General features: G+C 39.1%; 3 protein-coding genes across 5 annotated transcripts; 2 read left to right on the top strand and 1 right to left on the bottom strand.

The window, feature by feature from the left end:
* Positions 1–40,079: 40,079 nt before the first annotated feature.
* On the top strand, positions 40,080–79,365 carry NSMAF (neutral sphingomyelinase activation associated factor). Of its 3 annotated transcripts, none has more exons than XM_051771831.1 (31): positions 40,080–40,300; positions 50,501–50,590; positions 50,684–50,762; positions 50,854–50,921; positions 51,011–51,047; positions 53,858–53,908; positions 56,334–56,405; positions 56,786–56,833; positions 56,955–57,007; positions 57,494–57,623; positions 59,443–59,514; positions 60,371–60,479; positions 62,461–62,637; positions 63,576–63,655; positions 65,030–65,120; positions 65,211–65,274; positions 65,380–65,431; positions 66,492–66,612; positions 66,890–67,021; positions 68,797–68,839; positions 69,282–69,445; positions 70,876–70,984; positions 71,956–72,014; positions 72,433–72,500; positions 74,138–74,205; positions 74,431–74,554; positions 75,286–75,369; positions 76,394–76,544; positions 76,921–77,023; positions 77,905–78,026; positions 79,007–79,365. In XM_051771831.1, exons 1-31 carry the CDS (start codon positions 40,248–40,250, stop codon positions 79,099–79,101), a joined length of 2,769 nt encoding a protein of 922 aa, XP_051627791.1. In that variant the 5' UTR covers positions 40,080–40,247; the 3' UTR covers positions 79,102–79,365. The 3 variants fall into 3 exon arrangements, with proteins under 3 accessions (XP_051627791.1, XP_051627790.1, XP_051627786.1); XM_051771826.1 differs by having other exon boundaries at positions 40,153–40,300; positions 77,917–78,026; XM_051771830.1 differs by lacking the exon at positions 79,007–79,365 and having other exon boundaries at positions 40,149–40,300; positions 77,851–77,981.
* Positions 79,366–83,352: 3,987 nt separating this feature from the next.
* On the bottom strand, positions 83,353–99,096 carry SDCBP (syndecan binding protein). Its single transcript, XM_051772226.1, has 9 exons — positions 98,960–99,096; positions 94,477–94,558; positions 91,499–91,577; positions 88,904–89,013; positions 88,430–88,588; positions 86,970–87,145; positions 85,591–85,762; positions 84,946–85,037; positions 83,353–84,074 (listed from the first exon to the last, which is right to left on the bottom strand). Exons 2-9 carry the CDS (start codon positions 94,525–94,527, stop codon positions 84,020–84,022), a joined length of 894 nt encoding a protein of 297 aa, XP_051628186.1. The 5' UTR covers positions 94,528–94,558; positions 98,960–99,096; the 3' UTR covers positions 83,353–84,019.
* On the top strand, positions 95,297–99,237 carry LOC127465460 (translation initiation factor IF-2-like). Its single transcript, XM_051775977.1, has 4 exons — positions 95,297–95,374; positions 98,100–98,363; positions 98,481–99,158; positions 99,202–99,237. The coding sequence occupies exons 1-4, from the start codon at positions 95,297–95,299 to the stop codon at positions 99,235–99,237; spliced, it is 1,056 nt and encodes a 351-aa protein (XP_051631937.1).
* The last annotated feature ends 14,716 nt before the right edge of the window (positions 99,238–113,953 follow it).

The following is a 113,953-nucleotide window of genomic DNA, read 5'->3' as shown; positions in this document are numbered from 1 at the left end:
GGGAAATAGATTCTAAAAGAACAATGTGCATCCAGTTAGGGAAAATGGACCCAAACCATGACCTGTGTGCTCTCAAAAGCACTATGACTTGAATTACAATGAACTATTAATGAATAAGCTGTATATCAAGAAACAGCCAGTTCATCTCTCTAAACATCAGGCTCATGGTGCATATTTGCAAACAGAAAAAAATGGAATTTGTCTTATGAATAGTCTGTTATAATTGCTTTACCTGCATTGGTTACTTTTCAAATGGTTTCTTTTGTCTTGTTTGGGAAAAGAAATTGATCTTGGGATTTTCATGCCCTTCCCAAGAAAGTCTTGAGAGACACAGACAAGTCTAGAAGCCTAAGAAGGTGTTCCTCCAGTAAGACCAGATTTTCTACCACCAAGATTAAAGGGACTTTTGCCATTGATTTGAATACAACTGAATAAAAAAGCAGAAAACCAATATAGATTGTAGAAATACATGAGTGAAGCCAAGCACAGAATGATGTTGAATGAATGCCTTGATTCCATGCTATGCTGTTTTTCCAAAGAGAAACTGATAAAATAGGTAAAGGCACAGAAGCAAACAGTTAAAATGAATTGAACTGTGTTTCAAGAGAGAGTTGAACTTCCCCTTTGTCCTCAAAACAGTCTTCTTTCCTTGTCCTCATACGAGCCAGAGATTTAATTTGCCTCACACAAAAGAAGCACTCCCAAAGGAATAAGCATCTAATTTGCAATATGATGTAAATGTTCCACCTTCTTTGGGCCATGCAGAGAACCTGCTTCTCTGCCAAGGACCCTGCTGCAGCAAAATGTCCATAGGGATTCAAAAATTACAGCCTGTGATGACTTCTGGGTATGAGGAAGTCTGGCCTGATCAGTGGTAAAAAATGCCGCAGGCAATTCTACTCCAGCCCATCTTTGGGATTTAAAGGCTATAGCAGCACTGCCAAATAACTTATTTCACCAGTTCAGTCTTGAGCCCTGACATCTAAGTTGCTTAAGTGGTATCTCACTCATGGACTCTTTCTTGGAATCATAGAATCATTGAATATTTGGTGTTTTATAAGTCATCTAGTCCAACTCCCCTGCAACGGGCAGGACATCTTTTGCTAGATCAGGTTGCTCAAGGCCCCATCCAACCTGACCTTGAATGTTTCCAGAGATGGGGCATCTACCACCTCTCCGGGCAACATGTTCCAGTCTTTTACCACTCTCATGCTAAAAAACTTCTTCCTTATATCTAATCTAAATTGGTCCTCCTCCAGTTTAAAACCATTACACACTGTCTTATCACAACAGGCCCTGCTGAAAAGTCTGCATCCACTTTTCTTATAAGCCCCTGTTAAGTTCTGAAAAGTCACAATAAGGTCTCCTCAGAGCTGTCGGTGTCATTGATAAAGACATTAAATGGCATTGGTCCCAATAAGGACCCCTGAGGGACACCACTCCCTCTGGACATTTCCTATTACCCTCCAGATGCAACTGTCCAACAAATTCTTCATCCTTCAAACAGTCCATCCATCAAATTCATGTGTCTGCAATTTAGAGAGGAGGATGTTGTGGGGGACAATGTCTAAGTCCTTACAGAAGTCTGGGTAGATGACATCTGTAGCCCTTTCCTTGTCCACTGCAGTAGTCACTCCATCATAGAAGGACACCGGGTTGGTCAGGCAGGACTTGCCCTTGGTGAAGTCAAAAGTTCCTCTTCACTCCAGGCCTATGTGTGGTTTCAAGCCCATTTCCCTATGGAAACCCCTTAGTTTTGTCCATGAGGATGGACAAGACAGCACCAACCCTACACAGTATTCCACCACCACAATGACCATCACCCCTAAGGATCCTGCTCCCATACCCACACATAGCCTATCTTTCCAGCCATATGCTCCAATACATTATAAGATCTTCAAGGGCTGTGAGAAAAAAAAGCTCTTCATGCAAACTGATCTGTGTGTTTTGGTTCCAGGGTAGGATGGGAGCATGAGGGTCCCTGGCCTGAGGGCTGCAGGGTGCAGATAGAGCCAGACTGCTCGAGGAGTCTGGGCCTGGGGGGGACAGGGGGCTGGACCACACTAAACAGCTTAGGTCTAGGGACCCAGAGTGGCTCCCTGTGGTGTGTGCCTTCAGCCACAGCATAGCTAAATAGACACATCCATCCCTTGCACCTTTCCTGTACCTCACACAGAGTCTCACTGGGACCAAACATCCCTGTAGACACACTGGCCAGCACCAGAAGCAAGGCATCAGCCATACAGCAGTGCTGGGATTTGCATACTGCGCAGAAAAGAGACTACTGAAATTATTCTTTCTTATCCAGTTATTCCTAGATCACTGCCTCTTCTGAAGTTGTATGTACACATGAGAGGAAAGGAGTTTTAATTTCAATTTTGAGTTTGCAAGCTATCTTTCCGAGACAGTATAAATAATTTTGTAAGCGCAATACCACCTTTTTAATGTAGGTTGTGCCAAACATATTGTGCCACCTAAAGTAAACTCTAGATGGAATAAAATGAAACAGCTAATGGGAGAACATAATAGAGAAACAGGAAGGCTAAGCATTTGACAATTTCCCAGTGCTAAGTATTATTATCAGTAGCACTATAATCAGCCATGTGAATTATCATTCCAAGTAATGCTTCATCTTTATAATATGAAAAAGGCCACATTTGAAAACTCTGATCAACATAAATTATGCAGTTTATAAGTAACTTCAGGTGTATGTTTTGTTTCATTTTGTGACTCATGGCTACGGTGGTATCACAATTGCAAAGCACTGGAGAGTCTGCTGTATGCCAACCAGGAATGAACCAATTCTGCAAGTGACAAATGGAATGAGGTAGGCAAGGAGGACAGCCACAGCTGGAGCTGATTGAGAGGTGAAGAGCTTTGCTACTAAGTCAGAATCCTGTTATTATCTATAGTTGTTTGAATAAAAGTAGGAAAATTCATACTCTTTGGGGATGGAGCAAGCTATCTGAACACCAGACAGGCATGGATAGAGTGATCTGAGAAGATGCTTGGGAGCAGTGACTATCACTCACTTAGGAGTGAAATCAGTGTCTTAGTTGTTGCCCACAGCTGAGTACCACAGCATACAACCCAGAGCGATACTCTCCTGATGGTGGGTTTCTTTTCAGCCTTCATATCTAGGACAGGTGACACTACCACAGGCCTTTTCTATCTTCAAGTCATGGAGACATAGTCCAAAGTCAAACAGTCTTTTCCAATACAGAATGAGATAGAGAAGCAGCTCCACAGAGTGTCCTACTGTCACGGAGCAACACATTACCACAATATCGGAGAGATGGTCAGAATTTGCCTTTATTATTGGAATTAATATTTATATCACCGGAGTGCTGAGATTTCCCAGCCAAGATTGGAACTTGACAGACACATGATAAAATGCATCCTTCACCTACAGAGGTCCCCAACTAAAACATCAGGACAGATAAAAAGGAGGAAAGAGACAGGTACACAAGGAGGTTAATGGTTGGCCAGTGGTTTTACAGCAGAGCACTGGCAGGGCTGGAGAGCTGGCAGGTGCTGCGCTGCCCTCCTGGCCCCACCGACCACCCCACAGCTGCAAGGGCTCACAGATATCCAGTCTGCTTGAGACCTGCACAGGCCCCAGCACCTCCTTGTTATGTTGCTGATACAAACTGAGAGATTTTATTTTTTCCCACTCGCACTAGAGGAAAAATATCTCAGTAATTATTAAGAGTGTAAAGAAAGATCCACCATCAGATAACACGTGTGCACTGGCTTTGTTTATTGTAAACCCACAAGGAGTCACATGCCATTTTGGTTTTAATTTTGTCCAGATTGGAAAAATCATTCTTTCCAAAGCTTACCACAAAAGTAAAAGATAACCATATGGGGTATTATCGAGGCAGGTCACATTTTTATCCAAAGTTGAGTAAACTCCTAGAATTGATAAAATCTTGCAGCCAGACTTCATTTGATGTGAGAAAGCATTTGTGGGAGGGAAGCATCTGTTCATTACAACTCATGGGCTTAATTGTATAGTTCTTATCACCCAATGATGTTTTCATACTTACCACAGACACTACCGGATGTCTAACTTCGAAGAAAGAGAATATTGCAGTCTTGAGTTACTTGTTTCAAAATGGAAGATGGTTTCAAATAACCTAGTTTTCTTCTGAGAAAAGGGAAAGGAGAAAAATCTGATGAGTGGTGACTCTTATATGAGTTAAACTGATACCTTGGAGAGTAACAGACTGTTTTGAAAGACCATAGAGCTCCAGTGAGTTAGTTATTACTCTGCCTAGGGCTTATAGGAACTAGCATGATTCCTTTTTCCCTGGAGAGGAAGACTCACCTTTTTGCCTAACTTAAAAGTAGAATAAGCAAACCAAAACAATTTCCTATTTCTCTTGAAAAAGCAACTTGGAGCTTAGAAACAAAAGTAAATTCAGAGCGAGAGGTAAAAAGTAGTAGGAATACAGAAAATAAATAAGAAAGGAGGTGATGAGGGGTGATGATATCAGAGGGATTTTGTCCATTCTTTCTTGCAGTGATGTCCTCAATGCCTGTCACCTCTCCCCTTATGCTCTGCTCCCAAACACAGGCCTGTGGTTTGAGTTCTCTTTTCCACTTAAAGCCTTCAACATTAGAAAATGAAAAAAAGGATCACCAAATTCTCTTCAAATTGCTTTTCCTACTTTCCCATGAAAAAACAAATAATCACTGCAGGGTTGAAGTAGTCCTCTCAGTGTGAGTTTAATTAATTTAAGCAAGAGAGTCTCCAGGAACTGAGTCATAATTCCCATCAAAAACACTGTAGTAAGTAGCCCCATAGCTATAAAGGGGGGATTTTTTTCATTACTGTTTCAATTTCAACACTTTAGAAATCCTTTTTGTACTTCAACCATGACTCAGCTGATTTAGGTACTTTAATTCCTTCTTTCTTCCTTCTTGCTTTCCGTATTGTTCTATATTGTCCAACAATACGGACATGAAATTCATGCTGTCAAAGATGAGAGGTAATCTCTGATAGCTACTTGAAAGCTCAAGTTCAAAACAATCTTGTGGCACAAAGGGCTGCTTGTTCTTGTTCTGTGGATTTATACTCAATACTGGTCATATGCCAAGGAGTTTACCAAGATGTTTATTTCCCCACATATGGCCATCTCACTGTGCCAATCTATTGAACTACACTCAAGAGTAGCCTTCCGCTGCACTTCAGTGACATATTGTATTGAAAAAAATAAGCAGACACATTGCGATGACATCTGAGGATTTCTTCTCCGTAATGCTCTAAGAAGCTTAAGTTCCAAAAACTGTTTGTTTATCCAAACCTTCATTATCACAGACACTGAGAATTAGGTGGTTCAATATCTCTTCCTTTTTTTTTTTTTTTTAATTGGAAACCCCTATATTTGACTTGCTGTGGTCAAGGCAGTAAGAGCTCTGAATGTTCAGCTCCTTTTGGTGACTCTCCTGTGCTCACAGTTCTGCTGCTCCTGTCTGGTCCCAGAGATGCCTTTTTTTGCTCCCCTGCAGGAAGACGGTGCCCCTGGCTCCCCATCTCCCTTTCAGCCCCTGCTGCAGGTAGTGAGCTGGACAGAGTACACACAGGCTGATCTGGGGAACTTTTTCTCCTCTTTCCTTTCCAGGATTAGTTTACCCTCAACCTTACTTCGTTGGTCAATTTTTAAGCTGCCCTGCCTAACGTTACTGTAAATCCTTTAGATTTTGGACCCAAGGAAGAAATTCTCTGAAATCTACTGAGTATCCACTGTATTCAACATGTTCTGTTGAGATACTGCTGTTATTTTTCTCTTTTCTCTGTCCTCTGAGTAAAACAGGGCTGAGTGTCCCACATATGCTGACACTGTCCCTACCATAGAGCCCCATGACTGCAGCTGTGCCCCTTCCCCTCCCAGACCCAGCTCCTGCTAAACAAAATTTCTTGCTGCTGGAACGGTCAAAGATGGGTGTACTTAAGATAAAGCAAACCCTTCATTCACCTAGTGGCCCTGACTGCAGTGGTACTTTTGAGCTCACAATTAAAGTAAGCTCCCCAAATTAGAATTTAAGATCTCGTGCTCCTTCACTTCTTCACATTTCCTTTCCTTCCCTGACTGGCATCACTAACAGGGCTTTGCCACAACTCATCTGATTCTGTGTCATTTCAGATCTTTATTAAATCCAAGCAGCTGTAGTAATATTAGGTTATGTTTAAACTGTTCAAATTTAAAAAGAAAAATAATCAGGTAATATAAAAATGAAGCTTCAAATACTGGCTTTTAGCTGGCTGCAACTTAATTAAAGTATGTTTTCCTATAGCTGTTAACCATGCAAAAAATGTACAGCATATCAAGATACTCATTTAAGCAGAAAAAGAGAAGACAGAAGAGTTTGTAAATGTCCCCTACAGCCAAAGCCATGTGGAAAATTTCTGTAGGAAATTTCATTTTCAGTTCTTTGGAATTTTTAGTTTTTTCTTATGCAGATTTTGTTGGTTTTAATTTCATTTCATTTCTTGGTATGGTTGGATTTTTTAAAATATTTTTTTTTTTAAAGTTGTGTTATTTGATTTGCAAAAGTTATTGACTCTTTGGACATAAACTTCCTAAGTTAAGGGGGATTTTTGTGGTGCCCACCCTTTCCTTACCTCATCTGAACGCTGCCCTTGCAAAATACTTTATTACAAGTTTTTTATGTGTAGTCTGACATTTTCGGTCATAACCTCAGAATTTAAACTTAGAGAACATTTTTCAGAGTGCTTTTTCTACCTTCTACTTTTCCTTGAAGAGTGAGTAATGCGGTTCCTTACTTACCATTCTCGGTTCCCAAAGAAAGAGGGCAAAAGTTGTGCTTGGGAAACTTTTCCTGTACTTCCCATCAAAGGGCAAAGTCCAATGGTCACGAACTGATGGTCACCTAAATGATGTACATCATTTATTTCAGGAACTGTGCTGTCTGACAGGCAGTGCCTTCACTCCATCTGAAAACCTATCTCCTGGCAGCATAAAGAAGCCCTTCACTCCTCACTGCTAATACTTCAGGGAATAAATCCACAGATCTACTACACAAATCTGTTTCTTCATGCTTTTCCAAGATGTAATGCAAATGAAAAACCAGTCCCCCCAGCAGCTACTTATAAACACTAACTGGAAGCACAGGGAAGCAGTTTTCCTCCTGACATTTAAAGCCACTTTCAGCATTGGGAAAGAACAGCAGGGGAGTAGCCATTGGCACCACTGTTATACAGTCAAGGTACCAATACTCCCCCCCAGAGATTAATAATTATATTCTTCTGTATTAAAATAACAGTAAAAACTATCATATCAAATAATAAAGGTAAACATGGAGCTAATCAGAAAGGAGATTTAGGAGTTACAGTATAATTCCCCCAAAGCCCCAGCCTAATTAGTGAAGAAGATAAACTGGTTGACAGATTGCACAGCTAGAAAAACATAAAGCAAAGAAGGTTATAATATTTATTATTACTGTATAAGACAGTGATTAGACCCCCAACCTATGTACAGATCTAATCACCATCCCCTGGAAAGGATAATAGCCAGCCCTGTGAGTCTAGTTTGACAAATTAATCCAAGCCTCATCCAAATAAAGAGATTTGTAGTTTTCAATGAAAAATTAACTCCCTGGCTGTGCGGTGGGAACATCGCCACATGCACTAATGGCTTTGTTACCAAGAGACAGTGCTGCACTATGTCTGTGCTCAAGGGCCTGTCAAACAGCACATGGTTTGGTGTTGCAGCAAGGAAAAAGAACTAATGTAAAAATTTGCGTATTTGTCAAGTATTAGTCATCATAGGACATAAAACCTAATCCCAGCATGTAGATGGTAGTCTACAAAGTGCAAGTTGACAAAACTCCTCATTCGCTATTCCTTGGCCTTCTTGAAGGACATCCATGTATCTCCAGAAGATTAGAGTGAGGAAATTACTCACACCAAGTATCCCACAGTGTAGAAAACAAAAATCACACAGAACAGATTTTGTTAGTTATTTGTACTGTGGTGTAGCAATCTGACAACAACATGAGAAAGAAGCAACACGATTAGTAAGTGAGACCTCTCATGGACACCTATGTTTTGTCCATAAAAAGGAAGAGTGTGTGGAGGTTGAGGAAATTAGGAAGCTTCAGAAAACTGCTGGAACAAAGAGTAAAACTGGAGCAAAGGATCCACCCAGCAAAACACAGTGGGGAAAGGGCAGGCCTGAATTTTTTTTCTGCGTAATGAAGTAGGTTTGCTGGTTTGTGTTCTACAAGGATCTAAGGATTTCAAGCCCTTCTGTATATTTGAGGAAATGTCATGGCTATTTATTTCCACACCGTGGTCAGCATGGTCTTCCCTTGCAGAATATTAACAAATGTTGTCCATATTATAGTCTTTACTTTTTTCACCTGAACAGTACAAATACTACATGCTGATACATCAAGCAAGCACAATTTCTGCTACTGTGCTTTTAATGAGATGTAGAGGATGACTGAGGCTACAAAGCTCAGCAGTTTGCCAAGTATGTCTAGACTTCTGAAATGAAAGCCTTCATGTGGAGTTAGGCGTGTAAGCACTCAGTGCAATCAAAGGGCAAGATAGGTGTCTCAGAACAGCTTCCAAAGCAGTTAGCAATTTGAGAAAATTCAGGTAGTTACTAGGAGAAGCTGAGGACAGAGGTGGGCCTGAAGTCCTGCCCATCTCCATCCCTGTGACATGTGGTTCTGTCCTGCCAGGAGACATTCCCTGACTCCCCTGGGTTTTCTCCAAACCACTGTCTCAAAGGACTCAGGAGGGACCAATTCCTCTTCTCAGGTGACAGCAGCAGCAGCAACCTGCTTTCCAGAAAGTGGAAAACCTGACTTCATTTTCTGCTGCTTCCGAAGAGGACACCAAGCCATTGTTACACCCCGAGGCACAATGTCCCTACCACAGGACTAAGTGGAGACAGTGCCCTTGAAGGGAAGCTCTGACTCTGAAGAAATATTTGTGTAAAGCATGCAGGTACCTTTAGGATTAGATGGTATTATCATAGTATCTGACTGCTGTGTTGAACTTGGAAATTAGGCTGGACTGCAATCTAACCCAATTTTCTACCTACATCTAATCTTCCCTTCCCAAACTGTCCAAAAATCAGTGTAATCTTCCTTTCAATTTTCAGGAGGAATGCTTTTTACAGTTTTGGCCAAAGAGCAGAACTTTTCAAGAGATTCCTTCCCACCCTTCTGAGATTAAAGCATTTACTAAAGCAATGTGGTGTGTTTGCCATCCTTTGTGCCTGTATCTAAGTGATATAGAGAAGCAACACTATGTTGTTGTCTAGTGTCTTTTCAACAGCTGGGCTTTACAACAGTGCAGACAAATAGCTGAGGAGAATTCAGGCTATGAACACAATATTCAGAGAACAGAAATCACAAAAGAATCTTCTTTTATTCCAACAGCTGTTTCCCTGAAATTCATATTTGATGGGGCTAGATAACTAGCACCAAGTCCTTAATCTAATTGCTAAAAACACTATTATGCTTGTCCTGTACAAAGATTATATGTGGTGATAAACAGATCCAGACACTGAGAGCAGAAAATAAATCAAAGTGAAGAAGATTTAAAGGTAGGGTTTCATCCCAGAAAGGGTTTGTTCACTGACTTTAAATCATCTCCCAAGCTTTGGTTAGGTTTGAGAAAAGTTACCAGGAAAAGTGTTGTCAAGTCACTAAGTCTAATAAGGACATCTAAGACCCATTGGTGCACTCAGAGTGCACTCTGATAAATATGAAGTAAGTGTTCCGTTGTGTGTAAGGTTATTTTGCTTTTAGGCTGTCTAAATAAGGCTGCCTCTGGTGCTACTAACCAAATAGACCTTAGTGTGCTATCCACAGTCCTGCTAAAGAACTATACTAAAGAAACTCACATAGTCTTGTTCAACTAGGCTGAAAGATCATGTAGAGAGAAGATACCATTATGATCACTTAGCCTGCTTTCCTGCCTGTGTGGTACAAGACTATTTGATTTACAGTCCAGTGCAGCTGCAGGTGCAGTCCTGAGTGCCGAGTCATGAGCAGATGGCATAGGAGATGACTCCGGTACTAATTACTTATCCCATGAAAACACAACAGCTCCTGGCTCTGAGAGGCTGTCTGTGTGCAGGAGAAGGTGGGTTTTCCACTCCTGCCAAAAAGTAAAATAAATACACCATATTGGAAGAATGCTGGGGCTAGGATTTGACTCAGAGATCAGCATTTAGATGTTGACCTTCGGACTTCATTCTGCTAGTTCCTACCTGTAATGAAAAACACTTTAAAGACATCTGATCTTAACTTAGATACTTCTAAATGACTTCACCATAGACTTTGGCAAACAAAGTCTTTAACTAACACAGAGCTTGTGCGTCCTCAATTTCTCAACGCTGGGTATTTTCACGCATCTATATCCAGATTAAAGAATCCCCTATTCTAACCTATATTCCCCTTGCAGTTATTTGTAGTCTGTGATCAAATGCATCCTCCTAACTGCTCCATGTTGAGCTGAACAGACAGAGCTCTTGCATTCCATCTCTTTCTCTCCAAGGTATGTTTACTTGTCCTTTTGCATCTGTCATGACTGTTCCCTGAAACCTCTCCAAATTACAGTCATTTCCCTCAAGCTGCAGAGAAAACATTAGCACGAGATTGCAGTAACAGTCAAATTCATACTAAATGAAGAGGGAATATATTTTTTTAGCTCTGTTTACAGTCCAAGGATCACAACAGCACTGCAGCCCACTGCCACACAATATGCGCTTGTACTGAGCTGAAATATTTCTTCACTACTTGGTGACTCCCTTTGCACAAAGGTGGCTAACAAGAGCGACATTATGTGTGATTGTCTGAAAACAAAACTTTGCTTACACTGAGTAGCTCTCTCCTTCCTCTTCATCACTCACCTTTTCCCACAGTCTCCGTGACATCTGCAAAACCAATCAGCAATAAGAGCCATGAAATGTTTCCAGATCTGCCCCCATCAGGAAGAAATAACTCTGCCCAACATGTTCACCACAGTTGCAAGGACTGCCTAGTAAGTTTTCTGTCAGTTATATGTGCCATGCTACTTTTTATCATTTCAACTTTCACTCTAGATGCTGTGCTGGACTTTGTCAAAAACTTCTAAAAGTCAAGCACCATTATGCTTATCACCCAACTTCTCTGAAAAAAACCTATCAGGTTGGTCAGACAGGATCTGTTTTCCATTTGTGCATGTGAAATGATGTTAACTAGATTAGTACCATATTAGCATTTTAAAGAAACCATAGCACAGAACTCTATTAGCACTTAGGTTTGCTTATTCTCTATCAGCTGTTTATTATTTGCAGGGGAAGGGGCTGATAGGCCTGTAATTGCCTAGACTGTTACCTCTTACCTATTAAAATACAGTGGTAAGCTTTAAAAATGTCTAATGGAGTTTTTTTAGTGCTTCAAGACTGGCTAAATTTCAGCATTAATGTTCATTGAGTTCCTTTGCCAGCTCTGGGTACAGGATGACCAGATTGCTGGTTTAAAACTACCTTCTTTCACAGCTGTTCTTTAACATATTCTTCAGTTACAACTGGAGAGTACATATCTAACATTAACATCTTCTACACTATGTCCTGTACATACATACAAAGAGAAATTTTTTCCTTTTTTTAACAGTATTATTGTACTGTCATAATTTAACATTTTTGCATTTCAGAAAGAATAATGTTATTCTTTAATTTATGATTGTTTCAAAAATCCACACTTATGATTAATATTTATTGCTAGCAATTTTTCCTTTATCTCAATACATAGAGGGACAATTTTAATCCTTTCTTTAAACAAGTTTGACTGAGTTAGGCTTTTCTTTTTCAGCTGGAAAATGGGGGTTCTAGGCTATTGCATACAATGTTCATAATCATTTACTATTAATAATTCATACCAATTATTTACTACAATTTTTTGTACAAATTTCTGGAAATTACTTAGTTCTTTATGTCCAGCTTCCTCAAACTGTACATTTACACGGTTGTGCAGTACAACAAATAGGCAATGCGCAATATAACAAATTATTTGGATCTTCCTTGATGGCCTTAAAATCAAAAGAACTTGGAGGGAGTCAAGAAGGTACATAGAAGTATCTTACGTTCAATATAATGAACAGAAGTGGACCAGTGCAGCTATGCAAAAGGTCAGTATATTCAAAAGAATATAAATTTGAAAGCAGTTTTTGCACTCTGACTGGATATTTCTTGATCATAATTAGTTTCAGCGATGGAAGTTCTGAATGAAGGTGAATGCCTTTTCAGAACTGAAAATTATCTTCAGTAAAACTTTCCAAAATTATTCTCAACTCAGTACCAGTATTGCCTCTGGGAAGAGGTCATCCAGTCATTACACGATCAGACCATTAGTGTTGAAGATTTGCTCACTATAGAGAAGGAATTATGGTTATCACCATTTGTGGTGATCAATCCTTGGAACACAGAAATGTAAATTGAAGTATTCATGAGCATGACAATAATGACATTGTTCATCAATGGCATGTTTTATAACTCTTCTGGTGTTGTTTATTTGACTTTGTTTAGTCCAATTTTAATCACTTAATTTGCAGTTTTCATAGAGGAATGATGTCTATAACCAAATAATTTCTTTTTAGCTTACATAACTCATCTGCAATCTGCTTTACATCAAAAGAAGCTATTTTTTTCCTTTGTGCTACTCAGAGAACAGAAATTAACTTTCAATGTTTATTTGGTTCAACATGTGTAGCTGGGCAGATGTTTGTAGTTTTTCCTGTACTTTTGTGTACATGGAAACAAATTTTTTTTGGTGATGAAAAGGAGAAAACAGTAAAATTGGTTTTACCAATACTTTTCACATGTACAGAAATGAGACACATTTTATATGTATATATATATATATGTATGTGCATACACATAAGCACGCCTACATATTTTTGTATAAGGATGTGTATACATATATTTACACATACACACACACACACGTACATTTCTATACATACAGACTTAATCGTTATTCTTCTGTTACAACTTTACATTACAACAAACAAAAAAACCAAGCAGGCTCTTCTTCAAATAGGTGCTTTGGGATCTACATCTGGTGCCATGGACTCTACAACCATGTGCAAACACTGTATCATATTAAAACAGCAGTAAATAATCAGAAATGAAATATATTATAAAATATTTCATCTGTTGAATTAAAGTCACTATTTTTCATCCAGACCCCTCATGGACTATGGACTTATAAATGGAATCTCTTTCTAGAAGATAGAAGAATAGAACAGTGAGAAGATATTTAAAACCCATCTGGGCCTGGTCTTGGGCAACCTGCTCTAGTCAGCCCTGCTTGAGCATGGGGGTTTGGACTGGGCAGTCTCCAGAGGTGTTTGCCTAACTCATCCAATCTTGTTATTCTATGGAGCATCATCCATTCTTTCCTGAACAAAAAAAAACCTGTCTCTTAGTCAAGTGTTAGGGGTTTTCTATCAGTCTTGGGCTCCAGCAAGCCACCAGAAGGGATGAGACAGAACAGTAGCCCAAATGGGTGAAGGTCCAGAAAATAGTCAGAGAAGGAGAAAGATTGTGGTGTATTACATTTTTTGTTAAATATAACTGTGACTCCAATTATTAAACATGAGAAGGGCAGACAATGAGGGAGAAAATGCAGGATTAAAAACTTGGCATCCTCTTGAAATCTAACACAAAATCCCAGCTAGTAATATGAGCATTGAGCCTTTATATATCTTGATTTATCCTCTGAGATAAGCTTTTCTACAGAGATAAAGATCCTTGACCTCTTTTTATCAAGAACTAGTCTGGAAAATAAAAACATTGTTAGTATTTTCTCTGTTCAGGCAAAATGGCAAGCAGCAAAATTGCACAACACTGCCATGTTAGCCTAAAATCAAAACAGGCAACACAGGAGAGCCCATTTTCTCTGTGCCTAAACTCTGCAGAGTACAAGCCACACATCCCTTTATACTCACAGTATGGCTGATAATTTGCATCACACCACAGATCGTGTCTGAGCCACACACCCACAGCAGTCTTTCTCCCAATTCTGTGCCAGACCAGTGCATCCTTGGTCTCAAATGAGACAGCTGCACTACTATTATTTAGTTTTGTCACTATTGTCATTAATGCAGTTGTAGGACCTATAGGCTATTGTTTTATTAATTGTCACATCATTTTTACTGACACTTAGGGCCAGGCTTACAGTGTACACCTTGAATTTGTATTAATGGATGCTCTCATTAACTTCAGTGGTGCAGGGTTAGATGACAGTGTGAGACAAGCAAATGAAAAGCACTGTAGGACCTGTGAAACTTTCAATATGGGCTTAGATCTCTACCTAACCAGCAAAGCCCTGCAGCACATGTGAGCACGGCTGGCTTCATTCAGTGAGTGGTGGAATAAGAGTACAAACAGTCCAGAAGATGCTGAAGGTCACGTTTCAGCAAAGATATCCAGCTCACACTTTGCAAGAGATAAGAATGGAGTATGCTGAAAGATGAGGAGACAAAGAGTCTTTGCTGACACCTAGAAATGCAGGAAAGAGGAGGTGACAGCTAAGGTAGTTATTAAGAATGGAGAGCAGGGATGGCATTCGCAGGCTGGAAAAACAAAGATCACAGGACAGCAAGTAGAATCCTATACTCTGCTCCCTGCAGGTCCCTGAATTGCTAATTGAAGAAAAGAGGCTTCATAGTGGGTTTTATAGTAGGAGTCAGAATTCTGAAGTGAAAAATGTTATGATTTTAATGACCTGTGGGGATAACGGGAATTAAGTTGTGACAGCAGTGGTGAGCCATGCAGAGGAAGGAAGGGCTGGCAATGGCAACACACCATTATCTGCAATAGTGCAAGAGTAGGGCTGGCCAGAACTGAGACATTAAAATTAGGGGGTAAAAAATTCCTATCTATCCACCTGTGACTATGATGGTCTGGGGTCTTGAGGCCTGTGAGACCTACCTGACAGTTTCAGACTATGAAGGACTTCTCTGTAGTGCCTTTTACAGAATGGCCTCATCATACTGTCCTAAAGTCTGAACTCATCTCTTCAGTATTCACCTACACACTTTGACTTTGGATTGATTGCAGACCTAACATATTTTTGAGTAGGAATGGTTGTATGATGATTTAAGGTAGTGGTTGTAACAGCGGTTATAAAGCTTGTTATTCTGTGATTGTCGTTAACTTATTCATTAGGATTTTATGTATTCTTCAAGAGATTTATCTTATAAAAGAGCACTGAAATGTAGTGATATTGATATAAAACTATTACAAGCACCCAGTTTTTCTCTATTCCAAAATATTAGATGTTATATGATGTAATTAATGGCAGTCAAATGAAGAACAAACTCAAGGAAGTATTATTTCATGCAAAGTGTGGGATTTACAGCCCCAAGAGACTTTTTGAGTGAAATAGCGAGTTGAGTGATTGGATTTTAAAAAGATCTAGATAATTATGTGACCATTAGCATTTATAATTATGCTAAGATAATTAAGTATAATGAAGCCTCATGCTTCTTGATATAAACAGATTACTCATATAAGTCAGGAAGGAATATGTTTTAGGAAATCAACATTTCACAACTGGCCAGGTGTATTTTGGTTTTGTTTTCAGACTTTTTTAAACTTTTGCAATCAGACAGAGAACACATCTGTAAGTAGAATGATAGATTGAATAGGGTAGTCATCTACTTTACTCTAGAATACCCTATCTCGTCACCAGTTGAAGATAATAAAGTTTCACTGTCTATTTGTGAAACTCTTTATAAGTGTTCAAAATTGACTATTCAGAATTGCTGCAGAGGAAATCCTGTTTGGAGATATGTCAGTAACCTTATCTGCTACATCAGCTTCTTGTTGCTTTTTCACATCCAGGAATTTCATTGATGGACACTGTAGTCTCAGAAGTCAGATGCTTTTCAAAGGAAAAGTCATTGATCTAACAGAGGGCAGGTTTTTGGTAGGAGACAAAATGTCGCTGCATGAATATTTTTAACATCGACAAGATTTAAAAAGGTTTTTTTCCTTAATAAAAGAAGTGTGAATCAGAGGTATGCCACTGCTGTTTATGAAGTTGAAAATCTGTGTTACTCTATGGTCCAGTCTGTTTCTTATTTATTCATTCATTTTAACTAAGACAGTTACAAAATTTTGCTGCTAAAAATCTTTGCTTACAAGTTACATACCTGATTTATATAACCCTGCACATTGTATAGATATGCAGAGTACCACAGAGGGCATGTGGTTTGACTGAAATACCATTCTATTTTGGCTGCGTTTGGCATTTGCTTTCACATCACATCATCACAAAAACCAAACCTGATACACCCTAGGTATTTCTTGCCCATTTTGTCCATTATGTGATAAGCGGCACTGTTTTGCACAGGTTGAAGTACGAATATATAGTGGTTTGTTGTTCTGAAAGAACACGTACTTAACCACTGAAGAGAAGTTTAAAAATTAGCTCAATAGAAGTCAATAGACGTGGCATATATACCCAGTTCAAACAAAGACTTTCTGTGTTGGCAAGTTATGCAATACTTCAGTATGTTACTTTCCCTGGCTGTAAAGCAATAACAGCATTTATTTCAACCACTCTGAAACTGCAAAGATTTATAAACCTCCTTAAGACCTCCCTGTCAAATGTTTAAAGGATAATGGTTAGACATTGAGAACCATGGATACTTTTATTGAAAAATAACCAATAAAACAACTCCAGCAGCACACTTAGTGCACTCCAACCCCTGACAGGCATTCAGACCATATGACCAGAATAGAAAAAGCCCCAAGTAACACCTTCTGAAATGTACATAATAAAAAAGTCTGCAGATCCACTCCTATTCATCTGAATATTTGCTAATGTAAGCATAGCCAAAGAGCTTTTCAGGTCAAAGAAACTGCTATTTCAAAGAATAAATAAATGCAAGAACTCTTTCTGCACAAGCAAAGTATATAAAATAAACATCATTATAAAACTCGATAGTTGAAGTTTCTGCTTAGACTTTTTTGCAAGCAGAGGCTGACACAGAAGATGTTGCTATATACTGCATATGCATACATATATATACAGACATGTATACATATATGTACATGGATATATATTTGTATATATATATGGGTATGTGTATATATACATGTATGGGCATAATGAACTGTTCTAAAAGCTGAATGAAAAAGTTACATTCCCATGATGATGGACCACCATACTACTTTATTCCTGTAACTAGACCTATGGTACTAGTAACTGGACAGATTTCCCACTTCATTTGCAATGGCTATAGAAAACCATAGCTCAGATTTCACCTCCCTTGTGTCCTTCAGGAATTGCTCTTATCTAGTGAATATCCTGCAACTCTGTTAATCGAGCCTCATCCAAGCAATCCCTTACCCAGGCTGCAACCTGAGGAGAGGTTCACCTACATCTAATTGATGTCATACATATGCTGATGGCATCAACTTTTGAGAACATTGCTATGTTTATCTACCTGCATATCAATCTATCACTATTATACACTTCATAGCACTGTAGCGTCTGTAACTCTGTAATACATGAGCAAAAATTCAACTCTAATTTCTATGTACTCTTGAAGAAAAGGGAATCTGCAGACATTTTGTTAGGTCCAATGATTATTAATGTCAAAGCACCTGATGGGCCAGAATTGATTGAGATGGACTTCCCTTGCTCCTAAAGAAAAAATCAATTATTCTGCAGCCATGAAATAGCTCTTTCTAGTCCTCACAAAGTCCCTAGGAAGTTTCAGAAAAGTAACATACTACCAAAGTATCAACAGACAGGATCTTTAAAGACTCATTTCTTGTTAAGCTGTCTCAGCTTCAGCCTGCCAACTGAGTCAGCCCAGCTTGGGTTATATTTCACTCACTTTTCCAAAATCCACTACTGCTGAGTCCTGGATTATGCCTGTCTAAAAATTCAGTCCCCCTGTGTCTGAAGGTGAAATTTGGTTTAGCAGCAGGAAGGTGTTAACACAACCGCACTGTGGAGATTAACATTACAGCAAATCCTCAAAAGAACCAGAAATATCCAACACACTCAAGATATCTATTTTTGATGAAAGCTTCAAAAAAGTAATAAAAGAATAGAGTTTTATAGTAGGTCAGTTATTAATTTTCTTGGAACACCAACAAGATTTTGGCAAGAAGCAACATGTCTGCAATATAATTTTTTACTTTTTATGTAATAAGAAGTGCTGTATGCCATTTAACTTTCTCTGCTCCAACTATGTATTTATTGTTTCACCTGCTTTGAACTAGGAACGGTGATCTCATTAATAAAAGGTTAGAAACAGTTTTTCGTTTCATTGTAATTGATTTAATATATACTACTACCCCTGGTCAGTTTGTGTGTGAAGTCCCACTTCACTAATGGTGATTCTGGAAGTGTTTTGAGAGGGAGTCTGAGAATTTTTTAAAGAACCAGTGACTCTATCATCACAGGCATTTGAAGTAATCTCATTTAAAATCCAGTCATTTAGAACAAAATCATCGGAAGTATATACTAGATGTAAATGGATATAATGTTGAGTAAGTAAAGCAATTCAATGAAAAGACATGATTTAATAGAGAATGGTCAGCTATGATGTCTGTTATACTACCCTTTGATCCATAAGGATAAAACAGAGCAAAACATTTGTATCTGTCAACTACAGACTGCTCAGCTCACATTAGTCACACTTAGAGAAGAAATTCATGCTGTAGAATTACTACCTTCCGTATTTAATCAGTCAGATCTACATGAGATAGACTGGTGAGGAAAAGATTGTGCATCAGCTGCTAGACAGCAGTCCAAGCAAATGGCTGTGTAAAGTGAACTGGACTTGCTCACCCAAGGTTCCAGACACATACTTCACTGGTATCTAAACTTCATCAATCTATGAATACATAGTCGTTGAGTTTTAAAATTTTCCCATCTGAGCTCAAATGTTTCACACTAATACTTCTGTTATTGTAAGAAATTGAAGCAGAAAAAAACCAAAAAACTTTTCCGTAAAGCCTCTCACAGAGCTATCATTACTGCTTCAGACACAGCAACAAAACAAACTGAGATATGTTTGGAACCACTGACTTAATATCTGCAGTATGTGCATTCCAGTATGGGTGCTAGTCATGCACGTGCATAATCATGTTAAAACTGCAAACCCATGAGCCTAAGCTCAGGCTCAAATCACAGTTTTCTGAAATGATTTGGACAACACAGGCAAGAGCTTTTCCTGGGTAGTTTCTAGCTATTCTACATCATATCCTCATATACTGTGTTGGGGAATGAAGAAGAGAAATACGATTAAGGTATTTCAAGCCTGACATGAATATTTTTCCAGTGGAGAGGGTTTTGATAGCCTTGTAGACTGAATTTGGAATTTGCTTTTCTTCTGTAATTGGGCTTCTAATGCTGGCAGAATCAAGGCCTGAGTAGCAAACTAAAAATATATTTAAAGGGAATGACATATCTGTGGTACAGTAAAACTATTAGGCTACTGAATGCTTATTTTGAATTACATCTAATCACCTGAAGACCATATGGCAAATGGAAATTTTTGAAGTTAACATTTACTGATATAAAGAAAGATTTTATTTTTTTTTAGCTAAACCTATATATGTAAACTCACTTGCTTTCAACTTTTTGTAATCAATAACCAAAGGCCAAATGCAATCTGCTACAACTACATTATCTGCAGAACAGTGAGCCATCTTCCAGTGGAGAGGCCTGTCTGCATTTTTAAATGACTAAGGACCTGTCACCTAGACAGTATCACCAGTTCTTGTCAAATTCACTGGAGGAACCAGGACTAAGAATCTTAAATTTAGATGCTGAACTGGGGACTCAGGTGCCAATATTTTAAAAAATTAACCTATATGTCTCTCTCTAAGAGGAGAAAGTCTATTAGGAAGCTTAATTTCCCTATGCACTTTCCCATGTACGTTCCATGCTATTTGTGGGTTGCAGATGGAGACAGCAGACACTAGTCCTAAGAAAAGTTTTCTTGCAATGTGGCGGAAGATCTTTGATAAAATTTCAAACATAATTTTGTCATTTTCTAAGCACATTTGCACATATACATTCTGTAATTAGCCAAATTATTGTCCAAAACAGTTGTCTAACGCACCTAGTGAGCCTTTGCCTTTGTCCTAACACTGACAGAATGTGACTTTCACTCAATATTAATGTCAACATATCCCAGAAAGTAGGATTTTTTTCTATCAACCTGCACCTCAGGAAGTCTTCCATCATCCCCATATCACCATTGGCGCATCAGAGCTCAAATCAGCCCAGCAGTTTAATTACCTAGTTAGCATCATCTCCTCGGATGGTAAGATTGATGGAGAGATAGACAACAGCTTAGCAAAGGCATATAGAGCTTTCGGAAGACTCCATAAAAGAGTCTGGCGAAATAAACACCTGAAGAAAAGTACAAAGATCAGTGTTTACAGAACCATTGTGCTGTCTACTCTCTTATATGGGCCCGAATCATGGGTCATTTACCGCCACCACCTGCGACTCCTAGAACACTTCCATCAACGCTGTCTCCATACAACCCTAAACATCCACTGGTCAGATTATGTGACCAATACGTCTGTTCTTGAATAGGCAGCAGTTATGAGTATTGAGGCCATGTTACTGAGAACACAGCTGCGCTCGGCAGGGCACGTCTCAAGGATGAAGGACCACCGCCTCCCTAAGATCCTGCTCTATGGTGAACTTGCCACCGGTTGCCGCAAGAGAGGAGCCCCGAAGAGGAGATACAAGGACTCTCTGAAACAACATCTCAGTCTTGGCCACATTGATCTTCATCACTGGTCTACTCTGGCCTCCAATTGGGAGATCTGGAGACACACTATCCATAATGCTGCTGCTTCTTTTGAGAATGTACACAGGATCACTCTCGAGGAGAAAAGACAATGCAGAAAGAATCGTGTCTTGCCGATACTATCCAAGGAGTCTTTCTGCTGTGCCTTTTGCAACTGGACTTGTCTATCTCACATTGACCTCTTTAACCACCAGCGTGCTTGTAGCAAATGTGGGTAGAGCCCTTCCCAAATCCTCATTCGCGAAGCCTACCCATGATGATGAATGTCAACAGCATTTCATCCAACTCGCATCATAGAGAGCAGTCCCATAGTCTCAGACTGAATCCCAATTTCTAAGAAAATCTGACCCTTTTAGACTAGAATATCCATAACAATAGAAATTCATTGAAATTTTACATTTTATCTTAAGGCCATTCTAAACATATATTTCTCATTCCTGGGATGTTTTTTGTCTCTCCAGGCCTAGGATTTGTAATTTTTTTTCAGCCATGCTTGGATTTTATATAGTGAGTCTTGAGTGGTTGTCAGAGACTGAAATGGTTAATGATTTATGCATTCTAGGAGACTTGCAGGATTTTGACTTTTCCTCTGATGGGCAGTTGGGCCCGTCCCTCCCTCTGCTAATCTTGAAAGTCAGGAACCAGGCCAGACACAGAAAAACTCTGCGCAGGCCCAAGGAGAGGTTGGAGGCTCGAGGCATGGCCTATGACACTGATCATGGATATAATCACTCATAACTTCTTGGAGTGTGGGGGCTTCCCTCCTTCACCCCCAGCAGATCAAGGCCACCACTTCAACTGACAGACATGGAAGCTGCAACTACTAAGTTTCATCGCTGGACACCGTGGGCGGTGACTGTATACATCTGTCCCCTCTTAGCTTTTCTTTCCCTTACTTTCCCTTACTCTTATCCTGTCTTTCTCTCCCCTATGCATTTTCTGTCCCCCCCAAAGTTATCTCTATGTCACATTGTTATATGACAGCACCCAAAATGCTAGCATACCTGTTGATACAAAATTGTTAAAATAAACCTTATCAATATATGTTTTCAGACACTGATTATTCAGTGTCGTTTCACTCTAATCCACCCCAAGGGAATTACTGATAAAAACCTGGGTTACCCCCACTCTCCTTTCCCTGGGGCAGGTTGTAACAGTGGTCTGTCTCAAGAATATTTACTCTCAATAACTGAACATGAATATGTAGGTGCTGTAGTGCACAGATCAACACTAAATGCACATTTAAGACAATAAGAATTGTGTGAGGATAGCTGAGCAATGATTACCTGGACTTAAATGTGCTGGTACCTAATGTTTTCAAAAATGGCCGTCTGTCCATTGGAAGATGCTTTTCCTGTTTTTTTTTTCCCCTTTCTTTCTTACATAAGAAAGAACACTGGTCTCCTAGAACTACCATTTTATTTCTTATTCATATTCTTACTTCAATCCAGTGAGAAAAGAGGAATGGAAAAATTTGCATTATGCATTCTGTCCAATGAAACATGGAGCTTTATTATTGTTGAGTTCTGGTTTGCTAGGCATAATACAGCATATCAATGACTTGCACTTGTTAAAAATTTTGGAATTTTTTTAAGGGATATTTTTTAAAATAATTACTGTAATGGAAAGCACACGCCAAATTTATACTTTAATATTCTAGTTTATTTTTATATCCTTACATTAACATGCTTACCTAAACCATGTGTAGGATAAAGGCCTTTCCCATGCTTGTACCTGATATGTTCCGTGAGGTGGAATTTCAGTTCAAAGAAATGTTACTTGACAACACTAGCATTCGTTATTTGTCCCTGATACTTCAGTGACCGTGACTATGGCTGAACTGCCAAATAACACCTGTTCAGGGACCATTCTCTGGCCCTAAAGTGAAGGGCCTGGCCTGATCCTGTCTACACTAGGTATCTCCTGTCCTTCAGGTCTCCTTCGAGCCAGTGTCCTACCCGTGAGGCTCTAACATATGATTATCGTTGTATGTGTGTGTGCTCATGATGTTTGCAGTAATAGAGAAGTGCACTGCAACTTACCAAAGCAGTGCTTTTGCTGCATGAAAATAAAATTAGGGTTGTACACCTTGGGTTTTATATGCTGATATGTTTGAGGTAAAAAAGCTGTTATTACAGTTTTGGAGAAACAAGAACGACAGAGGTAGCCATGTTGTGTCATTCTTGTTCACAATGCCCTTTTGGGAATGGTCCTTAATGCCTCCAAATCCCAAATCTGACTCTGGTCATTATAGCAGAGTATGCCACAATGTGCCAGTTGGCACAGGATAAAATCATGCCAGCAGGCTGCTGAGTAATCACGCAGTGTGGTTGATCAGAAAATGAGTTTCCACCATGAATCTTGTTACATAACTGGGTAGGTGTGTTTTAAACACTTCCATGGCCTCCAGTGGTTGAAGAATGCAGCATTTCGAGGTGTGTGCTTATCTGGGTAAGTATAAGTTCTGCTCAGTTTTCCAAATGAGGCCATTAACTTTGATTTAATTACTTTTGATTTCCACTGGTGACTGAAAGTCAAAACTCCTGTTTTGTCACGTTTAACATATGATAATGGGAAAACCACACTTTTTTTCATCTCTGAATTCTGGGGCTGTATATGGTCTCACAGACATGCCCAATCTGTGATCCATGACCCGGCAAGTCAGTTCATCTTACCTGTATAACAGTTACAGGGATGTACTTGAGTCATCGTCCCTAGAGCTATTTAAAAGACTTGTAGATGGGACACTCAAGGACATGGTTTAGTGCTGGATTTGGCAGTGTTAGGCTAAGTGGTTGCACTCGATGATCTTAGAATCTTTTCCAACCTAAATGATTCTATGATTCTATAATCTTTAGAGAGGCCTTGTGCCTGTCTGTCCTCGACCATGGTCTCCCCTGGGACCCCTCAGCCACCCAAGCAGCTGGAGTATGAGGCTGCAGGGCATGGGGGCCCTCAGCAGGCAGAGAAGCTACAAAGGCAGAGAGGATAGTTATCAATGTGCCATCAATGCACATAACTGTAATTGCGCTTCTTAAAGACTTAGTCTTTCCAAAATGTCACACATTATGCAGGACTGGAATTGAGAGATTAAAAAGAACATGAACAGTTAACAATGAAGGTAAAGTCTTTGCTCCTTTCACCACACTAATCTGCTGAGGGAAGACAGTTAAATTAAATCTGACTTCTTGAGTAGATCTTCATGCACACAGCTGTTAATTTGGGGTGAAGGAATGCACTTTGTGTGAACTCCATAGCTTTATTTTAATTATTTTTTTTAAAAAATCTATTAATTTTTCTTTTGAATTCACAGTGTGTTTCTGTTTCTTTCAGGGAACAATATGAGCACTTTCCAGTGGCCAAAAATAATATGTCTTATTTCCAGCGGATTTTAACCAAAGACTGCACAGGCCCATGGATAAAAAATCCGCCTTATATTTCAAAGTACAAAGTTCAAATTTAGTAGATACTTGTAGTTTTATTTTCAAATTTTAACAAGTCAGATTCTCAGTTTTTGTAAATCAGCAGAAGTCCACTGATATTAAGGGAACTATGTCAAGCTGAATCAGCTTAGTATCTGGCTTCGTACCTTTTTTCCTCTTTGTGTTGAATTCAGCTTTCAGTACTCATGTACTAATAATTTGTCTGTAGTCTGTAACTAAATTTTTTTTCATTTACTGTAAGTAAAAATACAGTATGTGAAATTGTGAAAATGAGTAGGCTTTGTGAAGGGAAGGTTGTAGGCATGAAAATAGGTTAAAGCTGGACAGTGGAAATGTTGACAGAGAATGAGCAAAATCATATGGACAGAGTCTTTTTGATCTCTGCAAGGCAGAAGAAGATACAGAGGTTTCCTTCCCTCTTTTACACTGAGACACAAGACTGTTCAGAAATACAACGTGACAGCAGCATGATTTTTGTGATCAATTCCAATGTCTGAGTCTTTCAAGAACAGCCTGAGGCCACACCAGACTCCCTGATCTGTCCATTCCCTAACTGTTGACACTCATGGATTTCTTTCCCTGCTGATCCAGTCCCTTGAATTTAATGATTAATTAAATCCTTGTATTGAATTGTATTGAATGTTTGCATCTAACAAGTATTATGCAAGAGTCCATGTATTCTGTGGGAGTCATTGCTGAGGCCAGCTTTGCTGGATGGGTGAGCTGCAAACTTGAGGCTTGCTAGGGCTGTTCCTCAAGAATCAGTATTAACCTATCCACTGAGACAAAGATCTTATCTTTTTATTTGTACACTGTCCAAACAGGACAGCCTATAACTAAAACTGTTTGCAGTGAAGAGTTACTTAGGCTAAAGATGAGTCAGATGCGTACCTCTTAGCATATCTGAGTGCACATAATTACAAGAAAGAAAACAGAACTGAATGCAGCAGAGCTATGGGTCTGCCCTCTTGGGTAGCTAATGGTTGATCAGAGCTAACGTGGATAAGTAGAGTGAGTGGACATGGGAGGTCTTCCTACAAGTCTCCAGGAGTGTTTCTGGTTGAGTTACAATCATCTCTGCATTTTATGCCATTTTATTTAGGTAGAAATGAAATGCAAATCTGTTTGAATAAGGATCATGAGGTTCCATGAGGACACAGAGGGGCAAGGAAGCAGTGCCCATGCCATTCAGGCAGCAAACTAACCCCTCAACTAGGGAGACCCAACAAGTCTCCCTGTGTCTGTCTTCCTGAAAGTCTCTCTAACAGCCCTTTGATCGAGTGTTAGATTTTTGATTCAAATCTTTACAGACTGATTATTTTTGCAATGTTTTTAAAACCCTGTAGAAATTTATAAAAGAAAAAACTATTCAATCTATGCTGCATGAACGAAAGATGATTTGGAAAACGATCAGCAACATAAGGAGAGCGCAATTTCTGAGTTACATACATACAACCATAATCAAACCTTCACATGCAATTAAAATGATGATAATTTTTTACCAGGCCTATACAAAATTAGGACTTGTGCTATATGATTCCAGCACATGTATAAGAAGTACAAGAGACTATGAAATGTAATAGTGGAAAACTTATATGACAGTGTCTGATATTGAAAGGACAATTTCCTGAGCTTTTTCTCATTTCTCTTCCTTGTTTCTCAGGCAGCAAATTTGTAAATTTGAAATCCTATTATTTTATTTGTCATGTAAAAATAGACATGTGTCTAAAAACTACACATGCATCTACTATTTTTGAGAAGAGTTTCATATGTATTTCTATACTTCCATGTAAATTTCAAATACAGTTTGACTGGTACTTCACAGAACAGGGTGATTTTTCACATGGTTTATATTAGCTTAGCTCACATTTATCCAACTTTGTGAACAGATTCATTTGTTGTAGTTGGATTAAATTTAGTGCCATGAAAATAAGGTATTTTTTAAGCCAAGAAAGCCGAATTTGTCCTCATTTACCTCCTGTGGAAAGCCATTAACTTTCATGAGTAGAAAGTAGAGCTGAAATTGGCTTTATATACTGTGGAAATTGCTGCAGTGCTTTGCAACCCCTTTCTTTACTCTTTTTGTGGTTAAGAACACGCGAGATGACAAATGCAACCAAAATTTTGACAATGGATTTACTGGCTAGAAAGTTGAAAGGCTTCCATTTAAATGAGCTCATTGTAAAGTCCACAAAATTTCCAGAAAGCACCATATTTCTCAACAGTTGTATTATCATTGAAGATAGTATATGAGTACATGAGAAAGTGAAGTCCATCATGACCCTATCTCTGCAGTGGTTAGACAATGACAGGATGAAAAACCTGCAGATAAAAAGTTCCACTGTTCCAGAAGTAGTGAAGTCATAGTTTTTTTTGCCCTCATGATGAGTACCATCCAAGTCTCCCATACTGCACACAGATGAAAATGTAATAGGTAATGAGAATGGAAACACAAGGTACATGTTTTGATTGTCTAGAGTTTAATGATGGTGCTGATAGGATTGAGTAAGAATCAGGGGGAAGGCCGACAAGGCAGATATCCTGTTGGGATTCTGTTTCAGACCAGCCAACCAGCATGAAAAGGCAGAAGAAATATTCTGTAAGCAGCTGGGACAAGTCTCACAATCGCTAGCCCTTGTTCTTACGGAGAAATTCAATTTACAAGATGTCTGCTAGAAATACAACACAGTAGAGAAGATACAGCCCGGAAGCTTCCTGGAGCATGTGGAAGAAAAGTTCCTGATACAGCTGGTGAGGGAGCCAGCTAGGGTACTCACTCACTGGACTTACGGTTTGTGAACAGAGAAAGACTGTTGGGTGATGTGATGGCTGGAGGTCATCTGGGACACAGTGATCACAAAATGCTAGGAGTTTTCAATTCTCAAAGTAAGGAAAGAGGCCAACAGAACTGCCACCTTGGACTTCCAAAAGGCAGACTTTGGCCGGTATAGGAGACTGGTTGATAGGCAGTCCTGAAGGGCAAAGAAGTCCAGGAAGGCTGGACATTCCTCAAGAAGGAAATGTTAAAGGCACAAGATCAGGCCGTCCCCATGTGCCAAAAGACAAGAGGGCAGGGAAGAAGAACAGCCTAACTGGACAGAGAACTTTGGTCAGAACTGAGGAAAACCAGAAGAGTTTATGACCTTTAGAAGAAGGGGCAGGCTACTCAACATGACTACAAGGATGTTATGAGATTCTGCAGAGAGAAAATTTGCAGAGCCAAAGTCCAGCTAGAACTTAGTTTGGGAGGAAATTCTTCATTAAGAGGAATTTCTTCACAGAAAGGGTGATTAGACATTGGAATGGGCTGCCCAGGGAGGTGGTGGAGTCACTGTCCCTGGAGGTGTTTAAGGAAAGATGGGATGTGGCACTTAGTGCCATGGTCTGGTTGACTTGGTGGTGTTCAGTCGTATTTTGGTCTCGATGATCTCAGAGATCTTTTCCAACCTAATTGATTCTGTGATTCTGTCATCTGGCTACTGTCATAAAAGACAACTAAAAAAAGACAGTTACTTGAAAGGAGGTCGTAGCAAGTTGGAAGTCAGTCTCTTCTCCCAAGCAACAAGTGACAGGACAAGAAGAAATGGCCTCAAGTTTTGTCAAGGGAGGTAGAGATTGGATATTAGTCAAAATTTCTTCCCTGAAAGGGTTGTCAAGGAAGAGATTGCCCAGGGAAGTGCTGGAGTCACCATTCCTGGAGGTATTTAAAAGGCGTGTAGATGTGGCACCTGGGGACATGGCTTAGTGCTGGACTTGACAGTGTTAATGGTTGGATTAATAATCTTATAGGTCTTTTCCAATCTCAACAATTCTGTGATTCTATGATTAAAAAGGCTCTAACTGTAAAAATTAACAAAACCCCAAAAATTGCCTTAGGAGACAATGACCACATTTCCTTCCATCTAAGCCAGATCAGGTGCATGTGGCATCATGGGATTTCCCATACTCAGCTCTATGAAAGTCCCTCTGTGCAAGTGCTGCTCCATCAGTCACAAAGGTTCTTTCAGGAGTGCTGTGAGGAAAGGGGGAGAGGAGTTGCAATCTGCAGCATTATTCTAGAGCTGCCTGAGAATTTCGTGTCACAAATTGTTTTGTTCATTGATTCATTAAAAGATATTTATGGGAAAGACTTGAATGTAATATGTTCAAAAAAGAAAAAAAATCCCCTCCCTGCCTTTTCAAATTGCTGAAATATCCTGCTTTAGGTTTCCAGAATAATAGGTTGCCCTTGGAGCATGTTAGAAAATCTTTCAAAACTTCTGGAAATGTACTTTTGGAATGTAAGTAACTTCTTGTTAAAAAGAAGTTTAAAACATCCAGAGAAAAGATATTATCAGATGAAAATACTTTATTTGTTCCAACAACAGCATTTTTGGTTGTTGATCTGTGAAAATTTTAAAAAACTGCTTTTCTTCCCTTTACAGAAGAAAATGTTTGAAAAATTAAAACTTCTGACAATTACATAAAAATATTCCCTTGCTACTTAATCAGATCTTGAAAAGTCCTCAAAAAAGCACTATTTAACTTAAGTTTCTCAGTTCTCAGATTTCTCAGTACAAATAAATATAATACAAACTGCTAGACAGTTTGTGAGGAGGTGCCTTTACTGGGAGACATTGTGGGCTGCAATTCCTTCTTGAGCTATTTATCACAGCAGGAGCTTCCTATTACATGACTGAGACCATCCAAGCAAGTTCTCTCTGCTTCAGCTCTACACACAATAAACCCAACGTTTAGCCTTGCAATACTGGCAATTTCCCCACAGATACTGAGGTATGGAAAAGGTGTCCATGTGTTCCACTTCAGGTAGGTGGCCACCTGATGGCCACAGATTTTGGTGGAAATGCCAATGTCCAAAGTTTACATACACTTCTCTCAGATTTTACACTGGAATCCTTGATTTGGTCTTTGGTGTGTTACATTGGAAAACTGACTTTTTTTTTTGCTCAGAAACACTATGTATTCCATTGAATCATAGTATTTGTAGTATGTAAGGAAATTTAAAAAGACAAGCAGAACACAGTCAACTAGATTTCAGTTTTACTTCTTGGTTTTATGTTTATTTTTTAATCTTTTTTGTGTCTTTAATCTGCCCTCAATAAAGTAAAACACTTTGATCAGGCCAAGCATTAAAAAAAAAAATACACTGGCACAGAAATATCCTTATGCTATTGGTGATTAATATGTATAGAGTGTTAGTGTAGTGCCATCAAGTGACCAAAAATATGAAACAGCACTCCTATTTTTTTCAGTTTCAGAGGTGTTTTTTTGTGGTTGTGGGTCTTTTTGTTGTTGTTTTGGCTTGAGTTTTTTGTTTTGTTTAGTTTTTTTAATCTAAAAAAACCTAAGTTATTATCCTTTTGATATTAGTAGAGGGAAAAAACTTCACAGGCATTTTATTGTCTACATCTACAGCATTTTTAATAAGAATCCCAAAGTCAGATTCAAAATTTCTTCCACACATTGATAAATCAAAGCCTCCTCTGTTTCCTCAGATTATGAGGTTTGAAGTACTTCGCTCCTGGCTGAAATCCCTGCTGTGTAGAATTCAATAAGGGGTCTCACCCAAGTGAAAACTCGTAACAATTTTTATCACATGGTAGTATCCAAAGGCTCTGATAAAGGGTTTTTTAATGAAGGACGTCATAAACTGGGTTTATAAATCCTTATTTTGTTTTCTGAAATGAAGAAGTTATCTCTGTCATAAACAAGCATCTTAAATGGATTAAACCAGATACATCAAGAAAAATATCTAGGTTTTAGTATGTCCACTTATTATATGATCAAACATTACATAAACAAGCAAAGGTAATGTAAATATCTAAGAAAACATTTCTGCAAATTATTTTTCCAGATTTTGTCTATCTAAAATATCTCTAAATTAATTTAATTAATGTAGTAGATGAATACACATTAAGTTTCTGATTTGTTAGAATGGAACCAGTCTCAGAAGCATCAATCTGAGGTGGAGTGAATATGTTTTTTCCTGGGTCTGTTGTACTGATTTCTCACCAGCAGGCAGAGATATGTATCAGCCATTAGGTAAAGTTAAGCTCTAGAATTGGCAGAAAAGCAATGCAAAGAGTTTATTAAACACACCGGGGAGCAAAGGGAGAAGTTGGGAGAGTTGAGCACCCACAGAGAAGACAGTAAACAGAAGTGTTTTTAAAATCCCAGGTCATGCCTTGGTATGTAATAAACAAGCTTCAAGATTACTGGTCTGCCAGGGCTTGCTATGGTGGAGAGTAGAATGCAATATTGCTACAAATCATGCTTGTTACCCGGTTGTCCCAAAAGCAAAAATAGTACCACAGGTGAATTAGTAAAAGTATTTTCCTAATACTTTGCCACATGTGTCCCTTTACAAATTATTTGCTGTATCGTGTGTAGACAGTTGGCACTTGTGGTCACAGCTTCTGGTGAAAAATAAGGAAGAACAACATTTGTGGTGTTGTTATTTCAGAAGAGTGGTTTACAGCTAGATCTATTTTGTGAAAATCCTGCAAGAATCAAAAGCTCTGCACATACCCCCTAGCTTTGGGAGTGGTTTCATGTGTTGGCTGGGAGTGTCCTAAGTGCACTGGGAGCTGTGTAATCAGTATTCCTATATTTAGACACTGTAGCATATTTAAATGTGTGATAGCTTCTTGTCTTTCATTACACTTCCTCCTGGTTTGTTTCTCACTTTCCTATGAAGTTATAAAAATTTATAATTTAAAAAATATTTGCTTCTTAATAAAGTTTCTAAATCTCTCTAAAAAAAAGGTCCTGGTGGGCACAAAGTTGTTCAATATCTAGAGACATGTGGCAATGACTAGAGTACAGAGAGCAGGAGAGACCAGAGGAACATCTGCACCTATTCTAAAGATATATGTGTTTGCTGGCAAAAACTGAAAGACAATTTTGAAGAGATAAATTCATTTAAACATCAACCCTAAATTATAAGGTTTCAGATTGAGAAAGGGTTTTGAATACTGCTTTTGTGATTGACTGAGAAGCACTGGTCAGAGAAGAGGAAAACTGAATGTCAACCAAATGCTGTCAGTAATTTACAGGTAGAATCTTACTGTGTCCATCATAACATTTCCTTTTGATAATGACATCTGCTTATGGTCTTACCACTTAATTTAGACTTTTGAGGTCTTGCTGGTTTCCTTGACTTTCTTAAGGTCCAGTTGCCATTATCAGCAACTAATATATCTCTACTGCTGTAATTGATTTGATGTCATGGACCACAATATCCTGCCTCTTATTATACAAATGCAATCAAAAGATGCTCCCTCTCCCAAATAATTTACTGTCTACTTATGTAAAAAGGGAACAAATCCTTACAGTCAGAGGAAGGAAAAATAACCAGAGTCAAAACCATTCACATAGGTACGACTGGTTAGAAGAATGCAATCCATTTGTGGGACATAGGTGTGGTGATCCATACAGTGATGAAAAACCATAGTCTTGGCTTTTGTCTTTTGTTTCCTTCTTTCCAAACCACCACAGCTCATTGCTTAAGTTGTCAACCAAAGTGCTTCATCCTTTAATACCCGACCATTTAGAGATGCTGAGCGTAAAGGTTTCTTTGAAGCATGGATTTCAGGTTCAAATCCCAGAAGAAGAGTAGGTGCCTTTTGCTTTAGACTTTTAAAAATTCTTAGTTACTTGAAGTATGTAATTGCAGCATATGAACTCTTTAATCTTTACCCTCAAGAGTAACAAGCTAAATACTTCTCCAGTATCTAAACCATCTTTCCAACATCCTTTTGAAAAAAGGGAGAAGGTGACTTGAACTGCTTCTTCCATTAATTGTCTTCCCCTTTAGGAATGTTTAAAAAAATATTTAAGTATGGGAAGGCATGTAGCATGAGGAGCTGTTCAATTTATTTTCTGCATATTGCTGAGTGATACAGTCCAAAGTAGTTTCTCACACCCTATTCTGTTCCAATTCTTTGAACAGAAGGCTATTGAAGTCAGGCTATTATAATGAGGCAGCAATATCAAATACTGAATTTTTCTCTTTCACATCATACCAAGTGGGAACTCTAAATGTGATCCTGTAAAAATTACCATATGCTTACGAGTACTGAACAGAAGCTCTAGCTTGGTTTTGGAAATTTTTCAGAACACAAAAGCACCCAGAATTTCACCTCTGCTCCTCTTAAAATGCAAAAGACTGCTTTTCCTCTCTCCTCCTAACCAGCCGGCTGATAGCAGATATGTTTCCACCACAACTAAAAGCACAGCTTACAAAGCAGCTAAAAGAGCAGTGTGCTTTATGTCCAGGGAACTTTCCCTCCACCATGCTGTCTGGTGTCCAGCCTGTCCAGGCATGTCTAATCACTATAACTCATGAGATCAACATGGCCACAGAGATTTTGAAATGCTTAGAATGCACTGAAAGTTACTCCTGCTTGTATGTGAATATGGCAATTGGTGAGTTTAATCCTTAGGGTAAATTTGGGGTTGTTGCTGTTAACAAATAATGTAACATAATCCATGTTTCTTTGTAAGCACCTCCTGTGGCACATGGCTTACATTTTACTCAGCTGTAGTTACCTTAAAATTAAATATCTAATTTAAGACAGTCATCTGGATTCTCTCCATAGTGAATGGAGCACTATGAGAAGTTCCTATCTTACAGGAAGCAATTTATTCTCCTTAGGTGTGATGTCCAAGATAAGAACGGTGAATCACCCACCTCTCTCCATGACACACAGCAGAAACAAGGAAAACTATCTCAGACTAAAGGCCTAACTTGCATATTTGGCTAAATTTAGGTGAGAAGAATCCATCCTTAGTGCCTCAAGTGCAATTAGTTCCTGAAGAAATTCTGTTCTAAACAACCGCTCTGAATAGAAGAGTTGCTTGTATTCATTTGTCACTTCACCAGCTGCTCTGAAACAAAATACAACGCTATGTACCGGTGACAGAGGAGAAAGCATTTCCAGTTAAGAAAAAAATCTAGTCTTATATTCAGAAATATATTCTTAGGACATCCATATTACATATCATACAAAACGTGCCAAGTTTTCTAGATGGGAATGAAGAAGGAAAGGCATTTATACATTTGTTGTATGTTCTTTAATATATGGAAAACAATCTAATTTGCTTATGCAGGCTTTAGTTGAGCTGACCTTGTATCTCACCAGTTCATCACACAGTATTTGCTTTTAGACAGAACTTGTGTTATCATAGGTTTGCTCTTTTTCTTTGTTGAACTGTATTTTGGTTTAGGGGAAGTAGAAGTCAACCAATGATTTAGAATATGTATCAAAGACATAATACATATTTGTGCATACATCTGAAAATTAATCTAAATTATGCATTGATTAACCTAAATTATACACTGATCTAAAATGGAAACATGATTATTATTCTGCCACAGGCCCTTCTTTGCAGCAAGAATGATGTTGGATACACAATGGAAGTAATTAATACATAAATCACAGAATCACAAAACATGTTAAGTTGGAAGGGACCCACTAGGATCAACAGAGAAGAGATCAGTGCCTGTCCCTCTTCTTCCCCTCACAAGGCAGTTGTAGACTGCAATGAGGTCTCCCCTCAGTCTCCTCTTCTCCAGGCTGAACAGACTAAGTGACCTCAGTCACTCCTCATACAGCTTCTCCTCAAGGCCCTTCACCATCTTGGTTGCCCTCCTTTGGACACTCTCTTACACCTTAATATCTTTCCTATATTGCGGTGACCAAAACTGCACAAAATATCCAAACTAAAACTCCCCTGACATAACTTCAGGCCATTCTCTTGGGTCCTATCAATGGACAACTAAAATGGCCTAACATACCTGGGATTATTAACTATGCAAAAAATGTAAGTATTTAAAATATTCTTAGCTGAAACCTTTTAAAGGCCACCTACCTAAGCAAATTAAATAGTTTAGTCCTGGATCTCAATTCTTTTGCTTTATTTTCCCTCCCCTACATCCAAGCAAACAACCCCCTGCCAGGGAAGGTACTTCTTAGCAGAACATTGTTAACAAAAAAAGGGAGACTTGTGATTTTAATATTTACAGACTGGGATTTAAACTTCCCTTTGACATAAAGTTTTATACATATATATATTCTTAAACATATAGTCAAATGCAGTTGCTCATAAGGAAAGGAGTAAAACAATGTATTCAGTTGTTCTGCCAGTAAATCAACTTTCCACATACAAAAATAGGGAAACCCAATGACATTACAAGTTACTTTTTAAATTCTATTTAAATGATATAATATGGCTGTGGATAAAATGGAAACCAGTATTTAGTCTGTAAGGATTATTATATACTACTTTTGCTTAATGTATCTGTCTTCAATAGATGTTTCCTCCCTCCCTGCAACTTTTCATGTTTTCTCTCAACACCACTACCCATGTTTATTTTCATTACTATGATATAAAATACAGCTCCATTGTCCTGTGAACTATATGTCACAAGCTTTCCTTAAAATACTGGCTATACTGAGAAATGACTCAAGGGCCCACTGACTTTTCAAATCAACATTTGTGGTACCACATTTAGTAGCTCTACAACAGAGTAGAGTGACTCATGCATCTAATGACTTGTGGGTGTTGGAGGGGAGCCGAGTTGTCAGGTCCATTAAGCAGCTGGAACACGGGGTAGGGGGTATCTTACTTGATACATTCATCTTTTTTTTCCAGTACAGTTTGCATGTATTCTAAGTCTGGTTTAGTAAAATAAATATACTTATAAATTTGTCTCTGATCTTTAAAACTTGCACACCTTTAAAGGGACTAAGTTAGTATCTTTGTATTCCCCAGCAGTGCAACTATATAAAAGTGTACCAGATTATTTTTGGATTACCATACACTCTGTCCTATTTTACAAGTCCTCTTCAGGACACTTCCATAATGAAGTGCAGGGATCTGTCTGAGAAGTCTGTGCCAAACTAGAGGCTGCAAATCAGCCCTCAAATTCTACGTGGCTTAACCTAAGAAAAAGAGCTGTTAGTAATGTTAGTGAAGGAATAGAGAGACTTAAAGGAGATGTATTAACTACCTAATATTTCAAGGAGTACTAAAATCAAAAGTACTTATACTCAAGTACTCCATTTAAGCATGGGTGTGATTCAGAGATATTTCACTAGAAACATTAATTTTACATAAAATCATCAATTTAAATTGCCATGTAAAATAATTGTACAAGTTTGTCTCGCCCTTGTCTTTACACTTTGACTTACACATGAGATTTAAATGTCGACACTACAAATTTGCCTCTAGGATTATTTTGCTCCAGGTAAAATGGTAAATTATGTATTTGTTTAACTAAAATTGATTTTAAATCAGTCAAACACTTACAAACTCTGTGTATACATATAAATCGATTTACAACTAGCTAAAAAAAAACATAGTAGAACTTAGTACAAGAAAGATGATTACAAATTAGTTTAAATCAGAATGGAGGTTGCAATTCCGTGATCAGGGTAAACAGAGAACTTGGACCTAGTGTCTGCTTTGCAGAATTTATCCAGTGCCAAACTTTTCCTGCAAGCAAAATGAATAAATATTTGTATCTCTCAAAAAAATATTTTCTTTACAAAACAGCAAGCTTATTTTAAACAGTTTAAATGTTATTAAACTTGAGAAGTGACAATGCTGGGTTTTTCCCCCATGAAAAAAATGTACTTCTGCTTTCCGACTAGTTCTACTAGTTCTGACTAGTTCTACTAACAATTTTCTACTAAATACTAGTGAAGCCAAAGTATTCTTTACTTGTTTTACCTTTGGTTAATGTGTCATGGTTTGGTCATTGACATATCTTGCAGAATAAATATGTTGTCGGATGAATCCTTGAACTACACTCAGTAGTCTTTTATGCTCCCAACAATTCAGTGGGAACTTCACTGCTGACTTCAACAATTGAGGTTAAGCCTACTCTGAACGTGTCTAAAAATGCTCAGGATAATAGAATGGATTGACATGAAACACTTGAGCATTGTATTTCATGAAGCTTTTTAGATACTTGAAAGACAAAGCTTTAATGGTTAAATACGGGTTTGGTAGTATCCCAGCGATACGATGGCATATATGAGTGATAGTCATATATTAGAATGCTGGGGAAAATGAGTAAATCAGGGGATGATGATTCAATGTGTCTTGAATCCAAGAAAAGGCAAAAGATGCTGGGTTTGGTGAAAATTAAAAGGAGGAAGTAAAATTATGTTATGATTTGGGTCTATTTTTCATGATAGACTACAGCTGTATTCAAAAGGAGGAAGTTGGTGTTTTTTCTGATGTATTCTGAGCTAATGAGGAAGGTATACAAGAAGCTTGTCCATGAGATAACAATGGATTTCAATTACTTGAATACCAATAAGAAAAACAATACAGAAGGACTTAAAATGTCCATCAAATTCCTGCAATATTTTAGGGATGAACTTTTGCTTCACGGGACAGAGACAGTTTTAAGAGGCATTACAAACTTGAATTGCATGATGAGTAGGGAGGAGCTCATTTTGATTTTAAAGGCAGGAAGTAAACTGAGTGAAAGTGCTCATGACACATTAGACCAAAATAGGCTTCCCTACTCTGAGAAAAAGAGGAAGAAAAAGCATATTAGCACTGCCAACTATGGATTGCATTGTTATGTAGAAATTGTTAAGCTAGCTTTAATCAAGCTAGTCTAGGTACTAAAAGCAGGCTCATCATAACAGTATGCCATTCTATATGAGTTAATTAAACTCTTTACTGTATGGTCTAGGCCTGAGATCAGTCATTTAAAGCTAACCTAGATTTTCTACAGAGAACAATAGACTCATTTTTAATTAAACATACAATAGCTATCTTGATGTGAACAAAAAGAAGCAGAGGAAGCTTAAGTAGACTGTGTTAACATCACATTAAAAGCTCTTCAAAGATTTGAAAAAAGAAGTCACAATAAGCGGACATGACTGAAGAGTAACATAAAAGAATATGAATAAAAGAATAAAATTACAAAGCCTACAGTGCAAAATGAGTGACAGGTAAAAAAGAGTATAAAAGGCAACAAGAAAGTGTTCTGGAAATACACTAGAAGTGCCCAGATACTCAATTAAATTTATCTTACCATAGAATTTAGAGAAGGAATTAGTTAAAAACTATGTAAATTGTATGTAATTGAGTTATTAGGGCCTATGGAAATCTACTTAATATAATACAGGGAAAATAATCTCTGGGTTGCTAAAAGACTATATAGGTTTGAAGAGACTAGAAAAGGATAAAATGCATCTATCTAAGGAAAGTAGGCCTAAAGCTATCCAGATTAATTTAGACCTCAAGGAATATTCTAGAATAAAATTAATGATTAAGAGGTTAGCATAAGGTTGCTAGGAACACATGCACTCACTGTAGTCTAATACCCTTTTTCACAATCAATGCACTGATTCAGATGAAAAAGAGAAACGGTAAGTATCAAAGATCTTGAGTTTAGTATCATTTAAACACGGTCCCATGACAGTTTCATTAAAACAAAATCCAAAGGAAACATAATTTTCATGAAAGCACCAACCAACTGGCATGCTGCTTGTAAAAATCAGACTTGGAGAGCACCTGCAGTGAGAACCCATAAGGATCTGTTGTCATTTCAGTTCCATTCAGTATTTCCATTAGTGATCTGCAAGATGCAACAGAATATAGATATACGAAAAATCTGGTTCTCACCAACCTAGAAGCCAGAAGACAGAATCAGATTTCAAAACTAGTTTCATAAGTAGGATAAATGTCTAAAGTTAGCAGGATGAAATCATCAAGGCTAAGGCAAAGTATTATACCTGAGAAGAACTTACACGTACAGCATAAAATAGGGAGAACTAGGTGGTACTATGTTAGAAAAGGTTCTCAGCAGAAGTTTCTGTCATAATAAGAAAAACAAGTTCTTTCTGGGATGTATTTATAAACGTTCCTCTCATGTGTGATACATGGGACATAATTACTGCACTCTAGTTGGTGTTGATGGCTTATATCTTAAGATAAAGGTAAAAGTTGGACTGTAAAGAAGCCAGAGTAAAGCTGTAAAAAGAAATCATATATGAGTGGAGTCTAAAAGGAAAGTGAACAAAACCTGTTAGTCTATGAGAAGACGGTATACATATCTGCACATATAAACAATTATATAAATAAATACATATATATTTACACACCAATATTTATTAAAACATATTTGAAGCACATAAATATTATTTACATTGGGTACTGCCTCCTGCTGTGGGATCCCCGACACAAGAAGGACATTGACCTGTTGGAGTGTATCCAGAGGAGGGCCATTAAGATGAACAGAGTTGGTGGAGTACCTCTCCTACAAGGAAAGGCTGAGAGAATTGAGATTGCTCAGCCTGGAAAAGAGAAGTCTTTGGGGTGACCTAATTGCAGCCTTCCAGTATCTGAAGGGAGCCTACAAGAAAAATGGAGAGAGACTATTTACAAGAGCATGTAGTGACAGGACAAGGGGGAATGGTGTCAAAAAAGAAAGAGAGCAGGTTTAATTAGATATTAGGAAGAAATGCCTCACTGTGAGGATGGTGATGCATGGGAACAGGTTGCCCAGAGAAGGGGTGGATGCCCCATCCCTGGAAGTGTCCAAGGCCAGGCTGAATGGGGCCCTGAGCCCCCTGGTCTAGTGGAAGGTGTCCCTGCCCATGGCAGGGGGGTTGGAACTAGATGACCTTTAGGGTCCCTTCCAACCCAAAACCATATATGGATCTGTGATTCTGATTTCCACTGGAAGTATGACAACATGCAGCAAAGAAAATTCAGGTTGGCTATTGGACAAATACATATTCATAAATGCTGTTAGGCATTTCTACAAGCTTCATGCAAGCATTGCAGATTTCCTTCAAACAGGTGCTTTTACAAGTTGATTAGAGAAATAGGTCTTGCAGATGATATCACTGTTTTTCAAACTCTGATCTGCTACCTCTTTAGATTCTGTGAACTACTCCTAAGAGGACCCTGAAAGACAACACTTCTTCATATTCATGTCCACAAATTGAAAATGTTTGAGTAAGACTGATCAATATACACCTGAATCAGTCTCAGCACAGAGAATAAATCAGACAATATCTTGAGGTCTAGAAGCCTAAACTTCTTTTTATTCCTATGTGAAAAACTACATCCCCTCCATGAATCAATTTTTTAAACTTATAAATACTTAAAGAGCAGCATTTTTATACTGTACAGGAGATCTTGTCAGTAAACACATTGTTCAGATACAGTGGCAGTTGTGTGAACGGAAGGGGTTTTATATGAACTCAGGGATTTTATTTACCTCCTCTTTCCATAGAGTCTTTCTAGGCAGGGACAGGACTCGAGGAAATGGCATGAAGCTGAGTCAGGGTAGGTTTAGTTTGGATATCAGGAAAAGGTTTTTCACCCAGAGGGTGGTTGGGCACTGGAACAGGCTCCCCAGGGAAGTGGTCACGGCACCAAGCCTGACAGAGTTCAAGAAGCGTTTGGACAATGCTCTTAGGCACATGGTGTGACTCTTGGGGATGGCCCTGTGCAGGGCTAGGAGTTAGAGCCGGTGATCCTTAAAGGGTCCCTCCGAACTCAGGGTGTTCTGTGTTTCTAGGCTTTCAATACTTGTCAGGCAGCTCTTGTCACACGCATCACGGGCAGAATGAATCACACTGCAATGGCGCTACACCGACAATTTTTATTTTAACCCAAATACACGGGCAGTTTCGCGGTGCGATACAGCGTGAGCTTCTCTCCCCGTGCGCTTCTCTGCTCCGCGCCGCAGAGGCCCCGCAGGGCCGCAGAGACGCCGCAACCGGGCGACGGCGCAGAGCCCTCGGTGCCGCTAGGCTCTTTCTCCTCGGCTGCCCGAGCCACCTTCCCCCGCCTCTCCGCGCTATAAACGGGGCGGGCCGGGCCCGCCAGCCCGGCTGCGGCCGCGGCCGGCCCGCTCTCCCCGCCTCCCTGAGGCGCGGCCTGGCCCGGCCCGGCCTGCTGTGGCGGCGGCACCGGCACCTCGGCCGGGCGGCTCTATGGCTTTCATCCGCAGGCGGCGGCTGGAGCGGGAGCTGTACTCCAAGGAGAGGTGAGCGGCACTGCCCTGGCGCTGCCCCGGCACTGCCCCGGCCGCCACCGCTCGGCCGCGGCCCCACAGCGGAGCCGGCGGAGCGGCAGCGCGGCCTCCAGGGAGGCCCCGGCGGAGCGCCGGGAGCAGAGCCCGGCTGCTGCTGCACTGGCTCGTTTTGTTACTGTTGGGATCAGGTGGCTGGTGATTGCCCGGAGTTAGGGCCGAAAAGGGTCTAGAAAGGACCTGGGAAAGTAGGGATGCTGCTTGCCTTGTGTAAACTGCATGAAAATAGCGCCTGTAGATTTCTGTTTATTTGTCCTTAGTTGTGTTGGTGGCATGGAACTACAGCTCTGCTTCACTATAGTTTGTTTTCTTTACTTTTTTTTCTTTGCGTTTTTTTTCTTTGCCTTCCCCCACTCCCCCTCTCCCTGAACACTATAATCAGTGTATTGTCAGCCCTTAAATTGCAGACTCTGTGTTGGCTCTTTAAAGTATTAAATTCAATTAGCCCGTTCCTGCTTGCTGACTGTAAGCTGTTTTCTTTCTGAACATACAAACAAAAGCTCATCACACGTGCTTGAGTGTATCCTGACTTTACTCCTTTATTTTTGGGTAGTGTCCCACTTTCTTTTTATGTGGCTTATCTGCATATGGCTTGTCGCAGAGTTTCAGAATCCTTTCCAATCTTTATATTTCCAGGTAGGAAATATAAGGTGAAAACAATAGGTCGGCGTGGGTCATGCAGCAGAGGGATACGGTGTCTTCTCGGGGGGAAACAGGGATCCCCCGTCGTTTCCTGCTGCAGGAACCGTGTGGAGGCATCAGGCTAGTCCCGTGCAAGCCCTGCGCAAATTCCTGTTGCAGGTCTCTGCTGGTTACACAGCACTGTTTATTGTTGGTGAGAAAACCACATGATGAAGAACTGGACTCACTCTGTCCATATAAATTCTGATTCATGGCTGTACAGCCCATGACGCTACCACGTCCTCTGAAGTGTTTTTTGAAGTACAACCGTGTTCAGGATCACTTTTTGTCCTCTTGTTTATCTCGTTGTTTTTGGGGCCTGCTGCGTTTTCAGTTGTGTGTGAAGGGCTGCAGGGGGAATGGACAGTCTTCCTGTGTAGAAGGAAAAGAGAAAGATTTTTAATTAATTTTAATTATTTTTTTAAGTAACACATCTTAATTGTAGGAAAATCAAGAAGAATTACTCTGTTAGCTCTGTTAAGTATTTTTTTTTTTTGAGAAGCTGAGTAAAAAGGCCAAAACTCATCAGACTTGTCCCAAAGAACCGGAATGGGATCTGAATCTCTTCTAAAAAGCCCTGAAAACAAACTCAAGGTATCAATGTGCGCCAGCGTTACTGATCTGCAGTTATCGATGAGAACATTTTTTCTTTGGTCATATTTGGAAGCATTTCAGGATTTTATTATTTGAGTTTGTAATTTGAGCACTTCATGAAAGATGAGTCTTGTTCTCATTTGCGCTGGCAGCTTTTCCTGTATCTTCAAACTCATTTCTCTGTTTCTTGCCCTTACCTAGCAATTGGTATTCATGTAAAATCAAAGTAAATTTGTGTATATTTTGTACTGCATATCAGGTCTTTTCCCCTCCTTCTCTTCCTGTGCTTTTCTGAATTAGGAAATCTTAAAAACATTTAAGTGATTTAAAAGATTTTGATCTTTGAAATGTCAGATTAGAAGTACTGAATTTTTGTCATCTGTTTTCCTTAAAGTTCTGCCTTAAAACAGCAAAAAAACCCAGCTCTTTATTACTTAATTGAAGGGACAGCCTCTCAGAATTTTTCTCTTTCCTGTTGGGTAGTGGTTACACAGAGACACCAGCTTCTGCTTAAAGCTTCTCTTGGTCTTTGTATCCTTGATGTAGATATTTCCTAGTTGAGATAGCTGGGACTTTTTGAAACTTTGTGGCAGCTGCATTTGGTGCATGGTTTGGGGTTTAGGTTTTGGCGTTGTTGTTGTTGGTTGGTTGGTTTTATTTGTACCTTGCTATCCACAAGGCTGTAAGCTATGGAAGTTCCGGTTAAGAGTACTGTGAAACTTGGTAAGCAAATTAAATCTTCCTGTGCAGTTGCTTTAAGTGGGGGGAGATCTGAGTGATTTTAAGTGATCTGAAACAAAAATATTTCTTCTTAACGAATTAGTTAGTCCGCTTTAATATCTGGTTACATAAACCTTCTTTTCTGACTGCATGCCATTTTCTAGTAGAAAACAAGAAAATGTTGAAACGTCCTGTGTGCACACTGAGGACAAGGAGTGGGTTTTACTTTACATTTGATTAAACAAATCCACGTCCCTACCGAGCAGGGTTCATTCTATAAAGAATTTATCCTTAAAATTCATCTGTATCTCTGTTTCAGATGTGTTCATCTCTATTTTCACTTTGCCCAGGTGTTCATGGTAAAGAAAGTTATGTCCCTTTTTAGTTAGTGCTGTATGCGTGCTTATCTAGTTTATTTAATCCCTAAAATGTTAATCCTTCATGAACAGGAATCCTTTTTTTACAAACAACTTTAGTCACAAAACTTCAAAGTAAATTACATGGTGTTTTGACTCAGGTTGTCCCTCCCTTAGTAAAGTGATTTCTCGGTTCTGTTGGCAGCGTGCCCAAAGGTGGGCAAGTGTAACACTGTACCACTTGATACATATAGACTCTATAAATAGTTCTCCTGGATTGTCTTGCACGGTTCTTGGCTTCCTGTGTGAGGAGTTCATCTCTTCTCCTGGAAGTATCACTCACGTGACATAACCTACTGGCAGCATGTAGGAGCTGCAGATGGATCTTTTGTGTGATGGCTGCTTGTGCATTGGGGTATTTATTTTTTATTTATTTTTTTTTGGTATCTGGAGCATTATCTTACTCTATTGGGACAAAATATACATAACACAAGCTTTTATTCAAACATCAACAAATGAGTCCTACAGCTGGCCTATAGATACTTAGCTCTTGTTAGGAGGGTGTTTAAATTTAGAATTGATTTTACATAGCTTTGGGCTGCTGCTGGATTGGGCTGGCCTGCTTTTTCATCCCTGCAATGTCCTTTTATTATTGGGATTGTACTTCCAGTATCAAATCAAGTGATTGTGCAAGATGTGTTGGATCAGCCACTTGGAATCCTTGTGTCCAAGTAGATTTCTAGCATGTGCTTTTCTGATGAAGTGATGAAAATAGTAGGAATTCAATCACAGATTAGGAATTTAAAGAAGGATCAGTGGGGTACCTTCTTTGGGTGGTATAAACAGGCTTTTGCCAAGGTACTGATCCCTGCACAGTCATTTCTGTGTCCAGTTTGAACAAGTCCAGTGCTTCAGTTCATAGGCAAAATTGGTATATAAAAATATATGGGTATATAAATATGGGTATATATATATAGGTATATAAAATGAACTGTGGGTTTGTTGTTTTGTTTTCTTTTTTTCCTCCACGTGTTTTTGGATCTCAGATGAGTTTTTTTCAAATTGAAGGATAGAGGGACATGCTCATCAAGCAAAGTAAAAGTAAAATTCTCAAGTAGACTAAATCTGATGCACCACACTTTCGATTTGGAGGATATTTTGTAGTATCTTGGCAGGACTCTTAAAGCCCAGTTTGCAGTTTGTAAAGTGTGTTTTGCTTCTTTGTTGCGTACTCTGAACAATGCTAGGAATGTTCGGGTGCAGTTTGGGTTCTCAAACCTTGTGTATTGAGAATGACATAACATGAGGTGAAGTTTTTCAAGTGTTTTCCTGCTACTTAGGTCCTAGTTTTCCTATGCATCTTGGGTGTGTTCTTGACTTGTATTCCCCAGCCCTTTTTTGAGTGGCAATTATATGGGAGCTCTTTGAAAAAGGCAGTAAGTTATGTTTTTCTTGGCAAGGTCCCTCCCTTTCTTTTTTTTTCTTCCCCTGAAGCTGCTTCTCAAAGCAATACTGATTCCCTTCACAAGAAAATACTGTCCACGTCACTTGCATGTGATTTTTTTGGTTATTCTTAGTATAATTTTGGGGGGAATTTAGAAAGAAAGGAATTTGAAATAAGTCTTCAAGCAAAATTATAGTGGCATGCTTTAATTTACTTCTCCCCTTAAGTGTCAGTGTTTACCTTTTAAGCTCAAACAGCTCCTCATACACTATTAAAAGATTAACTCTTTACTCCACTAGGTTCTGTATACTTCTCACACTGGGTGGGAATTGAAGGTGTGCTAACACAAAAGCTGTTAGAGCCTACATTAAAGTTATCTGGGGGGATGTAGAGGTGAGTGTGCCTATGTTTTATTGATTAAACATTGCTTTACCTCCGCTCGATACAACCTCCTACCAACAGGCACAACTCTATGGCTGAAAATCTTTCCATTTTAGATCGGTGAAACTTCTTGTGTTATTTGAAGTTGGTGGTGTTGGTTTTTCCAGCTATGTGAATTGCTATAATAGAAGATATTCCCTTAACTATCATGTTCTTCTTTCTCCCCACACCAAGCTGCTGCTGCTGTTGATTTTGAATACCGAACTTGCATTAAACCTGAGAAGTAATGGCATAAGTGCCTTTCCACCCACTTACAGTGAGCTCAAGCTTGTAAAGCTCAAGGCTTTGCCTGGGTGGCAGTGGTGGCTGCTAATTTATTTCACCCTGGGAAGTGAAACTGCCTCTTTCTCAGCACCTCTGACAGCAGAGTTGCTGTGCCAAGTTGCTGCCTTCCGAAGGATAAGGCCTTGTTCCCAGCCACCTTGCTCTTGCACCTGACCCCTTCGCATTGTACTGGCTCTGGTACTTCATGTGCCCTTCCATGGACTGATCCAGGTTACTAAAACTGTGCAAAACTGTCCTGAGAAAACTCCACAGCTCTGAACAGAAGCTTGTTTTCTGATCTATCTGCTAATGTGATGAATTTTTTGGTCACAATTGGCTGATCTCCACAATTGTAAGTAGATTTTGAGGCATTATAAGTGGGTGGGACCAGCAAAACTGCTTCTCTTTTTTTCTTTTTTTTTCCCCTTAAGTTGCAACTTCCAAATATTACAAGTATTAAGAAAATACCATCATTTTGGAAGTTTTCTGAAAACTTGCTACTGATGAGACTTTTGAGGATATAGACTGGACTGTTAAGAAGCTATAGTACAAGGCATTGAAAACCTTGCAAACTCTCACTCTGTATAGCTACTTTGGTGGGGTTTGAACTTGCTTTGAAAATCTTGTCTAATTTGTCTCTCTGTGTCATTTTCAAAATAATATTTTGGGTTTTTTTTAAATAGTCTAGTATGTCAAGTTAAATGTGCAAGTAAAAATGGTCAATGATCGCTGAAGACATGGCTGTGGCTTACTAACTTCATCAGTCTGTTGCAAGACATTAAATAGCATTGTGACCACAAAACTGCAGACATAAACCTGTGATATGTGTCTTTATTAGGAAGCAAGCTTAAAAATAGCCTGTAATACACTTTAAGGTGTGAGTTTTGTTGCTTGATTTCAAAGGATTTTGTGTCAACAATATTTGACTTGCTTTCCAAGAAATTTCTCTAAGTAGATTTTTAATAAACACTCATTAAATCATTTATAGTTGAGAATTTTCAAGTGAAAATTGGATTATTCATTTTGAAAATGGATTAAAATTAGCTACTTGCTGATAATAACAAAAATATCTCAAGATTGATCCTTTTCTGTTTGCCTGAAAAAGAACTTTGTGATATTTGATTATTACTGTAGCATAGGAAAACAGCAGTAGGCAAATGTAGAAGGTCCCTTTGATTTCTGTTGAACACAACTCTTTCTGTTAGAACCAGAATTGGGTTTTGTTTGGGTTTTTTTGTTTGGTTGGTTTTTGGTGGGTTTTTGGTTGGTTGGTTGGTTTTTTTGTCTGTTTTGTTTGGGTTTTTTGTTTCTTTGTGGTTTTGGGGGGTTTTTTTTGTGGTTTTTTTTTGTGTGGTTTTTTTTGTTTGTTTGTTTTTTTGTTGTTGTTGGGGTTTTTTGTTGTTGTTTTTTGGGTTTTTTTGTTTTTTTTTTAGTTTTGTTGGGGTTTTGGTTGGTTGGTTTGTTTTGTTGTTTTTTTCCAGACACTGGTTCTTGCTGATAATTTAAAAGTACAACCCCCCCCCCTGACCATTTTCATTTTAGATACCAAAGCATTTTTGTACATTTTCCAATTAAAGCTTATGATTTGCCTGACTAACTGCTGAGGTTGAGGGGGTTTTTTATGTCTTGCGGTCTCCCTTGAAGGCAAGGGAGGGTAGACTGGGAACAGACTTGCTTATTGTTATTTCAGTTGACATTGGTTCTGTGATCCAGGGCAGTGTGATAGTCATAGGCGTACAGTCTGTGCTGTTCATTACTCAGCACAGGGAATTGTACAACTGCTCAGTGGCTGAAGACCAAAACTCAGTTTTCACCCGTCACAGGTTTAATCAGTTTCTTATACAGGGCATCTCATGTATTCTCTTACTACTGTTATTTGTTGGGGGGGGGTGTTTTGTTGTTGTTGTTGTTGTCCTGTCATGTGCAGAAGAATTAAATTACTATTTTAGGTCTATACTAAGCATGCGTTCAAATTCTTGTTGTAGGACTACGTAGCAGTTGATAGTATATACGTTTGGTATGCCAGTCTTCTTGATATGTGTCTTTGGAATACCTTCTTCAGCTCTTTGGGAGGCAGTCAGTCTAAAGTCCAGCTGCTCAGTTGCACGTTGAAGATCCCCAGTGCTGTAATTTTGTAGCTGTTGTGGTTGATGTCCTGCTTTTTTCAGGCCTTTACAACACTTTTCCTACTCATGCAAGATACTTGAGACTGCTATCCTCTTGGCAAGCCTGAGGAATCATCCTGTGTAGTGATGGCTCTTAAGAGGGACCCTGTTGATACAATAACTATCAGTGGCTCTATTTGTTTATGTGAAAGACATTTGTTCTGTGAAGATAAAAAACTCTGACTGTACTCAAGTAACATCTGATGGAACTTTTTTCCTTTTTTTGACAACCCTATGGATCATTAACACAGGCAAATGAAATTTAGATACTTAACCAGTAAAGACTGAGATTAGTTGAGAAATTCCATGAGGAATTTCTCATCCAGAGATGAGGCATCATAATCTCAAGAGTTCATTATTAGCTGTAACTTGAACTGGTCTAGCTTTGTTAGCCAGTAGTTGAGATGCAAGTCTGAAAATTTTGGTTTTGTTTATGGCATTGTATCAATTTTTAAAAGGGGCAGCTTTTGTGATAGAATCTTTGGACAGGCTGTAGGTTCATCCCAATGTGCCATGGTGCTTGAGAAGAGTAGAGATTGGTGATTCTATTTGTGGAGATTTGATATCTGACTCTGTCTGCCTGCAGAAGTGACTTATTGCAACCTAAAAAATATAGGAAAATGCAGTTAGGGTAAATGGAGTTGCAAGTAGAGTAGCAACAAGTATAGAAATGCTTGGAAGAGTCTGCAGAACCACATGGACTCTGTGGAGAGTGGAGGGGAAAGATAAAATGTGAAAAATGCACTTGCCCTATATGATGTATAAAGTTTGAAGAAATGCTTTAACAGCTGCCAGCAATACAAACCTTTTTCAAGACAGGAAAACTGAGATCAGTGAACATGAGATCATGGCTTAGGAGGTCACTGGTCTCCAGCAAGGAGCTCTGCAGAGATGCTGTCTCTGTAAGCCTGGGGAGTGAGTAGTCATGTGGAAGAGACACAGAGAGAGAGAATAGCAAAAGGCTAAACTGGATGCTGCTAGTAAACATGGCATTTTAAAGGGAAGAAACCTACAATTTCCCACAGTACCTAACTAGCCTATATGAAGAGTTTTTCTTGAGGTTTTGTGCATACCTTGTGCATTATTTTTGTCATGAAATCATCTGATTCAGTAGGAGTGAGGATTATGCCAGGGAAAGTGTACCTCAAATCCTTCTCAGTAGCCCACAGCTTCTGATTTTGGGAAGGTGAATTGATCCATAAAGTACCAAGTATAAAGATAACAGTTTCATGGAGATAGTTATAATGAAAAATTTGGAAGAGAACTCACTTGGTTTATGTGTTTTGGGTTATGGTAAGCATATTCTAGTTACTGGCAATAAAAGCCAATATTTTGATGTAAAAACATGGCTTGTCTTGAATATATGAAGGATGCCTGCATTTACCAAAAGCTTAAAAGTAAAATCTAGTAATTGCCAGTGCTGTCAACAGATGAATTTGCAAAGAGTATAAAAATGTGAGAAGTTTGTCAAAAAAGTAGGTGAGACAAAGGAAAGAGCCCAAGAATGAAGAATTTCAGAAAGGAATTCTATCAACCAGGCATTGTCAGTTTTCCTGGGGAAAAAAATTTATGGTGCCATGTATGTCATTGCTGTGAAGCTCATTCCCTATGTCAATAGTGTCTGTTCCCTGATGAAATAACATATTTTTCAAACAAATCTGGGTGTTGCCTTTGTTCTTAACTTTTTATTTAAATATTTCGGCTTGTGGATAATAAACTAAATGTATATTTTTATACATACTAGAAAAAACATTTTGATGGTGAATGGCTCTTTACATACCCAAATGTAGCTTTATTAAAAAGCTTGAATTTTAAAATGTGGTAGGACTTGCAAGATCTGAGTTTGCAAAAGCACAGAAATTTTAAGTTGGTCCCAGATGATTTCAACTGGATGATGTGTTGAGAAAATAGAATTTAATGGTAACTGTGTGGAAGCTGCTATGGTTTCGTATGGTCCCTTGGTCAGTTGGGGTCACCTGTCCTGGCTGTGTCCCCTTCCAACTCCTTGTGCACCCCCAGCCCCCTCGCTGGCAGGGTGATGTGAGAAGCAGAAAATGCCTTGACTCTGTTTAAGCCCTGCTCAGCAATAACAAAAACACCTCTGAATTATTAACAGTGTTTTCAGCACAAATCCAAAACAAAGCCCCATAGTAGATACTGTGAAGAAAATCAAGCCAAAACTAGCACACTGGGACCATAAAATGCCTGTTTTAAAGAGAGGAGTGGTAGAGATAAGCTGTTTTGAAAAAGCAGCAGAGAATTAGGACAGAGTGTCTTGGACACACAAGCATTTTTGAATATATGGACTCACTGTTACTTGTAGTTACAGTAAACTTTTATTGTTATGTTCTGTTTAGTGTGAGAGCCACAACACAAATCTTTAAGTGAACAAGATGTATTTCTCAATAATGCTATTTTTTTCTATTGTGAAATATGCTTTTTTAATGAACAGGCTATTCAATTCATCCCGTTCATTTTGTGAACTCTCCATGTATTTACTGCTGTTTGAATACTTCTCTGGGGACTCTTGGTGTTTAGTAGTGTTTTCACAGGCATCTCTTGCGAAGTACATCATGAACGCAGTACAAAAAGTTCAAAGTGTGTGTGAATAAACACTAAGTACTTCTGTAGATCAGAGCAGCCCTGCCCACAAACAAGCTATTTTACTTCCAACTGAAGTGATACATTTTTGCTCCTCCTGCTATACCAGTATCCACTGCCATTCCCCACAGCTGAAACACTGACTGAGTGTTCACCCTGTTAGAAAGTTGTTGAGTTTTGGTCACTTGCAGCAGTTTAAGTTGTTAGAGAATGCATTTTCATGTTCCCTCTGATCTGCCTCATTTGCAGTTAAGTGGTACCAGCCCAACAATTAAATATTTTGGAAGACTTCAATTTCTTATTTTTGTTTTGTTGTTGTTGAGGTTTGTTGTTGGTTGGATTAATCCTCATGAGCTTACTGTGGGGTTGAACAGGTGGTGGTAAAGAGGAAGTACAGGACGTGTGGTTGGAGAGGAAGGCAATGCTTCCTCGGAGGTCATCGAGTGACTCAGCTGTGTCGTAAAATCTGTGAACGTGTTTTCACTTAACACTTTAGACCAATGTAATTTGGCTTTGCTTCAAAATGATCTAATTTCCTTCATTCTAAGCAATTAGTTCCTGCCCTTCTTTTTTTTTGCACGTTTTGACTGGCTGGTCAGGCCTAAACTGATCTTTACTGGGTAGAAAGCCTGGCTATATTAGAATAGTTTCTGCTGAAGGCACGTGAACAGAATCAAATATCTTTGTTGGAAGAGCATCAATCGATCTTCATGTGAATACAAATTTTCCTATAAGTTGTTCTTTTAAAAAGTTAAATTAATGCATTCTTGGTATATGAGGCACAGTGCAGAAATCAGTGAAGACTTCCTAAACACTTGATAGCTTTTATTAAGAATACTGACTGTTAAGGTATTTTCTCTTGGAATAAATGATTTTTATTTATTTGTAGGTTTTCACTACTTCTTCTTAACCTGGAAGAATATTATTTTGAACAGCACACAGCTAATCATATTATAAATAAAGGTCACAAAGATGAAAGGTACGCAACTTTTACGTAACTTCATTTACTGGAGTCCTTCTAGTCTCATGTATTCAAACACAACTAATTTTTTTTTATTATTATTTCTTTTAGAAAATTCAGAGGCTCTCTAAAAATCTGTTCAAAGTCAATTATTTTTGAACCAGATGACAATATCCAACCCATTATCAAGGTAAACAGTGCAAACTTAAATTTTCTGGTAACTTAAGATTCTCTTTAAACAGGTTTTAAGAAAGGTTTTATATTTTTATAACTTGCTGCAGATACCATTGAGAGACTGCATTAGTATAAAAGCCCCAGAAGATAATGAAGCAAATAACCCTTTCACACGGTAGGTGAATTTGGGTTACTGCATACATGTATTTAACTTCTTTTAAAGCTGAAATGCCCATCACTTCAAATGTCTTATTTACATTTTAGGGATACATCTGGAGGGATTTCAGTTCTATGTAGCCAGGTAAGGCCTGCATATAACAGATTCTTGATGTATAAATGAGTGAGGTTCCATAAACAAGCGAGCTTGGATTCTTTAATGGTGTTTGTCTCAACTGGAGTCCTAGGGTGGGGAGTTAACTGAAAACAAAACTAACTAGTGTCAAAAACTCAGCAGTAATGTGAAGCTATTGATGCTGGAAATTTCAAACTGTTAATGACTTCATTAAGTCATTAGTTTCATAAAGTAAACTTTTTGCACTGTGCATTTTATAGTGGAGCTTAAGGCAACTCAGAATTGAATGGAAGGGGAGGGTAGACTGAAATGAAACATGTTATTAATCATCTTTAGTTTGGTCTTGTTATACTGCTTTCTTCTACTTCCTGCAGTGTGTTGTGGTAATGGCAAAGACATCTTGATCCTTCCATTTCAGCTTTGTGAAAACTTTGGTTGGTGCTGTATGTCCACCAAACAGTTTTCAGAAGCTGTCTTGAAATACTATCTTTAAGTTTCAATCAAGAGTTTTGATTAACTTGGATACGTTCATACTTAAAGTTAACCAAGGGAATACACTTCAAATTTTAATAAATAGCAGTTGGTAAGTGTTCTAAAGCTGTAAAAGTTTCAAAACGATGTTTTCATTTCGGGAAAGAATGGTGTTGAGGTGGGAAGTACAATTTTAAACATTCTAGCATATTTGTGAAACCTGTTCTTAGCAGTACCTGAAATTGATAGCCTCGCTCAGTTATGTACTGCTGCAGTCAAAAATGAACTCAGACATTTAACATTATTGGTGCCAGAGACGTTTGTGGACTGTGTTAATCAGTATATATAATTTCATCAAAACTGCTTCTGTGAGGAATATTGTGTAGTCAAGATTTCTTGAGTTGGTGGGATTTTTGTATATTGAGTGTTTGTAAAAAAGGTGTTTCTAACTGTTCCATGCAATGGTTCCACCATACAACATTGGTAAATGTTCTTAAGAATAAATGAATATAAAAAACATCTCATAGGAAAGGAGAATAACTTTGAAGATGGCAAGTGTGGTTAGCACCCCCCATTCCTCCCATGTGTAGCTCGCTAGTCATCCTCCTGTCTCTGTGGAAGTGCTCTGAAATGGTTGGGTGGCATGATAAATGCTGGTATTTTGTATAAGAGGCATACAGACCTTCAAGTGTCAAGTAGTCACTTGTACTTATGACACATCATGATCTAATTATAAATATATTTCTAAGTAGAATTTTGCCTTGTAGGAAACTGCATGTAGTGAATAACTGGAACATCTTAAACATCTTTGCCTTTTAGACTCAAAAAAAAAATTGTTAATACATAACTGGATAAACAGCTTTGCTTTATGCAGCAGGTAACTTAGAAACTAATGACTTTAAAATACAGTAAATGGGAATAATAATTTGAGATTATTTTAGTGTTTTTTCTCAAGATAAAATTGGAGGGAAATCCTCCAAAATAGGAAATGAATACAGTATGCTAAAATTTTTGCTCGGCTGACAAGTAAAGGAAAAAACCACCCCATGTCTACTTCATGTAACATGAAGTATTCAGTGTAGAAAAATGTTTAGTTACCCCACAGAAGAGTGATCTGAACGTAATGCAGGTTTCTCATTCTGATTCTCCTCTGGTGTGATTCAGGTCTGTACATGCTGATGTCAGATGAATGACGCTGATTGCCTTATATTTTATGTAGCACTTGGAGAGGCATGCTGAGCTTGTGAGCTTCTAAGCACACCACTTGCTTTCTTTAGCTGGACAGTGTTGTGAGTGGTCCTGTGGGGAAGGCTGGCTCTGTTGTCAGCTGGTGAAAGTGGGAAGGCTCTATGTAGCAGCCAGAAGACTTCTGGCTAGAGCATTGTACCTATCTGTTCTTGCAAGTTTAATACTTGTCCTTGGTTTGAGGCTGCTGCCACAGTACCTTGGAGTGTAGAACCACAGATGTGGTGGCTGTAGGAATGACACCAAGGTACTGGAAAAGCATCTTTGATCAGCCAAGTCTCTTGAGCCGTGAACTAGAAGACAGTAGGTAATGCAGTCCAGTGTGTTTTGTGCAGTTCAGAACCAATCCTGAATCTTACACTTTAGGCCTTTAGCAAACTTTAGCAAGTCTGAGCTTTCCCTACAAACAGAGCAAAACTATGACTTATTTCTGGCTTGTCTTTCAGACAATGGATAGTAAGGCACAAGTATCTACAAACCAATGTGCTAGCAGTAAAGTCTTTTTATAGAAGTTGTGAGAGTGTTGTGAAGGAGAGTAGTTTCATGTGGCTTTTGGGTGGGGGGAGATCTTCTCAGATGTGAGAAGAAATAAAACTGTCCAAAGCATGCCATGGGATGAGAGAGGAAATCTGGTGTCCATGGTGGCTGTAACTGTAAGCAAAACATTTAGCAGCAGAAGAAAGGCATTCATTTCAGAAAGTTTACACAGTAGTTTATGTTGTGAGTTGCCAGTCTGGAATAATTCCCATTTGGACAAAACCCTAAGGCCATGAGTCACCAGAAGAGGGAGAGGATCCTTCTCCTGAACGTAGCTGTGTGTATTGGCTTTAGTATTGCGACTCCTTGAAGGTCATATGATTAGCATGAAAGCCTACTATAAACTACATAAGTAAGCCCCTGAACTAAATTGGACTCTTGCCCCTTCTTGCTGCTAGCTGATATAAAAGCTCATTGTTTTTCTACAGTTTATCTGGGGTAGCTAAAGCAGGGTATTACAACCCAGTGTTTTGCTTGCTTAAACAGTGGTCTTAGCTTTGTATTTATCAGTACTTCTGATTAATTTTATTATTTTTTAATGTTTGCAACTGTAATGTCTCTTTCAGGTTTTTCTCATTAAAGAAAGGAATGTTATTGCACCCTATAAAACAATAAGAGTGAGTATATATTTTTCAATGTTCTTAGCAAGCCAAAGTTTTGCAAGGATTTATGTTCTCATTTCTGAATGAGTAAGATAATTATCATTTGAAGAATATGACAGTAAAGCTTGAAAAAAAATAATTGTACATGTTGAAAAAACACTTCTGAATTCTTCCATGATGGCTTTCTGATGTTTCATGGAGGACATACTGCAGACCTGATGCTTGCCATTTACCTTGATGTGTAGCTCTGTGGGCTCAATGGTCAGAGCTGTCAGTGGGCTGCTAGTATTCAGTGGACGCCTCATCCTGGCTAAATGGCTTCTCCTCAGACTTCAGATGAGAGATTGCTAATTGATATTTCCCAGCTGAGTGCTTCACACTTCAAAGAAATTGCAGATAAGGTGGCTCACAGCAGAAATTGGAGGTTACTTCTGGTTGCTTTCTGCTGATGGGGTCGGTGTGCTCTGATTCAGAGCTTGGAGGCTTCAAGGCATGGAAGTAAAGGTTTTTTCCCTGAAGTGTGAGATGAGTTAGGACACAGACACAAAAAGAAAATACATAGTTGTTAGTCATATTGCCCGAGAATTGAAACAAGCAGAATTATATTTCTCAATATATTTGTGCAAGTAAGAAATTTCAAGAATGATGAAGTCCATAAATTTGCATTACTGTAGTAAACAGCAAAGAGGGCAAGACATGATTTCTGTTCTCCCAACAACTGCTTTGGGTTGGTTTTGTGATTAGATCTGCCTCTAAAGTAGGAGTTTAAATTTTTCTTTCTTTGTTTGTTTTATTCTGTTAATTCTTCATGTGTTAAACCTGTTTTGTCTTCTAGTCCTACCATTTTCTGTTTTGCATCTGTGTGCAAGATTTATTAAGTATCACAGAAATACCTTATCCCATTGCCAACACAATGAAAAAGAAAAGAGTCAGAAGGACTGTTTAGAAGGCTTTTCACTTCATTTTCTCCTAAGTTATGATTCATACATAGCTAAAACATTTCTGACAGTTAACCATTACAATTTACTTCACTAAAGTGCAGCTGTGTTTCTGCATTTTAAAACAAGTTCACCTTCAATCACTTCAGAATTTTTTTCTGTTGCTGCTAAATATCTTCTACTTGAATCATTGCCAGTTCCATATGTTTCACTGAGTGCTGGAATTGGGTAATACATTTTATCTCCCTTGTCTTGCATTGATTGTTTCAGATCAATTACAAAATACTGAGCTATTGTCTTTGCATATGGTTGGAGAGCTACAGAGACAACTGCTCACATAAGCTTTTACATTGTTGCCTGTAAGCAATCCTTACAGACCATCCACTAGGATTTCTGAGAGCTGTGTTTTCCCTGTTGAAGGAAAATAGTGCTCTGGGTGAAATGTTACAAAGCGTTTATCTAAAGTGCCACTGAATTCCTTGTCTCCCCATAACCCAGTTCCATTTGCTTCCTGAAGCATGCTTTCCTCTTGGATTGGTGTCAGTTCAGCTCAGATCACATATATTGCACCAAAGATTGTCTAGATTTTCATGTCTTCCTTCCTTCAGTTTTAAATTAATCTGGCTATATCCACTGATCAATGTCTTGCTGTACTCTTACTGATCACTTTTTTTTTAAAGTCTAGCCTGAGAATTTACAAAAACCTACAGAAGTGTGTTGATATAGTTTTATACTGTATTCAGGGGTCATTAAAGGATCCCACAACCTTTGCTAAATATGAGTTATGTGTAAATTTAGTATCAGTTGGTTCATGCTTATACTATTAATACACTTATATTAAAACCAGAAAAATCTACTATGAAATGACACTTAAGAAAGCTGGAAAAACTTTGTAGGGGAAAAAGGAGGGTTCCGCATATACTGAGTGATGTGTTAGTGAGGCTTTTGTAAATGACTCTTCAAAATAGGCTGTGATTGAATTTGGGATCTTTTCCTCTCAAAGCCATTTATGTAGAGAAGAATGATTAACTTTTTTAGCCCATATTTTAAAGATTTGATGGGCTGGTATCTTTTGTCTACAAGATATACAGTAGCTGTTTAAATGTAATATGTCACTTTCTAGTTCTATATTTACTTTATTTTTACCTGATATTAAAATAGGCAGAACGTGTACTAGCTCTACATTTACTGGTGTTTACAATGCATTAATTTGTTCACTTCAAAGCTGTTATGTTGCATTGTATCCAACAACGGACAAAGTACTGCACAAAGAGCTTACCACAGGGAAGGTAAATTTCTAAAGAAAAAAGATCAGGTTTTACATCTGCTTTTGGAATGTTTGACATATAGCACAATCTTTGATAGCATACTTTTACTACATTTTCTTTATTTATAATTTAGGGTGTTTGGGGTTTTTTTGTTATTTTTATTTTAGTTGGTTTTTTTTTTTTCACTGAGCTTTATTTGAAACTCATTTCTGGTAAACGTACTTTTAATTTTAGGGTAGAACAGAACACTTATTCCAACTGGATGTTGCTGGGAAAGTAGGAGATGTTGTGCAAACTCTACATCAGGTATGTGGTTATTTGATTTCACTACATACTTCATCACAGCATCTTTTGATTTTTAATGTAGAGTTTTCTTTTTTTGTTCTCAAGATGGAAATCTTGGAGTATCTATTTTTAAAATGTAGAGTTGAAAACAACATCTTGTTCTGACAGCTGTCATAGGCAACCTGTATTAGCTTTTGGTATGCAGAGTGGTAGTATACAGACAAAGTAATAACATGCCAGTAGCGATGAACAAACATTATCCTACTTTAAGTAACAATAAGAAGTAATAATAGATATTTTAGTATTCTGTCACAAAGAATGCTAAAGCCTCTCCTGTTTCTGTTAGCTTCTGAGCTCTGTGGGAGTTCTCTGAGCTATTTCACTTAAAGATTGTTGTTTAGCTTTACAGGGCTTCTTGTCTAGATAAGATGGGAGATCAAGCTGCCATGGTAAGTATCTGATTATTTCTAATATCTCTGTTTAATAATGGTATTATGATCACTGTTTAATAATAACTTTAATTCTATTTGAATCATAGACCATATTTACTTTTCTTTCCTTCCACATTAGATAACTGCTATATTGCAATCACGCTTGGCTAGAACTTCATTTGACAAAAACAGGTACTTTTCTAATCACTTTCTACAGAGAAATCATTTTTAGCTTGGTTGATTAGTCTACTGCATTGATACTTAGGTGGTTGTTTAAGGTAGTGTGAGTTCTCTAATTCAGACTGTTATCTTTGAATTCTGAAGCATCTGGAATGGAGAGTAGGAAATTCTATGTTGTGAAGATGAACATGTTAATTTTTTATGTCCCTAAACTCTTTTGTTTATCTGTGAATTTATTGTAAATTGGGCATCAGCATATGTCAAATAAAACTGTATAGAAAAGTCGACTGGTTTCCTGCAGCAGCATTCCTTTTCAGACTGCCTATTCAAGTAAAGGTCTCAACAAAGAACTTTTTTCCTGTGTGATATATCCTTCCTGAAGTCCCCTTTCTGATGTTCCAAGGCTATAAGCTAACGTAAAACCTTTCTAAAGAATTTAAGGGTGCCTCTACCGAAGTAAGAACTGGAGGTAAACTTACTCCTTTTCTTCACTTGTAGATTTCAAAGCATTTCTGAAACGCTGCATATGGAATGTAAAGCAGAAATGGTGACGCCACTGGTGACTAATCCAGGGCATGTGTGCGTTACTGATGCTAACTTGTACTTCCAACCTCTTAATGGATATCCTGTAAGTGTCTCATAGATGATCTTGCATACAACATGAGCACGCTGCCCTGCTAGTGGACAGATTTAATTTTCTGTACTATTTTTCTTAAATGCACATAGAGCGTATCTCCAAGAAGACACTATTTTCAGTTATAATCAGAAGCTCCTTAGTTTTCTTTGATCTGTTCTGCTCTGTTGCATTTAGTGTATCTCTTCTTCTGAGGCTTTATTCTGTGCTAACTTGCTTAAAATTTACCTTCTGATGACAAAACACAAAATGTCCTTTGTTCATTCTCTATTAATATTTGAAGATCTTTTTTTGTAACACTTCATTTAAGATAGATTTCCAAATCTTACTCTGTGATGCCGTTCCTACCTAGTGAGAGCTTTATATACATGCAGTTTACTTTGGAAGATGTTAGCTAGGTTTTCTTTTAAACTAGTCGTTTCTTTCTCTAGAGGAAAACTGAGTACCTGTTGTAGATAGATTTCTGCTTTGGAACTTTGTCACAGAAATAGCAGCGATAGTCTTAGCAGGCTACTGACTTAGCTATGATTCTGTGAAACACCTCCAATATGGACATGGCAGTGGCAGAGTTACCAGAAAATTTTTATTCTCAGGCTAATTTTTTTCCCAATTTGCTTGTCAGCATGTGAGTTTGCATCAGCAGCCCTGCTGTTGCTCCAAATGGATATGACTGGTCCCACAGGCTGGTAGAGCAGTGTCTGGCCAGGGATGAAGGACCAAGTCAGGCCCATCCTCTAATCCCAATGCTGGGCTGCTAGTATCCTCCACAGGGCTCAGTACCTGAGCCCACCTCTAGTGTTCTCATCTGCTCAGTACCCTGGAGGGAAGAAAGGAATCTGCCTAATTTGAGTGCCCTAAGGACAAGGAAAAGACAAGCAGAAGATTAAGAGAAGGAGTCTGGAGTCCCAGGAACAGAGAAAAGAAAGAAAAAACTCTAACTGCTCTAAAAGATACATTGACCTAGAGAGATCATGTCTGTGACAAGAGGAAGGAAAGTCTGAAGCTAGTACAGAAAATGGAAAAAGTAATAAGAGAAGTGTGTTTGACAAAGGAGGAGGAATTTGGGGGACGGAATTTTTAGCAGGGCCTGTTGCAATAGGGCAAGGAGTAATAGTTTTAAACTAGAAGAGACTAGATTCAGACTAGATAGAAAAAAAGTTTTTTACAATGATGATGGTAAAATGCTGGCACGCTTTGCCCAGAGAGTTGATGGATGCCCCATCCCTGGAAACATTAAGATCAGATGTGACTGGGCTCTGAGCAACCTGATCTAGTTAAAAATGTCCCTGATCATTGCAGAGGGGTTGAACTAGATGTTCTTTAAAGGTCTGTTCTGACCCAAACTCTTTTTATGATTCTATGACATGCTAGAAGTGTGTCCAGGCAAGGAAAATGTGTGTCACAGTGGAAGATGACAGTGCCATTTTTTCCAGCCGCCAGGTGGCCCCATTGGCACAGTTTGCCCAGCAGCTCGATGGCTTCCTTACGTTTGAAATCGTTTGTTGTGTGCTGCTTCTCTCTTGCATGAGTATTGCAACTGGTGACAGACTCGCTTGATAATACACTGTGGTTTATTTATTCTTAAACTGCTTTGCTACTCAGGCAAAAAACAACAGCAAAGACAAACTTTCTCTTTTTAATGTGACTGCTTAGCATCTTTATTCCACTGCTAAAATGACATGGGTGGATATTGTTTTCGTGTTGCTAGTATTTATAGTTAGCAAAAACTTCAGATTGTCTGGAGAGGGTAAGGTAGAACATAAACCTGCTGGCATGTCTCCATCTTTTCTTTCCCCTCCCTCATGCCCCACAGAAACCGGTTGTACAAATAACACTGCAAAATGTGCGCCGGATCTATAAAAGAAGACATGGGCTAATGCCACTGGTAAGCTCAAATATTTATTTTATTTTCATGTCTTGCTGTGTATATTGTTTCTTAAAATGACCCGCTGAAACCGTGTGCATCGTTAGGTAAAAAACATGCATTTTTAGGAACTCTGGAGTAAGTAGCGAACGGCACTTGATGATCCCTTCTGGTTCTTAAGTGTTTTATTTCCTTATGTTGTCAAAAAGATGAAAACAGAAAGAGTGAACTCTGACAAGGATGAAAAGTTTTTTTCATTAGCAGTCAGTATAGGGGAATGGGAGAAGGGAGTATTACCAGGGAGCAATTCATTCCATTTATCTCAAACACCTATCTTGGGTTAGAATTAATTTCTTTCTCATAGTGCATTTTCTCTCTGGATTGATTCATGGAGGAAGTTTGGTCACTGCTTCAGGTAGAGGCTAATGTGGAATGATGGGTCCCACTGTACATGACTAAGAGATGATGAGACTGCTCCAGTGGAACTTCAGTTCTATGCTTTCAGTGTTTGCACTGAAATTTTAGTCTTGTAGAAAATGTTTTGTTTTGAAACACAATTAAACCAAATAGACATTTAATTCTTTTGCATCACTCCATTCACTTAGGCAAAAAAAAATATATTACCTATGCTCAAGTAATCCAGGCAGAGCCAAGCTATGGACAGCTGTAAAGCCATGTGCTCAGTTGGATGTAAACTGAATGCTTTTATGATCAGAAATAGAAAAGTTAAAATATTTCACTTTGTGGGCAAAACTGCTCCCCAGTATAGAGTCTGAAGATTTAGGTATTAGTAACTGGAATATTCTGTTAACAAACACGAGTATTACAGCTTGTTAGTACTTGCTCTCATTTGTTTTTCCCCCTGTTAACTTTTAAGGGCCTTGAAGTATTTTGCACAGAAAACGATCTATGTTCTGACATCTACTTGAAATTCTACAACTATCAAGATCGAGATGAGGTCTATTTCCTTATTGCAACATATATAGGTTTGCAGTATTTATTTATTCATGTCATGTGGAGTACCTTGTGAAGGGCAATTTGTCTGGGTTTTGGTCTCTTGATTTGTGGGAAGAATGAGAAGAATAAACAGAAGCTGTAAAAAAATTTAATAGAAGTAAACAAAGATCAGAATAAAGGTTGTGAAATTGCATCTATTTGTATGTGTTTGAAGAGATGAGTATGAAATCTGATATGGCATTAACTAATTCTTTTAATTTGCGACTTGATATGCACTGTCACTCACCCACCAAAAAAACCCAAACAAACAAATGAAACAAAAAACCCCTCAAAACACTCTCTTCAGAGTAAGAGATAAATAAGATCCACTCAGCTAAACAGTGTTTTGCTGCAAGAATATACACTGACTTGTGTGTGGATCCCCTTGGCACTCAGTTTAGTCCAAGTAAAAATCCTACTGAGAAACTTCCTGCAGCGGGTGGATTTCCAGTGCACACATTTTGAACTTTCCTCAGTCTTAGTGATAGTTGATGAAAAGTACCATCCTGAAATAGTTAAATTCTTATTTCTATTAAGTCTTGTATTCATTAATTCCTGGAGAGCGATGCATGTCTTTTGCAGATGGTGAACAGAAACTTTGTAAAAAACACATGTCCTGGAAAAAAAGGAGAAAAAAACGAATAGTTTTCCTGTAATGCTACTTCAACTGAAACACTGAAACTTATATTTACTGCTAATATTGAAAATCTTTATGTAAATTTTTTGCTATTTTGTTTTTGTACCAGAACTCTAGTTCTGTTTTAATGAATTTGCCTAAATATCAGTTGACATTTTCCCCACTTTATAAAGCAAAGTGGAAAGGTCACAAAGGAATTACTTTCACTGAGAATTATTTTAGTGTTTTACATTTTTCTTTGGAAAGGAAATAGATTCTGACATTATTTTCTCTGTTATTGAAATAACCGCATGCTGTTCCCCTGCTTCAGACTTTGTTTTCTGGATAACTTTCAAAAATGAAATTTCAAGGTGCAGATGATGATGATGATGCTGTTAGAGCTTAGAGATTAAAAAAAAGCCTTTTATCTAAAGGTGTTTGTAGCACCTCGGTATCTTTCTCTGACAGCAGAAGATCTTCTCTTTGAAGGTGCTAACACTTTTTACTTGTAGACTTTAAAGTACTAAAGCGAATGGAGGATTGGAATGTGCCTTTCCAGCCTATGGTGAGCTAAAATAGAGGCCTGATTTGATCTAATCCAAATTTTTTTCTTGCCATCATGCCATGGTTGCAGTCCTTCATTTCAGGCATTTGGCAAGGTACTGTAAACTGAATCAGAGAAAGGAACAATTTAAAAATAAATAAGTAACCCAGTTGTCCATCAGCATACCTTGATATTACAGCTATTAAGCAGAGAGTAATGCAGCTTGAATTTCTTGAGTCCCTGCCTATAATTCAAACAGAAGCTCTGGGTGCATAATTCCTACTTTCTTAAGTAGGGGTCAAGTTTTCTTTTCCCTCTAGTCTCTGTTTCACTGGTTCTGAAATTAGATCTTCTTCATATACATATATGACTTCGTTTCACACATCATTGTTAGTGAGTGTCCTTAGTTGACCAGTAAGAAAATATATTTAATTTTTTTCTTGACTCTAGCAGAACTGCTTCTGGAAATTTGAAATCTTAAAGGTTGCCAGATTGCCAAGAGCCTTGTTCATGGGCTGGAAACATTTTTCTGTTCCTCCATAAATGTTCATCCATTCTTTTTGTTTTGTTTCAGCACTCCTTCTTTATTTTTATTCTTGGTTGAATGCACTTTAGACCCATTTGAAAAGATCTTTGAAAAGTGTGAAGTATGGTAGCTATTGAAACATGAAGTTGCCACTTGATTCTGACTTGTCCTATTAAGCAACTATGCCCTTAATTATTTTATAGTATCTTGCATAATGTTAATCACATTATAATTTGGGGGTGGAACTCCAGACGTCACAACTCTTAATGTTTTGTTTTATTTTAGAAAATCATATTACAGAGCATACAGCTGAAAGTTATATGTTGCAGTGGCAGCGAGGACATATTTCAAATTACCAGTATCTTCTTCATCTCAACAATCTGGCTGATAGAAGCTGCAATGATCTCTCCCAGTATCCTGTATTTCCTTGGATCATAGCAGACTACTCTAGTTCAGTATTAGGTATGTGTATAAAAAAGGCATGTTACTGCATCATATCCAGCCTGAAACGTGGGGGGGGGGGGCTTTTACACTGCATAAAATTCATGTTACATCAAAATGAATCTGGTATTAGTGATCTTGGATGTTTTGTTGTGGACTTAACCTTCCCCTCTGGTTTAGGGGACAAAATACCTCACCTTTTTCTGTTAAGTATTGCACTCCTCACATACAGAGTATGTACTAAACATCTCCTTGGTTGCTTTGCAAATCAGCAGTACTGAGCATTCAAAGCCTTTCTGTGATTCTAAAAAATAGAAAAGAACCAGTAAAATTACTTTTTATGGAACAACTTCGATGCACTGAAATGTGTAGAATCTAGGTGTTCTTTTATAATTCTTAACATTGCAAGCTGAATGGAAGAGTCTGACAAGGCTTGTGCCTAAATAGGCTCCTTTATTAAGGATCTTAGAGCAGTTTGTGTGGGAAACTGGTCCTTTTGAGGATTGTGTCCTTCTACAAGTAGTAGAGTAGGGGTATCTCATACTGTTCATCAGCACCTGCTCAAACACTTCAGTCTGGTTGTATGGTGGGACTTAACTGCAGCCTGACAGAATAGTTAATGAGTAGGAAGAAGTTGATACCAGCTGGTTTTGTGCCTCAGGTAGCAGGACCTTGCCTAGGTAATATTTATTGCAGTAACTGTCTCATACATTAACTACTGGTTCTTAAGCAAGAGATTATGAGATTATCTACCTGGAAGGAAGAAGATGAGTAGCCATTTACAATAAGACTTAATGATTTTGCAGTTAGTAGGGAGAGAGAAAATTACTGAAGGGGTTCTGTGTTGTTTTTTGTTTGTTTTGTTGCTGTTTGGGTAGGTTTTTTCTTTTGTTTTTAAATATTGATTAGAGTACATGAATGTCTAATAGAATACTTAGTCTATAAAATTTTTTTTTTAGATCTGACAAAGCCTGAAACATTTCGTGACCTTAGTAAACCAGTTGGTGCCCTGAATAAGGAAAGGCTGGATAGGCTATTGGTATGTATATCTTGGCATTTATGTGCTGCACATTTTTGGCCTTGTACCTATTGGCAATAAAAGAAGCTTTGTCAAGCAAGGTTTGGGAAATACATAGATATTAAAGCTAACTATAAACCTATCAGAAGCAAACATACCTATAATGATACTGCATTTATTTTCAGCTTAATTTCATCAGTACTGGTTTTGTCAGTACTAATTTAAAATTATTAGAATCTGTTTCCTCTCTCTATTTCATATGTTATGCTTTTGAATGTTTTCCCTTGCTTTTAAAATAATATCCCCAAATCCATTTAAGTATGTTTATGGTAAGCATTGAGATGCTATAAGCATACGTGCATATATGAAACTTCAAGACCAATGGCTTTAAATGCATAATGTAAAATACATTTGAAAAAAAAAAAAAAAGAAAAAGTGGTAGAAATCTGAAGTATTTCAATTAAGAAAAATGCTGAATTTGAGGGAGAGTACTTCAAAGGGTGGAAATCTGGATCCATGGAGACCAGAGCACTAACTTGAAAATTCTATATGCGGATAATAGTGCACCAAGTTTTTCCATTTCTCAGAGTAGACTTTCTTTTCATAAGCTGTCAAATGCATAGTTACAGACTTAAAAGGTCCTCAGTTTCTTGGGTTTTAATTCTTTGTATAAAATCATTGTCTCCTATGGAAAGTTAATTATGCCAAAATAATTTACAGAACATAACTATATGTAATGTGCTGGAACCTTTGTTAGTTCTTAATAAAGCATTAGAAAAAATTATTGACAGAATAACTGCATTATATTGATAAAAAAGATAAGATGTTTCAAAATCATACAGCTTCCTAAGGTTGCGGAAGGTAAGAACATGATCAATATTGTGCTTTCAGTAATAGTAGATAAAGTTTTCTTTCTAAAATCTGACCTTTCTCAAACTGTTATCTGCCTCATACTTACTGCAGTAAAAGTCATTGTGTTTAGGTTATGATAGATTTTAGGATAACACACAGGAGCTTCAGACAAGAAGGAATATTCCAGGTTGAATTGAGTCAGTATGTTCTTCCATACTCTCACTAAACTTGATGTGAAAGACAAAAAAGGAAGTCTGTTTGCACACCTTGGAAATTGAATGATTGCAGTTACACGTAAAAGTGAGAGAGGAAAAAAGCCTGAATATCTGATAGTTCTGGATTATCAGTTTTAACAACTGTTTTGCTGCATCAATTTGCTCTGTTTAAAGCTGCATAGTTATTAGAACTTAAGAGTTTGCTTTATTGTTAGAAAAATAATTGAGGGCCCTAATCTGTGCCTTTAAAAAAAGTGTATGTGTTTAGTATTGAGGGAAAGCAGGAATGCTGATTTTAAACAGACATTTCTTTCTTCTTATGTTGCAGACACGTTATCAGGAAATGCCAGAGCCCAAGTTCATGTATGGAAGCCATTATTCATCTCCGGGTTACGTTTTGTTTTATCTCGTTAGAGTTGGTAAGACAGTTTTTACATGCTCTCTGAGTAGACAATTACCTCCAAAGCATACAAGGCTTGGAGCAAGCTGACGATTTTTTTTCTCCTTAGCTCCAGAATACATGCTCTGCCTGCAGAACGGAAAGTTTGATCACGCTGACAGAATGTTCAATAGGTTTGTTTACATTTTGTCTATAACTAGGCTGGTTTTGGTTTCAAATACGCACTAATGGGGACTGCAAAGCCTTAAAAATAATTTTTTATTTTTTGTATTATCTAGTATTGCAGAAACCTGGAAAAACTGTTTGGATGGTGCGACAGATTTCAAAGAGGTAAATGGCTGGAAAATTATTCAAGTGTTTCTTGTTATCTCTGCTATGCTTTCTCATCTCCTGTTGATCTGAGAGTTTTTGGTTGGGGTGTGTTTGGTGGTTTTTTATTTTGTTGTTTGTGGTTTTCAGTTGTGTGGGTTTGTTTCCTTTTTTTTTGTTGTGGTTTTTTGTTTGTTGGTTTGGTTTTGGGTTTTTTTTGTTGTTGTTGTTTGGGTTTGGTTTTTTTGGGTTTTTTTTTAAGGCTGATGATTACATTTTATGAATGCTTTATGAATGCTGTTGTAATCCTGTATCAATTCTATAACTCCATGATTGCTTGCCTGTGTCTGCTTTCTGGCTTTTAGTTTAGCAGAAATATCATTGTGAATGTTACTGGAAATAAATGGGAATTACCAGAGTGGATTAAGGCTGCAAAGATGTAATTTTATGTATTGTCTGCTGGAATCTTGTAAAGGTTTGGCTGTATTGCAATACTACATCTGGAGAAGTTAAACTCTAGAACTAGTATCTTAGTTTTTTTTAGCTTTAAGAAACTATAACTTGGAAAATATGTTGAGAGTAATGAACTGTCAGATAGTGAGCACTGTTAAACTCCTTTCTCAAAGAAACATTATTTAATACAGTGGTAAAAAAAGCCTATAGTTAATGGTTAGCTATGATGGTATTTAAATAATTGATTTAACCTCTGAAACTTCTGTCATAATTCTAGTTTTATTCTAGATTTTTCTCTTTATTCTTACTTGATGTATTGAAAATATTGAAAATGAGAAGGTACCTATGCAATAAGAGTTCTAAAGATACTCTTAGATATTATGGGTTTATATGTCCCACATTACATGTTAAAATATGTGTGCCACTCTGAATTTAGTTCAGAGAACTGCCTTGTAGGTAAAACTTGGAAAATTAGTGCTTAACTTTAGGACTTGGCGTATGAACTTTGAACTTTGGTAGCTGTGGCAGTTTGAGCCACTTTCTTTACACTGAATGTATTCTGTTTTAAGTGATCAAAACTAAGCTAATCTCAAAACTTGCTTTTTTTGTTTGTTTGTTTAACTTCCAGTTGATTCCAGAATTTTATGAAAATGATCCTAGTTTTCTAGTAAACAGTTTGAAGTTGGACTTGGGAAAAAGGCAGGGTGGAAAGATAGTTGAAGATGTAGAGCTTCCACCTTGGGCATCAGGTAATAATAGTCAAACTTCTTGTATTATATACATTAATTCAAGATTATCTGGATTCCTGGAATGGTGGTTCTTCCTCAAAAATGTGCATTATGGTTTCTTCTAAAGGAATTCTTTCTTTAAAACATTGACATAATTAATAGTTGCTTTTAATTTTTATAAGAAGTTTGAGGTTTTGTGTGGGGTGTTTGGTTGGCTTTTCAAGAAGGAGGAGGGACAGAGATGGATACCAATACTGAGTGGGTTATCTTCTCCTTTAATTAACCCTTCTTTTGTCAGGTCCTGATGACTTTCTTCAGAAGAGCCAAGAGGCTTTAGAAAGTCAGTATGTATCAGAACATCTTCATGAATGGATTGACATAATATTTGGCTACAAGCAAAAAGGAAGTGAAGCAGTTGCAGCTCACAACGGTAAATACACACTTTATGGAAACAGCAAAAAAAGGGGTGCTTCAATTAGGCAGGAATGGTAAATAACAAGATATCTAATGCTTGTTTTGTTTTGAGCTTTCATAACTATGCTTTGAATGCTTGATCCCTAAAGGAAATGCAGTTGTTCAGTACTGAAAATAATGACGTATCTGATAACATTGCCTTCGTGGTGATTTGCATCTTTGAGGGTGTACTTAAGGTGGTAGGCAAGAAAATTCTATAGCATTGCTGTAAATTGCTCACACAGCATGGTGTGGCAATATAGTATGAAATTAGTATTTCCCTATTTAAAATGGGAGTCTGCAGGGTCTCCACGTAAACTTGTATTTAACTTTCCCCCATTTCAATGGCAGTATAAGAGTTTCAGTGCAATATTCCCCCTCCTCCTGAGAGAACTAGCAAGGGAAAGAATGAGCTAATGGGCTAAAGCTCTTTAGGAGAAAGAAAGAAGGATTTGTGGGTTTGTCCTTGTCTACCTATATACTACTGTATGTGGGAAGTTTCCCTGTTTGCAATCTTATTCTGAACGTGTGTTTAGGCACTGTGGGTGCTTACAAAGGGGAATGGGGTTATGTGATTGCTGTGTTGATGTATTTATCTAAACCTAATAGTAATACCAATTATTACCTTATTCAGCAGTCTGATATTTAGCTGTGTATGTTACTAAACAATAAGGAAATGTCCTCATAGTAAGGGAAGATTAGCAGATCATATTTTTATGGTGTTTACTCCAGAAGCAGTGATCCTTTTGGAGGATTGTAAGTAACAGACAATGTTGAGATAATTTGCACTTAGCAAGACAGAAAAAGTTTAGGAAGAAAACCTTACTACAGTGGTGGAGACAGAAGGAATAAGCAACTCCTCATTTGGTAGTCAGTATTTGCTTTGAGGGTAAGATAGTGTAGGTTGTTTTGTGATGAGGTGTTTTTGGGGTTTGTTTTAGTTTGGGGTGTGTGGTTTTTTGTTGTTGGGGTTTTTTTGTGGTGTTGGTTTTTTTTGTTGTTGTTGTTCATTTCTGTTTAGTGTACTTTTCCACATGTCCTTAAAGCATGATTTGGCTATATTTTAGAATTTCAGGGTTTGGCAGCCAGTCATGCTGTGAATGTAAACGTCAATTACAATGTATCAGAGGCTTTAAATGCAGTAAATCAGCATATAAGTTATGGCACCTCTATTTTTACCTCTCAAATGAGAGCATTTTATGCATAATATGCTGCTTCTGCTGCAGTGTGGATTTTATTAGCATAATGAATTGCAGACACTTGAGTAGATAAGAGACAGAAGGGATCTGTGTGTAAATGAACTTATGTCAAAGTAAATGTTCTTAGGCAGAGGCCCCAAACTAATTCACATAATGGCAAATGAAAAGTGAATACACAGACCTTTCTGATCATTCTTTATTACTTTTTGTTACTTGTCTAAAAACTAACCAGAGATCCAGTTATGCAACTGTTATTTATCTATTTCTGCATTAACTGGGGGAAAGTATTTAATGAAGCTTAAATGAGTCATCCTTCCTTTATGAAAGGACTGATTTCTTTTGAAACTTTCCAAGAGTCTCCTAAAAATCCTAAACTTCTTTCAGGTTGAAAAAACAGGATTAAAATGTAAGACCTCAAACTTTATAGCCTGCTGAAACAGCTTAGTTGCTTAAATATAGCCAAGATGAGTAAAAAAGAAAGCTTTGTTTTATAGCAAGACAAACAGAATGAGCCTTGTATACCTACATTGTACAAATAAACTTTTTTTTCCAGTGTTTCACCCATTAACTTATGAAGGAGGAGTGGATTTAAACAGGTAATTATCAAGAATCTGAATGTTTTTGTTAAAGCAGTTAGTTGAGTTTTTCAGTATCTCTGCAAGTTCTCTGCCAGCTGTAAAAGGGCTCTGTACATGAATGGTGTAGTTATTCTTTCATGCTCCCAAATATGCAGAGAACCAGCATCATGTTCTCAGTTTTAGCATGTCTTGGAGGATTGTTACTTGAACATTTCTTCAGTCCAGCTTTTTGAAATTGCTTCACTTTTTCAATTGATGAGCATATTGCCATTGTACATAAACAAAATGATGCAGCTATCATATGACTGTCTGTCAAATCTATAGTAAATCAGTTCTGTAAGAATTTGTGATGGCCTCTAGTGCTATAGTAACTGCACATGCAGGCCCTTGCTTTCGGGGAACGGGAAGGGAAAAAAAGTACTCGCCTCCTTGGCTTAATTATATATCTTGTTTTATAAAGTATTATGGACCCCAATGAAAAAGTAGCTCTGCTGACACAAATTTTGGAGTTTGGACAGACACCAAAGCAGTTGTTTACAACCCCTCATCCTCAAAGGATAATACCAAGGTTGAAAAGCTTGTCTCGAACATCGAGTCACAGCGTTTCCATAACTGAGTCTCCAGGTAAATGTTTAACAGATAAACTGATGATGTAAAGGATTTGTAACTTTGAGTAGTTCTGTATCTTTCTCCCCCAGGATCTCATTATTCAACTCTCTTGGTTCCATTCTCTGTAAGCCAACTCAAAATAAATCCATGAACTAAATGTTAAAGAAAAATGGACAAGACCAGTTTCAAATTTGAAAAGATGTCATCCTGCTTTGTCCTGCATTTTGCCTTCTGTTCCAGTGATCTCTGGGACTGTTCAGCCTCTGCTTCTGAAGCTGTGGGAGGGCTGTCATCCCTGGCCTTTTACAACAAATTCAAGCTGATAATACAACAGTTTTGGTGACTGTATCTGCATTGTAGATGGTGTAAAGATTTGTTCAGGTTTTTAACAGGGATGTTCTTTGGGGTGATCATTTGGCTTGATCAAAGTAACCCCTAATAGCTTAAATTAGGCATCTGAATTTTTTCCCTTTTCCATGACCTGAATGAAAATATGTAAGGAAAGTACTCTTTTTTTTTTTCCCCTAAATACAAAGGGACAAAGTTGATTAAATAATTTCAAGAAAAGGATATGTAATACCTTCACAGACTTCTGTTCAAGGGAGAATTTACACCACTTCTCTGAAACTAAGATGCTATTGTCCTCATCATATGTATAGTGATCTAACTATAAATTGGACTGAATCTTCAGCCCAGGTATCACTTGGAAAGGTTTTTCTCATTGTCTTCAATTCACCTACCATTTGATGGCCTTCATTTTTAAGCAGAGGACTGAAGATGAGTGCTACTTAGTGTGGCAACCCAGATGGCAAGAGTGGCTTTGAAAGTTGTATGTGATGATAATGGTCATATGTGTTAAATAGATGTGGTGGTATGCTGCCTAAGTCATTAATTCACAGGTGAACAGTTCCTCTTGGGTTTGACCTTTTTATATTAATTGACATCTAATTATCTCAATTTTGTTGCATTTTTCACTCCTTTTGTAACAGTGAAATGAAGTTGTGACATTCAAAACAGAGTGCAATAGAATAACAAAAGCATATTCTTTATTGTAGCAATAAATTGCTTTTCTAGTATTTTTACATTTGGAAAGCTCTTGGCATTTCAAAGACTCCAAAACATCTTTGCCGAGAAGTTTTTGGTTTTTCTATTTTGTTTGTTTTCCATTTTGGAATTATGTTCTGTAAAGTGTGCAGTTTAAAAGCCCTGGTTTGGGGAGAAAAATCCTATTTTTGACTGTGTAAGCCTATGGAAATTAAGGAAGAGATTTGGAAATAAGCTATTGATCTTGTCACTCTCCACATTAGCCTAAAGGTCTTATTCCTGGAGCTCTGCATTACTTCTGTACTTTCATATTTATGTCTGCAACTTCAGCTACCTAGGTATTTGAAATCTGTCTTTATTTTCTATTTGTGATGAAACTTTGTCGTGGCATTTTATTGCAGTTTCTCCAAATGAAGAATCATTTGAAGATTTGACAGAAGAAAGTATAACACTTGCCTGGAACAATATTGCCAAATTAAAATTAGATGAGCAATATAAAATTCACAAAGAGTAGGTACTATTCTTTTCAGTCAAAATTCTTCCATTTAATTGGGGTGGGGATCTGTGTGTCAATTTGAATGATGGGTTAGGGTTTCAGGTAAATACTTTTCTTTGTGAGATGGCTTATTGATTTGATTATGCAAGATGAGTCTGAGTATATGTGGGTTATCAATCTAGAAAAGGTATTTGTCAGGTTGATTTTGTTGTTGTTGTTGCTCCTTATGCAGAGCTAGAGCTAAGTTCATTACTCTTTCAGTACCTGAAGCAGCAGCCAGATAAAGACTTCCATTTATTTTTTTTATAACCCCAGGAGGACCTAACTTCTTCATCCTATCTGATTTGAAAGGTTAAACACTTAACTTCAGCTATTGTACACCTCAAGCTGCTGCTGTGTGAGCAGTTTGCCAAGTCTCCAGCTATAGGTTTTCAGTTAATCCAGGTACCAAACTACTGTTCTGATGGATTCTTAGGGAGTCAAGAGTCAGCAGGGCCACTTCAGGTGAACTTTGAAAATACCGAATAACGAACAATGTCAGCTATATTTCAAAGAACAGATTTTTCTTTGGCCCCATCCCTTGTCCTAGTGGCCAGACTACTAGGAGGATTTCTTTCTACCTTAATTCCAGCTCCTTTTTTGGTGGTTGCAACCCAATATAGGAAAATATTATTATGCCCATAAAACAAGGTAATATTTGTAGTTGAGAAAGGGCTTCTGTTACCAGATTGTTAGCATCCTTTCTGATGAGGATGAAGTTCTTGCAGAACACTATGGGGGTCCTGTACTAGTGTTTCACATGTTGTATCAAGATATATTTTTGTCTCTAGGACAGATAACACACCACTGCAGTACCTTTAATCTCCTTGAATGTCTTAGTTCTTACAGAGATCAAATAACAGATTTCAACTGTAGTCTATTTATAGTATGGTAGTTAAGTTTTAAAACCTATGAAGTCACCTACAAGTTTATTTGCATTAAACAGGGCAATTACTGGAATAGCAGTCCCTTGCAGTGGGTCTTCTGTTTTCACTACATCCCAAGGTAAGTATTATTGCACAGGTATTTACCAAAGGCAGGTTTGTTTTTTAACAAAATGGCATGAAATTTAAATACATATTTCCTGCAATTAAATAGTTCAAGTAAATGAATTTGTTCACCTTCAGATGACTTCAACTCAAGGATTTCAATATTATCTAGGCTTGGGAAGATAATGTTGGTAATAATAGATAATAATAGAAATTTCTCCATTTAGATACCAGAGTTCTCCTAGAGTTGAATGGGCAGGTAACTGGTTCAAAACAGGGTAGTCCCAGGCCCAAGTCACAAAGTTTCTCAGACTATGAGAAACCTATATTTGCTTTTCACAGTAAGGTATTTGAATATTCAGCCAAGAGCAAAATTATTATCCTCTCTAATATAAAATAGTCCTTTTATCTTCTATTTTGTCCATCTTCCCCAGATTCAACTTTGAAGATGTTTTCCAAAGAGTCAAAAACTATCCAGAGAAGTGTGTCTTTTTCTAACATGGTAAGTTGCTGTCAAAATAAAACCAAGATCATTGGGAATCTTCTGAAAGCTGCTCAGAGAGATGGCTCTTAGCATACATCAATGCTTCTTTTCTTTCCCCTGCCTACTCAATTGTGCTGTGTGTGAATAATTTAGCAGAGTGAATCGAAACTCTGTCAGGCCACCAGAGAGACAGAGCACATTCTGCAAACATGGGGAAGGAGCATTTAATGGTTTCACTTTACTTCTGCACTAGCTCTGTTCTGAGTTGGCCTGCTATCCAGGGGAAGGGCTTGTGGTAGACAAAGCTGGTCTGGCGTGAGCAGAGACTAGTCTTCCTAAGCAACCTTGAGCTGCCACTGGGACCAGAATTACAAAGCTTAGATTTCTCCCAAGTGCTCACATTGCCTTACTGCACTCAAGTGTTTGAAGGCTGTCAGTCAGCTGGGAGAGGAAAACAAAGCACAGGGAGTTGAATCTATGCTGGGTGAATTTGAGCCATGCTTCTTCAATGAGCAGCGATCTCAGCAACCTCTGAACAACCCTCTGCTCCTAAAACAGAGCTTGGAAAGACATTTTGAATTTGATTTTTTTTTTCCTGGGCTTGAGCACTGTGGCCAGACCTGGGTCATAAAGATACACTCCCAGTTGTCGTGTTCAGTCTTTGATTGCAGCAAGACACTTAAATGGATAGCTTTCTCTGTACCATCATCTCTAGGGTAAACAAGAATGGCAAATAGGTTGCCCAAACAGAAGCCATAGCATGCACTAACTGGTCACCAAGTAAGTTGCAGGATCAAGACCCTTTGGTCTGCCATGGGACATGGTAGCAGGTGAATCTTGGTACAGCAATTCCTAATGTTTAGCAAAGGGAAACTTAGGAACATTGTTTCTTGGCACTGTAAGAAGAGAGCTCTGATTCCTAAGCCAAAAGTCTGTTTTTCACGAGGAGGCCTTGTACACTCTTTTATTCTTCTCCTCTCTGTAGTTTTAGTGCTGATCTGTTGCAGCAATGCTAGAAGAAACAGTCTTTACAGTCCAGCAGCTTGCTGTTTTTCAAACAGATCTAAAATATGACCAGTAATAATATTAGTAGAAGCACTGATCTGATTGGTGGGTTTGGTTTTTTTTTTTTTGCCTTGTTGTTTCCAGTGATGGTAATGTAACTGAGCAGGTGTCTGTAAATAATGTTTCTTTTTGAGAGTATTAGGAATTAGGTAGTTACGTTTGTTTGTTGAAAGAGCTGGGCTGATAAGTCACTGTGAAGGACAGCAAACATCAAAAGAAACCTTCATTTTTGGTTTCTGTCAGTTGTTTGCATCTAGAATTGACAGCAGCTTACAAGATGAAGAGCTGACCCAATTTCTCCTGAATGAGGAATTACATACCATGTCCTCGAAACACCAGCATTTGAAAAGAAGATCCATCAGTTCTGCGTGTATTTCTGAACTTCAGTGCTACATTTATTTAGCAGAAATTAAATATTCTTGCTGTTCAGTGTCCAAAGTCCAGGGTTTTTCTTGATTAGTGTTCATATAACACTTGCATGCTATGTTTATAGAAGATTAAAATACTTCTTATTCTCCAAAAGCGTGTTCGTGCACTTCTTTTGTATTTGGGGTAAGAAACTGAACACTACTTCTTTCTTTTCCTTACAGGCTTTGTCATCTTGTCTAATCTTACCAGGAGATACTACTGTCATAAGTTCTTCATGGGACAATCATATGTGTGTATTTACTTCCTACTGACCTTATTGAATTGCATGGAGTGTCTTGGTTGTTATGTTTGTGGGTTTAGATAATGATATAGAAATTCATTGTTAAAACACAGTGTCTTCTATTTTTTTCCCACTAGCTTTCTGTTAGAAACTACAGAAGCAAAGTTACTTTACTTAGGGAAAAAAAAAAAGTTTTATGAAGGTGGGAATGATTTTATAACCTTTTCCTGTTAGATATTTTTATTCAGTTGCCTTTGGAAGACAGCAAGACATCCTAATGGGACATGATGATGCAGTCAGTAAGATCCGTTGGTGTGATGGGCGTTTATATTCTGCATCTTGGGATTCCACTGTGAAGGTTTGTAGATGGGTTTGTTACACTTCCATAACTATTTATAGCTAGCACTTTATAAAATGCAGCCAGCCAAATGCTTTGGGGTGGATATACCTGCTGTACTAGAGTAATAACTTAGCTAGTATCACAGTAAGTTTATTTGTAGAATATCTTCTTCATTTAGTTTTATCTCAACTGTTTCAAAGCTAAGTGCTACTTTTCAAGAAAATCTGTTCATTCTAACTTACTGTAGACAGGGGGATTTTGAAGGCAAACTGTATTTGTTGGAGGAACGGGAATGTTTTCTGACTTTGACTGGTGATTCTTTCTCCTGAGTGGAATAGGCTTCCAAAATGTTTAATAGTTTTGTAGTTTATGTTCTTCAGCTAAGGGGACCAGAGACTTGATAATCTAAAGAGCATGCCTACAATTAGGTGGAAAGATAATTTGGAATTAGAGACAGAAAAGAATTTTCCAAAGCCTTGTGTGTGGCTTTTTGATAAGTACACATTCAGTGCAGTGATATACCCGTGCACAGGAGGGCTCCTGTAGGCTATCTGGAATCAGCACACTCATGTTTAGTATGTGGCTCTGCTTAGGGTAAATGAGTTCAGGTGTCATTTGTTGTTGTGTTCTGCCACGTAGGCAAGGCCCTCAGCCAGCACAAGTCCTCCTTGTATCCTGAGAGTTCAGAGGAAACTCATCAGGGGTTACACTAATGCTTCCTTGAGCAAACCTAACTATCTGTGTTGTAGGTGTGGCATTGTGTTCCTGGAGTGACCTTGAGCAATAAAAAACACCACTTTGAACTGCTTGCAGAGTTAGAGCATGATGTTAGTGTAAGTATGTTGATATTCTAACTTGGAATAAGAAAATTAACTGCTCATTTAAAATCAAAATCATGATCTAGTGGTAAAGCACAAGGATTGGGTTAGGGGGCTAAGAAGGCATGTTTTGGGAAATAGGTATAGGGGCTTTTTGTTTCATTTTGGGGTTTTCTTTGTCTGATGTGTCCTGTACCAGTGTCCCCTGCTTCCTGAGTTGAAAGGTCCTCTTCGGGGGATTGAAGCAACAGAGGTTTAAATTCCTTTGTATAAACAGAGATTTCTTAATTTGCCTTGCTCAGCTTGTATGTCCCTATGGGGGCAGGGAGGTTTGGGGTTTTTTTGTTTGTTTGTTTGCTTCTTTGGTTTTGGAAGCAGACTGATCTTTTTCAGATATTTTGATTGCCCCTTAATGTAAGGCAAGCAAACGAAAAAATTCCTCTGAGTTGTTTACCATACTATAAAATATCTTAGTGAATTTCACTATAAATACATATCGTGTGCAGTGAATCATAAATGTGTAACTGCACACTTTGTTTATAGCCTCTAACATCAATCTAGTAAGATATTTAGAATTGCTGTGTTCTAAACCTTCTTAATAGTTTTTTTAACAGGTCACAACGTAGGCAAATACTGAAACAGTTCTGGTAACATTTAAGAACTGTACTGAAGAGAATTGGAAACAACTGATGGGTAGGAAGTTTTTTAAAAGTAAAGAATTTTACCCTTAAGGGTAAAGTCTTACATTTAAATGGACAATATGGGAACTAAAAGCAATCTGAAATGTCACCTAGCATTTCTGATTCTGCAAACTACAAGCATTTTAAGATATAATCAAAACAACCTATTTTTTACTTTTTATGATCTGGATTTTTCATAGTTGTACCTAATTTAGAATGTTGCAGAATTAAATTAAAAGCTTTTTGTAAATAAAATATCATCTTACAGACGATGGGCTTGGGTCTGTGTATGTTTAAAACCTGTCTCAAGATGGCTGACATGAAAGAATAGGAAAATCATGGAATGTTTAACTTTCTAGGTAAATACAATCGACCTTAATGCTGCAAATACTATACTGGCATCTGGAACCAAAGACGGTACCATTAGTGTTTGGGATGTTACTACAGCAACAGTGTTACACCAGTTGCCATGTCATTCTGGGACTGTATTTGATGCTGCTTTTAGTCCTGGTACGTTGGATTTCAGATTTTAATACGCACCTTTGGCAATTTCTAAGGGAATCTTATTCCTGATACCACGCAACATACCCATGTTACTGGAATCACTACTTTAAGCGGGATGGTGAGATGTTTTGGATTGCCACACATCTCCATTATAAACAATATAATCGTACACAAGGCTGTGCTAGGCTCTAGACCAGTGGTCTAGACTCTAAACCAATCGTGTTTATCATTGCTTGCTTGGAGACTTAATTTGCAGTAGATTATTTAGAGACAAGTAGGTCAGGCAATGTCACATCCAACATGCTGTATCACATGACTGCTTTAGTAACAAGCAGTTATCTAAACATGCTTTTTTTTGGTTTGTTTGCTTTCTTTTGTACAGACAGCAGACATCTACTCAGCACAGGAGAGGACTCTTGTTTTAAAGTAATAGATGTACAAACTGGAATGCTTATATCTTCTGTAACTACTGATGAGCCACAGAGGTAATGCTGAAAACATGCATGTGACAAAGCTGCAAAGCCAACTTCGTTAACCGTGGAGATGGTGATAGCAGAGTGGAAAGAGCACTAATGCCAGCAACTTTGTTTTAGTGGATTACTTTTTAGAGTACAAAGTCTGACATTCTAGCATGTTGTGTGCATTAGGATGAAGCTTTTCAAACTGGGAAAAAAACCCAAACAAATATCTAAGTAAATAACTATTTTGGGGTTTTTTTCAACAATAACATTAAGGTCCATAAAAATGATGACAGCTATAGCTAACCAGCTCTTATAGCAGCTGAGCTATGGACATGTCTAGCAAGGAGACAGTTCTCTTATTTAAATCATAATCTGATTTAAATCACTAATACTGATTTATTTTTTTAATTTTTCCTTTTTATTTCAACAATCTTAAGGAAGTTTGGCTGTTACATTTAAAGACTGATTATTTTTTTCCACAAACTGAAAAGCATACAGTTATTTATGGTCTATCATATGCACATATATATTTTCATTAGTTATTTACTGGAAAGTCATCTTTGCAGTTCAAGTGAATGTTTCGGGAATATGAAGTGACAGAAGTGAAAGTGGTGGCTCATGAGAGTACTGGGATATCATACATATATGTAGCTGACTGGGTCTTCTGTTATGGAAATATGTTTCATCCTTTGGTGGGGAGAAGGTCTGGCTGGATCTAGGGCAGTCAGAGAAGCAAGTTCGGGTCATGACACTTTAAAATAATTTGGGAATAATGTTTCCAGAAAGACTGTGTAAAAGGGTAGAGTATCCTTTGATTTTGTACCTCTATTTTCAATTCTTTTTCGACTTAGTTTGGAAATGTTTGGCTCTCATTATACAAAAGCTTGACAATGAACTGATTTCAGAATGACTTGCAGATGCTTCAAATGGGATGGAAACACCATCTTATCGGGAGCTCAGTCTGGTGAATTACTGATTTGGGACCTTCTTGGAGGAAAAGTTACTGAAAGAATCAAAGGACATACAGGTATACCTGAACTATTCTTATTCTCAAAATTAATGGAAGATTCCTGTTTTTCAGCTCTGTTAATCGAATATTAACTGATTAATAATCGAAAGATTTTGAGAGCCATCTGCTCAGCCAGCGGGCTGTTCCTGATGTTAGGGTTACCTGGAACACCAGAACTAAAATAGGTCCATATGAGCCTCCTAGAAAATCTAATAACAATGGAGGAATATTGCTGTTTACAATACTGGCAAGAGGGAAATTACTTTCAGTTTTTCTAATTCACACATCTCAAATTCAACATTTTTCTACCTCATAGCCGTCAAAGCATAGTGTAGACTGTACTGTATCTTTTGTCACAGTCTATCCAGACTGACTCTAACAACAAATTAAGTAAAGTTCACTGGAGAAATAGTTTTAGATGGGGATTTCTAGGCTGATTAAATGTATCTGTGTAGTCTTACTTCATTAGCAACCATTAGCTGTTTGAAGGACAAAAACTTCTCACTTTTGTTTGGTTTTTAAGGCTATTTGACTAAGAACAGTTGTTTCAAACTTCCCCACTGTAAGCTTGTACTCTGGAACTTGACCTGTGTAGAGATCATTCTGTAGCTGGGGAATCTTTGAAAGTGGGCTTCTAGGCATATGGTACAAGATGTGAGTACACTTCTAACATGAGAAGTCCTAATGGCAGACTGAAAAAGCTCACTTTCACCAGGAATTCTTTTCCTACTGTGCCCCCTGCATTCCTCACTGCAGCTGATGTTGTCTCTCTAGTACACAAAGTCAGCTGAGGCAATGGAGTGTGAGATCATTACTGTGAATAGGAGCAGCCACCTAGATGCCTACTAAAATTCTTCTTAGCATATATGGTGTTAGTGTAATCCAGACTAATGACCAGACAAAGATCAACTCTCTTAAGAAGATCTATTCTGTCTTCTTGAGTATCACACCTATTTGCATTTGGATTTACTTGTTTGTTGTTTGGGTTTTTTTCCCAGGTGCTGTAACATCCATGTGGATGAATGAACAGTGCAACAGTGTTATTACAGGAGGGGAAGACAAACAAATCATGTTCTGGAAACTGCAATACTAAGTGCCTTTCCCTCCAGCTGTTTAAAGGAACTCTAATTTTAAACGAAACCTTTTAAAGGAACTTAACTGTGTGCAATGATGGTTGCTGAAGTTCAACCAGATAGGAAGCTTTGTTCAACTACAACTTTCTATGTTATGGTGACTTCACTGAGAGCTCTTAACTTCCATAGCATATGCATTTGTTTTTCATGGACTATCATACTGAAATTGCTTGTCTAAAATGATAACTGATATGAAATTAAAGACCTATTTTTCTGTAATTAAAGAGCTCTTAACTTGCAGTCATTGTTTGCTTTACATGGAATGCATCATGGCTTGCTGTTTGAACTGGTTTGAAAGAAGAAGCATTTGTGATTCTTAATTTAAGCCTTTTAGGACGTCTGCAGCTTCGTGTCATGTCTCATGACATAATGCGTGTACCTCTAGTGTTATAGTCAACCTTCCTTCTTAGTGAACATGCATGTGATTGCAAATACTGCTTGGAACACCAAGGCAGCTGCTGTTCTGAGCAGTGGTCATTCTGGTCTGCTAGATAGCCTTCAGCTGTGGTTATTTGCAAAGGCATAGAGCAGAATAAGAACATATTCTATATTGCTTTTTCCAACTGAAAAATAGCACTAATGTATTGGCCTGAAAGAAAGACAAACATAAAACTGATTGCCTAACAGAGAACAGTTACAGATAACATGTGTTGATATAAGTATTCCCCTAATCCTGTGCCTTAAATTAGTCTTTTATGCTCTGTTACTATTGCCTTTCATCATTTGTATTACTATCCTTCTCTTAGTAATCCAGCATTTTCATGTTTTGTTTAGTGTTCTCAACCACTTTCAACTCAAATCACCTTTGAGACAGATTTTAAATACAGCATTTAAAAGAGCTACAGCTCCTGGGCTTATCCTGATTTATTCTGGGTTACTCTCTTAGCCCAGGGACAAAGCAGTGTTGCACAAGGATTATTTTCCAGTGTATCATTTCCTGTCAGGAGCTTTTCTGAAGTGAGAGACTTGAAATAGTATTTAAATGGTTTATTACAGCAATAAGCATTTGCAGTGGTGATGTTGCCTGAGTATGACCCAAGATCAATATTTATTTCTCTGCTGGTATTCTCCACTGTCGGTGTTGTCCATGTGTCCAGGACAAGCATTCTGAATTATGTTCACTCAGTCCTCTGTCTGTAGATATCCTGCCTTGGGTTTGACACCCAGTGCCTATTCCAGAGCACAGCTGTATTGTAAAACAAATGGCCTATGGTTAAGGGCTGTTCCCTCACTCCCTTGATCTTTTATTATGCTGGAGTGTGAACTTACTTTTCAGTAAGGTAGTGGTATTAAACCAAACTGGTATTTATTTCAGCTGCACTACTCACTTGGCTTAGCAAATAACTGAATGTTTATGTAATCAAGGAGTGTGTGTGGGGAAGGCACATGGGGCAAAAGAATAAGCCGTATCACACATTCCTGCTGGTACCAGTCTTAATCTTGCAGGAGAATGTTTGGTGTCTGCACAGTTTCTTCACCTTTCAATTTATTTACTTCCCAAAAATATCTGTGTGTGGGCAAAGACAGAATGTGATTTTTCTACACTTGCCTGAAAACGTGTTGGGGGATTGTCCTTTCTCACTAGGGGTCCTCCTGCTGAGCTAAACCAGAGGAAAATGACCCTGAAGATGTGACCCCTCAGTTTCAACTTAAACTACCTCAGAGAGAATATACTCTTAACTTTCTTTTGATTAAATATGGATGCATGCCCTGCATAGCTCTTGAGTGCATCTGAGGTTTACTTTCTGCTGGAAAGCATGCTCACAAAACAGCTATCAGCCAGCTTCTTCATTGCCTAAAGCAGCCATAGCTTTTAAAGGGGGGGGGGAAATCAAGTTAAACCCGTTACTATGTTAGTATGTTGTGTTGGGGATTTTTTTTTTTTTTTTTTTTTTACAAATCATATGTGTGCAAGGAACTACATACAGATCACGATTTTCTTGGAGCTTAGCTCAAATTAATCTATGTATATACATTTAACCGTAAGTTACTCTCCAATGCTAGGTAATTTCTGCCTTAAAACAGGAGCTTTTTGATTATTCTTCACTTGTGGTTGCTACATGCTATAGCTGGAAGGCAAACACTAAGTACTTGTACTGAAGTTCTACCTGTTTGTTATTTCCAATAGATCTCCCCCTTAGTTGCAGCTATCTGTTTGATAACAAAAAGATGAGTATTGTTTTCTTATGTTCCCCCAACGTGTTTTTGTCTCTGTTTACTTTCTTTACTTTTAGTTTTAGACAGATTTGTTTTTAGTAAGGAGTTTAGGTGGCCAAACACCACTGATCAACCTGCCTTAGGTATAGAACTGGCCTCTGCTGCCTCATCTGATCCTAAGTAAAAACTGATCAGCATTTCAGTATGTTGGTTTGGGATTTCTCCAAGGATTTCATAGCTAAGCCAGGGCCCTTAGAGCTGATTGCTGTAGGCCACAAGTCCTGTGCCCATGAGCCTGAATTATACCTATGTTAGATGAAGTCAGCAATTACTGCCAGTGCATACTTGCCAAAGTGGTTCCAGAGACACATAATTTAGTAACCAAACAGTCCAATTAAAATTACTCCCAGGATGAATTTGATCACCACTAAAGCCTGAAGTGGTGTTGTGATGGTTTTCTCTTGGTTACCATAACTGAGAAAATAATTTGAGAAACAGGAATCTACACAATAAGGCTTTTCGTGACAGGCAGAGTTGAGCTTCCACTGCTAAACTTCAGTTATCCCAGAAAGAGCAGGTCTCTGGCTCAGATCCACAACCCTAAGCCTTCCCCCATCACTGCTTTTCCTACAAACTGGAAAAGCTGCAATTAGCTACACATGCTAATAAGGGACTGGCAGATGAGACTCCTTTTATTGCAGACTGCCAATCTCTGAACTGTTTCCCTTCTTCTTGATGTGATCTCTTATAAACATCTTTTGAAGTATTATCTCCCTTAAATGGACAAGCAAGTAAATAATTAAGATACCACCCTTCCCAGACCAAATCTGGATCCAGATCAGTTCTGAATGAACAGTTGAAGTGATTCCCCAAATCCATCTTAGAACAAATAATACCTATACTAAACTGAAGTTCGATGCTTTGGGCTACTGCCCACTATGAGGGAGACCAAAGTTCAGTAATCCTAAATTTCATAGCTGAAACCTGGAACATAACAGGGAGAAAAAAAAAAAAGAAAAAAGAAAAATCACTACAACTGGTATTTAACTTCAGATCACTGAACTTTAAAGTTTCAGCTGAATATGCCTATGACCTGTTGTGGTGGCTTGACCCCAACCAGCAGCTGAGCCACTACAGAGTTTCCCCCCTCACCCTGCCCACAGCAGGATGGGCAAGAGAATCAGAAGGGCAAAAGCTAGGAAAACTTGTGGATTGCAAGAGATGGTTTACTAAGTGAAGGGAAAAAAAAATAAAAAATTGATGCAAAGGTAATCACTCCCCAGATCCCACCAGCAGACTCATGCCCAGTCTCCAAGCAACAACTGCTTTGGAAAGATTCTCCCCAAAATTATTGCTGAGCATAATGTCAAAGGGTGTGGGATTTTCCCTTGCTCAGTTTGGGCCAGCTGTGCTTCCTCTCAGCCTCCTGACTCCCTAAGCCTGCTTACTGGGGGCAGGGGACAGAGTGAGAAGCAGGAAAGGCCTTGACACAGTTCAAGTACAGCTCAGCAACAGCAAACACACTGGTGTGTTATCATCCCTGCCCTGGTCACAAGCCTCAAACACAGCACCACACCAGCTGCTACAACAACAGTTAACTCCCTCACAGCCAGACCCAGCAAGCTGCAAACAGTTTTCAAATTAAATTCCAACTCTACAATTAGCATGTCTTGTAGCTGGCTTGTGTTGTAAGGGGCCTTAAAGATCATCTCATTCTAGCCCCTCTGCCAGGGGCAGGGACACCTTTCACTAGATCAGGTTGTTCAGAGCCCCATCCAGCCTGGCCTTGAACACTTTCAGGATGGGGCATCCACAACTTCCCTGGGCAGCCTGTTCCAGTGCCTCACCACCCCCACAGTGAAGAATTTCTTCCATTAAGCACATCTTGTTTAAAGTATCCCAGAGCTATCCTTCTAAAACATTTCAATGTCACAGGCAGTGAGCTTACTTAGATATTTTACACTGTATTTCCTGTCTTCATTGTTGCCTGCAACTGACCTCAATAAAACAAGCCTGTCTTAACTCATCTTAAGTATGCACACACACACAGGATCTAAAGTTTCAGTCATTTATTTGGTTATGTCTGAATCCTTAAAAGAACATGGTTAAGGCGAGAGATAAGCATATTAGTTACAATTTGTATAACAAGTGATAAAAAGATTTGAGTATCTGTACACTACTTTAATTACGCTTACTTACTGACTGATGCCTTGAGCTATATTCAGCTTAGCTGGCATTCTTGTGTAAACAGTATTTACTAGAACAAAAAATTAACTAGTACTAGCCATACTTCTAATACTCTATTTCAAATCTACTTTTGCAAACAAAAAGCAGTAAAAATACTCATTTGTCTTCAACATACAAAGCGCAGCATTGTCCTGGGTAACAACACGTAGCTTTGCAAGTGACACCTGGTTCCTTTAGTTGCAATGGCTTATAGTAATAGTAAGCTAAATAAGAGACCTAGGAAAAGAAGTCATAACACAACTGGAATTTCACATTTGTCAAGCATGTAAGGCTACGAGTTTTACAGTGTGTGAATAAATGAGATATGTTGAACGGTAACATTCCCAGCCATTATAGATGCAAATGCTTGATGCAGCATATCTTCTCTCAGCCCCCAGAAAGGCTCATGTGCAGAAGAAAGATCACTGAGTATAATAGCCCAAGTTTAGTGGAATCATCATTATATATATGTACACACACATCCATGGTGCAAGTTTAGACTTCAGGAACAGAGTGATCCATCAGGCTTTTCATGATGCTAGTTGCCATCCTAAATAAAAGGAAAAGGCATTCAGTTTTGTAAGACAACTGCAGAAGAACACTAATGCTTCTGCTCCCTGTATCTTTATCATTCCTAGCCCTTTAATACAAATTAAAAGCTGGACTTTTACTCCACTGTTTTTGAGAACAAATATGTTGCTACAGAAAGCTGCACCAAAGTGCACACACAGAAGAAAGAGAAGCCCACTCAACATTTCTATTAGTACCTGAGCTATACTGTCAATATCTTTTGGGATATGGGCATGTGTGCAGAGTACTATCCCAAGCACAAGGGAAGGAGGGGAAGGGGAAAGGTGGCTGTTAGAATGAAAACTGCCTTGTAGAAAGAGCCAAGGGGGTTAAAAAACCAACCAACCAAACAGGAAAAAAGACTCAATTATACCTGAAGCATTATTAATTTCGAGCAACTTCAAAAACATATTTTTGCAGGACAGATTTAGCTGTAGAAAGCCACTGTTGCCAAAGGATTAGAAAAAGCCCAACTATATCCTGCCAAGAATCATGTTTACGTCACCAGAATTTGTTGCACTAGAAACAATATTTTAGTTACAAGGTAACAAATACTTGTGGTATCCACATACTTGAAAGTTCTCACAAATTCAAGCTTAGTCAAAATATGTTTAGAAAGGGTTTTTCCAGACAGGAAAAGGCAAAGGATCATCACTAACATATGAATAGGTTAAAAACAGAAACAAGACATACAGTTTGAGCAAAACATCAGATTAAATAAGTTTTCAGACTCCCCCCTACCCCCTCCTCCAGTCTTCATGCAAAGTTTGTAATTAGAGCTTAGTGAGTTCATTTTATAGTCACTGTCACCTTGATTATAATTAACACCACGGCTGCTTTTTATTACCTACCTCTTTATTATATACTCATAAATACTGGAAGGCATGACAGTAATGGTCACTACATTTCCAGCTGTTGCCAAGATGTCTGCAACCTGGGGGTCCTGTTATTAAACAAAAAGTTATATGAGCACCACAACTTGAGCTGACCAATAAAAGCAGCAGTTCAAGAGCTTTTTCTAGACACATTTCATGCAACTTACGGGACCCACAACTACTTGCTTGGAATATTTAACCTTCAGGACAAATCACTGAACCTGCAATGCCACTTCATAGATATTTGATGCTAAGTATCTCACATGAACTGACTAGAGAAGGGATACAGACATCCTACACAGAATTCCTGCTAAAATGTGAGGCAGGCTGGCAGGAGGAAGCTTATTCTTAGTTTAGCCAGCAAAGTTAGACTACAGATAAAAACTGAAGGTCAGCCTCACCAGGTAGAGGCAGAGAGAAGGAATGAGTTGCACTGCCTACCAATACAAAACTGCAAAGAAGCCTCAAAACTTGTATCTCTCTCCAATCAAGTTACCTCTCATGACTGACTGACTATCTTATTTTTTATGAACATTAAACAATATATTACAAACCTTTTCCCTCTCCAAAACACAGATACTATATGCACCTAAAAAGCTCCCAGTTCTCCACATATTTTACCTTCAATCCAATTACATTCTGGCCATTAATTTCACAGATGTTGTGCTCTGTAAGAAGTCCATTTCTCGCAGCAGAACTGTCTTTCACTATTGAGGTTATTTTTCCATTCTTGAATATGAAGCCAACATGCCCTGAGCTGTCCTTATGCATAGTAATAATGCGTTCAAAAGGTCTAAAAAGAAATTTAAAATACAAAACAATGCTTTCAGTCTACTAAACCACAAAAGGAACCACATGCTATTTTAGCATCTTTGACTTAAAAAGTAATTGTACTCTGACTCATACATCAACTATAATGAAAAATAGTTGGGTTTAACTTTATTTTGTTAATATTGTTATATCGATATATACTTGTTTATAAACCTTACATGTTTTCCCTGTTCTACAGACATTCTGTACCATCTGGATTAATAATGCAAAGATCCCATACAACATCCACCCACCCACCACCACAAACAAACACACACAAATGTCCATTAAAAACTAAGTTTTCTCTACAAATGTTATAAGATAGATAAAATAACACAGGTAGTTTTAACAACTGTAGGCAGACCACGAGATTCTGGAGCATAAGGTTTCCCCAACAACATTTCTACTGCTTTACAGACAATAAGCCTTTAAACTGTGTCTTAAAAAAGCAGTAAATATAGGAAGGGGGTGGGGAGTTGGGCACAGAAGTGGTAGGCACAGCAGGGAATCTATCACCAGAGTATTTTGATTCAATACATGGTAGAAGTAGCTGCCCTCCACTGGATCAAATTTGGTTCTTAAGCAAGAATAAACCTGGAAAAGGCTTTGAGACATATACCTCATATCAAGCATCATCTGTCTTCTTGCAGCCTACAGACCTTAAATTGAATCTGACCTGTTGTTACTACATACAACTATCTACAAGCCTGTCATTTAATACAATTGAAAATCTGTATGGGTTCATCAAGCACACTGTTAGTAAAACTGGCATTAAGTCATATGTAAGCCGAGTTCACAAGAAAACTACCATGCTAAATAAAATGTAAATTTGTCCCTTAATACAGCAAATATTTTGGTACTCTTGTTTCATTTAGTATAAGCGAAAGTTGAGTTGTATTGTTAAAAAAGCACAGAAGTCTTCAATTCAGGGTTTAAGTTTAACCTGTGTTACCACTCACTAGTTTATCTTGGAAAAACATTATGCCTCATCATACTCAGGAAGTTTACAAGTTAAGAACCACTTTGATTGTTCCCCACAAAAGGGAACATTTCTGAGGATCTTTACTGCTAAGTACATAGACAAACAGATTTTTTTATGCCTGCAGTCCTGCTAAAGCAAGGGGAGACCCAAGCCCCACAGAATTACTCCGAGACGGATAATGACAATCCGTATCTGCAGCTAGCTTTACCTGTCCCGAATGATCATTGAAATCCTTTCTGCAGAAGCCTGTTTCAGAACTTTATGTGCTTTATCAGAACTCCATCCTGCACAGTTTTCACCGTTGATCTGCAGAACTTGGTCCCCAAACCGCAGACCAGCAAGGGATGCTGGAGAGTTTGCCTGAACTAACTGGACAAATATACCCTGCAAAAGAGAAAAAAAAAAAGAGGAGAGAAGTTCTTCCTTAAAGATGAAGACCAGTGACAGAGCACACAGCCCTTTAAAGTTTCCCATTCTCTATGCAATACCAGCCAAACAGACAGAAGGACTTGCTAATTATTATTAAGGAGCATTTTTGAAATATCAGTCTGTTTAGAGATGTGTTTAAAAGTCTGACAGATAATTAATGCTAGAATAAAGTTTGAAAATGAACAAATCTGTTCTGTCTAGATCTCTAAACAAACAAAAAAAAAAGAGCTAATTGAATTGAATTCTTACGCGAAGGGGTAAATACTTTCCTGTTTTAACAGGAAATCTGAACAACTGGACCACCACAAACTGGTGGTAAATTTGCATATCTGAGCTGCATTTAACTAATATTTCCCTTGCCAGACACTGGAGTCTGTATATAGCTGGAGAAATAGATGAGCACTGCTAGAAACAACATAGCAAATTTCTCCTTCTTTCACAACCCCGTTAGCTTTCAACTTTTTAATCAACTACGACTTGTTACTACCTCAGGTAAAAAAACAAGACTATTTCTAGTCAAAGTACCCCAACAAACCAAGTAAAGCGTATCAAAGCAAAGTATAAATAATAGTTCTGGGGAGAAGTGGTGTTAAAAAAAACCCCAACACCACCCCATGCTACCCTGAGAAAACCCCATTTGCTGCGTTAGCAGGACTACAAGAAGCATTTTAACTCTATATGCTACAGTCAGTTTAATTTTTTTAAAACATTCAGATTAAATGGCCTTGCCATGTTAAAAAAAAAACAAACCAAAAACCCAAAACAAAACACATCTAAGAAAACACAAACAGAGTAGCATTTTCCATGTTGAGAATCAAAAGATCCTGAAACAGAAGCTTCAGACCATGTTTAAGGACCTTCTCTAGAAGAGGAAATACTTCTAAGCCGTGGGCAGTTCTCTGCATTCTGCTGAACATTAAGTACTGCCCAGTATTTCCACAGAGACAAGAAGTCCTGAACTTCTAAAAAGTATCACAGCAGGTATGCATGTTCTAAAGCAGAAAATAAATATTACAAGTAATTTTCAGGTGTTATAAAACATATGTCACTAAATTGCCACAGTAAATTCAGATCCGAGTCCAGACAGCTGGAAATCTAGTTACGGATCTAATGAAGGACTAAAATTCTGCTAATGGAAAGCACTATACAGAAGACAATTTTGTGACCATACATTAACTTCTCTACTAAATTAGTTCAGCAAGAAGATCTCTAGAGGCAAAAGCAAGCTTCTACACTTACATTGTCAACAGACTTTAGGCGAAGCCCAATTTTGCCATCTTGATCTTTACACAGAATTGCTTCACGGATGCCTTGCTTAATTTCTGCTCTGCGAATTCCAATATCATTTCCAGTCACTGGAGCTACCATGTAATTAGTAGAAGGTCTTGTTACCAGTTGCTGATTAAAACAAAACAGCCAGACAACTTAGTTTCAACTTTCAAAAATAGCTATATGTCAGTTTATATGAAGTAATATTTACAAAAAACAGTACACAAATTAAATCACAACACCAGCTCTCCCCCACCCCCTCCCAGCACTGGAAACATAAAGCTCAGTTTAAGACCAGATTAAAATAGGCACTGTTACTTACAACAATTCACCACTCAGTCAAGTATGGTACTTAAGACAAATAACAGTCTGCTCTTTAGAATGCTAGATACATATTTAGTCTTTATACTTTTGCTTTCTAAAACATGCTTGACTGGTACCTACACCCTGTGGCTGAGCAACTGCTGCCACTGGTAAGTTTCTCTGCACCTCTTCCTCACTGAGGCTCAGGCCCATATACTGAGAGAGTTCTGGATACAATCTGGGGTATAAGCCTATAGAAGAAAAACAAAACAATAATAAATCAATACATGTTGGTTTAACAGAAAGAGCAGTTACTGCTTTTATGTGTAAATTACTTCAACAAATCTTGTGCTATTTTAATTATTTAATTGGAAAATTATGACAGAAAACTCAATTCAATCAAGACTGGTTTAGAAGAACAACCAAAAAAAGTAGCACTTCTGAGATAAAGAGTTTACAGTGAAGTTTCAGTTTCAGTTACTCCGTTCATTCTTTACAGCACAAACAACATAAGACATGAGGTGACAGGTTCCAAAACCAACACTGTGCTCAGTCCATGACGACATGCTTACCCTTCAGAGCTTTTGGGCAATTAGTGGGAAACTACTCTCCCTCCTACCCCCAAACCAGGTGCGTTGAAGAACACACACAGACTTTCCACCAAGTTCAAAACAGCACTTGCAAGAGGCATCCATGCCAAGGATACTCCAGATCCCAGGCATGGGAGGGTTTCTACAGAAGTCTCCTGGTTGTAAGGTCAGCTCTACAGGCTGCTCTGAATCTCCATAACAAAGTAGCTGTCATTTTCTCACAGCTTCAAAATGAAGGGGCTTTAGACATGCCTCTCAACAAGAAAAACCACACACAGCCCTTAAAATATCCTGCCATACTCAAGAGGAGTGAGATGCAGGGAGTGGAAGGAAAGTAAGTTGAACTGACAGACTTGTCAGACCTTGAGTTGAACAAGTCCAGAAATAAGACTGATATTGCTCTTGACATTCCACAGATCATTAACTGGTGCCATTTAACAAGTGGCAGTTATGAGAACACTTGAGTCCACACAACGTTCTTACTGAATCAGTGGGGACAGAAAAGGCTGCTTGGACAGAGAGGTGGTGCAAAGGATGACTTCAGAAGCAAACAGCCTCCCCAGTACACAAAGCTTAGGTTTCTAGGGTTCATTTATGGGTATATGTATAAAAACAGCTATTATAAACTATTTGACCAGCAATGGTCAAATTTTCTGGGAAGGAACAAGGGTTACTGCAAGGTGAACGCCAGTTCAAACAACACTTTTTTTCTCTTCAATACACTGCTTCCCATGGGAGCTCTCTGACCATATCTCTGGACTAATCTCTTAAATCGCAGTTTCAGCAATATTGATTAATAAGCTTTTCATGAATGAATTTTCTACTTTTGCTTACTTTTTCAAGCACATAGGATTACACACAACACTGCACAAAATTTCTGCAGCTACCCAATTTTTCTGTTTTGTTCTCCATTAAAGACCACAACATATGATGCATCTTTACTGGCTATATTACATTCTCATTTAAAACAGAGAGAGCTCCAAATAGCAGAACATATCCAAAAGCTCTTGATGTTGTAAAGTCTCCTGTCTCTGCCAGGACAGAGGAATTTCCAGGGGGGTTTGGCACATCCTATAGATGATGTACGTCTCCCTTCATTTGGGATATATTGAACGATTAATGACTCTACAGCCACAAACAGTTTCTGAGCAATTCTCACACAGGCTGATGTCAAAATTATGGTTTTGTGTCTGCTGGCCAAATAACTACATGAGAATTCAAACTCTAGACAGCAGAAAGGACGCTGCCAAGAAGGGACTGCTGAAGCAAAATCAAATCTGGTCTGGTGAGGTTAGGCCAGTATCTATTCCAGAAAGTTGCCTCTGGTAGATCCTATCTGGTGAGCTATCCAAACTCCTGCCCTAAAGTCATCTTAGACACACAAGCGCCCAGAGAACTGGGGACAAAGTTATATCCACCAAGTTTTAATATCTGGTCCACCAGTATTCTTGACAGCCATTCCAGCACTGCTGCTGGTCAGAGGCTTTAGGCCTTTCAGATCAAGGGTAACTTACTAATCCAGAGTTCTGACCTCAAACATACCTGTGCACCTTCATGGATGTACATGTGCATGGGAGAAAAGAAGAATAAATGGGTACAAGTCATTCAGCTTTAGATCTGATGGATTCCCCACCAGACAGTTGATTCCAAAATCTGCTGGAAGCTTTATACTGATTGCAGGACAAGACTTAGCGCCACTTTCCTGGGCACTTCTCTTTTGACAGAGATTTGTGTTTGTCTGTCCCTAAGCAAGCTCATATGGAGAAGAATGACACTCAGACACATGCTGACCTCTAAATCTTACAAATATATAGGTGGATAAATAAGGACAACAAGGTGTCTGAGGTAAGAGTTAAAAAGAGCTCAATGGTACCAACAACAAATCTTATTATGTTAGGCTCACTTGGAAAAGGTTTCAAAAAGAGATGGGTGAGTGCTTGCCACAACTTCCTTTTATAAGCAAACACTGTTTTTTTGACTCTTATAGCACCTTACCAAGGTGGGTGTTGGCATTTCCAAAAAGACATGGTCTTGCCCTTTGTAAACAGGGTTACATATTTATAGGTATTTCTGACTGTACTGTTAACTTCAGTACTTCGTAACCGCTTTCCACAACATTAGGATACTATACAGTACATGAGCTTACCTCCATCATGAGGAATTGGAGCAGAAGCTTCAGACAAGATTGCTGGATTAGCTGGATTTGAAGAAAAGGCAGTCTGAGCCTAAAAGCAAAGAAACTCACATATGTTATCTTGTACAAGAAAAACAAAATCTTTATTATGCAGACAGAAGACTCAAAATTTTCTTTTGTACATGCTAGTTACTATTTATCTTGAAGTGCTGAAGTCAATCTTTTTATTTGAAATAAATAGCTTCAATACAACATGCTATAGTAGTATCACAACTTCTTCAGTAGGTGAACTCATATCTTCCTCAGAAACAAATCTACAATTATAATGCAGAGAGGCTTTACCATCAGCCTGTTCTGTTTTTGTCATCAAGCAAGTTAAAGAGCCTTAAAGGACTCATTAAACTTGGCTGACAAAGCTTTATAACGTTAAGTTTTAGGGTATGACCTTTGGCAGAGTGTTTTGCAATTACTTTCTCATCTGGATAGCAGCAGTTTTACCTCTTCACCATGTACGGATGTTATTAGTGAGATCTACTGAAGTCCCTTTCAAGTGTCAAGTTCCACACAATCCAATGTTACTGGTTTAATATCTTCTGAAAGAAGTAGACCTTCTAAGATGATTTTTCTACAGCACTTGCCAGTACAGCGAACGCATAAAGCTTAATTTCTGCATTGCTGACTGACTCACAAATATAAGAGACCTTATTTAAGTAAGCCAGTTTCCTTCCTTCTCAGTACCTCAGCTACTATTTTTTGGCCCTGTGTAATCGTGACTAGTGAAAAACACTGCCTTACAGAGGCCTGTTAAGCGTGATGGAAATAGCTCTCCCAATAACTTTCCTGAGATTGAATGTCAAAGGTGGGGGAGAAATTACTAAATGCACAGTGAAACATCATGCTGAACAGGACACATAAATCATCTAACACAACACGACAGCCAAATTACTTCATGATGTTAAGGAAATGCATAAAAATAGAAGACTTCTTAGTTCTGTACACTCCAGGAAGTTGTCTTCAGAAAAACGTCTCACAGCAAGAATGACTCATTATTTAGTAACATCACATGTACTTAAAAGAATAGGCTCCAACTCAAATGAGGACAAAAAGAACAGGTTAGAATAATATTTAATGTAACAAGTCCATTTGTTTTAACCTGCAGTCATTTTAATCTCACTTCCTTGTTGTGGATACAGATACTGTCTTTCTGTACTCTGCCTGCTTTTCTTCTAATAATGCTCTGAGATGTTTTTAAAGAGATAGCATTTTATAATGCACTACTTGGGAGAGGCAAATAATTTAGCCTTTGATGCCAGCAGATCAAGGGAGGTGATTCTGCCCCTCTACTCTGTCCTTGTGAGACCCCATTTGGAATGCTGCGTCCTGTGCTGGGGTCCCCAGCACAGGAAAGACACAGACCTGTTGGAGAGGTCCAGAGGAAACAATCACTGAAATGATGAGGGGGGTAGAACACCTCTCCTGTGAGAAAAGGCTGAGAGAGCTGGGGCTGTTCAGCATGGAGAAAAGAAGGCTCTGGGGAGACCTTATAGCAGAGTTTCAGTACCTAAAGGGGGCTTATAGGAAAGATGGGGACAGACATTTTAGCAGGGCCTGTTGTGATAGGACAAGGGGTAACGGTTTTAAACTAAAAGAGGGTAGATTCAGACTAGATATAAAAAAGAAGTTTTTTTTAAATGAGGGTGGTGAAGCACTGGAACAGACTGCCTAGAAAGGTCACAGATGCCCCAACCCTGGAGACATTCAAGGTCAGACTGGACTGGGCTCTGATCAAGTTGAAGATGTCCCTGCTCGTTTCTATGAAACATATCAGTGAAAATGGAATGGCTTACTGATTACATTTATTACAATTTCCCATTGTAATATATAAACCCTAGCAGCTGGTCAATAAAAGGACAAAGAAGCACATTCTTGGCTCCAGGCTACTCATTTTTCAGTTCAGCATTACCTAACTGTAGATAAAGGACTTTGGTAAGATAAGAAGAATGGAGTGGGTGGACACAACAAAGAGAAATCCCAACATAGCACCCACAACTTCAAAAGCCCCACCCCACACATACAAACACAGGTGAGACAAGGCACTGCACTTTGGGATAGCACAGCAGAGTTAACAAGCTGTTCTATGCAGTTTGCTTGACTGCTTCCCAATGAGAACAGCAAAGACAGAAGTAGTAGTCACCTTAAAACTCAGTATAACTCCTCGCCTTTGCTTAAACTGGGAGGGAGTGCAAGTTAAGTTCAGGAAAAGGTAAAACATTGAAGAAAGCAAGGAAACCTTTTGTGAAATATATTCGTGTCAAATTTCTCATAGAGTTTTTAATCCATTAAAATGCTTTCCACCATTTTGTTTCATAGGTATTTTTTTAGTCCTCATCATGTCTAATAATAAAACGACCAATATTCTTATACATAAAGGGTTTTACACAAATGTGATAATCTTGGATGTCCTGAGAGACCTGGTTACTACCAAGAAATAGCCAGTGGACAAGTCTGTGATTCTAGACAGCATTAAGACAGCCAGTGCTTCTTTTTTTTTGGGGTGCTCAAATGACCAAGAAAGCCTTCTGACACGGATTTGGACAGTGGGAGTGAGACAGTTAATTAGTTCAGTCATCATATCAGAGCCGAAGTATGTGAAGAGACTATGTTTGTCTACTTAAGACCAAGTATCTATGCTTCAAAAAACCCCAGCATATCAACATATTGAAGGTCATCCACAGCATTTATGCTTGTTCAGCAGACTGCCCAACATGAATATAAATGAATATATAAAAATTTAAAAATAAATATATCCAGGCAGTAAATTAAGCATTAATGACATTATATCAAGCTACAAAGTAAAGAGCTTGCCTTTCCCCTTTACAGTACAATGGTAAAACAAGTTCCCAACCACAATACATCTCCCCTTACCTAGATTAAATATCATCAGATATATTACTATCATCAGAACTCATCTTTTTTAAAGTCCACCATACCTGAATAACTTTGTCCACCTTCAGATCTTCTAGGGAAGGATAGAGAGACATTTTGATGAAATCTCACTAGGCAAAGGGAAGACTGAAAAAAAAACAAATGGGAAAGCAAACAAACAACATGGTTAGCTGTCAGATATTTACTGAGTTTACAACTTAAAAAAACTTAAAAAAGAAAAATAAACCAGACAAAGTGCCAAATAAGTGATCTGTGACTTGCAAGCCAGCACTAAAGATACCTGACACTGCAGATAAATTCCATTACGACTGCCCATTTAATCTGTTATCAATAGCAGGCTTTGGGTAATAGGTTTTATTTAATGTACTTATGACTGTGAAAGTTAAGTCTCAACAATGAGAAAGCCTATACAGAGAAAACCACTTCACAGGAAGCATTGCAAAGACAGACTTCAGGAGGCCAGGATGCAATAATAATGAGGGTTAAGAGGAAAAAGCTAATCGCACTCCTTCTAATTGGGGCAGTATTTTATATAAAACTGCAGAAGCTTTCCCTCTGTTATCCAAAATATCTAAACACTTTCATCAGTTCTGATATTCCAGTGATCTGGTTTAGGTTGGAATAGAGATAATGTTCTTCCCAGTAGCTGGTACAGTACTGTGTTTTGGATTTAGGATGAGAACAATGTTGATAACACACTGACTGTTTTAGTGTAAACACTATTTAGCCACAACTGAGTCCAGGACTTTTCAGCTTCTCATGCCCTGCCAGCGAGAAAGATGGAGGGGCACAGAGCTGGGAGGAGACAGAGCCAGGACAGCTGGCCCAAACTGGCCAAAGGGATATTCCATGCCATATGGCATCATGCTCATAGATAAAGTGGGGAAGAAACAGGGCCAAAGGCCACTGCTTGTGAACTGGCTGGGCATTGGTCAGCGAGTGGTGAGCAGGGGCAATGTGCATCACTCATTTTATATATTCCAACTCTGTTACTATTTTTTTTTCCTTCCTTTTCTGTTCCATTAAACTATCTTTACATAACCCATGGGTTCACTCTTTTACTCTTCTAATTCTCTCCCTCCATCCTGCTGGGGCAGGGGGATCCAGCAAGCAGCTGTGTGGCCCTTAGTTGCTGGCTGGGGTTACACCATGAGATCCAGCGAGAAGCCACTAACTGGCTTCCTATGTCCATTTGCAACAGAGTAATTACAGCAAGAGACCATAAACCAGGAAGATTGAGTCAGTGGTGAGTTTCAAAACACAGAGACTCCAGGCTGGCTCTCATGTAATGCTGGGAGAGCCTTGTGACAACTTATCAGGAATTACTACAACAAAACCAAGGGGAAGAGAAACCCAAGCAAAACCAAAAAAGATAAACCACTTCACATGATTTTCTAAGGCACCACACTGACATCCAGCTCTGTTAGAGCTTGTCACCTGAGGCTTCAGGAAATTCCATTTTTCCAAAGCTCTTTCACACTCTCCCTGAGATCAGCTGAACTTCTGAAAACCATAATAAAACACTCCACAACAGTATATGGGAACATTTCAATAAGGGGGGTAGAGAGGGATAGAAACCGAAAACAACAAAATGTGGTACAGTTTTGCAAGTTATAGAAGGCACTGAGAACACAGTTAATGAGGAAGATTTATTAAAAGCTTTTGGTTTGGGGATTCATTTTCTCATCCAAAGAACAGAGGTCCTTATTCATGCAGCAATTTAGCAAAAATTCCAGACTAAAAGTGACCGCTGCATAAATCCTTGAGCTACTGCTTCTCTAAGTGCAGATATTAAGTTGATTTCTAAATGAACACCACACACAGAGATGCCTAATGTGATATTGCAGTAACACAAAGGACATCTCTTCATATTACACTAAGCTCATCAACAGCTTTTATGCATGTTCAGCAGAGTGTCCAACAGCTCCAGTATCATCTCAAACTACAATTAAAACTTAAAAAAAGCATGCCCTAAATGTGACAGAAATCTAAACTGTGAACATGTGGACCATTATATTGTAATAATTAATTGCCACTGACATTTTTGACTAACTGATGCAACTAAACCAAATACAGTTAAAGCCTGGAAGCTTTATAAACTAAACATACACATTTAAAGCCCGTTTAAAGTTCTGTTTTAATCCAGCATTGACCTCAAACAACCAAGTGCTTTTGCTCATCCCAAATGAGTAACAGCAAACGTAAGCCCAAGCCCAGTAAACCCTGTGGTCAGGAAAGCTGTGCCTGAATGCTGCATTCCGCTGCAAACACCACTCAGACTCGACATCTTCTGTGCTACAGCAGCTCTCATAGATTCAGGTGCTGGCCCAAGCACTGGCACACATTCAAAGCCAGCACACCCCCAGCAGCAGGCAGGAAAAGAGGGCAGGCCAAGGACAGTGTGTTCCCAAAGAAGTCACCCCGTGGCAGGGCAATCAGGGACACAACAGCAGCACTTTGCAGTTGGTGATCTCCAGCATCCACACAGCAGTAGAGAACAGCACAAGGAGTGCTGGGTCCCCTGTCCCAGTGACCAACTTCCATGGTACACCCTGGCCAGCTTTAGTTCTTCTCCACAGACCAGTCTCACTCTGCACGCAATTACTGGTTACATTTGTCACAGACACGCAACTTCAACATTCCTCTAGTTTATAGGGAGGATCAAAGTTCTTTCTGTAGAAAAGCACTAGCAAAGCTAAACATATATTAATTCTCAGATCACATATGATGACACTCCAGCAGCTTATCCCGCCACTTGACAATCCCCTCCCCAGTCAAGGGCTCACAAACCCAAGTGTCTGTCACCAAGGATCTACTGGGCTAGTTCCTTCATCATAATCCCACCAGTTGGTGGCTTTGGTTTTCCAATTAGAGAGAATAACTGCCACCATTGTAAATGCATTCAGTGAGCTCAAAACTTTGCATACGGTATTTTCAATTTCTGCAGTAGCAGTTGTAACACAAATACCTCTCGTCAGGTAATGCAAGAGCCAAAAAAAAATAGTGCACTTGGTTTCAAATAAGATTTTTAAATAACAATTGCCAGTGGTAGGGACCACCAGTAACTGCAGGAAGAACTTGCCCATGGCTTCTGTGGAGCTGTGCACAGTTATAAACACGAGTTTCAGCAGGCGCTGTAACAGTTTTAGGCAATGACCACAAAAGGTGAGTCAGTACAACCTCCTTTTCTTTCAAAAATCTACAACATCAGAATCGTCTTCCTCGACCATTTCCATACGTCCATGTATTGTGAGGAGCACAAGTGTTTAGGAAAGTAAAAGTGAAAGCCAAAGGAAGAGCGTGGGGGCAAGAGGGGCTGCCATAACCCAGCTAGTGACCTGCAAAACCTGGAATTAAAAGACCTCTCCCCACTTCTCAGTACCCTTGGCTGGAAAGACTGACTGCCAGTGCCAGCACTTCCCACTAAGAAGATCCTGTTTGCCAAAGGGAAGTGCCGGGCCACTGGTCGGAGACCTGTGAAACGCGTCACTCGTGACACCCTGAGCCTGCCAGCAGGAAGTCTTGAGGGTGGGAGTGATCCCGAACTGCTCTCTGTGGCGTGGCTGGGAGAAGACGGGCTCCCCGACACATTCTCCCGGTCGGAAAGCATGGAGCTGAACACAAACAACACAGGATCCTGCTGAACTCCAACCTGGCCAGCCTGTAGTGTCCGCTGTCTCTGAAAGCACCTCCAGCCAATACTGGGGAAGGGGAAAAATCAAACCAAAACAAAAAGCGCTACCCCGAGTGCTTTCCGCCTGTGGCCCGTGGAGAGATTACAGCAGGCCACAATGTCGGCACCTATATTGAACACTGGTTCCCCTTTCCACACTTTAGAAGCTTAAGAGCCCCAGAATTCGTCTTTAAAGCAGATGCAGGACAACACCTCCTGGAGGTCAGGCTGAGACATCAGGAACCGAGGAACTGTTTTGTAAGACACGTTCTCCACTAATAACTCGGTATTTCCCTCCTGATACATATCTAATTAGCCTCGAAGCAATTGTCCTCATTATCCACTCACCTCCGAAACCTGCTGCCTCCATTTCAGATCCGAAGCTGGGCCCGCCTGCCCGAAAAGGCACGGCGTATCCACCCCACCCCTGCAGCACCATCCAGCCCGTCTGAAGAGCAGTTACTACAAATGTCCGAGCCTCCTCCGAGCCTACTCTCTGCAACGACCCCGGAGCCCGAACGGGAGGTCAGAAGACGCCCCCAGACCGCGGAGGGACGCGGGGGCTTATTCACTCGCCGTTTTCCCTGTCTGCGGGCGGAGGAGCCCCTCGGGCCGGCAGGAGCCTTTCCCCCCGCCCCCGGCCGGCTGCAGGGAGCGGCGGCCCCGCAGGAGCACGACGCGGCCCCGCGGGGGCCAACACGGCCCTCGCCAGCAGAGCCGCCCGGCACCGGCCGCCCCCTCCCCGCTCCGCCATGCCCGGCCCGCAGCCCCCCGCCCACCCCTGAGGACCGGCCGCCGCACAAAGGGCCGCGGGGACGGGACCCCCCCCCCCGCCGGTCTCCGCCCTCCTTTACCTGCGGTCCGGGGGGTCGGTGGTTGCCGCTGGTCGGAGCCCTGAGCGCGGAGAGGGGCGGCGGCACCGGCTCCGAAAATCCCGGCAGCGCAGCGGTGAGCGGGGCGGGGGCGGCGGCGACGTGGGACCGGCCCCGCGCATGCTCCGGGCCCGCGGCCGGGACTGTCCGCTGGGCTCCGGGGCCGAGGGGCGAGAGAGGGGTGGAGACGGCCTCGCTCTCCTCTGGCCGCTTGTTTCGTTTAGAATCACAGAATCATCAAAGTTGGAGGAGACCTTTAAGATCATCAAGTCCAACCGCCCACCCAGCACTACCTCTGTAACCCCTAAACCGCATCACGCAGCGCCAGATCCAGGCGCCTCTTGAATGCCTCCGGGGATGGCGACTCGACCACCTCCCTGGGCAACCTATTCCAACGCCTGAACACCGTAACAGTTAAAAAAATTTTTCTAATACTTAATCTGAATCTGTCTCAGGCCATCTCCCCTAGTCCTCTCACTGCAGGCACGGCAGAAGAGACCGACCTCCACCCCCCCACCCCTCCTTTCAGGCAGCTGTAGCGAGCAATGAGGTACCTCCTGAGCCTCTTTGTCTGAGACTTACCCCTGGCTTGCTTTCTTTTTCTACTGCCTTTGCCTCAATCATTTGCTGTTATTGGTTCACAGCTGTTGTCTTCGTGGAGGAAAAAGTATAATTTTCTGCTCATTTTCCAACTTTTTTGGTTTGGTTTGGGGTTTTGCTTTGGATTTTTGTTTTGGTTTTTTTTTTTTTTTTTTTTTTTTTTTTTTTTTTTTTTTGGGGGGGGGGGTTTCTCCTATAATAAGGCATGCTCCACTAATCACCTCGAATCAGCTTTGTTTTTTGTGTCTGCTGTCCAGGCATGGATGTGCTGTCCAGGCAAGCTGTGACATGCCAGAGCCGGGGGCAGTGTCCTGTGGTCCAGCACCTGTCTGGGCCTTCTTTCGTGGGTATCTGTCAGAAGCCATGCTGTCCTCCTCTCCCCTGGAGAAACCATGATGTAAATTGTACCAGCAACAGGGAAATCCCAAAACAAGCTTGGAAAAAGGCTTTCATAAGTCAATTACCATAATTATTCCCCGTTTGCCTTATTTAAAGCATGAACTTCTCTAGCATCAATTTTCAGTCTTTAAAATCCTTCTTCATTACGATTCTTTACCTGTTGTCAAATCTTGTTCATCATATAGATAATTAAATGTGCTGAGTGCCTTAGAGCTTCTCTTCACCTAAGAAACCAGTGTTTAGTAGACGAGTTTAGCAGTCCTCCAGCACCTAGAAAGGAGGTCTGCTCCCACCTCAGTCTCTTTCTGCTGTCCTCAGCCAGTCCCAGCAGCTGTTGAGCTCTTCTGAGGGAGTACTTAACTCATTGCCCCAGCAGAAATGAAATCCACCAAAAAACATTAATGTTTTTCTGCTAATTAGTGAACCAAACTAGCAACAAAAAGATCTCTCAAGCACCAGCATGAGCCAGCTCAAGGGAGTGTGTAGCTGGAAACAGGAGAAAGGAGGAGGAGGAGGGAGGAGAAATGGAAAAGAGAGGAAAGGTTGATTCCCTTCATTCTAGCACTAACAGGCTGTTTCATCATTAGAACTGCCTGCACAATCATAAACAGAGATTTTGTTGCAATGTATATTTTCCAGTTCTTGGACCTCTCCAGTCGCCAGCATCTTTGGTGAGCACCACAGGAGTGCACAGGATTGGGGTAGCAGCCACAGCAGTGCTGAATACGGAGGATCAGCAACTCTGGCTGCTAAGAAGGCTCCTGTGTCTATATCCAACGATCAGCCAGACCTGAAACTTTCTTGTATGCCAGTGCCTGAACTCACAGCTACTGAGTCATGCAACTACAGATCATTAAATATATATGAAGTGAAATTTTGGGCTTAGGGTATAAGTTCACAAAAATCCTGTGTTACGTGTCTTCTGGGCCAGGAGGGAGGGAGGGAATCTAGCTCTGGTTTAATAATGATAGATGATTACTGCTTTTGAAGTGCTAAATTTTCTACACAGCCAAAAGCCTTTTTTAACATAAGTGCAGTTAAAGGTTTAAAACTGTATGCTCACACCAAGAGTCTGCTCATTGCCCTTCATCCTGCAATGAGCTCGGTGTGGTGAAGCCCTGTACTCACCCTGGAGAATCGAGAGTACTGTACGGTACATGAGGCATGGAAATTGAAGATGTGTGATTGATAGTTTTCCAGGTAGTGCAATTCTGCTGCGTGCCAGCACAGATAACTGAAGGGCAATGTTTTGATTTGATGTTGCATGCTCTTCTCATTGCAAAGACCTTTCTTCTCTCCAGAAAACTAGGTCATTATTTGCTGTTTTCTGCATTACTTTATCTCTTGTCTTGGTCTCTGAAGACAACTCACTATTATCCAGGTAGCAGCCTTTGTCAGTGGATGTCAGACCTGCACTGTCGAGGCACCCTCCCTGATTTTACCCTCAAGACTGTGATGGATGTTCATTTTCTTTATGATGATGTCCTAGCCTAAACACTTGGTTCCATATAGTCTATTACTTTTTGGGCATACTGTGTGTGCACTATTATAGATATGTAATCTAAGAACAAGCAAAGTCCAGGTTAAGGGCATCTATTGTTTGAAAGAAGTGGAACAAATGGCCAAGTTATCAGATTTTGCTTGTTGAAATTAGAATATCCAAGGGCAATAGTATGATAATTTTCCATTGTCAGTGTACTGTTTGGGGATTTTTTACTGGTCTAGTGCCAGCTTTCAAAGAATAATAGAAACCACCTACTGATTGCTATCAGTCTCAGCTATTGCGAAATTCTTAATAAATGGTTGTTACCCAAAAATTCGCATTTCTCTTTTGAAGCTGGAAACAGGTTGTGCTTTTGTTTATTAGGAAGCTCTCCACCCATTCAACAATGAGACATTATCAATGGTCACTCAAAACATGTACAAATTGTGTAAGATAGCACCCTGTCAGCAATGGAAACAGAATAATTTTATTAAAGTAGTTCCATATGTGGGGTAGTTATGAAGGAGTTAATGGGTCCTGCCCTAGGCCAGGTGCAAGGAGCATCTTGACGTGTTGTTTGTATTTCTAGAATAAACCCACCCCAAACCAGCTTAAGTAACTGTGGTACTGCATTGCACTGAGCTGTGCTGATATGCCTCTAGACTTTGTGAAAAAGAATTTTTGGAGTTTACGTATAGAAACAAGAATTTCAGCATAAAATCCTATCATGCAGAAGAAATTAAATTCCAGAAGCTTTGCCCCAGTAAAGTACTCAATATTAGAAACTGCTGGGTCACTTTGGTTCTGATTCTCTGTTCATATTTTGTTTTGATCTTGCCTTTTAAATGCATTATAACATATTACTTTCATCGTACCCTCCTCAGCCCACAGGATGGATGGTGCTTACTGAGTGTATGATTTTCCAGTGTTCAGTTGGCAGTTTCATGCCTAATTTCCTGTCTACTATTCAAACTCCACTCTAAAGATGGAAATACTAATGTTTTCACCATCTTTTCTAAGTAACACCCTAACGTCTGAGTACTGTGCAAACAATTGTTCATTTATTTTCTATCATAATTCCTGGGATACAGACAGGGAATTCAGGCACTTAAGTTGAATATGCGCATAACACGTTATTCTGAGCTCTCAGTTCTACAAAATTTTGTCTCATGTTTGTGAGAATACAGTAGATATTTTGTTACATCACCACCTTCCTGACTTCACTCAATGTTGTGTGTGCCCAGCATTTCTGCAGATTAGACCTAGAGCCTCTGTGAGGCAAATGGAAAATGAGCAAAACACAGGAACCACTTGTGGAGAGCCTGGCAAGAGGACTTATTTGTCACTTCAGGAGAGCTCTGTGGTAGAGGTGAGAACAGCACCCAACTTCATAGCCTGACAGTCCAGGGTGTGAGCAGTAAGACATTCTTCTCTCCTCCTCAGTCATCAGACACCTTCAAACCTTTATAACAGGTGAAGCAGAGGCCCTGCAGAAAACACACTCCTTCATGTAAGACCCTGAGTCAGTCCTAGGAGAGAGGAGACAGAAAAGAGAGCCAAGGAAGGAGTGGATATGAGCTCTTTACAGGCGAGGAGGAGGGAGTGACTGTGCTCTTCCTGTGCCTGATCCACAAGAGATATTTTGCTGGGAAGAACTTAAATAACCCGAACAGCTCTTTCCTATCTCTGATGTACATTTCAGTGTTTAAGGATCTATATTCTTTGCCCTCATATCATAAAGACTAGGTAGGCATAGCAGAAATAAGATCTGTATTTCACAGTAGCCATATTTTTTTCTGTTTAATTGTTTCCGCAGGGATTCAATGTTTTTTCCTTTGTCCTGGTATCTCTAAATCAACATTTAATCCATTTCATGTTGGATACAGTCTAGTTCAGGTTGTGGTCTCTGATTTAGGTGACATTCTGTGGTCTAGATGAATCATGAAGCCAGATTAAAGAACTACAGACAGATCCCTCTACCCTGAAAATCAGAATCACGGAATGATCTGCATAGGAAGAGACCTTAAAGATCATATCATTCCAAACCCCTGCAATGGACAGGGACACTTTCCACTAGGCCGGGTTTCTCAAAGCTCCATCCAACCTGGCCTTGAATGTTTTCAGTGATGGGGTATCCATATCTTCTCTGATTAACTATTCTACTGCCTCACTACCCTCACAGTAAAGAATTTCTTCCTCATATCTAATCAAAATTTCTCCTCTTTTCATTTTGCAGCCATTGCCTCTTGTCCTGTCACTACATGCCCTTGTAAAAAGTCCCTCACCTGTTCTCTTGTAGGCCCCCTTTAGTTACTGAAAGGCTGCTCTAACGTCTTCTCGAAGAAGAAGGGGTTGCTCTTCTCCACGCTGAGCAACCTCAGCTCTCAGCCTGTTTTCATAGGAGAGGTGCTCCAATCCTCTGATCATTTTTGTGGCTCTCCTCTGGACTTGCTGCAGTGGGTCCACATCTTTCTTATGCTGGACACCCCAAGTCTGATTGCAGTACTCCAGGTGGGGGTCTTGCAGAGGGAAAGAATCACCTCCCTCGACCTGCTGGCCACACTTCTGTTGATACAGCCCAGGACACAGCTGGCTTTCTGGGCTGCAAACGCACATTGCTGGGTCATGTTGAGCTTCATGTTGTGACCAACACGCCCAAATCCTTCTCCTCAGGGCTGCTCTCAGTCCTTTCTCTGCCCAGCTTGTTTTTGTGCTTGGGATTGCCCCGTCCCAGGTGCAAGATCTTACATATATGTAAATAAAATAAACCAGCAGAGCATACCTCTGTTTTTTGCCTTTACTGGATCAAAATAATACACTGGAGTCATCTGAATGTGAAAATGAAGAAAGAACTAAGGCAGACTAGAGAACCACTGCCAAAGAAACTCCACTGGGATTGTCCAGCAAACATCATGATCGCTGCCAGTCAGTTGGTACAGATGGGGCGGACACCCTGGTGACTTCTCCTTCACACTTTGCAAACACAGGGCACAAATGTTTGTGACCAGCACAGCATGGGGAATCATGAGCTCTGATGCCTCAGTGGTAGCCTGGCTCTTTGTCTTTAGATGCCACCAAGGATACATTTGAGCAGACACCAGCCTTTGGGATGAGGTGGTGTGACAGCAGTGGGCACTTTTATTGCCCTGGCTACTGGGGCTGTAACCTCTGGCAGAAGAGAAGAAGGAGAGCTAAGGCCAACAGCAACGTCAACCGCTTCACCAAGGCTCGCTAGTGGCATCTGTTGGAGAATTTTTATGGTACCCTAGAAGTGAATTAAACAGACCTTTATGATTAAATATAAATAATAAGTTAATTAATTTAATGCATTGGGCAGAGTCCCACCTCAATATGCAGTTCTACATGGAATCTTCAAAGATGTGTCACAAGCAGATTCCTTATATACTTGCACCAGCACCATTCCAAGAGTATTTGCATGGGGCACCTCAGCATGGCTGTGGGTCCATCTCTCAACCAGCTCTGCTGCCCAGAGCTAGTCCCTGAGCTTGGGTCCCCCAGGATGGCTGCAAGACAAAGCTGAGACTATTTCTTACCTACTCACCAAGGGAAGCTTCACTCCCTTGGAAGGGATCTGTTCTGTCTCTGGCATTCCTGCTTCCAACCAATTTAACCCCTCCTTGCCCTCCATGCCAGATCATTCCTCAGTCACGAATAACCACAGTTATAATTAGAATTTCCCTTTTATGTCTGTGACTACTGTAAGTCTTTAGACCAAGCCAAAAACTTTGGGGCAGACTGTCATGGGAACTTGAATTACTGTGGGTGATCAGAAGGCAACTCATCCAAAGGCATGTGTTGGTGTTGGCAGAGTGCCCTTACTTTTCTGGGGAGCTGTCTCCACACTGACTCAGCAAGGCAAATCAGGAGTGGTTTGCCATAGATCAGGAGTGGTTTTTGGAAGTCTGCCACTGCATTTCTGACCACACCAAACCTGTTTCACTTCTGAGATCAGTCTTGAGCCATATAGCTACTGGAGCACCAATGTTTGTCTGTTAAGAAAAGCAATAATTTGTCCCCATTCGTAAACATTCCAGCTGTCTAAATGCTTCTGTCTTTTACCTTTTGTTTTGTCTTAATCTTTCTCACCTCCTGTACTCTGAAACGTCTACTTGTCATCCCTCATTCATCAGTTTTTTTCTTCCTACGTTACCATGGTTTTTTTGTACATTTCTGTTTTCATTTTTGTCTTTCTACTTGTAGTTTGTCTTTTCAACTGCAAAGCAAAGCTGCAAGAGGTATATCTCTGATCTATGCCTATTTAGGTTAAAAAATAATATAAAAATATATAAAAGGAAATGGGTAAAATCCAATATTACAGCAATTCTGGTAATGGAGAATCAATATTACTTGTTAAACATCTGCACAGAGAGATATTGTTTCAAATTAGCTATCTGCATTGAGTGGCAATTCAATTATCTCAGGCCAGAAGGCTGATTCACATTTAAAGGCAGTAGGTTGTGCTTTGGACAGCTTGTTTATGTAGTCCCATATTCATCTCTTTTTAATCTAATCTGGACAGTTGAGCAGCCTCACACTTTGAAGTTGGTTTCATATTATGTTTGTTACACTACTATGCCTTATTTTTCCTTTCTTCTGCATAATGAAGACTTTATTCACTACCACCATTCCCTTTTGCCAAAAAAGAAAAAAAAAAAAGAAAAATACTTTGGCTGCATAGAAATATGATCATGAAGAGGAATGTATTGCAGAAAAGAATTGAAGCGATGACTGGCAGACTTCTGCTGCAATATAGAAAGGTACTCACTCTTCAGTTCTTCACCTCTATCATCCAATAAATATTGTATTATAAAAAATAAAACATAGAGATAGGAAAAAATAATATTTCAGTAAATCTAGGAGTAGAAGGATGTGTACTTTCCCTTGGAAGAGTAAAATGTAGCTCAGTCGCATAGCTGTGTGCCCCACACTTCATCTAATTCTTTGCATTTTGCACAGTCCAGTGAACCTCAGATCTACATTAAAAGACATATTTATATATAGCTGTTCTTGGCAAAATTTCCCATACCTAGGCAATAGGCTAGCAGCAATCCACCAGGGGTGCTCTTGGAGAATGATCCCTGTGTTCATGTATAGATCTAAGAGAAAAGTGAAAGGATTCTGAAACCACAGCAAAACTCTATGAGGAAAGCAGTAGTGATAACCCCCAGTATTCATCTTCAGGCTACAGATCCTTTCCAGCTAGCTCCATTGTTAATCCAACTTCTCCATTTCCCCTAAGGATCTGGAGACTTCTCCAGTCCCCAAGTGGCCACAACAGACACTTGGGGACTCACCGAGGGAAGTCACTGGTGGTTTCCAACTGCTGGTTACCTGTTGGCTTCTGCCTCCCCTTAGATCTGCAGTGGCCATAGCTGGAAGAAAGAGTCCCTACTGTGACTACAGGTGCCAAGGTGGTTCACAGCCAGAATGGCATCCTGCCAGTAAGGTGATGGACCTTTTTATTTCCTTTCATACTGGAGTGATGGAGGATGCCACTGCACAGGGTGATCACTTCAGTAGCAAAAGGAACACATAACCAACCCCCCAGCAACCTGATGTGAGTTTTGCTGAAGCTGCACAGGCTGCAGGACTAGAAAGACAGCAGCACTTGCACAGAGAAGATGGAAATAGCTGTAAACAACAGAGTGGCTCTGAAGGTGCCATCCTTTTCACAGAATAGGTACTGGTGTCACTGGCTATTTTTAATATTTTCTAACTTGCCTGCCTAGTTACTAACTGACCATCCAAGACTGTACATTCTCCTATTACATTGCCAAAGCCTTGCAGCTATCTTCCAGTCTGTTGAAGCTAAAACTGGATTTATTTCATCTAGATGGGTGGCTTGGATGGGAGAACAGCAAAACAACCCTTCTTTTATACTGTCCTTTGGTCTCCATTTAAGATGCCTGCTAAACCAACAGCCAAGGTATCTGTGAAAGCATTTGGTGCTTTCTTGGTGGTGGTTGAGCCTCTGCTGATTTGGAGCCTTTGTTTTTGACTTGCTTGGCCAGCATTATATTTTTTCTGTGACAGTCATGAAATTCAGATGTCCAGAAAGACACATACAATGTATCTTACTTGGATGTATATGTAGACAGAGGAAAGGTCTTCTGTATGTTTTCAGAAATAAACTTGGGCTTACATATTTTAGAATTTTAGTTTCGATCAGAATGGCAAAGCAAACCTTCCAAATGTCCCCTCTTACAATGCTTTGGTTTGCATTTGGTGAGGCAGACTAGGACTTCACAAAGTACCTTTTTTGATTTTAGATAAATGTAAACTTTTGCAATACAGGAGGACATCTAATCTGTTCTCCTGGTGACATTCAGTCCATTGGGCCAGAGAGACAGTGTGAAGACAAGAAAAAAAAAAAAAGAGCGGACATCAAGTCTTCAGCACCATTCAATTTTACATATCCACTCCTATTGTCTCATGCCATTTGCTACTGCTGACTTGGACTTGGATGTATAGGGGCCTTCCAACACCTGAATTCTCCTTAGATTCTCAGTGGAGACATAAAGTGAATTGTGAATATGATGAAGGAGGGGACATAAATTAATTGCTACACCTAATGGGTGCCCAACTCAGGCAGATGAATCATATGATCATTAAATGGTTTGGGCTGGAAAGGACCTTGAAGATCATCTAATTCCATCCCCCCTACCATGGGCACAGATACTTTCCACTAGGTTCAAAGCTCCATTCAGCCTGATCTTGAAAACCTCCAGGGATGGGGAGTCCACAACCTCTCTGGGCAACCTGTTCCAGTGTCTTACCACCCTCACAGTAAAGAATGTTTTCCTCGTATCTAATCCAAACCTATCCTTCTCCAGAGTAAGGTCATTCTCCTTTGTTCCTCTCCAGTATTCCTGTAAGCCCGATTTACGTATTGGAAGGCTGATAGCAAATTTTATTTATTTTTTTTTTGTCACGAAAATGACAAAAAAAAGAAGATAGAAAGGAAGAAAAAAAGAAAGAAAAAGCATCAGCAGAAGAAAAGCAAAGGCAAGAAAAGCAGGGCAGAAGGTAATGTTACATTCCCTGCTCCATCTGCTGGAGCAGCCCAGAACTGTTTATCATGTTCGCCCAGACAATTATACTGCAGTAATCTTCTACCGTCTTATTACCTAACTACCTTTTTCCAAATAATTGTTTAGTAGAAGTGAGCTGTAACATTTCTGTAATCATGTCTGAGATCTGATTTCTCCCTGTTCAGTGTTTTGAGCACCTGCAATTAGGCATCTAGGTGTAATAAAATAGTATGGAAGCTTCTGTTTTGTTATCAGATGATATGATCCAACTCTGGAGTTGTAAAAAGGAAAGAAAAGTTTGCTTTCAGAAGATGCAGTTTACTGCACTGGGTGAGGGTTAATAACTCCTCATGATTTATTTTACAGCCGTTTACTTTCCTTGCTTGGGTTCCCATCTCAGTTCTCTTTTGTCTCCACTTCCATAATTGCTCTCTTTGCAGTTTCTTTTCTGTGATACTTGGAAAAAACTTTCATAAATCTTAATATTCTTAATTGTTAACAGCAACCATAAGTTTAATAGTTCCCTTTTCTACAATTTTAAGGAAACCTGTCATACCAGAATGCAACATATCATTAAAATGCTCTCATTCAAAAAAAGGATGGTATTTGTTGTCAAGATTTAGTTTCCAATGCTTGATATTAAAGGGAAGATAGTGGCATTGTAAATTCCAGGTTTGATAGAAACCAAATTTTTAATTGACATTCCTAAAGAACTAAGAAAATCCTAGACAGAAAATGAACTGATATGCTGTAAGCAAGCCAAGTACATTATTTGATATATGAGTACATTCAGAGGATACTCTGAGATAAATAGAGAAATATTAACTTGGTCATTAGAGGAAACATCTGTCCATGCTATTTTTTAAATGCTACGGGGCAATTGTCCTGAAACAGGATGCAAATGAACCCAGTTCTCAAGCTTGTCCAACTTTATAGCCCTTCAATGTTGATTATCCTAATGTAAATACAAGACACTGTATATTCAGAATGCTTCATCATGAAAAAAATGACAGGGTCAAATATGTCACAATTATATCAGATTCACAAAAGAGTTGTATCTCTACAGTCTACAGATAAATAAATAAATAAAATGACAATATTAATCATCATCATCGTCTTCATCATCATGCTTTTTAAAGAAAGGAATATGAGCACACTATTTTCCTGGAGCCAGATGACTCGCAAATTCTGCAGACAGCAGAGTATAACTTCAGCAAAATCTACCCTTTCAACAACCATGACATTTGCTAAAACAGAGGTGTAGAGTGATTCAAGAGTAGCATGAATTTATTTTAGATTGTGTAGGTAATTAAATAATCAAACCGATTGGCATTATTCTATACAGTCTAAAATTTTACTCATATTCTTTTAGATACCCTGTTATTATTTAGGTATACAAGGCTTCCACCTATTCCATTGACCCAGGAAAACCAGGGAAAAGGTGAATCCAGCTAGGTATCTGTAGGATTACTTTTGGAATTCCAGTATTTCTGGGGAAGATACAACATTTCTGGCATGAGCACTTGGTACAAGCAGGTGGTTTATGAATGCAGGCTGGTGCCGTGGTTGGAGGTCAGGTCTTTTGATGCTAGTGGACACAGCAGCCAGCATTCTCTCCACTATTCCTGGAGCACCACTGATGCTTTCCAGTTTGTAGATATATGGTGGCTGTGTCAAGTCAGCACTGATGCTGTACAAGGACCTTCAATTTCTGGGCTGTGCCAGCAGTACAGAATCCTGTGTGGTGGCAGCCATCATTCCTCTCTAAAAAGAGATGTTTCTGTAGAAGAGTAAAGCCGTAACTGTTGAATGCAACATTTGCAGTGACCCCAGAAAACTGGGCCCTCGGAACTTCAGTGGTCTTAGCCAGCATAACTCCATATCTTCATAAAAGCAATTATTGTAATTAAGTATAAAGAAAAATACACAGGCACATATGATAAATGCCATTTTTGTTGCATAGAAACAAGAAATAAATATTGACTCTCAGAGTTCAATGACTGCCATAGAACAAAACACACAAGTGCCGCACAAGGGCACCAGTAGATGGTGACATATAATTTTTATTGGTTATTTTCTGGTTGTAAAAAGTTCTGAGCTACGAGTGGCTACACTGCGCAGCTTCTTGTTTAGGATTTGCTTTCATATTCCTGCACCTTTCTGAGATCTCTTTTACACATTTCACAGCTGCAGAAATGTTTCACAGCTGCAATTGCATCTCCTGGCTATAGCAGGTCAGCCTGATCCTCTTCTGTGAACTGGAGGGCTGACTTCCCTCTGCTGAGCAAAATGGGATTTTCTGTGGTTTCAGTGTTTTTTTGTCTGCCAATGAAAGAAATTAACCCAGTTCTTGAAACACATACAAGAGAAAAAAAGTCAATCTTTAGAGCATGTACCTCCTATTTACTTCCAGTGAATAAACAAGTTTTATAATTAACTGTGTGGAAATCTGCTATTTACTGCCAAATGTAATCAGCAGCCTCTTCTAACTCCATCACACCCTTCTGCGCACCAGTACTCCTGAGTTATGAAGCCATTAGTAGCCCTGGAAAAAAATTATTCACCTCAGCTTGCCCTATCTATTGTTTTCTATTAATTTAAATACCTTGTGGGTCATGACTAATGAAAGCCATATAGCTACAATATATGGCATAAAGCTGGGGTCTGGATGGTTAGCGAGTTGTTTTGGAGCAGCAAGATGAAGCAGGACTGAAGGCTTCAGGAATCACCATACAAATGAGCTGGGCCTGTTTGTTTTATGGGAATAGTATTGGCTCCATTGGGACCATCTGGAGCAGAGGGGATAGATAAGAGTGCTCCTGGCAGCCTCTGCCCACAGCCAGTGGGTGTATCTGGATGAAAAGTGTCTTGGTGTCCTTTGAGGGAGAGTGGTGTGGTGTAATTGTGCATCAATCTTGACACAATTCATGGCCCTGAAGACACAAGCAGAGCTCTGCAGCTGCTGACTTTGCAGCCAGTGTGGGCAGCCAGTCTGGGGTAGAAGCGGGTGCTAAATGCACCATACTGAGAAAACAGTCAGCACGCTCTTTTGCCTGCATCCATGTGCTGTTGAGCTGCTCTTTTTGGACTGTTATTAGCTCAGTGTACACAAAGGCTTATCTGAAAGGTCTAATTACAGTTGTTAAAAGGTTCTGCATTTTCAAACTACCATCTTAATGCATTGCTGAGTTCTTGAGGGATAAACACCCATATTCAAACCTGCAGTAACAAAGGCTTATACATTCAAAGATTTGTAGTACTTTATTCCTCAAACCGCAACAGTATCATTGGCCTGAGTTGAGTCTTGAGCCCAAGTCATGCCAGTTCTTTGCATTAAAATTCATCTTACCATTTATACCAGGAGCCTTCTTCATGAAGCCAAGGCAAAACAAGTTCAGTATGTTTTTTCTGACTGTATCCATAACTCCTGTGAGTCACCCTCTTGGGTAGTGGCAAGAGAGCCAAGCTCACACATAACATACAGTGTGCTGCAGAAAATGTAGTGTTTGTCAATCAGTGGGACCACATAGTGCCTTCAAGCCCTGCTGTGCAGATTGGTGACAACTGTCTGAGTTTTGGCAGTGGGAAATGGGACCCAGTGTCCATCCAGATGTTGTATGTCTGTCTGAAGTTGAAGAACACCAAAATACCACACCCAGAACATCAGGGCACTCTACTGGCACTGCTGAAAAATCAGGAAGGTCTAATGCCCACTAGTATAAATGAAAGGAGATTCATATTGAGAAAGTATCTATGGCAGACAACACTCTTGCTTGACTTTATCACAAGAACACATATCACAGGCTGCAGCCAACTATAGTACTGGCTGGCTTTGGGTTGTAGATTGGCCTATTTAAGACTTCCCTGGGAGAAAAAGCAATTATTTCAGGTAGGCTGCCAAGCAGCTCCTGTGCTCTGCCTACTGGTTATACTTCCAGTGCTATTACATATGTACAAAGCAGAAAGTGAAAGAAGGCAGGCACCTTAGAGAAGTTACTGCTGCTGTTTGCTGGCAACAGGATGCTGTTTATAAATTATGTTACCATCACATTGCAGTGCAACAGCCTAAAGCATGGAAGGAAAAGGTAAGTGTGCCTGACAGCTCTACCAAACACAGCACAGGATAGTGTGAGGAGCCACAGGCAAGTGTTGCTGGTTAAATGTTATTCCTGTATGTTGAACACAAAACTTACAGTAGCTTCTGACTTTCTTGTTCAGTGTTGTTTGTACATAAAAAAGGCCAATATCTACACATGCAAAAAGAATTAGACACAAATAGCATAAAATTATTATACTTGTTTAGGATGAGGAAGTCATAGGATAAAGTCAAAGATGACACCCAGAACTAAAATTTTCCATAACAGAAACAAGCAAGGAATGGGAAAGCAAGGTTTTTATAAAGCAATTATGTAATAACAAACTAAATTCAGCTGATGAAAAAGAATTTTTCATAGGAAAATAAAAGAAACAACCATGCTTAAAGGAAAATGTGGTAGGACTGGATCTTGAGCTTACACAGCTCAAAAGGAGTTTTACATCTTTTAGATTAAGTGAGGGAAAACCTCAGTGCTGCAAAAAGGGATTATTTCTTCAGTATAGCAACTTTAAAATTGCCTCAAATGTGATGGCATATGCACAATTACCCCATGCCTGCCTTGGTTTGAAGCCAGGACAATGTTCCCGTCTGCCAGATTTGCATGTCAGTGCCTTCAGTGTAGTGTTCAATAGCAACAGCAAAAAGTCCAAATCTTCACTGTTTTATCACACAACTGTAGGGACACCAGCAAAAAGTGGTACAAAAGTGAGCCTGAAAAACCCTTTGGTTTTCTCTTAGAAACATAGTAGATGCTGGATGACTAATGAAACATCGCTATACCTGAGCTGCCTCCTTGATGGCTTGATGCCAGGTGCTAGGAGCAAGCCAAAGCTTGAACTCTCACAAGTCAACAACAGAAAGGGGAACAGGTTTAATGGGAAAATAAAAGGTGATCCAAGGACAATGAAAAAAACCCCAAACTAGTGTGGTTGTTGAATCCTGCTTTTTTCTCTCTTGTGCTGCATTACAGAAAGCATCCTTGAAAATGTTCAAGGCCAGGTTGGATGGGACTTTGAGCAACCTGGCCGAGTGGAAAGTGTCCCTGTCAAGAGCAGGGAGTTGGAACAAGACGATCTTTATGGTCCCTTCCGAGCCAAACCATTCTATGATTCTATGATTCATTCCGTGATTTTGTGAAAGCCCGTTTTTTTTCCTTTCTTACAGATAAATGTTATTAGAGGAAGTGAGTCCACCTCCGCAGCCATCACTTTACCCAACAGCTGAACCCTGCTGTTCCCTCTTGCAGTGGCACACCAGAGCCAGGCCAGTCCACAAGAAGGAGAAGGGAGGGGGAACAGGCTGGCAGCTGAAGGACAGCACAAACTGCAGTCACCAGTTAGCCGAGT

The sequence above is a fragment of the Manacus candei genome, unplaced genomic scaffold (genome assembly GCF_025592945.1).
Source record: "Manacus candei isolate 608988 ecotype Guabito, Panama unplaced genomic scaffold, ASM2559294v1 h1tg000008l, whole genome shotgun sequence".
NCBI lineage: Eukaryota > Metazoa > Chordata > Aves > Passeriformes > Pipridae > Manacus > Manacus candei.
The sequence above is the reverse complement of the archived record's forward strand: the minus strand, read 5'-3'. Positions and strand labels throughout refer to the sequence as shown.

Bases quoted from the DNA above. Each gene is read 5' to 3' on its own strand.
- NSMAF (XM_051771831.1), top strand. From the start codon at position 40,248: ATGGCTTTCATCCGCAGGCGGCGGCTGGAGCGGGAGCTGTACTCCAAG. The intron at 50,922-51,010 runs GTAGGTGAATTT...TTTACATTTTAG, and splicing joins GCAAATAACCCTTTCACACG to GGATACATCTGGAGGGATTT. The intron at 67,022-68,796 runs GTAAATACACAC...TTTTTTTTCCAG, and splicing joins AGCAGTTGCAGCTCACAACG to TGTTTCACCCATTAACTTAT.
- SDCBP (XM_051772226.1), bottom strand. From the start codon at position 94,527: ATGTCTCTCTATCCTTCCCTAGAAGATCTGAAGGTGGACAAAGTTATT. The intron at 91,578-94,476 runs GTATGGTGGACT...CTTTGCTTTTAG, and splicing joins AGGTGGACAAAGTTATTCAG to GCTCAGACTGCCTTTTCTTC. The intron at 87,146-88,429 runs GTAAGTGTAGAA...TCTCTTTTGCAG, and splicing joins GCCTAAAGTCTGTTGACAAT to GGTATATTTGTCCAGTTAGT.
- LOC127465460 (XM_051775977.1), top strand. From the start codon at position 95,297: ATGCTCATAGATAAAGTGGGGAAGAAACAGGGCCAAAGGCCACTGCTT. The intron at 95,375-98,099 runs GTGAGCAGGGGC...GCCAGCCTGTAG, and splicing joins TGGGCATTGGTCAGCGAGTG to TGTCCGCTGTCTCTGAAAGC. The intron at 99,159-99,201 runs GTGGAGACGGCC...TGTTTCGTTTAG, and splicing joins GGCCGAGGGGCGAGAGAGGG to AATCACAGAATCATCAAAGT.